The 143,302-nt window shown below is 51.0% G+C and overlaps 4 protein-coding genes across 8 annotated transcripts; 3 read left to right on the top strand and 1 right to left on the bottom strand.

Annotated features, from left to right (window-relative positions):
- The first annotated feature begins 33,190 nt into the window (after positions 1-33,190).
- Positions 33,191-49,885, top strand: GEMIN2 (gem nuclear organelle associated protein 2). The gene is made up of 10 exons (XM_032969751.2): positions 33,191-33,514; positions 35,248-35,335; positions 38,262-38,351; positions 39,412-39,471; positions 41,368-41,520; positions 44,250-44,294; positions 45,969-46,037; positions 46,491-46,601; positions 47,650-47,708; positions 49,166-49,885. The coding sequence occupies exons 1-10, from the start codon at positions 33,396-33,398 to the stop codon at positions 49,197-49,199; spliced, it is 828 nt and encodes a 275-aa protein (XP_032825642.1). The 5' UTR covers positions 33,191-33,395; the 3' UTR covers positions 49,200-49,885.
- A 3,961-nt stretch (positions 49,886-53,846) lies between these two features.
- LOC116951244 (N-acetylglucosamine-6-sulfatase-like) lies at positions 53,847-96,560 on the top strand. Its single transcript, XM_032969740.2, has 14 exons — positions 53,847-56,094; positions 61,056-61,115; positions 63,068-63,271; positions 64,260-64,325; positions 69,401-69,499; positions 70,000-70,170; positions 71,824-71,906; positions 73,669-73,787; positions 75,278-75,381; positions 77,970-78,071; positions 79,465-79,581; positions 80,347-80,457; positions 81,807-81,971; positions 89,513-96,560. The coding sequence occupies exons 1-14, from the start codon at positions 55,951-55,953 to the stop codon at positions 89,516-89,518; spliced, it is 1,551 nt and encodes a 516-aa protein (XP_032825631.1). The 5' UTR covers positions 53,847-55,950; the 3' UTR covers positions 89,519-96,560.
- Positions 96,561-99,620: 3,060 nt separating this feature from the next.
- Positions 99,621-116,283, bottom strand: WDR31 (WD repeat domain 31). Of its 5 annotated transcripts, none has more exons than XM_076073479.1 (11): positions 116,022-116,283; positions 110,774-110,871; positions 109,463-109,559; positions 109,143-109,269; positions 108,249-108,323; positions 107,997-108,144; positions 107,634-107,734; positions 106,681-106,748; positions 106,018-106,159; positions 105,066-105,216; positions 99,621-104,365 (listed from the first exon to the last, which is right to left on the bottom strand). In XM_076073479.1, the coding sequence occupies exons 1-11, from the start codon at positions 116,084-116,086 to the stop codon at positions 104,208-104,210; spliced, it is 1,230 nt and encodes a 409-aa protein (XP_075929594.1). In that variant the 5' UTR covers positions 116,087-116,283; the 3' UTR covers positions 99,621-104,207. The 5 variants fall into 5 exon arrangements, with proteins under 5 accessions (XP_075929594.1, XP_075929596.1, XP_032825635.1 ...); XM_076073481.1 differs by having other exon boundaries at positions 115,730-116,282; XM_032969744.2 differs by having other exon boundaries at positions 105,066-105,213; positions 116,022-116,282.
- A 3,852-nt stretch (positions 116,284-120,135) lies between these two features.
- LOC116951254 (transforming protein RhoA-like) lies at positions 120,136-137,969 on the top strand. Its single transcript, XM_032969755.2, has 5 exons — positions 120,136-120,220; positions 126,362-126,519; positions 128,742-128,862; positions 129,730-129,860; positions 131,861-137,969. Exons 2-5 carry the CDS (start codon positions 126,364-126,366, stop codon positions 132,032-132,034), a joined length of 582 nt encoding a protein of 193 aa, XP_032825646.1. The 5' UTR covers positions 120,136-120,220; positions 126,362-126,363; the 3' UTR covers positions 132,035-137,969.
- Positions 137,970-143,302: the final 5,333 nt, after the last annotated feature.

The following is a 143,302-nucleotide window of genomic DNA, read 5'->3' as shown; positions in this document are numbered from 1 at the left end:
CGAAAAGGATGGAACTCGTCAAAGAGGACGGCCACCCGCGCGGAGATGGAACTCCGGAATGAGCGCGCGAGCACGATCGAGTGATGGATCGATCGAGTGATGGGGCGATCGAGTGATTGATCGATCGAGTGATGTATTGATCAAGTGATGGAATGATCGAGTGATGTATCGATCGAGTGATGGATCGATCGAGTGATGGCACGATCGAGTGATGGATCGATCGAGTGATGGATCGATCGAGTGATGGCACGATCGAGTGATGTATTGATCGAGTGATGGAATGATCGAGTGATGTATCGATCGAGTGATGGATCGATCGAGTGATGGCACGATCGAGTGATGGAACGATCGAGTGATGTATCGATCGAGTGATGGAACGATCGAGTGATGTATTGATCGAGTGATGGATCGATCGAGTGATGGTACGATCGAGTGATGGATCGATCGAGTGATGTATCGATCGACTGATGGAACGATCGAGTGATGTATCGATCGAGTGATGGAACGATCGAGTGATGGAACGATCGAGTGATGGATCGATCAAGTGATGGATCGATGATGGCACGATCGAGTGATGTATTGATCGAGTGATGGATCGATCGAGTGATGGTACGATCGAGTGATGGATCGATCGAGTGATGTATCGATCGACTGATGGAACGATCGAGTGATGTATCGATCGAGTGATGGATCGATCGAGTGATGGAACGATCGAGTGATGGAACGATCGAGTGATGGATCGATCAAGTGATGGATCGATGATGGTACGATCGAGTGATGTATCGATCGAGTGATGGCACGATCGAGTGATGGATCGATCGAGTGATGTATCGATCGAGTGATGGATCGATCGAGTGATGGATCTATCGAGTGATGGAACGAGTGCGGGCGTGCGAGCCCTGGGGACGGCTTGCGGAAGATCTTCATCCAGCCGTGGATTTAATCATGGCCGGTGATTTAAACAAACAAAACAACCGCCCGGCAGCCTTCAAAGGATAAATATGTACACAAGTAAGCGACGTTTCGGGCCATGGCCCTTCTTGACAGCACACGATATCAATATATTAGATCACGTGAATAACAAATGTGTCGTGAGCCCACCGCCACCCGACATAGCCAACTAGTAAGGGGTTTCGATTTAAAGCTTTCGTGACTGCAAGGATTCATCTTCTTTGGTTCTTTCGGTAAAGTCACCACGTAGAATGAGAATAAAATAATAAATTGATCAAATAAAATAACACAATAATATTCTCACGACGTTTCGGCCACAACACAAGCGGCCTTCATCAGGTGAAGGGGACGAGACTGTCCTCCAGACGAGACTGTCCTCCAGACAGTCTGTCCTCCAGACGAGACTGTCCTCCAGACAGTCTCGTCCTCCAGACAGTCTCGTCCCCTTCACCTGATGAAGGCCGCTTGTGTTGTGGCCGAAACGTCGTGAGAATATTGTGTTATTTATTTTATCAATTTATTATTTTATTCTCATTCTACGTGACTTTACCGAAAGAACCAAAGAAGATAGTAAGGGGTTTGCCACGCGAGCAGAACGTGCCAATTAGCTAGCACTTCAGCACACCGGTGTGATGGAGAGTGAGCCCACAACATTGACAATTCGAGAACTGTGACGTTTGGGGCCGTCCATAAATGACGTCACGCGATTTTCGACGATTTTTGCCCCCCCCCTTCGTCACACGGCGTCACAAAAAGTCAAACCCCCCTCAAATATGACGTCACAAAGCTCTGCCCCCCCCCCAAAAAATATATATATATAAACATGCTTCAAATCGCTTTGAACTATTGTCATTGTAGTGCGTATTTCAATGTGGCGCTGCACCCTGATGTTGTAGGAGAAAACATTTATTAAAAAGTCTATTTAATTAAGTAGAACGTGTTGTCTATATTTATTTAAAGTTGCGCATTTTGATGTGACGTCACATTTCTCAAACCCCCCCCCCCTCCTCCTCGTCACACATCGTCACAAATGTCTGACCCCCGCCACCACCTCCCCTAGGTGCGTGACGTCATTTATGGACGGCCCCTTTCGCTGGAGATTACAATCAGCGTCATCATTTGGTGATTACAATCGGCCTCATCATTTACAATTTCGAGTGCAACTTCGAGTACAAATTGTATATGACGAAGCCGATTGTAATCACCAGCGAAACATCGCGGTACCCGAATTGTAAATATTGTCGGCTCGCTCTCTGTCCACGGGCACGCTATGGGCACTCTCGGCGTCCGTGAAGTTTCTCCTGCAGACATCTCCACGCGAAGCCCTCCCATCTACGGCGGCGATTTTGTTGTTGAGCATAGCGGGAGGCGGTGGGCAGAGGCCGGGGTGGGTGGCACTACGCGACCCAGTAGAGTCTCCTGGTGGTTCTGGTCACCCCCCTTGTTGAATTTAGTGTAGCCCCACCCACCCCCGCCTGACCCAACGTGGCTCTGAGAAATCATCGTGTGAATAATGAACGTCAATATGTTAACCAATTGTCCACTCTGCGAGAGGTATATCCTAACAAGCTGCTAAGTAACCGCAAGCGAATTAAAACAAAAATCAGCGGACGCTCTGCACGCGAGACGTCATCAGTCCCTTGGCTCCTCTCGTAAACCCGCATTGTGCACCATCAGGGAGTTTACAAAGTGCTTTCATATCGTTCCAGGCTATACCACGCGGATTTACATTGCATCGTAAGTTATTTTACATTGGCGGATTCACACGCAGATTACTCCACCGACGACTCTCACGCACGCGATAACTTCACACGTTTAGAAATCAACTCGCTTAACCCCTCTGGGACATCTCAACGTGTACACCCCCCCACGTTGAGAGGCCCTGGGCCAACAGCGCTGCTGCTACCACACGCCCGAGCGGTCTCACAAACACAAATGACCGCTTTCACAATCATCATCATCATTCTTCTGCTTCTGCTGCTGCTGCTGATGATGATGCTGATGATGATGCCAAGAAATCCACCAGCCCTGCCCGCCCGCCCGCCCGCCCGCCCGTTCGTCTCTGACCAATAATCAGCCGTGATAAGTCAGCGCCGAGATGATGTGGGAGGGGGAAACACAATATCCCGCTGGCTCGGAAAGTCGCGTTAGTTAGTTAAGTTAGTTAAGTTAGTTTAGTTAAGTTAGTTTAGTTAGTTAAGTTAGTTAAGTTAGTTTAGTTAGTTAAGTTAGTTAGTTTAGTTAGTTAAGTTAGTTTAGTTAGTTAAGTTAGTTAAGTTAGTTAAGTTAGTTAGTTAAGTTAGTTTAGTTAGTTAAGTTAGTTAAGTTAGTTAGTTAAGTTAGTTTAGTTAGTTAAGTTAGTTTAGTTAGTTTAATTAGTTAAATTCGTTTAGTTAGTTAAGTTAGTAAGTTAAGTTATTTTGTTAAGTAAGTTAGTTAAGTTAGTTAAGTCAGTTAAGTTAGTTAAGTTAGTTAAGTAAGTTCGTCAGTCCCGGTTCTCTTTAATAAGCGTGCGGCGATTTGTACTGCGCAGCGTGTGTTGTGCGTATTGCATGTGTTGTGTTGTATGTATGTGTGTTGTGTCTGTGTTGTGTTGTATGTATGTTGTGTTGTATGTGTGTGTTGTGTTGTAAGTGCTGTGTCTGTGTTGTGTTGTATGTATGTTGTGTCTGTGTTGTGTTGTATGTATGTTGTGTTGTATGTATGTGTTGTGTTGTAAGTGCTGTGTCTGTGTTGTGTTGTATGTATGTTGTGTCTGTGTTGTGTTGTAAGTGTTGTGTCTGTGTTGTGCCTGTGTTGTGTTGTATGTATGTGTGTTGTATGTATGTTGTGTTGTGTTGTAAGTGTTGTGTCTGTGTTGTGCGTGTGTGTGTCTGTGTTGTGTTGTAAGTGTTGTGTCTGTGTTGTGCCTGTGTTGTGTTGTATGTATGTTGTGTTGTATGTGTGTTGTGTTGTATGCATGTTGTCTGTGTTGTGCCTGTGTTGTGTTGTATGTGTGTTTTGTGTGTGTGTTGTGTGCATTGTGCGTGTAAGTGTTGTAAGTGTTGTAAGTGTTGTGTTGTAAGTGTTGTGTTGTAAGTGTTGTGTTGTAAGTGTTGTGTTGTAAGTGTTGTGTTGTAAGTGTTGTGTTGTAAGTGCTGTGTTGTAAGTGTTGTGTTGTAAGTGTTGTGAGTGTTGTGCGTGTTGTGCGTGTTGTGCGTGTATGTGTTGAGTGTGTTGTGTGTGTGTTGTGTTGTAAGTGTTGTGTGTGCGTGTTGTGCGTGTTGTGTGTGTATGTGTTGAGTGTGTTGAGTGTGTTGAGTGTGTGTTGTATGTGTTGTGTGTGCGTGTTATTCGTGTTGTGTTGTCACGTTGTAGGGTTAGCGCGCCGCGCTACGAACCCGCCACCCCTGAGTTCGAGTCCCGCTCACGGCCAACAAGGCGAGCGAGGACTGCGTGAAGCACTCCTGGGACTGCTCATCACGACGGCACCACGAAACGTGGACTCCGAGATCTGTGGCACAGTGCGCGCGTGGGGTATCTCTGGATGCTCAGGGATTCCTACCCACCAGCGTCGAATTATCGTCGTAGCAAAAGTAGCTACATATACCACGGGTCCCGCACTAGATTAATCCGGCACTGCTACCCACGTGTTAAACACCTTCACATATAGGGGATCGCAGAGCTTGGAGGGGGGGGGGGGGGTTGTCGCTGGCTCACCACGTGTCTGTGGTTCCTCCTCACCCCCCCCCCCCTCTCTCCCTCTGTCTTCATTAGTGTGCTTCGGCGTCTTAAAAGTTGACGTGATTCTTGGTGTCCGTTCCTTAAAGACGCGCTTGGTAAAATACGCGTGGATTGTATCTGTGCATGTTGAACCACTTTCGCACCGTACGTAGCCAACCGTGCGGTTCTAACTAAATGAGAATTCAATCTAAATGAATGTAAAGAGTGCACAGCTCCAGTGGCGTCCTAACATCGGAAAGAAGAGCGTTCCAGACGGCCGCAGAAGAGCATCTGAAAGCGCCGCGCGACCAAGCGGTGACCACCGTGCTTGTTCGATGGTTGAGCCAAAAGCTGCCGCTACGAGGATGAACACGCGATCGATGGATTTATTCTAGTTAACGAGATCAGCGTTGAACACTAAGTTGGTAGAACCCTCCTCGCGTTAAACACACACACATAAGAGTGACTAATTCGTAGTAGCTACAGATCTACAATCATTCATCATCATCATCACGATGCATTGGCAGATAACCCGTAGGCCTCCTTTGCACGTTGCGTCATTCCTTGTTTTCACTCTCCTCTGTCTCGTGCCAACAAGTCGCGCCACATCTTTCTGACACCGAATGTCGTCTTTTGGTGTCGTCGTAGTCAAAACCATTCTCTGTGAAGTCTTCCTCTCTTTCTGGTTACTTCCATTTATAATTAATAACGGTTTTTTGTTAAGTTTATATCTTGATTAGCTTAACAAAAAAATAAAACTTCAAAAGAAGCACATTTACGAACCAAACCCCCATCCACCCACCCCCGCACAGTTAAGCACCGCCACCGTCGTTAAGTCGAATTCTGTTCTGGCTCATTACCTTCGATCTCGATCTCTGGCGATACCGGCCGGGACTGGGTTCCATCTCCACACAGCCAATGTCCCCTCAACGTCCACCCAACCCCACCCCCCTCCCAGACCTCCTGGGCTTAGGAGTGAGCACCACGGTCATGAAATGTTAGCTACCTCGCCTGGTACGCAGGAGATCGTGGGTGTGATCCCGACCCTGACGCCTGACGTCTACGTGTTCTATCCTCCCCGTGGTCGCGTGGATTTTTCTCCGGGTCTTCCGGTTTTACCCCCTCCACATTTAGAATGAACGTCACGCGTTTAGAGTATTTTGGCTGCTATAAATTTCCACGCGATGAGCCACTTCGCTGAGCCATCATTTGTGGCCAGGTCGCTTCTGAAAAAGAGCTACGTAGCTCAGTTGGCTTTGCCTGATAAAATACAAAAACATTGTTTCGTAGTTTAATGCAACATAGCCAGGCTGAGTTTCTATTTCCTGTTCAATGTCTGTCTTCCACCCCCGCCCCCGCCTCCTATGCATGTTGAACTTCATTCGCACCGTACGTAACCAACCATGCTAATCGGATGTGCGGGGGAAGGACAATAAACTAAACACGGACAGCAGTTCCAAATAAATGAGTTTTCAATCTAGATTACAAAGTGCATAGCTCCAGCAGCTTCCTAACATCGGAAGGAAGAGCGTTCCAGACGGCCGCAGAAGCGCATCCGGATCCGTGCGATGGTGCGGCGACCACCGCCTTTGTTCGACGGTTTTCACCAAAAGCCGCTGCCGCTGCGAGGGTGAGTTCGCGTGATGGTTCATGCTCAATTCGCGAGATCAGCGAAGTACTGCGGTTAATTTGTGACGAAGCACTTCGTGCGTGTAACGAGTGCGACCCCACGACAGAGTATTCGTTCGACGAGCGGAATCCAATGCAGCTTCGGCGAGCACCGGTCGGACACGGTCGGATCTCGCGGTTCCTGTCGTGTCACGCGCCACAGAATTCACGTTCCCACTTGGAGCCGCGCCGCGCTGGGGGTTTGCTCCAAGTTCAGAGCGCGTGGGCTGTGACACGGTGACAGCAGGATGGATTGCCTCGCCAGCCTAATTATCTCACTCCCACACAGGGGCGGCGGAGAGTGGGGACTTCAAACTTTTGTTTTTTAAAACTCAACTATTTTTTTTATATATAATAGGGGTTTTCCCGTTTTTTTTTCTGGCAACAAAACTGAAACCTTTTTTTACGAGGATTCATGTCTGCATTAACCACAATACCTGCAGTCAAAATGCAAACAAAAAACATACTATGATAATATATGCATTGTCCTTGAAACTGATTGGTCCACACCATAGGACGGCTTTATTTTGAGCCTCGACCCAATTGGTGCTCGACCAGATGACGCCAAAAGGCGTACAGCTCAAAGACAATGCACTATCAAAGTAATGAGGGCTCGGGGTGAGCATCTACATCATTAGACCTTCTTTGCCAGTACCAAAATGTAATAATAGGGTTTGTCCCCTTTTTTCTGGCAACAAATCTGAAACCTTTTTTTACGAGGATTCATGTCTGCATTAACCACAATACCTGCAGTCAAAATGCAAACAAAAAACATACTATGATAATATATGCATATATTATCATAGTATGTTTCAAGGACAATGCATATATCATCATAGTATGTTTTTTGTTTGCATTTTCACTGCAGGTATTGTGGTTAATGCAGACATGAATCCTTGTAAAAAGGTTTCAGTTTTGTTGCCAGAAAAAATAAAAAAGGGGGGAAAACCCTATTATTACATTTTGGTACTGGCAAACAAGGTCTAATGATGAATATTTTTTTTTGCTATTTGACCAGTAGAGGCCCCACTGAGGTCTCCAGCTCTTTCTCAGAAGCGAACCTGGGTCATCACAGCGCCACGAGGTGGCTTGTCACGTGGACGTTTGCGGCAGCCAAATACTCTTAAGGGTCCGCCCATAAATGACGTCACGCGATTTTGGACGATTTTTGACCCCCCCTCGTCACACGGCGTCACAAAAAGTCAGACCCCCCCCTCAAATATGACATTATAAAGCTCTGCCCCCCCCCCAAAAAAAATATACAACATGCTTCAAATCACTTTGAACTATTGTCATTGTAGTGCGTATTTAATGTGGCGCTGCACTCTGATGTTGTAGGAGAAAATATTTATCAAAACGTCTATTTAATTAAGTAGAACGTGTGTTGTCTATATTTATTCATGGTTGCGCATTTTGATGTGACGTCACATTTCTCAAACTCCCCTCGTCACACATTGTCACAAATGTCTGCACCCCCCACTCCTAGGTGCGTGACGTCATTTATGGACCGCGCCCGAAACGCGTGATGTTGATTCTAAACGTGGAGGGTGAAAACCGAGAAGACTCGGAGACAAATCCACGCGACCACGTGGGGATAGAGAGAACACGCGGACTCCAAATATACAGCGGCAGCAGCAGGCGTCAGGGTCGGGATCAAACCCACGGCCTCCTGCATAGCAGGCGAGAGACATCTCCCCACCACGCCTCTCGCAAGGCAAAGGCTGAGAGGGACCTAAGCGCGGAGATAAATTGTAAACACGGAGTAATGGTCAATAAGAAGAAGCTAGTTTAACACGTAGTAAGGTTTCGCGACCCAATATCATCGATAATATCGAGGTTTTTTTGGGTTAGATCACGTAAGTGTATACAAGTTTCGTTAAAGCCGCTGATGAAGCTAGTTGTAATTACTGGCGAAACGTCGTACTCAGTTTGTAAATGTTGTGGCTTTGCTCTCCAACACACCGGTGTTGCTGTACAAGTGACGAATTGGCCACGTTCTGTTTACGTGACAAACCTTACTAATTGGCTGTGTCGGGCCAATTCATCTCTCTCGTCAGCTGTTCCGTCTGAATCCTTCTCTTCTCGAGAACGAGGAGCCGCCGTTTGGATGGACAGCGCTTGCTCGTCGCCATCTGGAAAATCATCAGCATTTGTTAAAGAAGCCTGACACCCTATATTCTTGGTTCTTTCGGTGAAGTCACGTAGGAGGGAAACAATAAAATAAGAAAATATAAAACAATAAAAAAAATATTGTTTCCCTTCTACGTGACTGTATCGAAAGACTGCTTGTGTTGCAGTCGAAACGTCGCGATCATTTTATTGTTTTATATATTTTTTATTATTTTATTGTTTCCCTTCAACGTGGCTTTACCGAAAGAACCAAGAATATGAATCACTGCAGTCACGAAAGCTTTAAATCAAAATTTACCGATGGAACTAAGAATATGAATCCCTGCAGCCACGAAAGCTTTAAATCAAAAGCCTGACACTGCTGATGAGACCCCTCCGTTCGCAACCACTCAAGTTTGGTTTACGTACCCCGGGTCTGGGACCCCCCCCCCCCCAGCTCCTCCACCCCCGCCCCTCGCGACCCCGAGCAGGTGAGCCTGGCAAACCCACGACTGACAAGGCTTGAGGAAGGGGGTCTGAATTGATCAAACATAAAACACTGCACATTAAATCAAATAAATAAATAAAACATACACACCAAGGGAAGTCAGAATCTGCATTCGTCCGGGAGGAATCCGATGAGCTATGAAGCTCTTTTACACAGATGTCCAGTCACGCGGCTTATTTAGCAAAGAAAGCCTCCATTGATCACCCAACACTCCCGTTTTCAAGAGGGTTCTGCATTGGAATGTTTGTCGCAGGGTACATATGAGGGGGGGGGGGGGAGCGGGTAACCCAAGCTCCGCACAGATCGATTTAGGAAGCGTGCGTCTATGACCACAGAGACCTGTGTGTGTTTGAGCAACACCCGAGGATGATTTTACAATGTTCACCTATAAGGTCACCGAATTCGCAGGAACGGCACCGATGGGAAGGCGGCGGTATTGGAAGATCGCATTGTCGCTTTAATGGCACCATTATCGACACGGTCCACGGAGCAGCAGCGTCTGCGGCAGCAGCGGCGGCGGCGGCGGCGGCGGCGGCAGAAGAAGAAGAATCCAAAGTAAGAGGACGAAGGTAATTACTGGGCTTCCTCTTTTATTTTATTTTATTTTTCACCAAACAGTGGCTGTCACTCTTTACGGGGTGACACGCGCGTCACGATCCTCCGCTCTCAGACAGAGCTCGCCACTGTCTCAGACTCAGCCATTGCCCTCTCCCCCCGACCCCATCCACCACTCATCCACCGCCCTCGCCGACGAGCATGCGATGATGGGGCCAGCGTTTATCTGAACCGCTGACCCCACGGGGGTCACGGCGTGACCTCTCCCTCCCCCCCCCACCCTCACCGCCACCACAGCCACCGCTGTCCCGGCATATGGAATAAACCGTGCCGCGTTAATACGATCTCCGTGGCGCGCTACAAGCGGCAGGGATTAGGCCCCGGAACGTGAAACAAGGGGCATTGTGCGAGCCGCCGTGGGCCCGCGAGCCTCTCTCACTCTCTCGCACCTCGGCAGGGAACGCCGAGCAGGGGGCGTGACGGACTGGGACGAGAAACCGGGCCCAGGCATTTCGTAAACGCACAGCTGGGCATAGAATTGCCGTGCGCTCTCGTTGGCAGGTGAGGAAGGAATCTTCGGGGCTGCCCGAAACATGGGGAACCTAATACCATCCGAGAGCGTAATTAAGCAGTGGGGCGGACGTATTAGAGATATACTCTTTGGTTCTTTCGGTAAAGTCACGTAGGTAGAAACATAATAAAATAAAACAAAAAATAATATAAATTTTGATTTAAAACTTTCGTGACTGCAGTAATTCATATTCTTAGCTCTTTCGGTAAAGTGACTTTACCGAAAAAGCTAAGAATAAAAAATAATATATCAACGACGTTTCGATCGCAACACAAGCAAGCGGTTGTCCTCAGGCGGAATAAAAAATCATCCAGCAGTGATAGCGAACCAAAGAGTATGGATTCCTGCAGTCACGAAAGCTTCGAATCAACTATTCGAGCTAATGAAATGTGACAATAAAAAAATATGTTATTGTTTTTGCTTCTCTGATCACATTTGCAATTTCCCCACACAGACTGGCCCTCCACCGGTGGGGTGGGGGTGGAGGGGGGGGGCTCTCGGAATGGACCGGCCTCACTGGCCATTTGGCCGCACTGCTCTGTAGCCAGCATCTGCCGCCGGTCATCTCGGTCAGTCAAACCGCATGGCACCCGGGTCTGTTCCATGACCTCCTTGCTAGTGAGCCGGCGGCGTAGCGGTCAGCACTACGAAGCCGGCGACCCGAGTTTGATTCCCGCTCGCGGACACCCCAACACCGGTGACGATTATCTGAACCGGTCCTGGGCCTCCCCCTAGGTCGACTCAGCCTCAAATGAGTACCTGGTGCGGTGTGTAAGCATCACCTGCGGGGAGACAAAGGCGGCCGGGCCACCCGCCCCCTCGTGTGCCGGCCTTCATCGGTGCTCGCTCCCACCACTTGCCCCAACAGTCTGCTAAAGGCTATTGTCGGTTTGTGTTCGTGTTTGTGGCACAACGGGCAGGACGCCTGGGTACGTAACACCTGGGGTCTGTTTTCGCCACCACAGCGCTTGTGCCAGGCTAGGTGCACTTTGAGGCCGTTGAGTGAAATGTGGAATGCTGCCAGCATTCCACAAGCGCTGTGGTGGCGTCACCGTCACTTACGCCCCCTTTTCCACTTGACACATCTGAGAGCAAGCCACCGCAGGGCTAGCACGGCTTGGGTGCTTTTACAACTGGTGGCGTGCCGAGTCGAGCCGTACCTACGCTGGCCTAACTAGACGCCATCCGAATGTGGCCTTGAGCCAAGCCTAATGACGTCTGCAACGCTGCGCGACGCCTCGGCTCGTGAAGTGGAAGAACAGGATCCGTGCTTCCTGGCCCGTGCCATGCTGGCACGGGACTGGTTTCAGTCGACGGTTAAGGCCTCGCTTACGATGACCGCAGTGCAGGGCTCTTCATTCATCTTCGGAGTGGGGGGGGGGGGTGGCAACTTTCGACGATAAGACATCATCGGTGTGGGGAGGGCCACCGCACGTTTGAAACCATTGGGGGTTTGACGACAGAACGATGATCATGATGGGAGGGGGGGGGTGTCGTTGTCACCCTCTGTGTGTTACTCTTTGGTTCTTTCGGTAAAGTCACGTAGAAAGAAAATCAATTAAATAATAGAGTACGACGTTTCGATTGCAACACAAGCAGTCGTCGTCAGGTAGGACTAAATTTGAGAGAGAGACAAAACACAGACACGGAGACACACAGACAGACACACAAGCAGAGAGAGACAACACAGAGACACACAGACAGACACACAAGCAGAGAGAGAGAGAGACAACACAGAGACACACAGACATACACACTGTGTGTGTCTGTGTTGTGTGTCTCTCTCTGTGTGTCTCTGTGTTGTCTCTCTCTGCTTGTGTGTCTGTCTGTCTGTGTGTCTCTGTGTTGTGTGTCGCTGTGTGTCTCTGTGTTGTCTCTCTCTCTGCTTGTGTGTCTGTCTGTCTGTGTGTCTCTGTGTTGTGTGTCGCTGTGTGTCTCTGTGTTGTCTCTCTCTCTGCTTGTGTGTCTGTCTGTCTGTGTGTCTCTGTGTTGTGTGTCGCTGTGTGTGTCTGTGTTCTCTCTCTCTCTGCTTGTGTGTCTGTCTGCGTGTTGCAATCTAAACGTCGTCGTCTATTATTTAATAACTTTTCTTTCTACGTGACTTTACCGAAAGAACCAAAGAGTCATTCCTGAGTCACGAAAGCTTCAAACCATCTTTGTGTGTTGCTGGGTTGCCACACTAAAGGCCACCAGGGGCTGCCAGTGGGCCTCAAGTGGCCTCGCAATGAAGACCGCTGGTGTCGTGATTCGATGGCCTCAGCTCGGTCAGCAGTGACTCACGTAAGATACCTTAGACTCACATAGAGACCCTTAGACTCACATAGAGACCCTTAGACTCACATAGAGACCCTTAGACTCACATAGAGACTCTTAGACTCACATAGGGACCCTTAGACTCACATAGAGACCCTTAGACTCACATAGAGACCCTTATACTCACATAGAGACTCTTAGACTCACATAAAGACCCTTAGACTCACATAGAGACCCTGAGACTCACATAGAGACCCTTAGACTCACATAGAGACCCTTAGACTCACATAGAGACCCTTAGACTCACATAGAGACCCTGAGACTCACATAGAGACCCTTAGACTCACATAGAGACCCTGAGACTCACATAGAGACCCTTAGACTCATATAGAGACCCTTAGACTCACATAGAGACCCGTAGACTCACATAGAGACCCTGAGACTCACATAGAGACCCTTAGACTCACATAGAGACCCTTAGACTCAATAAAAGGCCCTTAGACTAACGTAAATGCGCTTAGACTCACGTAGAGAACCCTCGACTCACATAAGAGTCCCACAGAGCTGTACTTACGCCGGGTTATCAATGTCACCCGCAGTCAGCAACGCCCGCACTAAATAACCCAGATTATTACGCGACGTTATGCTCTTAAATTGTCTCAATGCGAGCCCTGAGACGTCACGGTGTCGGTTCGAGCGACACCGTGACGAACATTCCTCACGTGCGGCCCGTTAGGTGGCCGCACGGCGCTGCTGCCCCCTGCTGCGCGAGAACAAAAGCGTCGCTTTGAGATTCAGGAGCACTGCGTGTCCGAGATTCAGGGGCACTGCGTGTCCGAGATTCAGGGGCACTGCGTGTCCGAGATTCAGGGGCACTGCGTGTCCGAGATTCAGGGGCACTGCGTGTCCGAGATTCAGGGGCACTGCGTCTCCAAGATTCAGGGGCACTGCGTGTCCGAGATTCAGGGGCACTGCGTGTCCGAGATTCAGGGGCACTGCGTGTCCGAGATTCAGGGGCACTGCGTGTCCGAGATTCAGGGGCACTGCGTGTCCGAGATTCAGGGGCACTGCGTGTCCGAGAATCAGGGGCACTGCGTGTCCGAGATTCAGGGGCACTGCGTGTCCGAGATTCAGGGGCACTGCGTCTCCAAGATTCAGGGGCACTGCGTGTCCGAGATTCAGAGGCACTGCGTATCCGAGATTCAGGGGCACTGCGTGTCCGAGATTCAGGAGCACTGCGTATCCGAGATTCAGGGGCACTGCGTGTCCGAGATTCAGGGGCACTGCGTGTCCGAGATTCAGGGGCACTGCGTCTCCGAGATTCAGGAGCACTGCGTGTCCGAGATTCAGGGGCACTGCGTGTCCGAGATTCAGAGGCACTGCGTATCTGAGATTAAGAGGCACTGCGTCTCCAAGATTCAGGGGCACTGCGTGTCCGAGATTCAGGGGCACTGCGTGTCCGAGATTCAGGGGCACTGTGTCTCCAAGATTCAGGGGCACTGCGTGTCCGAGATTCAGGGGCACTGCGTCTCCAAGATTCAGGGGCACTGCGTCTCCAAGATTCAGGGGCACTGCGTGTCCGAAATTCAGGGGCACTGCGTGTCCGAGATTCAGGGGCACTGTATCTCCGAGATTCAGGAGCACTGTGTCTCCAAGATTCAGGGGCACTGCGTGTCCGAGATTCAGGGGCACTGCGTGTCCGAGATTCAGGGGCACTGTATCTCCGAGATTCAGGGGCACTGTGTCTCCGAGATTCAGGGGCACTGCGTGTCCGAGATTCAGGGGTACTGCGTGTCCGAGATTCAGGGGCACTGTATCTCCGAGATTCAGGGGCACTGTGTCTCCGAGATTCAGGGGCACTGCGTGTCCGAGATTCAGGGGCACTGCGTGTCCGAGATTCAGGGGCACTGTATCTCCGAGATTCAGGGGCACTGTGTCTCCGAGATTCAGGGACACTGTGTCTCCGAGATTCAGGGGCACTGCGTATCCGAGATTCAGGGGCACTGCGTGTCCGAGATTCAGGGGCACTGCGTGTCCGAGATTCAGGAGCACTGCGTGTCCGAGATTCAGGAGCACTGCGTATCCGAGATTCAGGGGCACTGTGTCTCCGAGATTCAGGGGCACTGTGTCTTCGAGATTCAGGGACACTGTGTCTCCGAGATTCAGGGGCACTGCGTCTCCGAGATTCAGGGGCACTGCGTCTCCGAGATTCAGGGGCACTGCGTCTCCGAGATTCAGGAGCACTGTGTCTCCAAGATTCAGGGGCACTGTGTCTCCGAGATTCAGGGGCACTGCGTCTCCGAGATTCAGGAGCACTGTGTATCCGAGATTCAGGAGCACTGCGTCTCCGAGATTCAGGAGCACTGCGTCTCCGAGATTCAGGGGCACTGCGTCTCCAAGATTCAGGAGCACTGCGTGTCCGAGATTCAGGGGCACTGCGTGTCCGAGATTCAGGAGCACTGCGTGTCTGAGATGCAGGGGCACTGCGTGTCCGAGATTCAGGGGCACTGCGTGTCCGAGATTCAGGGGCACTGCGTGTCCGAGAATCAGGAGCACTGTGTCTCCGAGGTTCAGGAGCACTGCGTGTCCGAGATTCAGGGGCACTGCGTATCCGAGATTCAGGGGCACTGCGTATCCGAGATTCAGGGGCACTGTGTCTCCGAGAATCAGGGGCACTGCGTGTCCGAGATTCAGGGGCACTGCGTGTCCGAGATTCAGGGGCACTGCGTATCCGAGATTCAGGGGCACTGCGTGTCCGAGATTCAGGGGCACTGCGTGTCCGAGATTCAGGAGCACTGCGTGTCCGAGATTCAGGGGCACTGCGTCTCCGAGATTCAGGGGCACTGCGTCTCCGAGATTCAGGGGCACTGCGTATCCGAGATTCAGGGGCACTGCGTATCCGAGATTCAGGGGCACTGCGTCTCCGAGATTCAGGGGCACTGCGTATCCGAGATTCAGGGGCACTGCATCTCCGAGATTCAGGGGCACTGCGTATCCGAGATTCAGGGGCACTGCGTATCCGAGATTCAGGGGCACTGCGTCTCCGAGATTCAGGGGCACTGCGTCTCCGAGAATCAGAGGCACTGCGTGTCCGAGATTCAGGGGCACTGCGTATCCGAGATTCAGGGGCACTGCGTATCCGAGATTCAGGGGCACTGTGTCCCCGAGAATCAGGGGCACTGCGTGTCCCAGATTCAGGGGCACTGCGTGTCCGAGATTCAGGGGCACTGCGTATCCGAGATTCAGGGGCACTGCGTGTCCGAGATTCAGGGGCACTGCGTGTCCGAGATTCAGGAGCACTGCGTCTCCGAGATTCAGGGGCACTGCGTCTCCGAGATTCAGGGGCACTGCGTATTCGAGATTCAGGGGCACTGCGTCTCCGAGATTCAGGGGCACTGCGTATCCGAGATTCAGGGGCACTGCGTCTCCGAGATTCAGGGGCACTGCGTATCCGAGATTCAGGGGCACTGCGTCTCCGAGATTCAGGGGCACTGCGTATCCGAGATTCAGGGGCACTGCGTCTCCGAGATTCAGGGGCACTGCGTCTCCGAGAATCAGAGGCACTGCGTCTCCGAGATTCAGGGGCACTGCGTATCCGAGATTCAGGGGCACTGCGTCTCCAAGATTCAGGGGCACTGCGTATCCGAGATTCAGGAGCACTGCGTCTCCGAGATTCAGGGGCACTGCGTGTCCGTGATTCAGGGGCACTGCTTCTCCGAAATTCAGGGGCACTGCGTCTCCGAGAATCAGAGGCACTGCGTCTCCGAGATTCAGGGGCACTGCGTATCCGAGATTCAGGGGCACTGCGTCTCCGAGATTCAGGGGCACTGCGTATCCGAGATTCAGGAGCACTGCGTCTCCGAGATTCAGGGGCACTGCGTGTCCGAGATTCAGGGGCACTGCGTGTCCGAGATTCAGGGGCACTGTGTCTCCGAGATTCAGGGGCACTGCGTATCCGAGATTCAGGAGCACTGTGTCTCCGAGATTCAGGGGCACTGCGTGTCCGAGATTCAGGGGCACTGTGTCTCCGAGATTCAGGGGCACTGCGTGTCCGAGATTCAGGGGCACTGCGTGTCCGAGATTCAGGGGCACTGCGTATCCGAGATTCAGGGGCACTGCGTATCCGAGATTCAGGAGCACTGTGTCTCCGAGATTCAGGAGCACTGTGTCTCCGAGATTAAGGGGCACTGCGTCTCCAAGATTCAGGAGCACTGTGTCTCCAAGATTCAGGAGCACTGTGTCTCCGAGATTCAGGGGCACTGTGTCTCCAAGATTCAGGGGCACTGTGTCTCCAAGATTCAGGAGCACTGTGTCTCCGAGATTCAGGGGCACTGCGTCTCCGAGATTCAGGGGCACTGTGTCTCCAAGATTCAGGAGCACTGTGTCTCCAAGATTCAGGAGCACTGTGTCTCCGAGATTCAGGGGCACTGCGTCTCCGAGTTTCTGGGGCACTGTGTCTCCAAGATCCAGGGGCACTGTGTCTCCAAGATTCAGGAGCACTGTGTCTCCGAGATTCAGGGGCACTGCGTCTCCGAGATTCAGGGGCACTGTGTCTCAGAGATTCAGGGGCACTGCGTGTCCGAGATTCAGGGGCACTGCGTGTCCGAGATTCAGGGGCACTGCGTGTCCGAGATTCAGGGGCACTGCGTCTCCGAGATTCAGGGGCACTGCGTCTCCGAGATTCAGGGGCATTGCGTCTCCGAGATTCAGGGGCACTGCGTGTCCGAGATTCAGGGGCACTGCGTCTCCGAGATTCAGGGGCACTGCGTGTCCGAGATTCAGGGGCACTGCGTCTCCGAGATTCAGGGGCACTGCGTGTCCGAGATTCAGGGGCACTGCGTGTCCGAGATTCAGGGGCACTGCGTCTCCGAGATTCAGGGGCACTGCGTGTCCGAGATTCAGGAGCACTGTGTCTCCGAGATTCAGGAGCACTGTGTCTCCGAGAATCAGGGGCACTGTGTCTCCAAGATTCAGGAGCACTGTGTCTCCGAGATTCAGGGGCACTGTGTCTCCAAGATTCAGGGGCACTGTGTCTCCAAGATTCAGGAGCACTGTGTCTCCGAGATTCAGGGGCACTGCGTCTCCGAGATTCAGGGGCACTGTGTCTCCAAGATTCAGGAGCACTGTGTCTCCAAGATTCAGGAGCACTGTGTCTCCGAGATTCAGGGGCACTGCGTCTCCGAGATTCAGGGGCACTGCGTCTCCGAGATTCAGGGGCACTGCGTCTCCGAGATTCAGGGGCACTGTGTCTCCGAGATTCAGGAGCACTGTGTCTCCGAGATTCAGGAGCACTGTGTCTCCGAGATTCAGGGGCACTGTGTCTCCAAGATTCAGGGGCACTGTGTCTCCGAGATTCAGGGGCACTGTGTCTCCGAGATTCAGGAGCACTGTGTCTCCGAGATTCAGGGGCACTGCGTCTCCGAGATTCAGGGGCACTGTGTATCCGAGATTCAGGAGCACTGTGTCTCCGAGATTCAGGGGCACTGTGTCTCCGAGATTCAGGGGCACTGTGTCTCCGAGATTCAGGGGCACTGTGTCTCCGAGATTCAGGGGCACTGCGTGTCCGAGATTCAGGGGCACTGCATGTCCGAGATTCAGGGGCACTGTGTCTCCGAGATTCAGGGGCACTGCGTGTCCGAGATTCAGGGGCACTGCGTGTCCGAGATTCAGGGGCACTGCGTGTCCGAGATTCAGGGGCACTGCGTGTCCGAGATTCAGGGGCACTGTGTCTCCGAGATTCAGGGGCACTGCGTGTCCAAGATTCAGGGGCACTGCGTGTCCGAGATTCAGGGGCACTGCGTGTCCGAGATTCAGGGGCACTGCGTGTCCGAGATTCAGGGGCACTGCGTGTCCGAGATTCAGGGGCACTGCGTCTCCGAGATTCAGGGGCACTGCGTCTCCGAGATTCAGGGGCACTGTGTCTCCGAGATTCAGGGGCACTGCGTATCCGAGATTCAGGAGCACTGTGTCTCCGAGATTCAGGGGCACTGCGTGTCCGAGATTCAGGGGCACTGTGTCTCCGAGATTCAGGGGCACTTCGTGTCTGAGATTCAGGGGCACTGCGTGTCCGAGATTCAGGGGCACTGCGTATCCGAGATTCAGGGGCACTGCGTATCCGAGATTCAGGAGCACTGTGTCTCCGAGATTCAGGAGCACTGTGTCTCCGAGATTAAGGGGCACTGCGTCTCCAAGATTCAGGAGCACTGTGTCTCCAAGATTCAGGAGCACTGTGTCTCCGAGATTCAGGGGCACTGTGTCTCCAAGATTCAGGGGCACTGTGTCTCCAAGATTCAGGAGCACTGTGTCTCCGAGATTCAGGGGCACTGCGTCTCCGAGATTCAGGGGCACTGTGTCTCCAAGATTCAGGAGCACTGTGTCTCCAAGATTCAGGAGCACTGTGTCTCCGAGATTCAGGGGCACTGCGTCTCCGAGATTCTGGGGCACTGTGTCTCCAAGATTCAGGGGCACTGTGTCTCCAAGATTCAGGAGCACTGTGTCTCCGAGATTCAGGGGCACTGCGTCTCCGAGATTCAGGGGCACTGTGTCTCAGAGATTCAGGGGCACTGCGTGTCCGAGATTCAGGGGCACTGCGTGTCCGAGATTCAGGGGCACTGCGTGTCCGAGATTCAGGGGCACTGCGTCTCCGAGATTCAGGGGCACTGCGTCTCCGAGATTCAGGGGCATTGCGTCTCCGAGATTCAGGGGCACTGCGTGTCCGAGATTCAGGGGCACTGCGTCTCCGAGATTCAGGGGCACTGCGTGTCCGAGATTCAGGGGCACTGCGTCTCCGAGATTCAGGGGCACTGCGTGTCCGAGATTCAGGGGCACTGCGTGTCCGAGATTCAGGGGCACTGCGTCTCCGAGATTCAGGGGCACTGCGTGTCCGAGATTCAGGAGCACTGTGTCTCCGAGATTCAGGAGCACTGTGTCTCCGAGAATCAGGGGCACTGTGTCTCCAAGATTCAGGAGCACTGTGTCTCCGAGATTCAGGGGCACTGTGTCTCCAAGATTCAGGGGCACTGTGTCTCCAAGATTCAGGAGCACTGTGTCTCCGAGATTCAGGGGCACTGCGTCTCCGAGATTCAGGGGCACTGTGTCTCCAAGATTCAGGAGCACTGTGTCTCCAAGATTCAGGAGCACTGTGTCTCCGAGATTCAGGGGCACTGCGTCTCCGAGATTCAGGGGCACTGCGTCTCCGAGATTCAGGGGCACTGCGTCTCCGAGATTCAGGGGCACTGTGTCTCCGAGATTCAGGAGCACTGTGTCTCCGAGATTCAGGAGCACTGTGTCTCCGAGATTCAGGGGCACTGTGTCTCCAAGATTCAGGGGCACTGTGTCTCCGAGATTCAGGGGCACTGTGTCTCCGAGATTCAGGAGCACTGTGTCTCCGAGATTCAGGGGCACTGCGTCTCCGAGATTCAGGGGCACTGTGTATCCGAGATTCAGGAGCACTGTGTCTCCGAGATTCAGGGGCACTGTCTCCGAGATTCAGGGGCACTGTGTCTCCGAGATTCAGGGGCACTGTGTCTCCGAGATTCAGGGGCACTGCGTGTCCGAGATTCAGGGGCACTGCGTGTCCGAGATTCAGGGGCACTGTGTCTCCGAGATTCAGGGGCACTGCGTGTCCGAGATTCAGGGGCACTGCGTGTCCGAGATTCAGGGGCACTGCGTGTCCGAGATTCAGGGGCACTGCGTGTCCGAGATTCAGGGGCACTGTGTCTCCGAGATTCAGGGGCACTGCGTGTCCGAGATTCAGGGGCACTGCGTGTCCGAGATTCAGGGGCACTGCGTGTCCGAGATTCAGGGGCACTGCGTGTCCGAGATTCAGGGGCACTGCGTGTCCGAGATTCAGGGGCACTGCGTCTCCGAGATTCAGGGGCACTGCGTCTCCGAGATTCAGGGGCACTGCATGTCCGAGATTCAGGGGCACTGTGTGTCCGAGATTCAGGGGCACTGCGTCTCCGAGATTCAGGGGCACTGCGTCTCCGAGGCGGTGCCGCAGTCAGTGCCGTATTAGGGGGCCGTACGTAAATGACGTCACGCGATTTTGGACGATTTTTGACCCCCACCCCCCCCCCTCGTCACACGGCGTCACAAAGCTCTGCCCCCCCCCCCCCAACAAATAAAACATGCTTCAAATCGCTTTAAACTATTGTCATTGTAGTGCGTATTAAATGTGGCACTGATGTTGTAGGAGAAAACATTTATTAAAAAGTCTAATTAAGTAGAACGTGTTGTCTATATTTTTTTTAAAGTTGCGCATTTTGATGTGACGTCACGTTTCTCTACCCCACCCCCCCTCGTCACACATCGTCACTAATGTCTGACCCCCCCCCCCCCAGGTGCGTGACGTCATTTATAGACGGCCCTTTGTCGTAGTAGCACAAGTCGCTACAAATGCTACGTGCCCTGCACTTTCAAGGGCCCCGCGCTAAATGATTTCAAGCCATCAATTCCGGTTCAGTGATTCTGCGCTATTACTATAGTACTATACCGCCTTCAACTTTCACCAACGATCGGGTTGTTTAAGGTTAGCGATTCGTCGTATTATCTGGCTGTATAGCAAATCAAAAAATACAATTACGCTACTGTGCAAGTAAAAAAGAATGCGTGTATATATTCTTGGTTCTTTCGGTAAAGTCACGTTGAAGGGAAAGAATAAAATAATAAAATATATATATAACAATAAAATTCTCACGACGTTTCGACTGCAACACAAGCAGTCATCATTATCTTATTGACATCATCATTATTTTATTGTTTCCCTTCAACGTGACTTTACCGAAAGAACCGAGAATATGAATCACTGCAGTCACGAAAGCTTTAAATAAAAAAATGCGTGTTTTTAATATTTACGTGTTTTTTTTTTGCATTTAGGGCCCCTTTATAACATCATCCTACAGGCCCCGCACTCGCTTCATCCGGCACTGGCTGCGATATCGGCTTCCGCGGCCCTTTGTGCGCGGAGCAGAGCGTGATGCGAGGTGGAAGGAATCTCCTGGGTAGCTCTCCGATGTCCACTTCCGCAGGCCGTTCTCGAGTAATCACGGTGGCTCGCGCTGCTGCTGCTGCTGCCAGTTCCCGAATGGATTATTAGTATTCGCCTCTTGACAGTGTGACGCTGTTTGCGCAATCGGGATAGGCACTGGCTGGGTGGTGGGGGGGGGGGCTGAGAAATTGCAACACAAAATTTACACAATTAACATAATAGAAAAAAATGAATGACAATAACACGATGAATGATGTCAATCTCCGTGTGGACGTTATCGTTGGGGGCATCGTAACCTAGACGTTGCACAGTATACTTACTCTTTGGTTCTTTCGGTAAAGTCAGGTGGGACAACCACAGCAAGAATACAACTGCTGATGACGATTGCTTGTGTGGCGATCGAAACGTCGGGATCTATTATTATTTTTCTTCCTACGTGACTTTATCGAAAGAAAATTTCGATTTAAAGCTTTCGTGACTGCAATGATTCATCTTCTTTGGTTCTTTCGGTAAAGTCACGTAGAATGAGAATAAAATAATAAATTGATAAAATAAAATAACACAATAATATTCTCACGACGTTTCGGCCACAACACAAGCGGCCTTCAGACAGTCTCGCCCCCTTCACCTGATGAAGGCCGCTTGTGTTGTGGCCGAAACGTCGTGAGAATATTATTGTGTTATTTTATTTTATCAATTTATTATTTTATTCTCATTCTACGTGACTTTACCGAAAGAACCAAAGAAGATTTATCGAAAGAACCAAAGAGTATGGAATCCTGCAGTCACGAAAGCTTCAAATCAAGACTTACACGGCAATTTCAATGATTGATGCGATTTAACCTTCAATCGACTGCTGGGGAAAAAGGCTGTTCGCGAGTTGCGGCTATGAAGACCGGCACGGCACACGAGGAGGTTGGGTGACCAGCACCTCGCCCGGCCGCCTTTGTCTCCCCAGTGGTCGATGTTTACACATCGCACCAGACACTCATTTGAGGCTGCGTCAATGAGTCGACCTAAGGGAGGCCCAGGACGGGTTCAGATATTCACCACGGGCGTTGGGCCCTGAGCGGGAATCGAACTCGGATCGCCGCGGGCTCGTAAGCGCGGCGCGTTAACCACTGCACCACCGCTCCCCAAGCCACACGAACTCCGTCCGTCACCTGCTGACTCTCTCGGGCGCGTGACGGCTGTGCCGGGTGAGTTCGTGGCGTGAGCGGTGGCGCACGGGAGTGAGATTCGTCAGCTCTTTAGGGGCTCTCAACCCAGGAGGTACGCGGACACCCCCTGGAGGCCTGCGTGGCAATGTCCCAGGGGGCTACGTGAGTTGATTTTTTTTTATGTGAGAAATTCGATCGTACGTGAGAGTCGTTTGGTGAATAATCACGTGTGAATCTTCTTTGGTTCTTTCGGTAAAGTCACGTAGAATGAAAATAAAATAATAAAATAACACAATAACATTTTGTTATTTTATTATTAAAATAATCAAATAACACAATAAAATTGTGCTATTTTATTATTTTATTCTCATTCTACGTGACTTTACCGAAAGAACCAAAGAAGATGAATCCTTGCAGTCACGAAAGCTTCAAATCGAAATTTTACGTGTGAATCTGCCAATGGAAAATAAACTACGATCAAATTTAAATCCGTATGGTAACATGCAACGATATAAAAGACCTTTATAAACTCACTGATCGTACACAATGCGGTTTTCAACAGGAGCCAGCGAGCGCGAACGAAGCTTCGGGTCTTCTCGGCCACGGTAATGCCCTCTATGCTTGCGAAACGTGGATTCCCATCATTAAATATATACGGCGGGAAGAAACATTCGGGCTGGCCTGCCTACGATCAATCCTGTGTTTAACCAGGCTGGATTGTGTGAGGAGCTCACAAATCCTTGAAAGATCTGGGCAAAGTCCCATCGGTGAGCTCCTCCGGCAGGCAAGGCTGCGTTGGCTGGGTCATGTAGCCCGCTTGCCCAATCACCGCATGCCGAAACAGCTTTTGTTCGGCCGGATAGAGGGGGCTAAACGCGCACAGGCTAGAGAAGAGATGGAGTGATGTGGTACAGGAGGACGTGGAGCTGAGTGGACTTGCCGATGACTGGTACCAGCGGTGTCAAGATCGGCCTCTGTGGAGGAGTCTCGTGAAGGACTTTACTGGGCAGTTGGAGGCAGTCGCCCTCCGACAACAACGGAGGACGGAGGAGCCACGCTCACAACAACGAGCGGAGCGCCGGGTGGCTAAAGCACAGCAAGTTGGCACAGTAGGGGGCACAGGTGGTGCATCAGCTACTCATCTCAGTCATCTCAGTCAGTCGACCCGTGGCATCTGGGTCTGCCCCGTGACCTCCTGCCAGCGGGCGTTCGACACTTCACGTGGCCCTAATGTGAACATAGCCTGGCACAAGCGCCGTGGTAGCCGCCAATTAGTGGCGAATGTCGGTTGTTGTTGTTGCGGTGTGTAAACATCGCCATTGGGGAGACAAAGGCGGTCGGGCGTGGTGTTGGCCACCCACCCTCTCGTGTGCTTTGCCGGCCTTGATAGGTGCTACTCGCTAACACCACTTGCCACCACCAGTCTGTTGAGGCTATACCGGGGGGTGGGGTAGGAGTCTTTGTCTTTGGTGGGTTAGTGTTCAGTTCCAGGTGGGGTATCATTCGCCGTATTCACTTCATGTCGTGTCTAGGAATCGAGCTGGCGTCGCCCGCCGCGTGAGCTGAGAGCGCTCCCTTCCACACTCCTCGTGTGTCGCTCGGGACATTTGTCGCTGGCCGTTTGGCGTCTTGCCGATGCGGGGACCGTGATGGGCGATCGCGATTTCGTTTTTTTTATTTTTAAAGAAAATCGCAGGGAGGAGCGAAGGGGGGGGGGGGAGAGGCGAGAAGCGAGGGCAGCAGGGAGGGGGCAGCAGGGAGGGGGCAGCAGGGAGGGGGCAGGAAGGGGGCAGCAGGGAGCAGGGAGGGGGCAGCAGGGAGGGAGGAGCAGGGAGGGGGGAGCAGGGAGCAGGGAGGACTCGGACGGCTGAGCCGCCGCTCCCTCCCCCCTAGCCCCCCCACTATTTGTCGCGGCCAAAACGAATGCGTTCACGTGAATCTGATATCCCGCGAGGTGAACCAGCAGAGCGCGTCTGTTGGGATCCAGATAAGACGACGAGGCGACAGACACGCGCTGGGGGGAGGAGGGGGGGGGGGGTAGGAGTCTCATCCATCGCGGCTGCTGCTTCCAGCCCGCAAGGCCCCCAGCCCCCTGACAACTCGGCCCCCCCCCCCGCCCGCCACTCCCACATCGGCGATCCCATTCATCATTGCCCCGTGGCCTGTCCTGCTGGCACCGTGAACGTTCGCGGGCCACGTGCACGGGTCGCGCGTCGCCGTCGACGACGCCGCCGGTCAAAGCCGCGGAGACAAAAGCTTCCCCGCAGCTCATTCATTCGTTTTGTTTGAGACAACAACAACAAACAAAAACAACAACAACAACAACAACAAACAAAAACAACATATCCTGCTTGTAGAGAGCAGCCCCCCCTGCCCCCCCCCTCCCTCCCCCGACGGTCCACAACGCCATAGGGGACAGCAACAAACAGCACCGTTGTCGGTGTGTTAAGGTAACCGACCAGCTGTAAACCGGGAATACGGAGCGTTGGGTCAACGTTGGGCCAACGTTGGGTCAATGTTAGGTCAACGTTGGGTCGATGTTGGGTTAACGTTGGATCAATGTTGGGTCAACGTTGGGTCAACGTTGGGTCAACGTTGGGCCAACGTTGGGTCAATGTTAGGTCAACGTTGGGTCAATGTTGGGTTAACGTTGGATCGATGTTGGGTCAACGTTGGGTCAACGTTGGGTCAACGTTGGGTCAATGTTGGGTCAACGTTGGATCAATGTTGGGTCAACATTGGGTCAACGTTGGGTCAACGTTGGGTCAATGTTGGGTCAATGTTGGGTCAGCGTTGGGTCAACGTTGGGTCAATGCTGGGTCAACGTTGGGTCAATGTTGGGTTAACGTTGGGTCAACGTTGGGTCAATGTTGGGTCAACGTTGCGTCAATGTTGGGCCAACCACGTTCCAGATGAAAAATGACTACCACGCATGGGTAACGTTCATAATTATTACATCGCGTTTGCAAATACGGCTGCTGTAATGTGGCACTAAACTTCTTGTGTTAATGATAATTGATGATATTTCTCGGAGGTATATTAACTCCGAGGTTAAGGGAAAAATAAACAAGGTGGTTATCAACAACCTTGGTGCAGCGGCGGCAAGAGCTCTGTCCCCGTTACCCGAATGTTCAGGTTGTCCATAAATTCTCGGCCTATTTTATCGGCATCAAAGCAATTTCTGGTAGATTTTGCGATGACATAATCGTATGTATGTGTATTAACAACATTTAAGCGTTGGATTTTCGGCACGGGCAGCGTCAATATCTCTGCACAGCTCAGATCCGTTAGCTGCGTTGCGGACGCAAATGTTCGCGGCATCTGTGGAGTTATTTTCGTAACTGCCGCCCCCACCACCCCCCCCCCCCCCCCTGTACGTGACCCCGCACATCTCGTCGCTCTGTTCCGTACACCTCTGACGTGATGAAGACTCCATGAAGACGTTAAACCCCACCCATCCACACACGAACCAACCCACCCACCCACCTACCCACCCACCTTCCTATTCATTCATCCTCCCACCCATCCATCCACCAACCCACCCACCCATCTACCCACCCACCTACCTATTCATTCATCCTCCCACCCATCCATCCACCAACCCACCCATCTACCCACCCACCTTCCTATTCATTCATCCTCCCACCCATCCATCCACCAAACCCACCCACCCACCTACCCACCCACACTCTCGAACTCACCCTCCAGGGTTTCGCCGCGGCAGAGGAGCGGTGACGCGACCGTGGTCCCTCGTGGAACTGCTTGGCTGCTCTCTCAAAGGCGCTTCTTGGTGGACACCGTGAGACGGGGGGGGAGGTGAGGGGGGGTGGGGGGCACTCGGCTCGGCACAGGATGCCCGGTGCCGGCTCCACGGCGCCGAGGAAGTGGGGGCATGGCACCCGGGGGCTGGGCTGGGCGGGGGGGGGCTGTGGCGCGGTGGCCAGGAGATGTCAACTACCTCGCCTGGTGTACAGGAGGGCGTGGGTTCGATCCCGATCCTGAAGATGCCTGCTGTGTTTTTCGAGTCTGCGTGTCTCTCTCTCTCTCTCGCTGTCTCTCTCTCCCCGTGGTCACGTGGATTTTTCTCCGGGTCCTCCGGGTTTCTCCCCTCCGCGTCGAGAAATCAACGTCACGCGTTTAAGAATATTCGGCTGCTATAAATGTCCACGTGATGATGATGATGACGAAGGCGATAATCGGCCACTTTCTTGGAGCCATCATTTCCTGATAGCCAGGTCGCTTCTGACAAAAGAGCGACATGGCTCAGTGGGGGCCTTACCTGGGTGAAATAAAAACAGAATAGTCCACGAGCACGGCGTGGACACGGCCCCGGGCAACACCACGACCGCCGGTGCCGACCTCGACACGAAGGTCGCCAACTCAACGGAGATCACTGACAGGTGGGTTCATTCAAAGGTCAGAGCGCAGAGCTGACGCCACCAGAGACGTCTGGGTTCGAATCCCGGGGTTGAAGCCACCGGTGATTACGCCGAGTTCACAGGCCTGGGGCTTTGATGGTCTCGGCCCAGCTCATCATTGACTCACGCAGAGACATATACTGTGTGCGTGTGTGTGTTGATCTTCTTCCGCACCGTACGTAGCCAACCTTGCTAATCGGAGGTGCGGGGGAAAGACAATAAACTGAACAAAAAAAGCAGATCAAAGAAATGAAATGACGTACATAACCATGATAATACTAATTTCATTTTATATAGCGTCATTCATGCTAATTACATCCCACTACGCCGTACACTAATTATATAGCAGTAAATTAAAACCCTCAGGAAAAAAAACAATAAATCAATCAATAAATGGCAGGAAAAAAAGCACAAACACAAAAAAACACATTCATCACAACCGTATGTTATTTCAGGATCCACAGCCTTACACAGAGACTCATTAATTCATATAGGGCACCACAGACTCCAAGACTGAGTTGTTAATCAACTGGATTCTCAAGAGCAGTGACTCCAAGACTGAGTTGTGAATCAACTGGATTCTCAAGTACAGTGACTCAAAGACTGAGTTGTGAATCAACTGGTTCTCAAGAGCAGTGACTCCAAGACTGAGTTGTGAATCAACTGGGTTCTCAAGAGCAGTGACTCCAAGACTGAGTTGTGAATCAACTGGGTTGTCAAGAGCAGTGACTCCAAGACTGAGTTGTGAGTCAACTGGGTTCTCAAGTTTAGTGACTCCAAGACTGAGTTGTGAATCAACTGGGTTCTCAAGAGCAGTGACTCCAAGACTGAGTTGTGAATCAACTGGATTCTCAAGAGCAGTGACTCCAAGACTGAGTTGTGAATCAACTGGGTTCTCAAGAGCAGTGACTCCAAGACTGAGTTGTGAATCAACTGGGTTCTCAAGAGCAGTGACTCCAAGACTGAGTTGTGAATCAACTGGGTTCTCAAGAGCAGTGACTCCAAGACTGAGTTGTGAATCAACTGGGTGGTCAAGAGCAGTGACTCCAAGACTGAGTTGTGAGTCAACTGGATTCTCAAGTTTAGTGACTCCAAGACTGAGTTGTGAATCAACTGGGTTCTCAAGTGCAGTGACTCCAAGACTGAGTTGTGAATCAACTGGGTTGTCAAGAGCAGTGACTCCAAGACTGAGTTGTGAGTCAACTGGATTCTCAAGTGCAGTGACTCCAAGACTGAGTTGTGAATCAACTGGGTTCTCAAGTTTAGTGACTCCAAGACTGAGTTGTGAATCAACTGGGTTCTCAAGTGCAGTGACTCCAAGACTGAGTTGTGAATCAACTGGATTCTCAAGAGCAGTGACTCCAAGACTGAGTTGTGAATCAACTGGATTCTCAAGAGCAATGACTCCAAGACTGAGTTGTGAATCAACTGGGTTCACAAGAGCAGTGACTCCAAGACTGGGTTGTGAATCAACTGGGTTCTCAAGAGCAGTGACTCCAAGACTGAGTTGTGAATCAACTGGGTTGTCAAGAGCAGTGACTCCAAGACTGAGTTGTGAATCAACTGGTTCTCAAGTGCAGTGACTCCAAGACTGAATTGTGAATCAACTGGGTTCTCAAGTGTGGTGACTCCAAGACTGAGTTGTGAATCAACTGGGTTGTCAAGAGCAGTGACTCCAAGACTGAGTTGTGAATCAACTGGGTTCTCAAGTGTAGTGACTCCAAGACTGAGTTGTGAATCAACTGGGTTGTCAAGAGCAGTGACTCCAAGACTGAGTTGTGAATCAACTGGGTTCTCAAGAGCAGTGACTCCAAGACTGAGTTGTGAATCAACTGGATTCTCAAGAGCAGTGACTCCAAGACTGAGTTGTGAATCAACTGGGTTCTCAAGAGCAGTGACTCCAAGACTGAGTTGTGAATCAACTGGGTACTCAAGTGCAGTGATGTTGATGGTCTCTGTCCAGTCATCATTGACTGACAAAAATACCTTCAGAGTCACATAGAGACCCATAGCCTCAACCCGTTCACCAACGACTAACACACACACAATAGACACTTTAAATGTGGGTCTGCGCTTTGAGTTCTGAGAACTACAAGCTCATAGAATAACAAATATGGAATTGACTGACATGCAATGGACAGTGCTCTGCCCCCTACTCGTGTGGACTCAGAGGCAGTTTTGTGATATTCACTTCCACGCGCAAATGACTTTCATAGCGAGTTCACCTGTTTTGTGAAAGTCTGTTTTTTTTATTTTACTATTTTTAATCCACCAGGTAAGGCCCACTGAGCCATTTAGCTCTTTTTCATAAGCGACCCGGCCACAAATGATAGCTCAACGTGGACATTTATAGTAACCAAATTCTCTAAACGCGTGACGTTGAGTCTAAACGTGGAGGGAAAAAAACGGAGGACCCGGAGAAAAATCCACGCGACCACGGGGAGAGAGACACACGCAAACTCAAAATATACAGCAGGCATCAAACTTGATTTTAAGCTTTCGTGACTGCAGGAATTACTCTTTGGTTCTGTCGGTGAAGTCACGTAGAAATAAATTTAATTAAATAATAGAATACTACGTTTCGATTGCAACACAAGCAATCGTCATCAGGTAGAAAACAAACCTAGTGAATTTCTAAATTTGAGAGAGAGACAAAACACAGACACGGAGACACACACAGACAGACACACAAGCAGAGAGAGACAACACAGAGAGACACACACACAACATAGACACACCTCTGTGTGTCTATGTTGTGTGTGTCATAGACACACCTCTGTGTGTCTATGTTGTGTCTGTCTGTGTGTGTCTCCGTGTCTGTGTTTTGTCTCTCTCTCAAATTTAGAAGTTCACTAGGTCTGTTTTCTACCTAATGACGATTGCTTGTGTTGCAATCGAAACCTCCCATTCTATTATTCAATTTATGTTGTTTCTACGTGACTTTACCGAAAGAACCAAAGAGTATACGGGCATCGTCAGGGTCAGGATCGAGCCCACGACCTCCTGCATACCAGGCGAGGTAGTTGACATCTCATAGCCACCGTGGTGCCCAGTCTCATGACAAGACGCCGATAGCACAATCCGGATAAGACCGGGCAAAATTACAAAGCCCACCCCCCCCCCCAAGAAACACCACACACACCCTTCACTGACTACAAGACACCTTCACTGTGGTGTAACTTTAAAAACAATTCTAACGCTCCACAAATTCGCCGGTTCAACTCTACATCCCAGCGCGGTAGTTGAATGACCAATGGGACAAGTTGCTTCAATCACCCATCACCCCCCTCCACTGCTTCTCACCACAGGCAGTCAGTCGATCGCAAGGTTCGTTCGTGGTGGGATAAAGTGTGTGCATTCTCACCTCTTTCGACACTTCTGGCTTAGAAAGGAAGAGTAGGCCAAATACACCAATCTGAAGGTTCTCACCCGTGCAGCTCCATCTTAGTAGAGATGCCTTTCTGCCAGAAGTGGTATGAGCAAGCAATTGCAGGGCTGCACCTTTAACTTTACTATATATACAGTATACAGAGGGGGGTGGTTTATTAAAAGGGTCCACATGCTGTGGTGATTAGGGGAAATAAAATATGGGCTGTAACCTAAAAAATACTTTTGTTGCCAATTTCAACATGGGCTGTTTGTCTCCTGTGATTAGGGATCAAGCCCTGGTTTCGCTCAACTTGCGTTTGACCCTTCCTTGGCTTTGCTAAAATAAGCCGGGGGAATGAAGCTGATGCACACAGAGAGTTGTGACCCAGTGAATACAATCGTAATAATACCCGCTGCTGCCGCCGCTGCTGCTACTGTTGTGTTTTGCTGGAGGGGGAAGGAAAGAGTGGATATGTCTCCTCGGCTGCCTGCATACATCGAGATAGAAATGCCGAAATATTTCCTTCCGTTTCAACAAGAAAAACAATTTAGTGATTAATTCAATTCAACTTCACATTACTGTGTCTATATGTGTGTGTGTGTGTTGGGGTGCTACCGCTCATGTGGTACAGGAGGACGTGGACATGAGTGGACTTACCGATGACTGGTACCAGCGGTGTCAAGATCGGCCTCAGTGGGGGAGGCTCGTGAAGGAAGCTACTGGGCAGCTGGAGGCAGTCGCCCTCCAACAACAACGGAGGGCAGAGGAGCGACGCTCACAACAACGAGCGGAGCGCCGGGTGGCTAAGGCACAGCAAGTTGGCACAGTAGGGGGCACAGGTGGTGCATCAGCCAGTCGTCTCAGTCAGTCGACCCGTGGCACCTGAGTCTGCCCCGTGACCTCCTGCCAGCGGGCTTTCGACATTTCACGTGGCCTCAAGGTACACCTAGCCTGGCACAAGCGTCGTGGTGACGTCACCGCCACTTAGTGGCGAATGGCGGTTGTTGTTTTTGCTACCGCTGTGCAATGGTTGGCACTCTGGACCTGCAGAGATCGCTGGTTCGACCTCCCGGCGCAGCAGTGAAAACAATGGCCAGGAATCTTAATCCCCTCCCCCAGAACCGTGTACAGAAAAGGGCACCGTACTCATCAGCCTTTGTGGATGATTGTAAACAAAACATAACTCATCAGTGTGATCCTCTTGTCTTCTTAGGTTACCATCAAATGAATGTGAGCAAACGTGACCGCTTCCGTCCACCCAGCGGCATTAATGGATACACCAGTTATTCCATCGGTGGGTCGCTTGTTTGGTGGTGGTGGGGTAAAGTGTGGGTACCTCTTTCAAAAACATTTTTACCAGCGTAGATGATTACGCTAAATACCCTGCAAAGAGGATCTCTCACACCAGTGGTTATCAACCGGGGGCATGCGGACTCCTGGGGGCACGTGGGAATGTCCCAGGGGGTACGTGAGGGGGGAGCCTTGGCGTAACGAGCTCAGAGTCATAATCATTTAGAGTGGAGGAATCCGATGCTCTAGAAAGCTCTTTTGCACAGGTGTGTGGGCGGGTCAGTTAGCGCACTGCACAAATGAACCCGGCCACGTGTAACGTCGGTGGCAAGCGATGTCTTGGTAGACCCCTGCCTCAACACTTCTCCCTATTCCACTCACACCGACCAACGGGGTGAAGTATGGTCAAAATTCCCCACGTGCTGAAAGTTACTTCGAGAAATTGTAGATATTTTATCGCGTGCGCTATCCCATGCGCAGGATACACTTAAACTACAATTTGCACAATAAAAAAAATATCAACCACATCTATGAACTATAGTTAAAAATGAAATGTGCGTTTCATTTTTAACCACTGCACTTATAAATATGTAAACTTGCTGCAGCATATCCAGGGTGTCTTCTCGATAAAAAAAAAACATTCTGGAAAGCTGTTGGGCTAGCTTGGAGTATAGATTATCGGCGTAAGGCACTACCACTAGAGTATATATGATGTGATACATATTCCTAAACAGTGGTCATTGTGCCCTATATTTCTATAAACGGGTTCAGGGTAGTTTAAAATAAGGCGAAACGTATGGATGTGGGGTGCCAACATGATTCCCAGAATAGCAAACATTAAACACTGAGTCATCAATTAGCCGAATGATGGTGGCTACGCACATGGCCTAACACATTCCTGCGGAGGGAGCTGGTAGGAACGTTGGGTTGCTCGGTCAATGGCCAGGGTCAACGGCGGCGTGGTGTATTCCGCAAATATGCCCGACTGTGAGGGCGGGCACAAGCCGGCGTGAGTAGGTTAAACGTTGAGTTTTATAAGGGCACCACGGGGTGACCAGCCCCTCCCCTCCCACCCTCCACCCAGCCCCACCCTCCCTACCCAGGAGCAAGGGGGGAGAGGGGGGGGTGGGGGTGTGGGGTCGGGGGAGGGGAGGCGCTGCGTGGAGTAGTAGCGCCTCCCCTACCCCACACCCCACCCCTCCCTCTCCCCCCTTGCTCCTCCCCCTTGCTTGCCACCAACCCTAAGATATACGCCCACCACCTTGATTGCCTGTATAACCTCTTACCACGGCAACTCTCACTCCCACTTCAGCAAAAAAAATTATTGCTTCCCACCTAATGATGATGATTGCTTGTGTTGCAATCGCAAACGTCGTGATTTAATTTATTTTATACCTACGTGACTTTACCGAAAGACCCAAAGAGTATTTCTTGACTGCTGTTACGATTCAACTTTCAGTTTCACTCAACCCACGACAACACTGACGCGCTTACCCAACCACGTGCTTACAAATCCCGGCCCCTTGCGCACGTGGCCATGCCCCAAGCTGAACCCTCCAATCACAATCGGCGTTTTATCCCGACAGCGCGCCTCCCATTGGCTGAGTCTCCCCGTAGTGGGCGTATATGTTAAGGTTGGTGGCGAGTCGAGCATGCATCGTTTAAATCAAATGGCGATCGCCATAGCGTGAAGCGTACGTTACGGTGCATTTCTGGATGGCTACGCACCATTTGGGCCTGTGCTTTTTATCCACATGTGGACGTGGGAGTAGTGGTTGTTTGCTGTCTTCGTGTTTATTGCGTTAAAGTTTATTATTTTTAAAGGTGGAAACTTGTCGAACACGGGGGGAGATGATGGAGGACGACTTTGTATTAATGCCGCAGCTGTTGCCTGTGGAGGAGAGCGGAGGAGGGGAGGAGGCGGCGAGCGGACCGCCAGTAACACCGGCAGAGTATCTGAATCGGGTCCGGTAGGGACATCAACAACATCAACACCATCATCGTCAACACCATCGTCAACACCATCATCACCATCATTAACAACATCATCATCACCATCATCAACATCATTAACATCACCATCAACACCATCATCAACACCATCAACATCATTAACATCATCAACATCATTAACATCATCATCAGCATCATCACCATCATCAACATCATCAACACCATAATCACCATCAACACCATCATCACCATCATCAACATCATTAACATCATCATCACCATCAACACCATCATCACCATCATCAACATCATTAACATCATCACCATTAACATCATCATCGACATCACCATTAACATCATCACCAACATCATCGTCACTATTGACATCATGATCATCAACTTCATCGACATCACCATTAACAGCATCATCCCAAGCACTACAATCCCATGGTATTCCCAGGATGTCTACCTTCCCAAACACTACAATCCCATGGTATTCCCAGGAAGTTTTCTATACCAAGCACTACAATCCCATGGTATTCCCAGGATGTCTTCCATCCCAAGCACTACAACCCCCATGGTATTCTCAGGAAGTCTTCCATCCCAAGCACTACAATCCCATGGTATTCCCAGGAAGTCTACCTTCCCAAGAACTACAATCCCATGGTATTCCCAGGAAGTTTTCCATACCAAGCACTACAACCCCCATGGTATTCTCAGGAAGTCTTCCATCCCAAGCATTACAATCCCATGGTATTCCCAGGAAGTCTACCTTCCCAAGAATTACAATCCCATGGTATTCCCAGGAAGTTTTCGATACCAAGCACTACAACCCCCATGGTATTCTCAGGAAGTCTGTCATCCCAAGCATTACAATCCCATGGTATTCCCAGGAAGTCTACCTTCCCAAGAACTACAATCCCATGGTATTCCCAGGAAGTTTTCCATCCCAAGAACTACAATCCCATGGTATTCCCAGGAAGTTTTCTATACCAAGCACTACAACCCCCATGGTATTCTCAGGAAGTCTGTCATCCCAAGCATTACAATCCCATGGTATTCCCAGGAAGTTTTCTATACCAACCATTACAATCCCATGGTATTCTCAGGAAGTCTGTCATTCCAACCATTACAATCCCATGGTATTCCCAGGAAGTCTGTCATCCCAAGCACTACAACCCCCATGGTATTCTCAGGAAGTCTTCCATCCCAAGCACTACAATCCCATGGTATTCTCAGGAAGTCTTCCATTCCAAGCATTACAATCCCATGGTGTTCCCAGGAAGTCTGTCATCCCAAGCACTACAACCACGCTCACCCTTGCTGTTAATTGCAAAGCAGCGTTAATACGAAGGTGTATTTAAAAAAAACTAAACACTTTTTATTTTACCAGGTAAGGCCCACTGAGCTTATGCTGCTCTTTTTCATTTTCAGAAGCGACCTGGCCACAAATGATAGCTCAACGAAGTGGCTTATCATGATGACATTTATACCGGTCAAATACTCTAAACGCGTGATGTTAATTCTAATGTGGAGGGGAAAACCGGAGGATCCGGAGGAAAAATTTACGCGACCACGTTGGAAAGAGAGAAATTCAAACTCCAAATACCACAGCAGGCATCAGGGTCGGGATCAAACCCACGACTTTCTGTATACCAGGCGAGGGAGTTAACATCTCTCCACCGCGGCACCCCACGTCAGATCCATCTCGCCCGTCACCGTTATTTCTGAACGTGCCTTGTCTGCTCAGGCTTGAAGCTGCCAGATGCCCCGAAGTTGCCGTGGCCAACATTGACCCAGAAAAACTCAAGCGGAAGCAACCGGTGAAAGTATCGAATGTGAGTCGTACATTTGTCTTTCTATCCATCCAGGAGAAGGTCCACGCTGAGTTGTCGGCCTCTATTTTTACACGCTTTCATTTCACTCGCTCTGTATGTTCTTGTTGTTGTATCCTCAAATCTTGTAACTCAATTTTAACCCACTTCCCCAATGTGGTATCGACAGAAAACTTGGTATACTTATGTCATACTGTAGACAATACTATATTCTATCATAAAAAATAAAAAAATATATATTTTTAAACATTCTTTTTTATATGTTATGTTTCGGCTTGGGTCTAATTGCCCACGCTCAACTCACGTTGGCTGTAATTGCCCACGGCCCCTTACGTTGTGGCAAGCTTTGGGGCCACTTTCTGGAGTCGTGGAGTTCTTCCATTACTAGTACATTTCATAAACGCGTGTCTTTTGAAAAAGTTTTTTTTTTAATATTACTTATTTCAGGGAGTCTTGCATTGTGTCATGAATTTTTTTTTTGTAAAAATCATCTTGTACGTATCCAATTCTTTTTTTTAACCAGGCACTGTACCCATCATCATCAATATCATCAGCAGCCATGATTTATCCGCTGCTGGATTAAGGCTGCCCTCAAGCTGTCACCATGCCCGACGGTCACATGATGCGACCAAACTCGTGGAGCTCCTGCATGCGAGCTGACCTGGCCCGTCCGCGTGTTCCCTCTCTTCACCCTCGCTCCATCGTTAGTCTTGACCCCTGGCTATCAGCAGCCCCTATTGCAGACGTGCCCCCCCCCCCCCCCCCCCGTGCAAGCCTCTCACTCAACTTTTTACCCTACAGTCAATATATCGGCAATCGAATTGCGCACTTTCAGTTGGCGGTCGGTCGACGTCCAAAGTGGACTGCGGCCCTCCAGGGAATGGCAGCGCCCTCCCCATGGTCACCCCCCCCCCGCCCCAACCCGCTGCGATCCGTGGATCAAACAAAGTCACGCGAGACGCCAGTGTATGGCAGCGAGAGCAGTTTCGGCGAATGCTGTCGCAAGAGATCACACGTTTGGCGCAACGGTGACGATTGAGTGACTGTGGGTTCTCTTAACCTGCATTTGTGAAACATTTCTTTTGAGCGGGCTATAAATGTGAACCGGTGTTCGAAATTCCGATTGTCATCAGCAGTGCAGCTGGCTCGGTAAAACCTGCTGGATTTTTTCCTGACGTTATTGGAGGGAGAAGTCCACAGACACCATGGGGACCCCGTTGAGCCTGGAGCAACGCGGCGCCGCGTTCGATTGGCAGCACTCTGCTGATGATATTCATGAATTTAGGTTTTAGTTTTGCTGCTGTACATTTTCAAATTATAAGCCGCTTTGTTGAGACATCGTTTTGTGGCCAGGTCGCGTCTGACAAATAAGTGAGCAGCTCCAGTGGACTTTACCTGGTGAGTTAAAACATTATTTAGTTTTATTTGTATATATATTTTTTTGCGATTTTATTGTACCTTTCCTGTACTTTGCACTCCTATCGTGTTTTTCTAGTGTTTGTTTTTTAACGTTCTGACACCATGCCCCTACAGGGCATCTGTGAAAATAGCTTCATAGCTCATCGGATTCCCCAAGTATTAATACATGTTCTGATTCTGATTCATTCAGAAAATGAAAACCGGTTCAGAGTTTTGCCTGGTTCCATAAATGGTCCTGGAAAACATTGGCGGTACGTTCGATCTCTTTTTCCACTGCCACAACTGAGCCGCGCCAAGCCGGCCCGGCACGGCTCAAGATGTTACGTGTTTTTCCACTGACATCACACGCACGTGCGTTTCGAGTCAGAACGCATGTGGGGAAGCGGTAGTGCCGTGGTTAGCGCGCTGCACTACGAACCTGGCAACCCGAGTTCAATTCCCGCTCACGGCCAACACCAATGATGATTATCTGTACTGGTCCTGGGCCTCCCCCAGGTCGACTCGGCCTCAAATCAATACCTAGTGCGGTGTGTAAACATTGCCAATCGGCAGCCCGGCATGGTGTTGGCCACCCACCCCCTCGGCCTTCATAGGTGCTCTCTAAACAGCACTTGCCCCTACAGTCTGTTCAGGCTGTACTGGAGGATCTTTGTTTTTGACGCGGTGTCTTCACCCTGTGTACCCACCGACGTGGCACGCAATGAACGTCTCGTCAGCCCCGCCCCTGGCCCTGCTTGGCCCCAGAGACAGATTCAGATGTGTTTTGCAGCCAGCGTATAAACGGTTTTTGTTCCGGTCGGCTCGAAAAACAGCCAGTGGAGTTCCATAATAACGGGGGTTTTTTTGGGTTAGATCTCGTAGTAAGGCTTGTCTTGTGCCAGTTAGTTACTACTTCAGCACACCGGTGTGTTGGCAGGTGAACCCAGAACATTTTCAATTCGAGTCCTGTGACATGTCGCTGGTTATTACAACAACAACAACAACCAGCTTTGTCAGGCGATAGCCAGAAGAGTGATGAAGTCTTCTTCCTGTTTCCGGTCTCAAATAGAGGAGCAAAGGTGACGCCATCACTGTGAACCTATCAGCTGCGAAGACTGGAGGGGGGGTTAATGTAGTCCTATAAGTTACAACGGATCATGTTAGCCTGAGAATATGCAGTACCTGATTATTGGTTAATCAACATACCTAGCGTATGTACATTATGTAGATCTGAGAATATGCAGCCAATGGAGAAAAAAAAACGCCCAGACCGTGAGAGCCCTACGCTGGCTCGGCTGTGCGGGTGGAAGAGGCCGGTATTGGTGAAGGTGGTATCGCGATGGTCGTGTCTGGTAGGATGGGGATGGTTCAGTTTTATTTGTATGTCTTTGGGTGATTTGTTTGCCTTTCCTATACTTTCCACTCTTAACGTGTTCTTACCCGCTCCTACTGAACGTCTGTGAAAAAGAGCTTCATAGCTCATCGGATTCCCCCGGTCTAAATCAATATTATTCTGATTCTCTCGTTCCAGCCGTGCGGTTGTCTGCCAGCTCCACGCGGCTTCGCCCCCAGCGTCGAGTGGCAGATGCAGCAGCAGGCCGCCTTCTCCGCCATGCGCCAGGTGAAGCCGAGGGTCGGCCGGTGAAGCCGAGGGTCGGCCGGTGAAGCCGAGGGACTGCCGGTGAAGCCGTCGATCGATTCGGCGCGGTTCGCGAAGTGGGTTAGCGGCAGGGGCTAACTGGGCCGACCCCGGCACCAAAGCAGTCTTGGTTACCGATAAGCCGGACGGTGACGAGATGTTGACCACCTCGCCTGGTTTGTAGGAGGACATGGGTTCGATCCCGATACCTGTGTATATGGAGTTTGCATGTCTCTCTCCCCGTGGTTGCGTAGAATTTTCTCCGGGTCCTCCGGTTTTACTCTGAACGCACATTTAGAATCAATGTGCGTTCAAAGTATTTGGCTGCTATAAGTTTCCACGCGATAAATCACTTTGTTGAGCGATCACTTGTGGCCCGTCACAGAGCTATACAGCCAAAATAGGCTTTACCTGGTAAAATACTTTTTTAAAATTTTAGCCGGGCAGTGGTGACTACCGCTGCATGCGGCCTGTGGCCCGGCACCGTGGAGGCAGCAAGGGTTGGTGAATCGCACGAGCATAGTAATATTCCCCGTGGGCGTCGAAGAGGTGCCGTACCCTGATAATATTTAAATGGGCTCAAGAGTGATCTCCTGTTCGAATGAGCACCAATGCTTCAATGTTCATCTCCTCATCTCCTCCAGCTGCAAGAGCCAATGGTGGGGGGAGGGTTGAGGGAGGGATATTGGGCTGAGTCGACCATCAACCGGGTTTTAAACTCGCGGCCTTCCGACTGTGAGCCGCCCGCTCCACAGCTGAGCAGCCCAAACGGCGGCATCAGTGAGCCCCCGGTCAAACGTGCAACGTGGGCTCAGCGTGGGCTCAACGTTGGCCCAACGTGGGCTCAACGTTGGCCCAACGTTGGCCCAACGTGAGCTCAACGTGGGCTCAACGTTGGCCCAACGTTGGCCCAACGTGGGCTCAACGTGGGCTCAACGTTGGCCCAACGTGGGCTCAACGTTGGCCCAGCGTGGGCTCAACGTGGGCCCAGCGCTCCCTATTCACCGGACGACTGCATAATACCCCGTGTTTTACGTTTCAGAAAATATCAAGGAACAAAGCAAGACGGATACTCCTAAAGCTACACAGCGACATAAAGATGGTACGCCCACTGCGCCCATGGGATGGAGCACACGTGCACAGTTGAAATGCTTAAAAGTTATTATTTTTAAAATGCTTTTGTTTAAAATCCCCCGACAGTGGGGACCGTCTGGGGTGAGGTCGTCCAGGCTCTCGCCACCATGGAGCGTTAGAATGTTTTTTTAAATTACACCACAGTAAAAGGTGTCTTGTGGTCAGTGCAGGGTGTGTGTGGTGTTTCTTGGGGGCTTTGTTATTTTGCCCCAGTCTTATCCGGATTGTGCTATCGGCGTCTTGTCATGAGACTGGGCACCACGGTGGCTAGGAGATGTCAACTACCTCGCCCGGTATGCAGGAGGTCGTGGGCTCGATCCCGACCCTGACGCCTGCTGCTGCTGTATATTTGGAGTTTGCGTGTCTCTCTCACCCCATGGTTGAATGGAGTTGGACCGGTTTCGACGCACTTGACCCCCATCAGCAGTGTGTGGTCCATTCGGCACAGTAACATTGAACAGATCTAGTGTCTACAATCTCAATATAGGTAGTCCATAGTACTCATAATCTAAGTCATTATTTAGACTGTAGGAATCCGATGAACAACTAAGATGTTTTTCACAGATGCCCACTAGGGGACGGCTCGATAAGCTACGGGTGAGCAAGTTCGTACTATTACAGTAAAAACCTTGGATTGCGAGCATAATTCGTTCCGGAAACGTGTTTGTAATCCAAAGCACTCGTATATCAAAGTTAATTTCCCCATAAGAAATAATGGAAACTCAGATGATTCGTTCCACAACCCAAAAATATTCATAGAAAAATTATTAATACAAAATAGCTTTTTATATTTTGATTATTTAAGTTTAATATAAAGTAATCAAATGTATTAATTCAATTTAATCGTGGCTGGTGTGAGGGAGACGAGAGAGAGGAGAGGAGGAGGGGTCATTGGTCACAACACTATAGTACTGTAGTAAACAGTATACACGTGGTCACAACACTATAGTACTGTAGTAAACAGTATACACGTGGTCACAACACTATAGTAAACAGTATACACGTGGTCACAACACTATGCTGTAGTAAACAGTATACACGTGGTCACAACACTATAGTAAATAGTATACACGTGGTCACAACACTACTGTAGTAAACACTATACACGTGGTCACAACACTATAGTACTGTAGTAAACAGTATACACGTGGTCACAACACTATAGTAAACAGTATACACGTGGTCACAACACTATGCTGTAGTAAACAGTATACACGTGGTCACAACACTATAGTAAATAGTATACACGTGGTCACAACACTACTGTAGTAAACACTATACACGTGGTCACAACACTATACTGTAGTAAACAGTATACACGTGGTCACAACACTATACTGTAGTAAACAGTATACACGTGATCACAACACTACTGTAGTAAACACTATACACGTGGTCACAACACTAGTGTAGTAAACAGTATACACATCACAACACTATACTGTAGTAAACAGTATACACGTGGTCACAACACTGTAGTAAACAGGATACACGTGGTCACAACACTGCAGTAAACAGTATACGCTTGCACGGATGTTGACTATACGAGTGAGGCATGCCGACTGAGACCGAGCAAGGGAGACGATTACCCACAATCCTGCAGCGAGAGAGATAGAGAAGAACCATCGGCTCAGTTGTGATCACGTGACGCTCGGCAGACAAAGCTGTATACTGTACGTACTGCTCGTATTGCAAGACCTCGCTCGTTTATCAAGTTAAAATTTACTTGAAAAATTTGCTCGCCTTGCAAAACACTCGCAGACCACGTTACTCGCAATCCAAGGTTTCACTGTATAGGACTTCCTCCAGCACCGATACTTCAGCGCGCGTCTCTTCTGCGCGTTCCTGCAATGTAACGACGCAGCCAGAAGCGGAGGATGAGGAGGGGTGGAAGCGGTTCTGCTTGGGGGAGCGGCGGTACGGCAGCAGAGCGCAATCCGAACCCCCCCCCGCCGCCGCCGCCGGCGTCCACGACGACCCCGCAGACGGCGAAGAGCTGGACCTCGACTTCCTGAAGGTGAGCGCCGCGCTCGCGGCGAGGTGTTATCTCCCTCGCCTGGTGCGCAGGAGGTCGTGGGATCGATCCCTGACCCTGACGATGCCCGTTGTGTATTTGGAGTCCGCGTGTTCTCGCTCTCCCCCGTGCTGGTCGCGTGGATGGTTCTGCGGGTTCCCCGGGTTTTGCTCTCCACCGCATTTTGAATCAACGCGCGTTTTGATTATTTGGCTGCTGAAAAAGAGCTAATAGCTCGGTTGGCTTTACATGGTTAAAAAACGCTTTAGCTTGGAGCTGCTGCACGCACCATTTCCCCATATTTTTATGCTTTACCGCGACTCTGGTTAAAAGCGTTGACATCGCTTTAGCTGTGTCTGTCCGCCTGTAACCGGGGCAGGAGCGGAGGTGGGTGGGTGTCAAAGTAACACTCGGAACGACGATCCCAATATCAACTAAACTTAGTAGGACGTGAAGTTGCTATTAAGCCCCTTTCCCACGTCATTCGTTTTTCTTCCAATTCCGTTCCGATGACGTACGTGAACACGAAATACAAAATAAAATAACTTTATAGGTACCGAGGCTCCCACAAGGCCATGCGGGAGGGCGCGTGGCACAGATTTGCGCCAGCTATCGTAGAGTGCGGTCGTGCCACTACGGTTCTCCACGGTGAGTGCAATGTCTTTATAAACAACGGCGCTACGTCTCTCTAAATAAAATGAACGGTGAACCGCTCGCTCGTTCCGAGATTCGTCGGTGAACGGGGATGCCCACACCCTGCAACTTGCAGACGTGTCGGAACGGGAAAGGGGTTGAGGGACTCCTCGCCCGAGGGAAAACGAGCCGCATCCATCGAAGGGTCGTTGCCCAAAACTTGGTGACACAAAACAGTGCTCAAAAGTGTTCACCGTGTCGGGCAAGGCGACGCCGTCGCGCGCCAGGCACCCTGCTTGCCCTGCCGATGACGCCGTTGCGTGCGACGTCGCCTCGTTAGGTTTCGATCGCAGACTTTTAAACGCTTGGCGAGAGCACGCCGGGAAGGCTGTTGCGGGATCACCGCGGAAGCGTTGATTCTCGTCCCTGTTGCGTTTCTGTTGAACGCGCCGTTCACGACGGCATGCTGCATCGCGCGGACCCAGCGGTGGCTTCTCCCGAGCCGCATGATGCGGCTCTTTCAGGGCGTCGCGGTGGCTAGGAGATGTTAACTACCTCGCCTGGCATACAAGAAGGTCGTGGGTTCAATCCTTGACCCTGACGCCTGCTGCTGTATATTTGGAGTTTGCGTGTCTCTCTCCCTAACCCGTGGTCGTGCGGATTTTTCTCCGGGTCCTCCGGTTTTTCACTGCACATTTAGAATCAACGTCACCACGCGTTTAGAGAATTTGGCTGCTATTAATGTCCACGTGATAGGTCACTCGTGGAGCTATCATTTGTGATGGCCAGGTCGCTTCTGAAAAAGAGCTACATAGCTCAGCGGGCCTTACCTGATAAAATACAAAAATAGTAATGGTTTAGTTTAATCCGTCTCATGCGGCTCTATCGAAGGTGCATAACTTAAGGTGTACTATCCTGGTAGCAAAGAATAATGAATCTCCCCTGTGCTATGCCGAAAACTGTCTCTATATATACTTATGTATATACTTGACTTTTTGAAGAACTCACGGTGTACTTTTTGGCTCTCAGTCTGCTACAGGTTGGCCACCCCTGAAGTGGCCGATGCGGCCTCCTCTTGCCCCCATGGACAGACGTTAATAATATCGCACAGTGCGAACGCGGCCACCGGCCCCAAAACGGCTGAGCGCTGAGTAACGCCACCGCCCGCTCCGAGCATTCGCCAGGCAGCGGTTGAGATATTCACCAAGTGACTGCTCACGAGAAGCCATCCATGTGCTCACTCGCCAGCCTCGCCTAAACCAGAGCTGCCCTGTCCGATTACTTGGGTAGACATCGGTTACTTGGGTATTAATCTGTGACTTGGGTAGAAATTGGTTACATGGGTATTAATCTGTGACTTGGGTAGACATCGGTTACTTGGGTATTAATCTGTGACTTGGGTAGAAATTGGTTACTTGGGTATTCATCTGTGACTTGGGTAGAAATTGGTTACTTGGGTATTAATTTGTGACTTGGGTAGAAATCTGTGACTTGGGTAGAAATTGGTTACTTGGGTATTAATCTGTCACTTGGGTAGAAATCGGTTACTTCGGTATTAATTTGTGACTTGGGTATTAATCTGTGACTTGGGTAGAAATTGGTTACTTGGGTATTCATCTGTTCCCTAGGTGGTAATCGGTTACTTTGGTAATCATTTACTCTCCTGATTACTGATTATAAAATCGAGTTGTCGACTTTACCGAAAGAACCAAAGAGTATAACTCTAACGTAGTTGGGGAAAAAAGTTTGACCTCTGTTCTCACGTGTGCCGCTGGACGGGCGGTAACGGGTCAGGCTCGGTGATGTCATCCAAAAAATCCTCCGCCGCCGTCACGCTGGGAGGCTCTCGTCGGGGGTTTCCCGCCTTCGGTAGGCAGGATGGTGGGGGGGGGGGACTCCTAATTGTAAAGAGGGGTCCAAGTAATCGAGCAGAAGCCGATTTACAGTTTTAGTTTGAATAACCCAACTTGACTAATCGATCCCGGCTCTGATAGAAACGTTGGCGGTCAGCATCCCGCCGTGCAAGAGAGCCGCTGCGTAGCGTAATACCGCGATGGTAACGCGTTGCCCTCCCCATCTCTCGTCCATGTTCTGAACAGATCGGCACCCCTCCGCTGCTCAGCGTGGTTGGCAACTTGGGTCAAGTAAGTCTTTGCGACACCCCGACGTTTTTTTGTTGTTGTTGTCGGGAGGCTTAAGAAGAACTATTTTCCGTAATACAAATGTTTTTTTTTCGGGTTAGATCGCGTAAATATGAATTTGTCGTTAAACCCGCCACCACCCGGCACGGCCAAATTAGTGTGGGTTGTCACGTAAACGGAACGTGCCAGTGTGTTGGAGAGCAAATCCACGACATTTACGATCCCAGGATGACGCTTCGCCAGTAATTAGAACCGGCATCATCAGGCGGTGATCGCGAAGGCCTACGTGTTAAAAATAACTCTTTTCTTTCTGTCTTGATAAAAAGCGCAAACGCAAAACTATTTGTTTTCTGCATCCGTTATTATCATCATCATCGTCATCATTGTCATCAGCAGCCATGATCTACCTCCACTGCTGGATGGAGGCCCTCCCCTGTGTCGTCGCCATCTCTCGCGGCCTTTCTGATCCCATCGCTCCGCTGTGGACGCGTTCGCTACCTTTGGCCCGCCGCTCCATCGTTAGTCTCAACCACCGGCCATCGCGCCTCCATCCACGCGTGTCCCACCCAAGCCCCCTTTACATGTAACCCGCGTGTTGGTATATTTCACGTTATTAATGTGCATCAGATATGCGCTAGAGATGAGTTTCAGATTTAAAATGTTTGGCTTTTTTTTATTCTGAAGGACGCTTTCTCGTCGTTTTTCGGATAATTTTTGTCACTTCACAATTGAACTTGCCGTCTTGCCGAGAGTAGTAACATAACCCTCCCTGTACCATTTCGATTTAAAGCTTTCGTGACTGCAAGGATTCATCTTCTTTGGTTCTTTCGGTAAAGTCACGTAGAATGAGAATAAAATAATAAATTGATAAAATAAAATAACACAATAATATTCTCACGACGTTTCGGCCACACCACAAGCGGCCTTCATCAGGTGAAGGGACGAGACTGTGTCTGGTAGGACAGCGCTGTCCTACCAGAGACAGTCTCGTCCCTTCACCTGATATTTTATCAATTTATTATTTTATTCTCATTCTACGTGACTTTACCGAAAGAACCAAAGAAGAAGACCTCCCTGTACCATGTGACACCACAGTCGCCACGTCACAGGAAGCACATTTTAAAATGTGCCCATTACAGGAAGTGGCATTGATTCCTGCGGCATTATATTTTTTTCTGACCAATATGAAACGCACACAAAGATCGTATCGTCTGAAATGTCGCGTTTTTTTTTTAAGGCCCAAATTTCCGATTTAAATTTGGGATCAATCGGCAAAATAAGGAACACATTTCCAATACATATGTGAGTGCGCGTGTGTGTATGGTAACGTATGGGGAGCGGTAGTGCAGCGGTTAGCGCTCTGCTACCAACCCGGCGACTCGCATTCGATTCCCGCTCATGGTCAACACCAGTGGCCATTATCTGAAAACACGACCCCTGGTTCTCCCCGAGGTCGACTCGGCCTCAGATGAGCACTTGGTGCAGTGCGTAGTAAAAAACGTCGCCCACTCGGGAGACAAAAGCGGACGGACGTGCTTGGCGCTGGCCGCCCACCCCCTCGTGTGCCGTTCATAGGTGCAACTCGCTCACGGCACTTGCCCCGAAAGTCTGTCGAGGCTATACAGGGGTGGGGGGGGGGGGATCTTTGTCTTTGTGTTTCTGCGTGTGTGGGACCAGGCGACCCTCATCGTGGTGCTCGAGTACCTGACTGTGTGGTTCGAGGAGAGAGGCTTCTCCGAGGAGCTGGTGAGCCCCCCCCCCCCCGATTTGCGAAGTGAACGGCGAATGACAACGCTGAAAACAAACTCGATTTTTTTTTCTTCTTCTTCTCTTTCGAAATTTTATTTTCAAATCGTGGGAATGTTTTTTTTACATTTTTAGTGTGGTGAGTGAACACACAGTGTGTTAGTAGCTGGGTGATCGAGAGTGATTGGGTGGGTGGATAGGTGGATGAGTGGGTGGGTGGGTAAGTGTGTGAGTGAGCGACTTGGCGAGCGAGTTTGTTGTTGTAACCTGACTCGCAAAAAACAGTCTGTCTGCTAGATCAGTGTTAACCGACATTCGATTTTAACCTAATTGCCGAATGCGAATCTTCACTGGTCACTGCAGCGCGACTTACTGCTGCGCCAGAGTGATTTGCAATAGCGGCGAGTGTGGCGGCGGTGGCGGCGTACCGCGGGTGTTCCGTGTTCCTTGCAGGGACGCTGGATCTACGCGCTGCTTGCCTGCATCGAGAAGCCTCTGCTGCCAGAGGCCCACTCCCTGCTGCGACAAATAGCCCGCAACTGTGCCAGCCTCCGGGCCAGTCTGGTGAGTGAAAAGCACAGGAGCCTTTTACCACACCCGTCGCTTGACGGTCAGACCGATATGTTTGGTACTCAGGAGCCGGACCATTAGCCAAGTTCAGTGCGGAACCAAATGATAATGTGACGGTTCTTGTGCAATCATTGGCGACCAGGTTGGGACCATCATCACCTCGCCACCGAGACAGGTGATGGTCCCATCGGATGCCAGAGTGCTGCTCGTTTGAGTGGGGGGGGGGGGGGGGGGTACCACGTGGACTGCCGATTCGTCGGTCCGGCTCGTGGCCGTTTGAAGCGACGGTGAGACCCGTGGCGACTCCTACAAGCTGTGCCGTTTTGTGTTGGTGCCATCTCATAATTTCTTTATTCATTTTTTATTCATCTCATCATGTTGCCAGAAAAAAAGGGGGAAAAACCTATTCTTATATTTTGGTACTGGCAAAGGAGGTCGCATGATGTAGATGCTTACCCGGAGCCCTCTTTACTTTGATAGTGCATCGTCTTTGAGCTGTACGCCTTTTGACGTCCTCTGGTCTAGCACCGTTGGAGATGAGGCTCAAAAGAAAGCCGTCTCTGGTGTGGACCAATCAGTTTCAAGGACAATGCATTTATTATTATCAGTGTTTTTTGTTTGCATTCTGACCACAAGCATTGTGGTTAATGCAAACATGATTCCTTGTAAAAACGTTTCAGTTTTGTTACCAGAAAAAAGGGGAAAAACCTCTTCTTATATTTTGGTACTGAAAACTCATTTTAATTTTTAACTGCTTTTTGTGTAAAAATCTTGACTTAAAGCTTTCGTGACTGCGGGAATTCATATTCTTTGGGTCTTTCGGTGAAGTCACGTCGATAGGTTCAAAGAAAATAACAAAAAAACCTACGACGTTTCGATCGCAACACAAGCGGTCGTCATCAGGAACGCTTGTGTCGGTCGTCCTTCCCCCGCACCTCCGATTTGCACGGTAGGCCACATGCGGTGTAAAATAAGCTGAACATGCATAATAGCTACAACTTACGAACATTATCGTTGTTATTGTTATCTTGTCGCGCTCCAGGAGAGCCCCGAAGACAGCAGGCTGTCTGCGCTCAACTTGCTCATCTGCCTTGTGGCGAGGTGAGTCCACGCTGTGCGGGAGTCTCGCGGCGTTCTCGCGACGTTCTCGCCTTGATGGTGCACGGAAACGGGAGGTGATGCTGATGATGACGACGGTGATGACGATGGTGATGACGACGACGATGATGACGACGACGATGATGACGACGATGACGATGATAATGACGACGATGACGATGAATGATGATAATGACGATGAATGATGATAATGACGATGAATGACGAAGGACGGTGGTGGTGGTGGTGCTGTCGGTGGAGGGAGCTGTAGTGTAGCGGTTAGCGCGCTGCGCTATTAACCCGGCAACCCGAGTTCGATTCCAGCTCACGGCCAACGCCAATAGACCATTATCTCAATCGGTCTTGGGCCTCCCCTGGGTCGAATGGAATACCTGGTGCGGTGCGTAAACATCGCCACTGGGGAGACAAAGACGGCCGAGCGTGATGCTGGACATCCACTCCCCTAGTGTGCCGTGCCGGCCTTCATAGATGCTGCTCGATAACACCACTTGCCCCAACAGTCTGTTAAGGCCACACGGGGGTTAGTTTTTGCTGTTGGTGGTGTCGGTGGCGACACGTGCCCGTGACCACACGACCCTTAAAGCGCCCAGCGTCGCCGGATCTACGGAGGCTAAGCACGGGTAGAATCTAGATGATGAGAACTAATGATGATCGTACTACTCTCTGGTTCTTTCGGTAAAGTCACGTAGAAGGGAAACAATAAAATAATAAAAATATTTTTAAAAATATTTTTTTTATTGTTTTATATTTTTATTATTTTATTGTTTCCCTTCTACGTGACTTTGCTGAAAGAACCAAGAATATGAATCCCTGCAGTCACGAAAGCTTTAAATCAAAGCATAGTAAACTTGGAAGTACAATGCAATACAGCACAGAGAGTCGGCCAACAAAACACCCAAACCTGGTTGATTACGTTCTTCCAAAGATTGCCAAATCGTAATAATTTCAACTTGTAGCGCGCAAACGCACCGCATTCGTTCGCGCTCGTAGAGAGCCTGACACGGTGACACGGTGACACGGTGGCACGGTGGCACGGTGACACGGTGGCACGGTGACACGGTGACACGGTGGCACGGTGACACGGTGACACGGTGACACGGTGACACGGTGGCACGGTGACACGGTGGCACGGTGACACGGTGACACGGTGACACGGTGGCACGGTGACACGGTGACACGGTGGCACGGTGACACGGTGACACGGTGACACGGTGGCACAGTGGTGCCGGGGGGGGGGGGGACCACACAGTGAGGAGCCGGCGCCAACAATTTTCCCAAGCTCTGTGGTCCTCTGTATATCAAGGTGGTGTTATTGGAAATTGATGAGTCTTTACATGTGGGAGGAAACCGGGGGCAGTGGACAAGGGCGGGTGGGGGGGGTAATAATTCACACACCTAGGCCTCCATTGACCGTGCCCTCCGCATTTCTCTCCCAACAGATACTTTGAGCAGAAGGATCTCGCGGACAACTGACGGTGGACTGAGCCGTCGGTTCGCAACGCTCACCTTTACAAAAAAGATTCAATCTGCCCACACCGCCCCCCCCCCCCACCCACCATTTTATTATGATGAATACAAATCTTCATCATAACCGCGATTTTACAGTCTGTGAACAAAGACAAAGATCCCCCGTGTAGTCGTAACAGACTGTTTGGGGGAAAGTGCTGTTATAATGAGTATCAGCAGCGCGACCTATGAAGGGCCTGCACTGTGGCACACGTGGCGAGTTGTGGCCTGGCACCTCACCCGGGGCTGGCCGCCTTTGTCCCGCTCGTGGCGATGTTCACGCGCCGCTCCAGGTACTCGTAGTGGAGGCCGAGTCGACCTAGTGGAGGCCCAGGAATCCGTGAACACAACTCGCGCGGGCGCGCGCGCGCGCAAGCTTGGGACAGGGAAAGCGCGGGGAGCAGTTTTAGAGCTTTGTGTTTTTCGTCGCGCCGCGTCGGCAAGCGGAGTCGAGTTGGCTCGCGATTTTGCCTGCGGCCCGAAACCGCGATCGCTGTGCAGTGGCGGCAGCAGCAGCAGCAGCAGCAGCGTAAAATGTTTTTTTTCATATTGAGAATAAAACTTGCCACGACGATAGCGATGCTCGAGCAGAACTAAGCGAATGTGCGTGTGAATAAACGGCGTGGTGTTTTTTTGATACTACCCATTTTTTACGGAGGCCGTTTGTTTTCATTTCTTCAAAGGCGAGCGCCGTTTTCGCGATTTCACCGCTTACTGGCGTTGAGATCTTACCCCGCGTGGTTTTGTGCGCCGCGGGAAAAGGCCCCCGGAGTGGGGCACCGAGTTGAATGCAGGCTCGTGCTGTGCCCGTGCTGCGTTGTTGGGAATCTCCTCGCGCTCTCCCACTCGGGGTGAAAGCGCTAATCCGGAGATTAGCGCGGCCCGGCTTGTCGCTCCGTCTGTCTGGTGGCCGGTAAAAACGGCACGGTACGATAGGCACGGTACGATAGGCGCAGTAAAAACACAACCTCTCGCCGACGCGATGATCCCATGGGAACTCGTCGCTCTGGAGCAGCAGCAGCAGCAGCAGCTCTCTAGAGTGTGGATCCCCGGGACCACCGGTGGTAGGCCGCGAGGCTCCCCCAGGTGGACAGCGAAGCCCCCCCAGGTGGGCCGCGAGGCTCCCCCAGGTGGGCCGAGAGGCTCCCCCAGGTGGGCCGAGAAGACCCCTCAGGTGGGCCGAGAGGCTCCCCCAGGTGGGCGAGAGGCTCCCCCTGGTGGGCCGAGAGGCTCCCCCAGGTGGGCCGAGAGGCTCCCCCAGGTGGGCTGCGAAGCCCCCCCAGGTGGGCGAGAGGCTCCCCCAGGTGGGCCGCGAGGCTCCCCCTGGTGGGCCGAGAGGCTCCCCCAGGTGGCCGAGAGGCTCCCCCAGGTGGGCCGAGAGGCTCCCCAGGTGGGCCGAGAGGCTCCCCCAGGTGGCCGAGAGGCTCCCCCAGGTGGGCCGCGGTGGCTGTGATACAAACGGAGCTTGATCCTGACAATAATGACGTTTATAATGCCTTTTGTTGCAGACATTGTCTCATATTTTACTTCCGATAGTTAATTTGAAAGTGAAGTTAGGTAAACTACCCTAACATCTAAATGTGCCCCCCCCCCAAAAAAAAACATAGCTACGAGTTTAAAAATATATATATTGTTATGCTCCGGTAATATGAATCATTCCGTATTGCTGTTAATTAAGAGAGAAGTGAATGCGTTTTGCCAGAATCGGAATATTGAGACTGCATGAAGCGGAATCCGATGAGCTATGAAGCTCTTTGTCACAGATGTCCTGCATGGTTGGGTCACCACGTTAGAGAGGGGGGGGGGGTGGTGGTGCTGGGCAGCTTGAGACGCGCCGCACGAGCGCGTCACGTCTCGCTGTTGCCTGTTGGGCCTCGCCAGGCAGACGAGACGGACCCACGCCAATCAAGTGGTGGACCCGCAACCCCCGTCCAGAGCCGCGTGATCTCAACGTGGCCGTTCCACGGCGCCTGGCGCACGATTGCTCGTGAACGATTCCAGACGTGCGCGCTTTTTCGCCTTGTGGGAAAGTCAACAATAACAACAATAACGCCGCCCGGTTCGTTATGTCACCCGAGAATATCAGGGGTGGGGAACGTCCGGGCCGTATGAGGCACCGCGAAATCATTTGGTGTCTGGCCCTGCCAAGGCAACCGCAGGCGGGACTCGAAATTCAAGAAATCTCGGAGCAAAACGTGGAAAAGCAGCCGCGAGTAGCAGCAGCATCATCAATGCCGGCTAACATCACACGCCTCACCAAAGAGAAGCAGTTCCAGCCATCGCATTAAGGGGGGAGTAGTTCATTAAAAATGTTTGACAAAAATATAACAGGCAAATTTTAAAGTTGATAATTTTGTACGGGCCCGCGAATGATGTAATATAAATATCCGAATGGCCCTTGGCAGAGAAAAGGTTCCCCTGCCCTAGACCGTCGCGGTATTAGAATCGTCCCGTGCTCGTGAGCAGACGGCAATGTACAGCGTGGTCCACATGTTTTGTGACGCACATTTAATTCCCTATGAACGTAATTTTGTTTAAAGTAAGGTTTTTTTGTTTAAAACGACAATGAATATGCAAAGGAACAAGGGGTTTCGCAGATGCGGTTGTTCCGGCTCGGGATATGCCTTGCGGGTTACCTAACCGGGTCAGATGGGGCTGAAGTTAAACCCTGGTCATCAAGGCAGTGGTGGGCTTACCGATAACCCCACCCCACACCCCCCTGTTTAAGAATGTGGAATTTCCTCCGGTGCAGTCGTCCAACGGGCGATAGCTGCCAGGGCAGCCACGGGCTGGTTCGAGCCGTCTTCTCTGTTAAAAACAAAAAAATTTACTCCACTGCCAATTTCATGCCCTTGAATTTTCTGCCACGTGACCTCTCCCTGAAGCGTTCAAGTTAATGAGACACCGGTGATGAATGGTGTTACGCAACAGCCAAAGGCCGCGTTGCCCGTCTATCCAGTGCCAGATTATCGTAGTAGCACAAGTAGCTACGTGTGTAGTAGCTACATGTAGCTACGTGTGTAGTAGCTACATGTAGCTACGTGTGTAGTAGCTACATGTAGCTACGTGTGTAGTAGCTACTACACAAGTAGCTACATGTGTAGTAGCTACATGTGTAGTAGCTACATGTGTAGTAGCTACATGTGTAGTAGCTACTACGCATGTAGCTACTACACATGTAGCTACATGTGTAGTAGCTACGTGTGTAGTAGCTACTACACACGTAGCTACATGTGTAGTAGCTACGTGTGTAGTAGCTACGTGTGTAGTAGCTACGTGTGTAGTAGCTACGTGTGTAGTAGCTACGTGTGTAGTAGCTACGTGTGTAGTAGCTACGTGTGTAGTAGCTACATGTGTAGTAGCTACATGTGTAGTAGCTACATGTGTAGTAGCTACATGTGTAGCTAAGAATGTGGAATTTCCACATCTAGCAGCTACACGTGTAGCAGCTACATGCCCCGCACTTTCAAGCTATCAATTCCGGCTCAGTGATTCTGCACTTCCTCCAGTACTATAGTACTATACTGCCTTCAACTTTTACGAACGACTGGGAGGATGATTGCTTGTGTGGCGATCGAATCGTCGTGATCTATTATTTTTCTGCCTACGTGACTTTACCGAAAGAATCAAAGAGTATGGAATCATGCAGTGACGAAAGCTTCAAATCTAGATTGTGTTTAAGGTTAGCGATTTGTCTTATTATCTGGCTGTACATCAAATGAAAAAAGACAATGACTTTACTATGCAAGTTAAACATTTGTGTGTTTTAATATTTACGTGTTTTTTTTTAGTTAGGGCCCCTTTATAACATCATGCTACAGGCTAGCTTCATCCGGCACTGCGTGTTCAATAAAACCCGTGGTGACTGCGCGCTGTTCTTGAGCGATGTTCGTGTGCGCGTGGACTGCGTTGAACTTCTTCCACACCGTACGTAGTAGCCGACCCCGCTCGTGGGGAGATGCTTGGGAAGAGGACAAACTAAACACAAGTCTGACACGCCGTAGGAGGCTTTCGCGACCGATATATCATCCATAATCGAGGTTTGTCGGGGGTTAGATCGCGTTAAAAAAAAATGTGTGTCGTTAAATCCGCCGCCACCAATAATTTTGTAACAGAACGTGGCCAGTTCGTTACTGGTACAACACCACCGGTGTGATGGAGAGCCAAGCCACGCAACATTTACAATCTGAGTACTCAGACAACTATTGTAGAGCGAATCCACAACATTTACAAACTGAGTACTGTACTCCTATTGTGGTGTGCTGTACTCGTAACGAATTGGCATGTTCTGTTTACGTGACGACCCTTGCTGATTGGCTGTGCCGGGTTTAACGATGCATTTAAATTTACGCGATCTAACGCCGCAACAACCTCGACTGCGGATTACGTCACGCGATTTTGGACGATTTTTGACCCCCCTCCCCCCCCATCGTCACACGGCGTCACAAAAAGTCAGACCCCCCCCCCCCAAATATGACGTCACAAAGCTCTGCCCCCCCCCCCAAAAAAATATATAAAACACGCTTCAAATCGCTTTAAACTGTTGTCACTGTAGTGCGTATTTAATGTGGCGCTGCACTCTGATGTTGTAGGCGTGTTATAACAATTAGTGTTATAACAATTCTATATTTCGATTTAAAGCTTTCGTCACTGCAGGGATTCATCTTCTTGGTTCTTTCGGTAAAGTCACCACGTAGAAGGGAAATAATAAAATAATAAATCACAATTCTATATTTATTAAAAGTTGCTCATTTTGGTGTGACGTCACATTTCTCAAACCCCGCCCCCCCCTCGTCACACATCGTCACAAATGTCTGACCCCCCTCCCCCACCCCCCTAGGTGCGTGACGTCATTTATGGACGGCCCCTTTGTACGACTCTGTGGGAGTTCCATTTATTTTCATAGTTCCATTTATTTGGTATAGCCCTGTGAGCCATTCGGCTCTTGAATCGGGTGCAACCACAACAAACAAAAAAACACGAACAAGAAAACATCTTAAAGTGACTATGTGACTGTGCAAACAGAAAACACAGGAGAAAATCATCAAAATATTCCTGAAATAGCACCGTACACCAACGCTGTGTGCAAAAAATCCCAGTGGGATACAAGTCAAACAACAACATCACCAACCACAATGCAACTTATATTAAGGCCATCAGTCTTAACTCCGTACTACGACAAACAAAAACATGGCCAAAACAAAAAAAAAGTTTTCGAAATCACCAAAATAAAGCCATAAATGCAATAATGTAACAGCGATCATATGGATTGTGACCGAATTTTTAACTGCTGTTGTACGCATTTTGGCGTCTTCAGGTCCAACACCATTGGAGACTAGGCTCTAAGAAAAGCCGTCTCGGGTGTGGACCAATCAAATTCAAGGACAGTGCCAATATTATTATCAGAGTTGTCTCTTTTGTTTGCATTTTTGACTGCTCGTGTTGTGGTTATTGCAAAACATGATTCCTTGAATAAAGGTGTCAGTTTTTTTTAATTTCGATTTAAAGCTTTCGTGACTGCAATGATTCATCTTCTTTGGTTCTTTCGGTAAAGTCACGTAGAATGAGAATAAAATAATAAATTGATAAAATAAAATAACACAATAATATTCTCACGACGTTTCGGCCACAACACAAGCGGCCACCGAAAGAACCAAAGAAGGTGTCAGTTTTTGTGCCAGTTAAAAGGGTAAAACCTATTCCTATATGCTGTACTTCTGCTGAGAGGCCGCGCGCGTGCCCTGAACTGTCGGCAGAGGGCACGTGGAGCCACCTCCACTGTTGAGCGCCCATCAGCTGTGGAGGAGAGAGAGAGCGAGCAAGCCCACGTGCGTTCGGATCATATGATCGCAGCATCATCAGCTTCACCGCACCCGCGACAACTTCCTCGTTCTTAGCCCGCTCTCGTCCTACAATCGGCGGCAGCAGCAGCAGCAGCGGGTAGTGTCAATTACTGCTGTGATCTGTATTACATTCAGCAAAGCAGCTGTAGCGGCTCTTGGTGGCTGTGTTTGTTACACAAGCAGCAGCAGAAGTACAGCAGTCGAGTTGAGCGGTGAGCGGTTTCGTAATCGGCAGACAGCAGCGATAAGTTGATTATCAACAGATGCAGCAGTCTCCAAGGGGGCAGCAGGAGCCGTGACTGACTCCCAGCAGGATACACAAGCAGCTGGTGACTTATCAGCAGCAGCAGTAGTTGTGTTGACTGCAGCAGTAGCAGCAGTAGTTGTGTTGACTGCAGCAGTAGTTGTGTTGACTGCAGCAGTAGTAGCAGTAGTTGTGTTGACTGCAGTAGGAGTAGTAGTAGTTGTGTTGACTGCAGCAGTAGTTGTGTTGACTGCAGCAGTAGCAGCAGTAGTTGTTGTGTTGACTGCAGTAGGAGTAGCAGTAGTTGTGTTGACTGCAGCAGTAGTAGTTGTGTTGACTGCAGCAGTAGTTGTGTTGACTTCAGTAGTAGCAGTAGTTGTGTTGACTTCAGTAGCAGCAGTAGTTGTGTTGACTGCAGCAGTAGCAGTAGTTGTGTTGACTTCAGTAGCAGCAGTAGTTGTGTTCACTGCAGTAGTAGCAGTAGTTGTGTTGACTTCAGTAGCAGCAGTAGTTGTGTTGACTGCAGTAGTAGCATCAGTAGCGGTAGCTGTGTTGACTGCAGTAGTAGCAGCAGTAGTGGTGAAAGAAGTTCCACATTCGTACGAGAACAGCTGCAGCTGCAGCAGGGACCATGAGGACCTCGCGGCTCCTCCTGCTGCTCGGCTGCTGCTGCTGCTTCTTCTCCTGCTGCTGCTGCAGCGCGGAGAGTCGAAGCCACGGACCTAACGTGGTGTTCGTGCTCACTGACGATCAGGACGTGGTCCTGGGGGGCATGGTAAGAGGGGGGGGGGGGTGGTGTCTGTGTCTCTTGTCTGTCTTGATGTGTGTCTTTGTGTGTCTGTGTGTCTGTGTGTGTGTGTCTGTGTGTGTCTGTCTTGATTTGTGTCTGTGTGTGTGTCTGTGTGTGTCTGTCTTGATGTGTGTGTCTGTGTGTGTCTGTCTGTCTGTGTGTCTGTCTTGATGTGTGTGTCTGTGTGTGTCTGTGTGTGTCTGTCTGTCTTGATGTGTGTATGTGTCTGTCTGTGTGTGTCTGTCTTGATTTGTGTCTGTGTGTGTGTCTGTGTGTGTCTGTGTGTGTCTGTCTTGATTTGTGTCTGTGTGTGTCTGTCTTGATGTGTGTGTCTTTGTGTGTCTGTGTGTGTCTGTCTTGATTTGTGTCTGTGTGTGTGTCTGTGTGTGTGTCTATCTTGATGTGTGTGTCTGTGTGTGTCTGTGTGTGTGTCTGTCTTGATGTGTGTGCCTGTGTGTGTCTGTCTTGATTTGTGTCTTGATGTGTGTGTCTGTGTGTGTGTCTGTCTTGATGTGTGTGTGTGTCTGTGTGTGTCTGTCTTGATTTGTGTCTGTGTGTGTGTCTGTGTGTGTCTGTGTGTGTGTGTCTGTCTGTGTGCACCTGGGCAGTGTGCTCATGACCGGCTCCAATTTAACAACAAGGGTCTCGTGATAATTGTTTTTTTACCCTTTTATCTGGCAACAAAACTGACACCTTTTTTACAAGGAGTCATGTTTACATTGACCACAATACCTGCGGTCGGAACGCAAACAAAAACAACAACTCTGATAATGTATGTGGCACTGTCCTTGAAATTGATTGGTCCACACCCGAGACAGCTTTCTTTAGAGCCTCGTCTCACATGGTGTTGGACCAGAAGACGCCAAAAGGCGCACAACTCAAAAACAATCCACCATCAGAGTAAAAAAACAATTATCATATTTTGTTACTGGCAAATGAGGTTTCCAATGGTGTAAATGCTTAACCCGAGCTCTCATACTCTGATGGTGCATTGTCTTTGAGTTGTGCGCCTTTTGGCGTCTTCTGGTCCAACACCAACGTGAGACGAAGCTCTAAAGAAAGCTGTCTCGGGTGTGGAACAGTCAATTTCAAGGACAGTGCCACATGCATTATCAGAGTTGTTTTTTGTTTGCGTTCCGACCGCAGGTATTGTGGTCAATGTAAACGTGACTCTTTGTAAAAAAAGGTGTCAGTTTTGTTGCCAGATAAAAGGGTAAGAAAAATTATTATCATATTTTGTTACTGGCAAATGAGGTTTCCAATGGTGGAGCAAAGGTCTCACTCCGAATCAGTCGAGCGGCAATATATTTTCATCGGTTGCGTAACGCTGTGTGGAAGCTACCTGGTCTGTCGCTCCGCACTAAGCTTCAGATCTTCTCGGCCACGTTCATTCCCTCCCTTCTCTACGCTTGCGAACGTGGACCCCCTTAATGGAACATCTTCGCCGATTAGAAACATTTATGCTAGCCTGCCTACGATCCATCCTGGGTTTAACCAGGCTGGATTGTGTGAGGAGCTCACAAATTCTTGAAAGATCTGGGCAAGGTCCCATCGGTGAGCTCCTCCGGCAGGCAAGGCTGCGTTGGCTGGGTCATGTAGCCCGCATGCCCAGCCACCGCATGTCGAAACAGCTTTTGTTTGGCCGGATCGAGGGGGCTAAACGGGCACGGCACGGGCTAGAGAAGAGATTGAGTGATGTGGTACAGGAGGACGTGGAGCTGAGTGGACTTGCCGATGACTGGTACCAGCGGTGTCAAGATCGGCCTCTGTGGAGGAGGCTCGTAAAGGACGCTATTGGGCAGTTGAAGGCAGTCGCCCTCCAACAACAACAGAGGGCGGAGGAGCGACGCTCACAATAACGAGCGGAGCGCCAGGTGGCTAAAGCACAGCAGGTTGGCACAGTAGGGGGCACAGGTGGTGCATCGGCCAGTCATCTCAGTCAGTCGACCCGTGGCACCTGGGTCTGCCCCGTGACCTGCCAGCGGGCGTTCGACACTTCACGTGGCCTGAAGGTGCACATGGCCTGGCACAAGCGTCGTGTTGACGTCACCGCCACTTATTGGCGAATGGTGGTTGTTGTTGTCTGTCTGTGTGTGGCTGTGTGTGTCTGTCTTGATGTGTGTCTGTCTTGATGTGTGTCTGTGTGTGTGTCTGTCTTGATGTGTGTGTGTGTCTTGATGTGTGTGTGTTTGTCTTGATGTGTGTCTGTGTGTGTGTCTGTCTGTATGTGATCTTTGTCTGCCCTTGGCATTTGTGTTGTCTCAGTAAACACGTGGCCGTGCCCTGTCGACATTCACCATGTAACTACAATGTTTGTAGTAATTATAACAAGAGTGATTTATAACAATAGTGATACACAGTCCGTTGTCATTCCCCTTCTGGGTGAAGGCTTCCTGCCTCCTCGTCAGTCGGGAGTCGGCAGCCTGTGGCTCAGGGGCCACGTGCGACTCACTGAGGACTTGCTCCGTAATCTTATTTATTAAGGATCACCATCACCACCACCACCACCACAGTGCATTGCGTCTCTTGAAATACCGAGTAGTTGTTTTTTTTACCGAATTAAAAAAATTGTGCTTCTGGTTTCTGGACCCCGTGATCATAGTGGTCGTGTGACCATACTTCACCACCCCGGTCAATGCGGGTTCGTGTAGGTCGGGGTAAAAAAAAACCCCACGGCTGGGTTCAGGAGGTATCAGGCGACACTGATGTTCGCCAGCGGCCGAGACTCTTAACTCACGTGACCAAGGTCATAGTTCAGTGTGCTAACCGCTGCACCACCGCTCCCTCCGACCCAAGTTGCTGTGGTGGACATCTTAGTGCTTAACTTACAGACGGAGTCAGTTGAGGCGCGACACACGTCCACTATTATGCGGTTGAACAAAAATAACTATTAGTACAATATGCGTTGTGTAGAATTATTCCGTATCATTATGATTCAGAATCAGAAGTGGGTTTTTTTTTCCCGAGTCTCAAGGAGCGTTGAGATAAGCAGCGAGGTCTCAAGGTCGACTCTCCCGCGACACAACAGCAAAGTGGGGCAGCTTCGTTCAATGCTTTATTATACTTTTGAGACTCTAGTGGTAGTGCCTTACGCCGGCAATGCAAACTTCCAAAGGAAGCCTATTTTATTTACGCGATTGATTCAGCTCACGGCCAATAGCAGTTACGATTATCTGAACCAGTCCAGCCTGGGCCTCCCCTAGGTCGACTCGGCCTCAAATGTGTACAGTACTGAACCTGGTACGATGTGCAAACATCGCCTCTAGGGAGACAAAGGCGGCCGGGCGTGGTGGTGACCACCCTACCACCCCATCTTGTGCCGTTCCAGCCTTTATGAGGCGCTAACAAATCCTTGCCCCACCCGTCTGTTAAGGCTATTCAGGGGGGGGGGGGTCTTTGTCTTTTTATATAAATGTGTAAGTAAACGTCACGTGATGTGTCCTGAATGAATTGCTGTGACGTGTGTTAACTAATGCTCCACTCGCTTGACGCAATAATGCAGTGGAGTGTGAATACAGCACGCCGCGCTGCATTGCGAAGTTTCTCCAGTGACGCGCTTGCATTGACTCATAAACGCACAGGGGCTCAGCACGTGATGTCACAACCTGCCCTGAGCTCCCCCGACCCCACCCCTCTAGGTCTACTCAGCCTTAAATGAGTGCCTGGCCTAGTCGCCAGGTGTGCAAGAGACCAGCAGTGGGGACATAAAGGCGGCCGTGTGTGAATGCATGCTGCCCCGGTGCGCTTGAGCGGAGTAAAGCTGCAGGCCTTCTTAATGAATAGGCGATGGGTAACAACACGATATGCTCCCGTAGCGCGTCTCTTACAGATAAACCCACGTGACGTCTTGACCGGCTACAGACGGTAGGTAACCGCTCGGCGTCGACGATTATAACTCGTTCACCTGGGGCACATCGGAGGGGGCCACAAGTTGCCACAGTCGGTCGCACGGATCCGTTTAGTGCGTCAGCGGCAGCAGCATCACCGACGCGATCCATGGGCAGATAGCCCTCAGCCGGTGCCCACTGCACGTTTTCGTCTTTCGTTTCCACCTTCCTCTCTGTCTTGTGCCAGTACGCTCCAGGAGTGGCCGCGTCTTCCTGGCGGCACAATCTCTTCTCATGGCGTCGTCGTGAAGACGTTCTCTGTTGCGGTCTTCCCCTCTCTTTCCATTTGACCGAACAACAACACACTTTAAATCTTCCTGTTGTTGTCGACGCTCCTCCACGTGGGTGTCCAAACAGTGGCAGTCTCCTTCTCATCACTGCCCGCATCGTCAACATTTTTTATCGCTTCTACGCCGGTCACTCTTTGTGTCCAGCGGAGATCCAGCAGTATCCCTCCGTAGCGATGCATTTCTCATGCCAGTATCTGATACTCTGTCGGCCTTTTATTAAGTCTTGCCGGGCTGAATGCAGCACACGGACACAGAAAGCGCCGATTCGTAAGCCCGGCATATAAGGCAAAGGCGCAGCCGTGCAGTTGCCCGTTCGCGTCACTGCAGCTGGAAGGGGCTTCCGCTAGATGCAGCCCCCTATTTTGGTGCCTCCTCTTCCACGCTGAACCCGAAACATTTTGGACGAGCTTGTAGTACCCACACTTTACCCCCACCACGTGCCACTCGCCGATCCGACTGACCGTGGTGTAACCCTCAAGGTACTGCTGGGTGGGGCAGAGGTGGCTCCGGGGGGGGGGGGGGTTTAAGCAACGCGTCCATTGCGATATTTGTTTTAATTTTTTTACCCTTGGACGATCTTCAAACAACCACTTTTTTTTTTGCGAACGTATTCCACCGGTGACACGTGCGTGTTGGGAGTAACGTTTGGTTGTGACTCGCGCGCGCGTGAGCCGTGAGCTCAGGAGTGGATGCGTCGTGTAAGCCCAACAGCTGTGGACGCTGTTGCCGGGTCGAACTGACCGTGGCTTCGTCTTTCCCCCGCCTCTAGACCCCGCTCAAGAAAACCATCGCCCTCATCGGAGACGAAGGGGCGACCTTCACCAACGCGGTGAGCGCACGGACCGTCGAGTAACCGGTGACTCTCTCACCGATCGCCGCTCCGGTTACGCGACCAAGCGATCGGACCTCACCAAGGGGATCGGCAACCACAGTAACAGGAAGAGACAATTTTTTTTGTTCAAATTCGCTAAAACGCCGAATCATTTCAAGCACCGCATTGCACGCGAACGCCAGACGTTGTCGGTCCTCAATGAGTAGCGTCACAAAGCAGCTCCTGAAAGAGCCGCACGCGGTTCCTGAGCCGCATGTTCGCCAACCCCTGGACAACGCCAATGTAGCCGGAGGAAAAGAAGACGGCAAAAGCCTCGGCACTGTCCACACGTGTGCCGCTGGACGGGAGGTGACGCGGTGGGGGATTCGGCGAGTTCGTCGGCACAACCGGCGGCGTCGCGCTAGGCGTGGATTGTATCGGGGGGGGGGGGGGGGGGTTTCCCACCTTCGGGAGCCAGGATCAGATGATGCTGGATGTATTTACCAGCGAAACGTCGTACTACTCAAACTGTAAATGTTGTGGATTCACTCTTCAACACACCGGTGGGCTAAAGTAGTGAATTATTTGTCTTTTGTCAACGTGACACTTTTTTTGCTGATTGGCCGTGTCGGGTGGTGGAGGGTTACGACACATTTATAAATAAATGGGAGGCAGGATGTTGGGGCGGCCACCATTTATCAACGAGGCCCAATTTTTAGGTTTATTAATCGAAAGCCAATTCATCCAAACACATTCACACACACGCGCGGTGGTGAATTGGCTGTCGATTAATAAACCTGACATTGAGGGCCAATATCCTAGGCAATATATTTGAGCTGTTTTGTGTGGACGTCTTCATTAGCAAAGCAGAGTTGTTACGCACAAAAATCTCCCTACAGAGTCGTAATAAACGTTAGAATGCGCAGTTCACTTAAAACCACCCCGTGGGTGACCCAGGGGTCAGACGACTGAGTTGGCATGGGCGTTGTCTGAGAATCTGGCTTTTTAATTTGGCTTCTGGCCTTAGAAGTTAATTGGAAACAAATTAAATCTGTAGTGCCGTTGTGTTCGCCGGTTTACAAAATACGCCCTTGTTTTACTGTATTTGACAGTAAAAGTGGAATGGGGGGGAGATGGAGGGTGTCTCATTAATCCGGTGCGTTGTTATAATTTGGCGAATACGGCAACCGGAATGTATGTATGTAGGGATGTTGAATTTCTCCCGTAGCCAACCACACTAATCGGCTTGGTCTTCCTTTTACGGAACTGTTTGCATCTCTCAAGTTACAAAAAAAAAATCAGAGGGCCAGGAAGGGAGTTTAGAAAATGTTTAAAACCCCCGTAACATTAGCTTGGTGAAGCATGTCGGCCGTAGTTTATATTTCGCTGGGGCGGCTTGGACGGGGGGGCGTAAGTCAACGATTGGGGTGCGGCTTACTTTCTGGAGAGCACGGTAATAACGGGGAACCGGCTGACGGGCGGCTCGAAGTCGGAAGTACGAGAGTTCAATTCAGGGTCAGGGGATCGGGTCGATAAAACGAGCACCGCTTTGCGGGGGAAGTGAAAAGAAGCGATTGTTTAATTTGAGCAACGGGTGCCCGGGGAATGGAGCGAGCGCTGTGAACTGAATAAAAAACACAATAGAGGTTTTTGTTTGGGGTTAGATCGCGTTAATATGAACGTATCGTTAAACCCGCCACCACCCGACACGGCCGATTAGTAAGGTTTGTCACGTAAACAGAACGTGCCAATTCCAGCACAGCACGCCGGTGTGTTGGAGAGCAAATCCACAACATTCACAACCTGAGTACGACGTTTCGACACACACTGTGATATTGGTCGCGACAGCCTCCGTGGGATAGAAAACAGCAAACGTGTTCAAAGCCACGCACCTCCTCCCCCCCCCCCGCCACCGGCGACCCCTGACCCCTCGTCTACAACCGCCACTCCTCTCTCTCTTTCTCCCCCAGTTCGTCGCCAGCCCGCTCTGCTGCCCCAGCCGCAGCAGCATCCTGACAGGCAAGTACCCGCACAACCACGGCGTGGTGAACAACTCCCTCTCGGGCAACTGCAGCAGCGCCGCGTGGCAGAAACTGCAGGAGACGGACGCCTTCCCCGTGCACCTCCGCCGCGCCGGCTACCACACGTTCTTCGCCGGGAAGTACCTCAACCAGGTGCGTGCGTGCGAGTGTGCGAGCGAGCGTGCGAGCGAGCGTGCGTTGAACTTCTTTTGCGCCGTACCGTAGCCGCCAACCGCGCCCATCAGAGGCTGCGGTGGAAGGACAACAAACTGAAAGACGGAAAGCAGGCGTAAAGGAATTCGTTTTCAATCTAGATGATTTAAAAGTGCATAGCTCCAGTGGCTTCCTAATATATCAAAAGGAAGAGCGTTCTAGACGGCCGCACAAGAACATCTGAAGGCGACCGTCTTTGTTCGATGGTCAGCCAAAAGCCGCCGCTGTGAGGATTGCCGGAGTTCGCATGATGCTGGTTTATGCTCCTTGACGAGATTAGCGAGGTATTGTGGTTCATTTGTGGCGAGCACTTTGTGTGTAATCAGTGTGACCTCATCATGTATTCGTTTGGCACCCGGAAGCCAATGCATGGTCAGATTTTGTACACGCTGTAGCTTGGTAATGTTTTTGCCGGACGTCCCGTAGATTAGTCAGTTGCAATATGCCGTCTGTTAAAGGCTGCATGGAGGAAATAAAACTAAACTATTTTTGTTTTATCAGGTAAGGCCCACTGAGCTATATAGGTATTTTTCAGAGGCGACCTGGCCACAAATGATAGCCCAACGAAGTGGCTTATCACTTGGAAATGTACAGCAGCCAAATGCTGCAAACGCACACGTTCATTCTGAAAGTGGAGGGAAAAACCGGAGGACCCGGAGAAAAATCCACGTGACCTCAGGCAGAGAGAAAGAGAGACAAACACCAAATCCAAATATACAGCAGCAGGCATCAGGGTCGGGATCGAACCAACGACATCCTACATACCGGCCGAGGTAGTTAACATCTCGGTCATTGCATATGCGCAGCATGTGTGAGAAAACGCTTGCCTTCTCATCTCTCTGTTCCTTGTTGCACCCCCCCATCCTCCCCCTCCTGCCCCCTCCTCCCCTCCATCCTCCTCCATCCTCTCTCCCCCCCCTCTCCCCAGTATGGTGACGGTTCTGTTGGAGGAGTGGCGCATGTCCCTCCAGGGTGGGACGTGTGGAATGGCCTGGTGAGTGTCGGCACGTTAACACGCGCGTTAACACGCACGTTAATACGCATGTTAACACGCACGTTAACACGCGCGTGTTAACACATACATTGACACGCACGTTAACAACAACAACAACCGCCATTCGCCACTAAGTGGCGGTGACGTCACCACGACGCCTGTGCCAGGACATGTGCACCTTGAGGCCACGTGGGGCGTCGAACGCCCGCTGACAGGAGGTCACGGGGCAGACCCAGGTGCCACGGGTCGACTGACTGAGATGACTGCCTGATGCACCACCTGTGCCCCCTACTGTGCCAACCTGCTGTGCTTTAGCCACCCGGCGCTCTGCTCGTTGTTGTAAGCATCGCTCCTCCGCCCTCCGTTGTTGCTGGAGGGCGACTACCTCCAACTGCCCAGTAGCGTCCTTCACGAGCCTCCTCCACAGAGGCCGATCTTGACACCGCTGGTACCGGTCATCGGCAAGTCCACTCAGCTCCACGTCCTCCTGTACCACATCACGCACGTTAACACACGCGTTACCATCCACGTGCATTCCTTAATGGTCTCTGCCTCGCCCACCATCCTACGGCAGTTTGCGCAGCTTAACGCCATGGCAAAAAAGGTGAAGATTCCTCGAATAGCGTCAGCAGAGACTCGGGGCAAGTGCTGAAGGCCGGCACGGCACACGAGGGGGCGGGTGGCCAGAATCACGTCCAGCAGCTTTTGTCTCCCCAGGGGCGATGTTTACACTGTACTCATTTTACGTTGAGTCGACCTAGGGGAGGCCCAGGACTGGTTCAGATAATCGTCACCGATTGTTGACCGGAAGCGGGAACTGAACTCGGGTCGCCGGGTTCACAGCGCAGCACACGAGTACCACTACACTCCTGCATACCACGCGAGGTAGTGAACATCGCCTCGCCATCGTGGCGTGTACAGTGAGGGAAAAATGTATTTGATCCCCTGCTGATTTTGTACGTTTGGCCACTGACAAAGAAATGATCGGTCTATATTTTTAATGGTAGGTTTATTTGAACAGTGAGAGACAGAATAACAACAACAAATCCAGAAAAACGCATGTAAAAAATGTTATAAATTGATTTGCATTTTAATGAGGGAAATAAGTATTTGACCCCTCTGCAAAACATGACTTAGTACTTGGTGGCAAAACCCTTGTTGGCAATCACAGAGGTCAGACGTTTCTTGTAGTTGGCCACCAGGTTTGCACACATCTCAGGAGGGATTTTGTCCCACTCCTCTTTGCAGATCTTCTCCAAGTCTTTAAGGTTTCGAGGCTGACGTTTAGCAACTCGAACCTTCAGCTCCCTCCACAGATTTTCTATGGGATTAAGGTCTGGAGACTGGTTAGGCCACTCCAGGACCTTAATCTGCTTCTTCTTGAGCCACTCCTTTGTTGCCTTGGCCATGTGTTTTGGGTCATTGTCATGCTGGAATACCCATCCACGACCCATTTTTAATGCCCTGGCTGAGGGAAGGAGGTTCTCACCCAAGATTTTATGGTACATGGCCCCGTCCATCGTCCCTTTGATGCGTTGAAGTTGTCCTGTCCCCTTAGCAGAAAAACACCCCCAAAGCATAATGTTTCCACCTCCATGTTTGACGGTGGCGATGGTGTTCTTGGAATCATAGGCAGCATTCCTCCTCCTCCAAACACGGCGAGTTGAGTTGATGCCAAAGAGCTCCATTTTGGTCTCATCTGACCACAACACTTTCACCCAGTTGTCCTCTGAATCATTCAGATGTTCATTGGCAAACTTCAGACGGGCATGTATATGTGCTTTCTTGAGCAGGGAGACCTTGCGAACGCTGCAGAATTTCAGTCCTTCACGGCGTAGTGTGTTACCAATTGTTTTCTTGGTGACTATGGTCCCAGCTGCCTTGATATCATTGACAAGATCCTCCCGTGTAGTTCTGGGCTGATTCTTCACCGTTCTCATGATCATTGCAACTCCACGAGGTGAGATCTTGCATAGAGCCCCATGCCGAGGGAGATTGACAGATCTTTTGTGTTTCTTCCATTTGCGAATAATCGCACCAACTGTTGTCACCTTCTCACCAAGCTGCTTGGCAATGGTCTTGTAGCCCATTCCAGCCTTGTGTAGGCCTACAATCTTGTCCCTGACATCCTTGGAGAGCTCTTTGGTCTTGGCCATGGTGGAGAGTTTGGAACCTGATTGATTGATTGCTTCTGTGGACAGGTGTCTTTTATACAGGTAACAAGCTGAGATTAGGAGCACTCCCTTTAAGAGTGTGCTCTTAATCTCAGCTCGTTACCTGTATAAAAGACACCTGGGAGCCATAAATCTTTCTGATTGAGAGGGGGTCAAATACTTATTTCCCTCACTAAAATGCAAATCAATTTTTGACATGCGTTTTTCTGGATTTGTTGTTGTTTTTCTGTCTCTCACTGTTCAAATAAACCTACCATTAAAATTATAGACTGATCATTTATTTGTCAGTGGGCAAACGTACACAATCAGCAGGGGATCAATACTTTTTTCCCTCACTGTAAAAAGGTTTTAGTTTTGTTGCCAGAAAAAAATAAAAAATGGGAAAAACCCTATTATTACATTTTGGTACTGGCAAAGGAGGTCTAATGATGATTTTTTTTTTGTTATTTGACCAGTTGAGACCCCACTGAGGTCTACAGCTCTTTCTCAGAAGCGAACCTGATCATTTATTTGTCAGTGGGCAAACGTACAAAATCAGCAGGAGATCAAATACTTTTTTCCCTCACTGTAGCTCTCTTACTTGGTTCACGCTCTGGACACAATCTTCTCCGCCACTGTAACTGGCGGACAGACGGAGCTTCCCGTGTCTCTACATGCCTCTCTGTTAACCTGTTCAACCAGACACGGTCTCACTTTGGGCGATTGATAGGCACGACAGTCGGAGCATTTTTTTTTCATACCCAAACGGCACGTGCTCTCGTTCGCACAGTTGGCTACGTACGGTACGAAACAAGTGCAACCACATACAGCGTACATGCTGCTACATTCCGTGTGGGGGGGGCAGCCTCGCGGCTTTGTGTTTCCACGCCGCATCTCTGTGATCTCGTTGATTCCGGCGCGAACTAACGAGCCAACTCGTGAACTCACGAATTGGCAAACGGAGTAAGGAACTAACGCACTAACCGGCGAGCGAGCAAACTCGCCGCCAGCCACGAGTTTGCAGGAGCCCAGGGCAGCGTTGTTTGGCGCCAGCACGCACAAGAGGACGTGGGGCCCAGGACATCGTGGCGGGTCTCTCTCTGCTACTCTTACTTCGCTCTGTCCCCGATGGTCTCGTTTTGGCAGGGGGGGGGGGGTTGGAGAGGGTGGTGCCCAGGGCCACATTCTGGGATTAACACCATTACAGTGTTCCGTCGTTACGCACAAACTTGCTCCATCCGCGATTTTGACTATCCGCGAATCGCGTCTGGAACGCGACACGACTTCTGGCTGCATCGATATTCGTAGATCCAACAATACCGTTACCCACTAAATTCATCTATACACGAGCATCTCCGGAACGTAATCCCCTCGTCGCGAATATCGAGTGAACGCACGTGACGCCGTGACGCCCGTGACGCCGTGACGCCCGTGACGCCCGTGACCCACGTGACGCACGTGACCCCGTGACGCCGTGACGCACGTGACCCCGTGACGCACATGACGCACGTGACGCCGTGACGCACGTGACGCACGTGACGCACGTGACGCACGTGACCCCGTGACGCCGTGACGCCCGTGACGCACGTGACGCACGTGACGCCCGTGACGCCCGTGACGCCCGTGACGCACGAGACGCACGTGACGCACGTGACGCACGTGACGCACGTGACGCACGTGACCCACGTGACGCACGTGACGCACGTGACGCACGTGACGCCGTGACACACGTGACGCACGTGACGCCGAGACGCACGTGACGCACGTGACGCCGTGACGCACGTGACGCACGTGACCCACGTGACGCACGTGACGCCCGTGACGCACGTGACGCACGTGACGCACGTGACCCCGTGACGCACGTGACGCCCGTGACGCACGTGACGCACGTGACGCCCGTGACGCACGTGACGCACGTGACGCCCGTGACGCACGTGACGCACGTGACGCACGTGGCGCACGTGACGCCGTGACGCACGTGACGCACGTGACGCCGTGACGCACGTGACGCACGTGACGCTCGTGACGCACGTGACGCTCGTGACGCACGTGACGCACGTGACGTACGTGACGCACGTGACGCACGTGACGCACGTGACGCACGTGACGCACGTGACGCACGTGACGCACGTGACGCACGTGACGCACGTGACGCACGTGACGCACGTGACGCACGTGACGCACGTGACGCACGTGACGCACGTGACGCACGTGACGCCCGTGACGCACGTGACTCACGTGACGCACGTGACGCACGTGACGCACGTGACGCACGTGACGCACGTGACGCACGTGACGCACGTGACTCACGTGACGCACGAGACGCACGTGACGCACGTGACGCCCGTGACGCACGTGACGCACGTGACGCACGTGACGCCCGTGACGCACGTGACGCACGTGACGCACGTGACGCCCGTGACGCACGTGACGCACGTGACGCACGTGACGCCCGTGACGCCCGTGACGCCCGTGACGCACGTGACTCACGTGACGCACGTGACGCACGAGACGCACGTGACGCACGTGACGCACGTGACGCACGTGACGCACGTGACGCACGTGACGCCCGTGACGCACGTGACTCACGTGACGCACGTGACGCACGAGACGCACGTGACGCACGTGACGCACGTGACGCACGTGACGCACGTGACGCACGTGACGCACAAGACGCACGTGACGCCCGTGACGCACGTGACGCTCGTGACGCTCGTGACGCACGTGACGCACGTGACGCCCGTGACGCACGTGACGCACGTGACGCACGTGACATACGTGACGCATGTGACACCGTGACCCACGTGACGCACGTGACGTACGTGACGCATGTGACACCGTGACCCACGTGACGCACGTGACGCTCGTGACGCACGTGACCCACGTGACGCCCGTGACGCCGATCTTATTTCCCGTCCGCAGGTGCAAAACTCCAAGTACTACAACTACACGCTGTCTGTCAACGGCAAGCTGGAGGAGCACGGAACGGACTACAGCAAGGACTACCTGACGGACCTCATTGTAAGACTCGGCGCCGCACGCGTCCGCTGCGACCGTGGTGGTTTTGCGATTGGGCACGCACGGGCGGCCGTTGTGTATGTGAATTGGGGATCTATAAACGCGATCGATCGATCGATCGATGGGAACGCGTCATTATTTGCAAGGCGCTTCTCTGAAACCGCGGCACCTCTGCGTGCGCGATCGTTCTCCCGTGAAAACATCCGAGCCATGAAATGTAAATATGTTGACGCATTGGAGTTGTTCCTGTTGTTGTTGTTGATGGTGTTGGTTCAATCCAGACCCTGACGCCTGTTGTAAATTTGTAGTTTGCTCTCCTCCTCTCTCTCTCTTTCCCCGTTGTCGTGTTGATTTTTTCTCTGGATCCTCCAGTTTTTCTCTCCACATTTAGAATCAACGTGCATTTAGAGTGTCTGGCTGCTATAAATGTACACGTGATAAGCCACTCCGTTGAGCCATCATTTGTGGCAGCCAGCTCGCTTCTGCATTCCGTTGCACGGCAGGCGAACCGCTCCCTGCACTTCCTGGACGCCTGGAACCGCCGCACCGCGCCGTTCTTCATGATGCTGTCGACGCCGGCCCCCCACTCTCCCTGGGACGCGGCCCCCCAGTTCCAAAACAGCTTCGTCGGAACCAAGGCCCCCCGCGACGCCAGCTTCAACGTGCACGGCAAGGTGCGGGGGGGGGGGGGGGGGCGGGCGATGGCGAGGGGGGAGCGGATGCCGAGCCGGCACCGCCAGTCACAGAAGCTGGGTTCGAATCCGGGGTATCTGGCCGCCGGTTGATGAAGCTGACATCTGTCAATTGCGGCGGGCAGATTGGTCTCGGCCGGCCCACCCACCCCCCGAAAATAACAATTAAACAGTGGCCCTCCGTGGCCCTCCATGGCCCTCCGTGGCCCTCCGTGGCCCTCCGTGGACCGCCGCCGAGCCGGCGTTTTGACGTCGGTCATCGCCCGCCGGTCCGTTGCGATGTCAGAGCGCGAGAGGGTTTATCGGCGAGCCGCAGCGCCCGCGTGGAGCTCGGGCAGTGCTGGTCGGGACCTCGCTTCTCAGGCCTGAGAAGCGAATTCACCGAACTCGCTTCTTGCAGCGAATTCGGTGAATTTGATCATTTGGTGTTGGTTTTTATCGTGCTGCCGTGTCCTCGCGTTGAGTTTAAAGACTTGTTGTCGTTGCCGAGGGTCTGCTGCTGTGTCCTGCAGCTTTATCATTATAATTTTGATGACGGTTATTGTACGTGTGATGAACTTCTTTCGTGCCATACATTGCCAACCGTGCTTATCGGAGATGCAGGGGAAGGACAACGAACTATTTACCCCGGCAGGCACGCCGCAGCTTCCATCCCGCGAGCTAAAAACGTCCGCAGACAAAGGTAGACAAAGGCAGGCTAATGCACGTTTGGAGCTTTCGGTGGTCCTGACAAACCCCAGCGCAACAGAAATGCCACATAGTTCTCGTGCTTTGCTAAAAACTCTTCAAGCACCTCTGGCAAAGTGTTAGACATAGCACGTGGGTGTGTGGGTGTGTGGGTGTGTGGGTGTGTGGGTGTGTTGGTGTGTTGGTGTGTGGGTGTGTTCGTGTGTGGGTGTGTGGGTGTGTGGGTGTGTTGGTGTGTGGGTGTGTGGGTGTGTGGGTGTGTGGGTGTGTTGGTGTGTGGGTGTGTGGGTGTGTGGGTGTGTGGGTGTGTTGGTCTGTGGGTGTGTTGGTGTGTTGGTGTGTTGGTGTGTGGGTGTGTGGGTGTGTGGGTGTGGGGGTGTGTTGGTGTGTTGGTGTCTGGGTGTGTGGGTGTGTGGGTGTGTGGGTGTGTGTGGGTGTGTGGGTGTGTGGGTGTGTTGGTGTGTGGGTGTGTGGGTGTGTGGGTGGGTAAACATCGTCACTGGGGAGACAAAGGGTGTGGTGCTGGCCACCCAACCCCTCGTGCGACGCGCGAGCAGCACTCGTCCCAAAAAAGTCTGTTCAAAGCTGCGCTGAGAGTCTTTGTTTTGTAGGTGCGGGTGCGGGGGGAGCGGTGGTGCGGTGGTTCGCACTCTGTGCTACAAACCTGGCAAAGACCCCATTTCGGTTCCCACTCACGGCTAACACCAGTGACGATTATCTGAATCGGTCCTGGGCCTCCGCTCAGTCGACTCGGCCTCAAATGAGTACCTGGTGCGGTGTGCAAACATCGCCACTCGGGAGACAAAGGCGGCCGGGCGTGGTGCTGGCCACCCACCCCCTCGTGTGCCGTGCCGGTCTTCATAGATGCTACTCTCTAACAGGACTTGTCCCAACAGTCTGTTAAGGCTTTGTCTTTGCATGACTTTTTCCGAACTTGTCTAATTCCAGGACAAGCACTGGCTGATCCAGCAAGCCAAAACGCCCATGTCCAATGACTCCGTCAACTTCCTGGACAACGCCTTCAGGAAGAGGTAGGTGGTTGCGTTTAGCGTTCCTCGTCTGCCTGGGAAAGTGCTCTAGCGTCTATTGTGGCCTGAGAATGGATGATGCCTGAGACCCTGGGGGCAGAGAATGAAATGTGCTCCTTTGGACCGTGGGCCCAAGTGTGGAATCTGCACCGCGGTGGTTAGGAGATGTTAACTACCTCGCCTGGTGTGGAGGAGGTCGTGGGTTCGATCCCGACCCTGACGCCTGCTACTGCTGTATACTTGGAGTTTGCGTGTCTCCCTCTCTCTCATCAACATCATCACGGTGGCTAGGAGATGTTAACTACGTCGCCTGGTTGCAGGAGGTCGTGGGTTCCATCCCGACCCTGACGCCTGCTGCTGCTGTATATTTGGAGTTTGCGGTGTCTCTCTCTCTCATCAACATCATCACGGTGGCTAGGAGATGTTAACTACCTCGCCTGGTGTGGAGGAGGTCGTGGGTTCGATCCCGATCCTGACGCCTGCTGCTATATATTTGGAGTTTGCGTCTCTCTCTCTCCCCATGGTCGCGTGGATTTTTCTCCGGGTCCTCCGGTTTTTCCCCTCCACGTTTAGAATCGAACCAAGTGCAGTATTTGGCTGCTATAAATTTCCACGTAATGATGATAAAGGCATTTCGTTGAACTGTCATTTGTGATGGCCAGGTCGCCTTCAAAGTAAGAGCTACACAGCTCAGTGGGCCTTACCTGGTAAAATAAAAAATAGTTTGGCTTTAGTATTTTGTGTTTTTTTACGAGGTAATATTGTTAAAATGTATGTATTATTTGACAGTATGTATAATGATCATGTCTGGTATAAACGTTGCTGCCGCTGCTTTTGACCTCTGGCCGAGTCACCACTGTGCTGTGATCAGACCCGAAAACCAGAAGGTTCCGGTTCAAATCACGCTTGGGAGAGTGGGGAGCAGGCAGGTAATCTCAAATCACAATCTCCTCCCGGGGGGGGGGGGGGGGTCAAGAAAACGAGCCCCATACTCTTTGGTTCTTTCGGTAAAGTCACGTAGTTATAAAATAAAATTAATCACGACGTTTCGATCGCAACACAAGCAATCGTCATCAGGTGGGAAACCACAGCAAGAAAAAACTAATTTTGCTGGAGGTTTTTTTTTTTCTTGCTGTGGTTTCCCACCTGATGACAAATGCTTGTGTTGCGATCGAAACGTCGTGACTCATTTTATTTTCTACCCACGCGACTTTACCGAAAGAACCAAAGAGTATGGATTCCTGCAGTCACGAAAGCTTCAAATCAACGATTTAACGAGTCCCCACTTTGTCCGGGAAGCCGTCAGCGGTCGTCGTGGTGGAGAGACCGGTCCCCTACCGGAGGAACGTCGAATTCCCAGGGCCGCTCTCGGACAAAACTGTCGGCCCGAAAGCAGGGGCGCGCGCGCACGGTCCTGAGGACGCCCCACGGTGGAGATGGAGCGACGGAGGTTTCGCCCGGAGCAGCGCAGGACGAGGACAAATAAATGGGGAGGGCGTCGCAAGGCGGCGTTGGCCTTGATTCCGCGGTCGATTGACCTCGGCTGACGACGAAGCGGGAGAGCAAAATGTAACAGCGGCGATGGTTTTTCGTCGCGTGCAAGGCTATCCGCGGGGCGGGCGGGCGGGCGGGCCGAGACCAATCGGCCCGCCGCGATCGAGAGATGTCGGCTCAATCCCCGGCGGCCGGGCACCCGGATTCGAACCCAGCCTCTGTGACCGGCGGTGCCGCTCCCCTCTAATCTCGCCGTGCCGCACGAGCGCAGGTGGCAGACCCTGCTGTCTGTCGATGACCTCGTGGAGCGGCTCGTGAAGAAGCTGTCGTCGCTCAACGTCCTCAACTCCACGTACATCTTCTTCTCCTCTGACAACGGCTACCACTCAGGTGGGGGCGGTCACTCACGTGGGAAGGGTCACTCAGGTGGAGGGGGTCACTCAGGTCACTCAGGTCACTCAGCTCACTCAGGTGGGGGGGGGGTCACTGGTGGGGGGGGTCACTCAGGTGGAGGGGGTCACTCAGGTTGGAAGGGTCACTCAGGTAGGGGGAGGGTCACTCAGGTGGGGGGGGGGGTCACTCAGGTGGGGAGAGGTCACTCAGGTGGGGAGGGGTCACTCAGGTGGGGGGGGGGTCACTCAGGTGGGGGGGGGGGGTCACTGGTGGAGGGGGTCACTCAGGTGGAGGGGGTCACTCAGGTTGGAAGGGTCACTCAGGTGGGGGGGGGGTCACTCAGGTGGGGAGTGGTCACTCACGGGGGCCCCCCCTCCCCCCCTCACTTGTCTCCGAAAAATGAAATGCGCCGGCTAAGCTGTCGATGAAGAAGGCCCAGAGCCCTTACATCTCCTGCTCAAGCCGCTGCTGCCCATGAAGGCCTCCGCTATGGAGAGCTTCAGAGCAGCGGTGGTTCTCAGCCCGGGGCTACGCAGACCCCCCTGGGGGTATGTGGAGATGTCCCCAGGAGGTTATTTATAAATGTGACATTTATATCGTACGTGAGAGTCGTTGGTGAATAATCACGTGTGTAAATCTGCCAATATCAAATAACTACGATCAAATGCAAATCCATATGGTAGCCTAGAACGATATTAGAGACTTTTCGATTTAAAGCTTTCGTGACTGCAAGGATTAATCTTCTTTGGTTCTTTCGGTAAAGTCACGTAGAATGAGAATAAAATAATAAAATAAAACAATAAAATTCTCACAACGTTTCGGCCACAACACAAGTAGCCGTCAAATTTCGATTTAAAGCTTTCGTGACTGCAATGATTCATCTTCTTTGGTTCTTTCGGTAAAGTCACGTAGAATGATAATAAAATAATAAATTGATAAAATAAAATAACACAATAATATTCTCACGACGTTTCGGCCACAACACAAGCGGCCTTCATCAGGTGAAGGGGGCGAGACTGTCGTCCTCAAGTGAAGAAACAGGACTGTCCAGAAGACAGCGCTTGAGTGAACCCTGTCAAGCTTGACAGCGTCTATTCCTCACACATCTTAAAAGACGCTGTCAAGCTTGACAGGGTTCACTCAAGCGCTGTCTTCTGGACAGTCCTGTTTCTTCACCTGAGGATGGCTACTTGTGTTGTGGCCGAAACGTCGTGAGAATTATATTGTTTTATTTTATTATTTTATTCACATTCTACGTGACTTTACCGAAAGAACCAAAGAAGATATTAGAGACCTTTCTAAAGTCATCGATCGTTCACACTGTTGTTTCCGAGAGTAACCAGCGAGCGCGAACGAATGACGTCACGCGCGCAGAGCGTCCGTTGAATTTGTTTTTATTAGCTAGCAGTTACTTAGCTCGTTGCTGGAGTGGCACCCATGCTATTGTGATCGACTAACCACCCTCCCCCCGCCCACCACCCCCCCAGGGCAATTCTCGCTGCCCAACGACAAGCGGCAGCTGTACGAGTTTGACATCCGCGTGCCCATGCTTGTGCGCGGGCCGGGAATCAAGGCCAAGCAGATCCTGCGGGTGAGCGCCGCTCGGGGTCAAAAGGTCGAAGCAAAGTTCCGAATCGCTCGGGGGGGGGGGGGGGGCGGGGGCGGTGTGCTCATTGCTGCGTCATTTTTACAGCACCGAGCCACTGGCGGATATCCCACATTCTTGTGGCAGGGGTGAGCGGGACAAAACTCACCGTAAACAAAATTAGAAACGACCTGGTCACAAATGATAGCTCAACGAGAAGTGGCTTATCACGTGTAAATGTATAGCAGCCAAATACTCTCAAATGCGTGATGTTGATTCTAAATGTGGAGGGAACAACGGGAAGACCCGGAGAGAAATCCACGCGACCACGGTGAAAGAGACACGCAAACTCTAAATATGCAGCAGGTGTCAGGGTCTGGATCGAACCTACGCGCTCCTACATAGAAGGCGAGGTAGTTAACATCTCACCACCGCGGCACCTCCAGAGGATAAGCCACTCTTGGCTTTCTCCACAAGGTGGTGCTTATTCTAACCGACCCCCTGGAGGGATAATGATGATAAGCATGATGATGATGAGCTATGGCAGGGGCGAGAATGTATTTATGTGCGTATGTTGAACTTCTTTCTCACCGTACGTAACCAACCTTGCTAATCGGAGGCGCGGGGGAAGGACAACAAACTACACGTAAAAAACTAAAAGTTGGTCCTCATTTTATCGACACTGTGGAGGGCTGATGGGCTAAATCAATGGCCAACCAGGATTTAAACCTCGCAGCCCTCCCTCCGATTGCGAGCCACTACTGGCCTGGTTATTACCGCTGAGCCACTTGGCCCGGTTGTCCCCACGCAGGTAGTCCCCAACGCAGGTAGTCTCCCTATGCAGGTAGTCCCCTACGCAGGTAGTCTCCCTATGCAGGTAGTCCCCTACGCAGGTAGTCCCCCTATGCAAGTAGTCCCCTACGCAAGTAGTCCCCTACGCAAGTAGTCTCCCTACGCAGGTAGTCTCCCTACGCAAGTAGTCCCCTACGCAAGTAGTCCCCCTACGCAAGTAGTCTCCCTACGCAAGTAGTCTCCCTACGCAGGTAGTCCCCCTATGCAAGTAGTCCCCTACGCAAGTAGTCCCCTACGCAGGTAGTCTCCCTACGCAAGTAGTCTCCTATGCAAGTAGTCCCCTACGCAGGTAGTCTCCTACGCAAGTAGTCCCCTACGCAAGTAGTCCCCTACGCAAGTAGTCCCCTACGCAGGTAGTCTCCTACGCAAGTAGTCCCCTACGCAAGTAGTCCCCTACGCAAGTAGTCCCCTACGCAGGTAGTCTCCTACGCAAGTAGTCTCCCTACGCAAGTAGTCCCCTACGCAAGTAGTCCCCCTACGCAAGTAGTCCCCTACGCAAGTAGTCCCCTTACGCAGGTAGTCCCCTACGTAAGTAGTCCCCTACGCAGGTAGTCCCCTACGTAAGTAGTCCCCTACGCAGGTAGTCCCCTACGCAGGTAGTCCCCTACGCAAGTAGACCCCTGCGCAAGTAGTCCCCTACGCAAGTAGTCCCCTACTCAAGTAGTCTCCCTACGCAAGTAGTCTCCCTACGCAAGTAGTCTCCCTACGCAAGTAGTCCCCTACGCAAGTAGTCCCCTACGCAAGTAGTCCCCTACGCAAGTAGTCTCCCTACGCAGGTAGTCTCCCTACGCAAGTAGTCCCCTATGCAAGTAGTCCCCTACGCAAGTAGTCTCCCTGCGCAAGTAGTCCCCTACGCAAGTAGTCCCCTACGCAAGTAGTCCCCTACGCAAGTAGTCTCCCTACGCAGGTAGTCTCCCTACGCAAGTAGTCCCCTACACAAGTAGTCCCCTACGCAAGTAGTCCCCTACGCAAGTAGTCTCCCTACGCAGGTAGTCTCCCTACGCAAGTAGTCCCCTACGCAAGTAGTCCCCTACGCAAGTAGTCCCCCTGCGCAAGTAGTCCCCTACGCAAGTAGTCCCCTACGCAGGTAGTCTCCCTACGCAAGTAGTCCCCTACGCAGGTAGTCCCCTACGCAAGTAGTCCCCTACGCAGGTAGTCCCCTACGCAAGTAGTCCCCTACGCAGGTAGTCCCCTACGCAGGTAGTCTCCCTACGCACGTAGTCCCCTACGCAGGTAGTCCCCTACGCAGGTAGTCCCCTACGCAAGTAGTCCCCTACGCAGGTAGTCCCCTACGCAAGTAGTCCCCTACGCAGGTAGTCCCCTACGCAGGTAGTCTCCCTACGCACGTAGTCCCCTACGCAGGTAGTCCCCTACGCAAGTAGTCCCCCTACGCAGGTAGTCCCCTACGCAAGTAGTCCCCCTACGCAGGTAGTCCCCTACGCAAGTAGTCCCCTACGCAAGTAGTCCCCTTACATACGTAAAAAAAACCTGTTGAGCCCAAACTGGGGATCTTTGTCTTTGTGTGAGCGGTGGTGCAGCGAACTGCGCTTTGAACCCGGCAACGCGCGTACGCGGCGGCGAATATTTGAACCGGTCCTGGGCCCTCCCCTAGGTTCACCCGGCGTTAAATGAGCGCCTCGGTGTGCCTTGCATGGTGGAGATATATATATTTTTTTTAAAAATACTTCCGTGTTTACAGTTTCAGTTGAAACCTGACCGAACTCTGGGTTGTGCGTCCGCAGGCTCCCGTGATGAACATTGACCTGGGGCCCACCTTCCTGGAGCTGGCCGGAGTGAACGTCTCCCAGACGCGGATGGACGGCACGTCCATGGTGCCGCTGCTGGTGAGCGTCGACGGGCGGACGGTGCGGGAACGCGGGAACGCGGACGGCGCACAGCCCAGTAAATAGTCTCGGTGGCTATGAGATGTTAACTACCTCGCCTGGTATGCAGGAGGTCGTGGGTTCGATCCCGACCCTGCTGTGTATTTGGAGTTTGCGTGTCTCCCTCTCTCTCACCATCATCACGGTGGCTATGAGATGTTAACTACCTCGCCTGGTGTACAGGAGGTCGTGGGTTCGATCCCGACCCTGCTGTATATTTGGAGTTTGCGTGTCTCCCTCTCTCTCATCATCATCACGGTGGCTATGAGATGTTAACTACCTCGCGTGGTATACAGGAGGTCGTGGGTTCGATCCCGACCCTGACGCCTGCTGCTGCTTTATATTTGGAGTCTGCGTGTGTCTCTCTCTCTCTCTCCCCGTGGTCGCGTGGATTATTGTCCGGGTCCTCCGGGTCTTTTTTCCTCCACATTTAAAAAAGTGCATTCAGACTATTTGACTGCTCTACATTGCCACGTGATGATGATGATGATAAGCCCAATTCGCTGAGCTCTCATTTGTGACAGCCAGGTCGCTTCTGAAAAAGAGCAACATAGCTCAGTGGGGCCTCACCTGGTAAAATATAAATAGTAAAAACAAAATAGTTTTAGTTTAAACGCCGGCGTTCCCTGCCGACCCAGGAAGTGTCATTTATCACCAAGGCGCTGTGATGTCCGTTGCGTCGTTCGTGCAAAACTGCGTCTCACGACGCTGTAGAAGACAGAATAAAGCAATAGAATCAAGCAAGGACATCGGCACCTGGCAATCAATTAAAGTGGTGAGGTCAACAAAGAAATGTTTTAAATTGGACTTAAATAGTGGAAGGGACTTAATTGCACATATATATTACGTCATAACAATACAATTATATCATTATTGTAAGTCAGGTTTCAAAACACTGCTCAATCATTATACGGTAATTATTGAATTTTCAATTTGTTCCGCACCTCCGATTGGCGCGGTTGGCTACGTACGGTGCGAACGAAGTTCAACGTACATACACACATTATACATGATAAATGTATCGTTATAATCACTGCTGAGTAGTAAATAGGCCTCAATCGTTGCACGGTCATCATTTCATTATGAAATCCATTGTAAGTTGTGAACGTATCGTTGCGAGCGCTGCTGCTGCTGCCGCTGCCGCTGCGCCTGCTGCCTGCTGCTGCTGCCTGCTGCTGCTGCCTGCTGCTGCTGCTGCTGCCTGCTGCTGCTGCCTGCTGCCTGCTGCTGCTGCCTGCTGCTGCTGCCGCTGCGGCTGCTGCGGCTGCTGCTGATACTGCTGTGGCTGCTGCTGCTGCCTGCTGCTGCCTGCTGCTGCCTGCTGCTGCTGCTGCTGCGTGCGAATTCTCTGCAGCACCCCGTGGACAAGGCGGCGGCACCGCCAGCGTGGCGCTCGGACTTCCTGGTGGAGTACCAAGGCGAGGGGCACGACGCCGACCCAGCCTGCCCCAAGCTGGGGCCAGGAGTCGCGGTAAACACCGACCCCCCAACTCCGCTACCACCACCACCAAACGTGGGGGGGAGCAGGGGGGGGTGTCGTGGTGCCGTGGGTGACGCGCCGCCGAGGGAGGTGCGGGTGGCCGGGCGTGGTGCCGGCCACCCGCACCTCCTCGTATGTCGTGGCCGGCCTTCGGAGGCGCTCGCTAACGGCGCTTGCCCCAAAAGTCTGTTGAGGATACACGGGGGGGGGGGGGGGGGGGATGTCATCTACGTTTCTTAAAAACACCTTCGACTAAAGGCGACGGGGAAGACGACAGGTGATCGAACGTGGCCCTCGGCTGTGAGGTGTTAACTCCCTCGCCTGGTACGCAGGAGGTCGTGGGTTCGATCCCGACCCTGACGGCCTGCTGCTGCTGTATATTTGGAGTTTGCGTGTCTCTCTTCCCGTGGTCGCGTGGATTATTCTCCTCCGGCTACTCCGGTTTTCCCCTCCACATTCAGAAACAACATCACCACGCGAGTATTTGGCTGCTAATAATTTCCGCGTGCAAGGCCGCTTCGCTGAGCTATCATTTGTGATGGCCAGGTCGCTTCTGAAAAAGAGCTACATAGCTCAGCGGGGCCTCACCTGGTAAAACAAATTTCTCGTTGGGTTTAGTTTCATTCCCTCCATGTAGCCCTTTACGGACTGTTTATTGCAACTTTCGCTACTCTACGGGACGTCTGGCAAGCCAAAATAAAAGCAGCGTGTGTGTGTGTGTGCGCGTGTGCGCAACGCGTGCCGCCCTGCGTGCAGGAGTGCTTCCCCGACTGCGTGTGCGAGGATGCGTTCAACAACACGTACGCGTGCGTTCGCACGCTCTCCGGCACTGTGGACCTTCAGTACTGCGAGTTTGCCGACGCTCAGGTGTGCGGGGGGGGGGGGGGGGGGTTAGGGTTTTTTTTATTTTCCAAACAGGGCGGTGACGCGGCACGGGGGCAGCCGTGGCCAACCGGCGTCCGCCCGCGCTTCGCTCTGTCGAGGGGGCCTAACGTAGAACGTGCCATCGCGGTGGCAAAAAAAGAATGAACGTGTCTTGTCCCGTGCCGAAAACTTTGACTGTGTATAAACACACACACACACATCTATATACACACTTGGCTACTTGCAGAATTCATGGGTGCTTGTCGGCTCTCAGGTCTGTTAGAGGTTGGCCACACCCCTTCCTGCCTTAGAGGCAGCATGCTTACTGCTCGCTTGTTCGCGGTTCAAGTCGGGGCAACGAGATGTTAACTACCTCGCTTGGCATACAGGAGGTCGTGGGTTCGATCCCGACCCTGACGCCTGCTGCTGCTGTATATTTGGAGTTTGCGTGTCTCTCTCTCCCCGTGGTCGCGTGGATTATTGTCCGGGTCTTCCGGTTTACCCCTCAACATCACGCGTTTAGAGTATTTGACTGCTATAAATATCCACATGATGATAAGCCACTTCGTTAAGCTACCATTTGTGGCCAGGTCGCTTCTGAATAAGAGCTACATAGCTCACTGGGCCCTACCTCGTTAAATAAAAAAAAATAGTTTAGCTTCTACCGCCGGTGTGGGTTACCGTAATGAGAAAAACAAGAGTCTGAGAAAACTCTTAAAGTGGTTGGCAAATTGAGCCACACCGTGGCCAATTTGAGGAATTGGATGCAGCCGGGAGGAGTGATCCGATGAGAGAGCCGTTGAGCGATGTCGTGGACAAAGCTACGTTGAAGGAAGCCGAAGATCATGGACGTCTTTGAGCAACGAGCGGGAGAGTTTATGACCGTGGTCATCCCACACTACACGCCGTCCGCTTCACCCGCAGCAGACGTTAAAACATCCCCTGACGTAAATTCGCAAGGGCAGACCGTCGTCTGCTTGCGTCGGTCGGGGCTCAACTTTGCCAAATTTTGAAAAATGAACCCTCCCTTGCGGCGGTGTGGCGGTTAGCGCGCCGTGCCGCGCGCCGAGGCCGGCCACCCGTGTTCGATTCCCGCTCGCGGCCAACAACCAGCGACGATTGTCCGAACCTGGTCCTGGGCCACCCCACTAGGTCAGCCCGGCCTCAAACGAGTACCCGGTGCGGTGTGCAAACAAAATCACTCGGCAGATAAAGGCGGCCGGGCCTGCCGGTACCGGCCACCCACCCCCGTCGCGTGCCGCGGCGGCCTTCACGGTTTGCTCGTTGGCGGCGCTCGCCCCAGAAGTCTGCCGAGGCTCTACGGCGTGGCCTGGGATCTTTGTCCTCCGCAGGCCATGGTGGAGTTGTACAACGTGACCGCCGACGCGCACCAGCTGACCAACATCGTGAAGGCCGTGGACCCCAACCTGCTGGTCACCATGAACCAGCGCCTCATGGCGCTGCAGTCGTGCGTCGGCGCGGCGTGCCGCAAGCCGGCCAGCAAGGCCCTCGGCCCGGTGAGGGGGACGCTCCAGGATCGAGGCTCTGCCGCGAATGACGAGCCGCCATCACCATTTATTTATTTTCATCATTATTATCGGGGGGTTTTTTTTTTACCCATAGAAGTCCGATACAAAGCATGAACCGTGACGTAGGGGTGGAGGGGGGGTTATGGAAACTGCGCTCCAGACCTTCAGCAGCGAGGGGATTGTGTTCGCTGCCCCACCAAGTGTGGAAGTTTTCCTCTCTTCAAGCCTCGCCTCTTCTCCATGGCCCATTCTCTTCCCCTAACCCTCTCCCCTCCACTCGTTCCCGTCCCTCCCGTACCCTTTCGTGACCACCACAATACCCCTCTAGCGTTGTCACTCGTCTCTGTGTGTCTATGTTGTGTGTCTCTCTCTGTGTGTCTCTACGTTGTCTCTGTGTGTCTATGTTGTGTGTCTCTCTCTGTGTGTCTCTCTCTCTGTGTCTCTGCGTTGTCTCTGTGTGTCTCTGTTGTGTCTCTCTCTGTGTGTCTCTGCGTTGTCTCTGTGTGTCTATGTTGTGTGTCTCTCTCTGTGTGTCTCTGTGTGTCTATGTTGTGTGTCTCTCTCTGTGTGTCTCTGTGTTGTCTCTATGTGTCTATGTTGTGTGTCTCTCTGTGTGTCTCTGTGTTGTCTCTGTGTCTATGTTGTGTGTCTCTCTCTGTGTGTCTCTGTGTTGTCTCTATGTGTCTATGTTGTGTGTCTCTCTCTGTGTGTCTCTGCGTTGTCTCTGTGTGTCTATGTTGTGTGTGTTTCTCTGTGTGTCTCTGTGTGTCTCTGTGTTGTCTCTGTGTGTCTATGTTGTGTGTCTCTCTCTGTGTGTCTCTGCGTTGTCTCTGTGTCTATGTTGTGTGTCTCTCTCTGTGTCTCTGTGTTGTCTCTGTGTGTCTATGTTATCTGTCTCTGTTGTGTGTCTCTGTGTTGTCTCTGTGTGTCTATGTTGTGTGTCTCTCTCTGTGTGTCTCTCTCTGTGTGTCTTTGTGTTGTCTCTGTGTGTCTATGTTGTGTGTGTCTCTCTGTGTGTCTCTGTGTGTCTCTCTCTGTGTCTTTGCGTTGTCTCTGTGTGTCTATGTTGTGTGTCTCTCTCTGTGTGTCTCTGCGTTGTCTCTGTGTGTCTATGTTGTGTGTGTCTCTCTGTGTGTCTCTGTGTTGTCTCTGTGTGTCTATGTTGTGTGTCTCTCTCTGTGTGTCTCTGCGTTGTCTCTGTGTGTCTATGTTGTGTGTCTCTGCGTTGTCTCTGTGTTGTCTCTGTGTCTATGTTGTGTGTCTCTCTCTGTGTGTCTGTGTTGTCTCTGTGTGTCTATGTTGTGTCTCTCTGTGTGTCTCTGCGTGTCTATGTTGTGTGTCTCTGCGTTGTCTCTGTGTGTCTATGTTGTGTGTGCCTCTCTGTGTGTCTGTGTTGTCTCTGTGTGTCTATGTTGTGTGTCTCTCTGTGTGTCTGTGTGTCTATGTTGTGTCTCTTTCTCTGTGTGTCTCTGCGTTGTCTCTGTGTGTCTATGTTGTGTGTCTCTCTCTGTGTGTCTCTGTGTTGTCTCTGTGTGTCTATGTTGTGTGTCTCTATCTGTGTGTCTCTGTGTTTTTTCTGTGTGTCTATGTTGTGTGTGTCTCTCTGTATGTCTCTGTGTGTCTATGTTGTGTGTCTCTGTGTTGTCTCTGTGTGTCTATGTTGTGTGTCTCTCTCTGTGTGTCTCTGCGTTGTCCCTGTGTGTCTATGTTGTGTGTCTCTCTCTGTGTCTCTGCGTTATCTCTGTGTGTCTATGTTATGTGTCTCTCTCTGTGTGGCTCTGCGTTCTCTGTGTGTCCATGTTGTGTGTCTCTCTCTGTGTGTCTCTGTGTTGTCTCTGTGTGTTTATGTTGTGTGTCTCTGTGTTGTCTCTGTGTGTCTATGTTGTGTGTCTCTCTCTGTGTGTCTCTGCGTTGTCTCTGTGTGTCTATGTTGTGTGTCTCTCTCTGTGTTGTCTCTGTGTGTCTATGTTGTGTGTCTCTGTTGTGTCTCTCTCTGTGTGTCTCTGCGTTGTCTCTGTGTGTCTATGTTGTGTGTCTCTCTCTGTGTGTCTCTGCGTTCTCTGTGTGTCTATGTTGTGTGTCTCTCTCTCCGTGTGTCTCTGCGTTGTCTCTGTGTGTCTATGTTGTGTCTCTCTCTGTGTGTCTATGTGTTGTCTCTGTGTGTCTATGTTGTGTGTCTCTGTTGTGTGTCTCTCTCTGTGTGTCTCTGCGTTGTCTCTGTGTGTCTATGTTGTGTGTCTCTCTCTGCGGGTCTCTGTGTTGTCTCTCTGTGTGTCTCTGTGTTGTCTCTGTATGTCTATGCTGTGTCTCTGTGTTGTCTCTCTCTGCTTGTGTGTCTGCCTGTGTATCTCCGTGTCTGTGTTTTGTCTCTCTCTCAAATTTAGTTCCACCTGATGACGACTGCTTGAGTTGCACTTGAAACGTCGCATTCTATTATTTAATTTATTGTCTTTCTACGTGACTTTACCGAAACAACCAAAGAGTAATTCCTGCAGTCACGAAAGCTTCGAATCAAGTTTAAACATTTTTGCTTACCAGGTAAAGCCCACTGCTAGTGGTGGTGGTGGTGATGATAGAGAATTTGAAACCTGCTCAGTTGTCATTTGCTCTCAGAGCGAGAGAGACGGATTCAGAGGCGTGGGGAACCACAGACAGGGCCGACGCGGCATCCGGAATCGGCACCAGCAATTGCCCAAGCTCTGTGGGTCTATATTATTATTAAATGCTTTTGCTGATTCCGCTATAGACGTGGGAGGAGAAACCCCGCGTGTGCGTGGAGGACGAACGCGCTCAGTTCGCGTACAGATGGACATGAATCCACTTGCTGTACTCCCATCATAGCCTGGCGAGCCGCGAGATGGTGACCCTCGATGTGCACGGGTAGGGAGATTCGGAAATTTGTGTGATCCACCAACCCTCCGCCTCCAAAGTCCTCTTATCCACAAAATGACGGGTAACAGCTGTGTGTGTGTGTGCCAATGTGTGAATCGTAAGCTTTCCACGTGAGTCCGATGTTGGAGATTGCCACGGTGGCTATGAGATGTTAACTACCTCGCTTGGTATGCAGGAGGTCGTGGGTTTGATCCCGACCCTCACGCCTGCTGCTGCTGTATATTTGGAGTTTGCGTGTTTCTCTCCCCGTAGTTGCGTGGATGTTTCTCCGGGTTCTCCAGTGTTCCCCTCCACATTTAGCAACGCGCGTGTAGATTATTTGGTTGCTATACATTTCCACGCAGTAAGCCAATTTGTTGAGCTATCATTTGCGATAGTCAGGTCGCTTCCGAAAAAGAGCTAGCACATCGCTCGGTGGACCTTACCTGGTAAAATACAAAATAGTTTAGTGTAGTTGGAGTTAGTTTAAACTAGCTTTACTACCCGGCTTCGCCCGAGACTTGGATTCTTGTCTTGGATTAAAAGACGGCCTACGTGGAGGGTGGGGGGGGGGGGTGCGTGACGTCAGCAGGCACACTGCGTGACGCTGCCGCATGCGGGTGACATCACAGATGTGACGTCACCGCTTACTTGCCGTGAAAAATATATCCATTAATGCGCCCCCCCCCCCCCCCCCAAATACAAAAGTCAATTGTTATACTTCCTGCATTGTGTACAGTCTGGAAGCTACCCACATGCCAAATTTCAAGTTTGTTGCATGTCGGCAAGTATGCTAAACATTTTGAACGGACACACACATTCACAAATTTCCCTTTTATATATATGTAGTGCCGTGAATTCACTCGGACGACAACTGTCTCTTTTCCGCCGTCACTTTTATTCCATCATTCCGTACACACAGTAATTATCTTCGCGCTCCGCCAACTCGGACACTCCGATTTACTTCAGCATCGTCCGTGCATCCCCTTCCACACACAGTGTTCCTTCCTCTATCTCTCCACACACACTGTCTTCCCTTCCACACACAGTGGTTCGTCTTCTATCTCCTCGCACACAGTATCGCCGCTATCTCTTCACACGCAGTGACTTCCCTTCCACACACAGTGGTTCGTCTTCTATCTCCTCACACACAGTATCGCCGCTATCTCTTCACACACAGGGACTTCCATCTATTCACACACAGTGACTCTATCTATCTCCGCTAACGCTGACTCTCCCTATCGATATTTACTGTCTTTGGGGTCCGGCTCTCTTTCTATTCTTCCCTAACATTTCCAGCTGTCTTCTTCATATCTCTTCACCTCTCGCCAACAACTCCCCAGCAGCAACTCCCCAGCAGCAACTCCCCAGCAGCAACTCCCCAGCAGCAACTCCCCAGCAGCAACTCCCCAGCAGCAACTCCCCAGCAGCAACTCCCCAGCAGCAACTCCCCAGCAGCAACTCCCCAGCAGCAACTCCCCAGCAGCAACTCCCCAGCAGCAACTCCCCAGCAGCAACTCCCCAGCAGCAACTCCCCAGCAGCAACTCCCCAGCAGCAACTCTCCAGCAGCAACTCCCCAGCAGCAACTCCCCAGCAGCAACTCCCCAGCAGCAACTCCCCAGCAGCAACTCCCCAGCAGCAACTCCCCAACAGCAACTCCCCTCCGTTCAAACCACCTCGCGTTTTATCCCCTCTCGCATTAGCCTTAATTAATTGCCACGTGGCTCGCTAGCCGTTTCCCGCCAGCCTGCACCTGTCCCCTTCATCAGACATTCAGACGCCACCATTTAACGCTAACAGCCTATCGACCAATCACAGCCCTCGTGCCACGACACCCTTAATTACTTGGGTTTGTTTACTCGCGACTCGACCACCTGTTCGACCTCGTGTGACCCGTTCTCCTTGTCTGTCCTGTATGTACTGTATATGGCTAATTCCTATGCGCATTATCTACTCCACTACATCTATATAAGTGTGTATTATCTTATTTTAATTTACGTAGCACTGTGACCAAGGCGCTGAACAAAGAATTAGTTAAACGGCTACAAACTCATTTACCTTCATGTTATTGTTGATAATCTGTTTGTCGATGTCTGTTAATGTAACTTTCTATCAATGTCAATGTCGTGATGTCAATCACCATCTTCATCAGCCTCCAATGAACTCACCACTGCCTGCCTCTCACCTCACTCCACTCCCCTCCACTCACTCTCCTGCCTCTCATCTCACTCCACTCCCCTCCACGCACTCTCCTGCCTCTCATCTCACTCCACTCCCCTCCACGCACTCCCCTACCTCTCCCCTCTCATCTCACTCCACTCCCCTCCACGCACTCCCCTACCTCTCCCCTCTCATCTCACTCCACTCCCCTCCACGCACTCCCCTACCTCTCCCCTCTCATCTCACTCCACTCCCCTCCACGCACTCTCCTACCTCTCCCCTCTCATCTCACTCCACTCCACGCACTCTCCTACCTCTCATCTCACTCCACTCCCCTCCACGCACTCTCCTACCTCTCCCCTCTCATCTCACTCCACTCCCCTCCACGCACTCTCCTACCTCTCATCTCACTCCACTCCCCTCCACGCACTCTCCTACCTCTCATCTCACTCCCCTCCACTCCACGCACTCTCCTACCTCTCATCTCACTCCACTCCCCTCCACGCACTCTCCTACCTCTCATCTCACTCCCCTCCACTCCACGCACTCTCCTACCTCTCATCTCACTCCACTCCACTCCACGCACTCTCCTACCTCTCATCTCACTCCACTCCACTCCACGCACTCTCCTACCTCTCATCTCACTCCACTCCACTCCACGCACTCTCCTACCTCTCATCTCACTCCACTCCCCTCCACGCACTCTCCTACCTCTCATCTCACTCCACTCCACTCCACGCACTCTCCTACCTCTCATCTCACTCCACTCCACTCCACGCACTCTCCTACCTCTCATCTCACTCCACTCCCCTCCACGCACTCTCCTACCTCTCATCTCACTCCACTCCCCTCCACGCACTCTCCTACCTCTCATCTCACTCCACTCCACTCCACGCACTCTCCTACCTCTCATCTCACTCCACTCCACTCCACGCACTCTCCTGCCTCTCATCTCACTCCACTCCACTCCACGCACTCTCCTACCTCTCATCTCACTCCACTCCCCTCCACGCACTCTCCTGCCTCTCCCCTCTCATCTCACTCCACTCCCCTCCACGCACTCTCCTACCTCTCATCTCACTCCACTCCACTCCACGCACTCTCCTGCCTCTCATCTCACTCCACTCTCCTCCACGCACTCTCCTACCTCTCATCTCACTCCACTCCACTCCACGCACTCTCCTACCTCTCATCTCACTCCACTCCACTCCACGCACTCTCCTACCTCTCATCTCACTCCACTCCACTCCACGCACTCTCCTGCCTCTCCCCTCTCATCTCACTCCACTCCCCTCCACGCACTCTCCTACCTCTCATCTCACTCCACTCCACTCCACGCACTCTCCTACCTCTCATCTCACTCCACTCCCCTCCACGCACTCTCCTACCTCTCATCTCACTCCACTCCACTCCACGCACTCTCCTACCTCTCATCTCACTCCACTCCACTCCACGCACTCTCCTGCCTCTCCCCTCTCATCTCACTCCACTCCACTCCACGCACTCTCCTACCTCTCATCTCACTCCACTCCACTCCACGCACTCTCCTGCCTCTCCCCTCTCATCTCACTCCACTCCCCTCCACGCACTCTCCTACCTCTCATCTCACTCCACTCCACTCCACGCACTCTCCTACCTCTCATCTCACTCCCCTCCACTCCACGCACTCTCCTACCTCTCATCTCACTCCACTCCACTCCACGCACTCTCCTACCTCTCATCTCACTCCCCTCCACTCCACGCACTCTCCTACCTCTCATCTCACTCCCCTCCACTCCACGCACTCTCCTACCTCTCATCTCACTCCCCTCCACTCCACGCACTCTCCTACCTCTCATCTCACTCCCCTCCACTCCACGCACTCTCCTACCTCTCATCTCACTCCCCTCCACTCCACGCACTCTCCTACCTCTCATCTCACTCCACTCCCCTCCACGCACTCTCCTACCTCTCCCCTCTCATCTCACTCCACTCCCCTCCACGCACGCTCCTGCCTCTCATCTCACTCCACTCCCCTCCACGCACTCTCCTACCTCTCCCCTCTCATCTCACTCCCCTCCACGCACTCTCCTACCTCTCATCTCACTCTACTGCTCTCCACGCACTCTCCGCTCCCTCGACCAAGGCTCTCTGTCTAAGACCCCCAGTCAACATTCGCTCCGTGGGAGGTCGCTCGTTCTCCTCTGCTGCCCAATTAGCCTGCGATCTCCCTTAGCCCGCCGTCCATGCTGTCGGCACCCTGCCCCCCGTTAAACTCCAGGCAGCCTCAGTGGCTCTTGTTGTCTAGGACCGACTGCCGCTGTCTTGAAAAAAGCAAGATTCAATATTGCCCGCTGCTGCTGCTGCTGCTGCACAGCATCACGAGATGCGGTCGCATTTGAGACGCCGTATGAATCTCTGTTGTAACTGCGCTGTAATGTGTGTGTGTGTGTTTACTGTGCGTGTGTGCGCGTGTGTGCGTGTGCGTGTTTGCTGTGCGTGCGTGTGTTGGCGACAGCTGTAAACACCGAAGTCACCGCATCGTGGACGGACGGGAGGAGACGATCTACGTTTCTTAAACACCTTCGACTAAAGGCGACGGGGAAGACGACGAGTGAACGAACGTGTCCCTAGGCTATGAGATGTTAACTCCCTCGCCTGGTATGCAGGAGGTCGTGGGTTCGATCCCGACCCTGACGCCTGCTGCTGTATATTTGGAGTTTGCGCGTCTCTCTCTCTCATCAACATCATCACGGTGGCTATGAGATGTTAACTACCTCGCCTGATATGCAGGAGGTCGTGGGTTCGATCCCGACCCTCACGCCTGCTGCTGCTGTATATTTGGAGTTTGCGTGTTTCTCGCCCCGTAGTTGCGTGGATGTTTCTCCGGGTTCTCCAGTTTTCCCCTCCACAATTAGAATCAATATCAGACGTTCAGATTATTTGGCTGCTACTATAAATTCCCACGTGACGATGATGATGATGATCCTAAACCGCTTCGTTGAGCTATCATTTGTGATCGCCAGGTGGGCTCTGATAAAGAGCTACACAGCTCAGCGGGCCCTTACCCGCTAATTGAAAACGTTTAGTTTAGCAAAAAAGGGACCGATTACCGCCCGCGCCGTCCACAACCCGTGAACGTCGCCACGGCGGGAAGCAAGGGATTTTCTCGCACTTTTTGTCGAAACCAAGGTCGCTACCGTCGGAACGCGCGCCCGTGACGCACGGCGATCCGCAAAAGGGAACATGTCCCGTCTCCACACGCGCGAGGATTCGTGCGATGCGAGCCATTGCGCGCACCGCGCGTCCTGGGGTGTTGGCGGGGGTGAGGAAACATCTGCTGCCCGTAACGGAGATTCCTGCCAACGGCGCCATGAGGCTCCCATTAAAGCAACGCAGTGCTTTCAAATCCACACGCCCCCTTTTTAACGAGCACAGTTCATCCCAGAGGCACCGCGGTGGCCCGGGAGATGTTGACTCCTTCGCCTGGTGTACAGGAGGTCGTGGGGCACCGCGGTGGCCCGGGAGATGTTGACTCTTTCGCCTGGTGTACAGGAGGTCGTGGGTTTGATCCCGACCCTTGACGCCTGCTGCTGTATATTTTGAGTTTGCGTCTCTCTCTCTCTCATCATCATTACGGTGGCTAGGAGATGTTAACTACCTCGCCTGCTGTACACGAGGTCCGTGGATTTGATCCCAACCCTGACGCCTGCTGCTGCTGTATATTTGGAGTTTGCGGTATCTCTCTCCCCGTGGTCGCGTGGATTTTTCTCCGGGTCCTCCGGTTTTTTCCCCCCCTCCACATTTAGAATCGACATCAACGCGTTCAGAGTGTTTGGCTGCTGTACATCTCCACGTGACGGTCAGCCCACACTCCGTTGAGCTATCATTCGTGATAGCCAGGTCGCCTCTGAACACATTAGCTACATAGCGCCTCAATGGGCCCCGCCTGGTAAGAGCAAGCCATCCCCCGCTCGGCCGACACTGGGCTAGTTTGTGGGCTGCCATGGCAGTATTTACCTTTCCTTATCCAGTGCAGCCTAACCCTCGGCATCCGCCAAACCCTGGTTCATTCGTCTTGCCGTACGGCTGATGCAGATGCAGAGCAGCAACTGCAATGTCACATTCAGGTGCGTCAAGCCAGACACCCGCGCCAGGAGCGGCGGCGGCGGAGTGTACCATCATCGCCGCGATGTCTGCTTCCTATGCGCGGATCGGGAATTGCGTCGGTGTACGTTGCACGGTCTGTAACCACTGTTGATAACTGAAAGAATGTGGGATTGCTTACCTCCGGGGGTGTCGCGGCACAGGAGCGAGCTCACGGAGCTCACGTGGCTCTTGAAGCTTCGTTGCGAGAAACGAGCCGGCGCTGACCCTTTCAAAAACGTGGCCCGGCGCGCGGGGCTTGGCACGGGCCCTGCGGCGGTCGTGGAAACGCAGCGCCACCGACCGCCGAGCTCGCACGGACAATCCGGAGCCCCCGCCCGGAGCTCCTCGTGGTCACGTTTAATGAGGGTGCGGAAGACGCTTGGGAGAGCCGCGGTCATCAGCCGGACCTTGCAGGGTGACGGCGAGGGACGTCGGTCTCATGGTTTATTTTTGTTCAGCCGTGGGCCCAAAAATAGGATTATCGGTACTACCATATGTGGCGAATGCTCTCCGTGATTTTGTTGATGCATTTGATCCCTGAATTACAAATTTGTACGATGGCAAGACCATCGCGCGGTAGCTTCGTACGGGATAACTGCCGCTCAAAGAGCATGCCATGGTACGTTTGACGGAGAATATCGCAACGTTTTGGCCGAATGAGAAAAGAAATGAGACGGTATATATGCGAAGCTTTCTGCACGTGGTGGAAACTCACGGCATTTGCCACCGCACGCTGTTGGTACCGACCACCGAGACTCCCGTGGCTCACGGGGGCCAAACAAAAAAAAGGCTGCCCGTTGGCGGACGTTGCGCTACGTCGAGACTTCGACTCTCGCCAGCCCCAACCGCTCGGCGTCGTCGTCGTAGTCATCGTCGTCATCATCGTCGTCATTGTCATCATCGTCGCCGTCGTCATCATCGTCGCCGTCATCATCGCCATCATCGTAATCGTCGTCGTCGTCATCGTAGTCATCGTCGTCGTCATCATCGTCGCCGTCGTCATCGTCGTCATCATCGTCACCGTCATTGTCGTCGTCATCGTCTTCATCATCGTCGCCGTCGTCGTCATCGTCGCCGTCATCATCGTCGCCATCATTATCATCGCCATCATTATCATCATCACCGTCGCCGTCGTCACGCGTCCACTTGTGTGCAGCGCGTTCAACCGGCACGCGCTGCGCCCACTGCGAGCCTGATCCGGCTGCCGGTCGTGCTGGGGTTGAGTTGTTTTTGTATTTACTCGCGTGGAGATTTGCGTTTGACGGTTTTGACGGGGGGGGGGTGGGGCGAGGTGCGTTTCCGCAGATTTTTCCAATGGTAAAATGTGAATGTGTTGTCCATGACGCTGTGGTGCCTTACCTTGGGGGAGAGCGCGGTGCGTCAGGGACGACGCCCTTGGGGCGGTGGGGTGGGTTTAGGCGTCGATGGCACGCGCGCGGCGTTTTTGCGGAGATTGACCTCCGCTAATCGGCCAATCGGCTCCGACGGGCAAATAATAGCGACGGAATCCACCGCCTCCTAACTCTTACGCTCGGCGTGCGACGCTCCACCGGCGTTTCCTCTCGAAGGTTGGCGATGACTTTGTTGGGCCCTGGGTTCTTTTTGGCTCTCTCTCTCTCTCGCTCTTCTGCTGACGCGATTCATCTCGGCGGATCGATGTGAACGCGCGTGTCGGGCTGGGGGGGGGGGCTGGCTGGGTGGTCCACATGCCGCTAGCCCGGCGGTGGGCAACCTGCGGATTCCGGAGCCGCGTCTCGGCTCTTCAAGGGCTGCTTCGCGGCGTGATTTGTTGAGGAACCACCCAGTCACGAAATCTTTAAGTCAAGATTTAACCACCCCACCGCAACACAAGCGTTGCGCCCGAAACGTCGTGATTTATTTTTATTTTCTACCCACGTGACTTTACCGAAAGAACCAAAAAAGTATGGATTCCTGCAGTCACGAAAGCTTCAAAATCAAGGCAGAACGTCTTCATAGTGGAGGAATCCGATGAGCTATAAAGCTCTTTTTTCTTCCCCACCCCCCCACCCCCCCCCCCCCCACGCATGTCCGTAGGTGGTTTATATCAGGCAGTCGCGTTGGGCGATTGGAGGATGGCACAGAGCAATAATCTCGCGACTTGACAATCCTCAGGCGAACCGAGACACATTTTGATTCTTGCAGGGCCCACACTGGCGATGAGACCTCTGCAGCCCTGGGGGCAGGGGCCAGAGTCTTCTTATTCTTGGTTCCTTCGGTAAAGTCACGTAGAAGAGAAACAATAAAATAATACTGGTAGGAATGAAGTTGTAAACTGAGTGTACCAGCCTGCAATAGATTAATGTGTCCGTCCGTCCGTCCCCTTTCAATACTTTAACGAAGTGAAATCTCGTGCTGTTGGGGTGTAAAAATAAAATTGCGCAAAATTCCAATGTTCCTACCAGCCCACCCTGCAGGGACCTGTTTTTAAAAAGCAGACCTTAAACACGGTAGGACCAACACCTCGGCCGTGGCAGATCACTGTTATAATTCAGTAGGCTCACATGACATTGACTTCTCCAAGACAGAGGTTCTTTGCAAGCCACCTGGCTACCATGAGAGATTCGCTCATGAGGCTATCCACATATACAAACACAGAAACAATTTCAACCGAGATGATGGATTCTGGCTTAGCAATCATTGGAAGAATTTGATAAACCATTTCGGGTTTTAATTGATTGTTCACGCTTACGGTGGCTTTCAGACCGCATCCATTATTTTCGTCTTCCCCCCTCCTCTATTCCGAACATAGATGGACTCGTCTATCTTAACAAACTGCCAAATCGCTCTCCGTGGTGCTAACGTTTTAAAAAACGCCACTTTTTTCAAAATTTCTTGCTGTGGTTTTCACACCTGAAGATGATTGCTTGTGTTGCAGTCGAAACGTCGTGAGAATTTTATTGTTTTATATTTTTTATTATTTTATTGTTTCCCTTCTACGTGACTTTACCGAAAGAACCAAGAATTTGAATTCCTGCAGTCACGAAAGCTTTAAATCAAAATTTAAGAGTATTCTTGTTTGGAAGAAAATAAAAAATGCCGCTCGAAACTCCTCGGTCGTGTTCCCGCGGTGCTCGACCGCCCCGCGTGGAAGTTGTTAAGATTCGATTGTGGTGAATGTAGCAGGGAAGACGCGGGTCCGAAGGACGACGTGTCAAGAGCGTGGCAACTCCGAGCTGTCCATGACTCGACTGCAATAATCGCCCCAGGCTGGCAGACTCCTTGCCAGCGTGGAGGCCAGACGCTGAGGTCACCTCGTGCTGCGCGACAGGGGGCAGCTGCCAACTTGGGGGGGGGGGGGGGTGGGGGGGTGGGGGGGTGGTGCCCCCTTTCAAATGTGTTGAGGTGGCGAGGTGCGAGATTTAAGGCGCTCCGAGGCGCCCTGATATGCAAATCAAAACGAATTTATCCACGCACGATGCAGATCTGCGTATCCTGAACGTAGGAAGGAGGATCATCGACGCCTTGTTAGATGTGAGCTTGTGTGGTGGGTGGGCACCACCCATGTCACCTTCGCGAATCTAACCTAGAGAGTATGAAAAGCACCCGGCAGAAATTGTGTCCGGCGTGCCCATAAGAGACGCCACCCAAATCGGCGCGCGCTTTCGGATGCGCTTCTGCGGCCGTCTGGAACGCTCTTCCGATATTAGGAAGCCACTGGAGCTGTGTACTTTCACGTCATCTCGATTTAAACCGGTTTCTTCAGAACCCTGCTTTTCGTGTTGGCTACGTACGGTGCGAAAGAAGTTCAGATTGAACTCAATAATCGTTTAAAACCGATTCCTCTGCTCACGGTACAGGCGTCGAATTGTGTTTAAGAATCAAATCTTGGCGATTTGTGAACACGCGCAAAAAGAAGACGCACGCTCATGGAGCGAGCGAATAAAGGAGACGCGGCACGGGAGGTGTGGTCATCAACACGGACAATCCGCGAGACAGATGAGACCAACCCGATTCAAGAGTAGAATCGTGATCCGGAATCGCAAACAATGCGCGTTGAATCACCTGCAGAGTACACGGAGACCCGCAGAGGCACGCACAGACAGACACGGAGACACACAGAGGCACGGACAGACACGGAGACACACAGAGGCACGCACAGACACGGAGACACACAGAGGCACGCACAGACACGGAGACACACAGAGGCACACACGGGCACGTACAGACACGGAGACACAGAGGCACGCACAGACACACACAGACACAGAGGCACGCACAGGCAGACACATACACGGAGGCACACACGGGCACACACAGACACGGAGACACACAGACTAACAGACACGGAGACACACACAGAGACACATACAGGCACCCACAGGCACGGAGACACACAGACATACACAGGCACACACAGACACGGAGACACACAGACAGACACGTAGACACACACAGAGACACACAGGCACCCACAGGCACGGAGACACACAGACACGGAGACACACAGACAGACACAGGCACACACAGACACGGAGACACACATACAGACACAGAGACACACACAGACACAGATACACACAGAGGCACATACAGACACGGAGACACACACAGAGACACATACAGGCACCCACAGGCACGGAGACACACAGACATACACAGGCACACACAGACACGGAGACACACAGAGACACATACAGGCACCCACAGGCACGGAGACACACAGACATACACAGGCACACACAGACACGGAGACACACACAGAGACACACAGGCACCCACAGGCACGGAGACACAGACACGGAGACACAGACAGGCACACGCAGACACGGAGACACACAGACAGACACAGAGACACACAGACACGAATACACACAGAGGCACATACAGACACGGAGACACACGAATGTTTTTCCATCATTGTGCAGGTGTTATATGTTCCCCAAAGCCCGCGTTATATCCGGAGGGGGGGGGGGTACTTTATTGGCAGGACGTAACTTCGTGCTACATCAGGGATCGTTGAAGATGCCTCCAACTGTGGCGATTCGTTGCACGTGGCCATTGTAAGTGCGTGCAACGTTTCCTGCGGGATGCGTGATGAGCGTTCCGAAGACGAATGCTGTCGAGTGTGACGATTACTCCAACCCCTCTGAGCAATTGTCAGAAGTTACAATTTGATTTATTTTACTTTGATGCGATTTTTTTTTCACATTGTAGGGGCCACTTCTGGCCGCAGGGGATAAATTTAAACCCCCATTTAGGACAATATACACATAACAACATTAGTCGAATCGCTCACATGCATCTATGCATTGTCGCACACCCTACTGTCGTTGGTTTTTGTACGTTTCAACGTAAAAAAAGTGTTTTTAATTGTCCTATTAAGGTCCTCGGATTGTTTGCCTTTTTTAATGTACAGGCCTCACATTTGTATTAAAGCGAAAGTGTCTGAAGTGTGAGTCGCGTTTCTCCAATGCTCACTGCAAAGCTTTGTGACGTACAACCGAATCGGTGGTTGGTTTGTGCGTACGTATGCACGTTGAACTTCTTTCGCACCGTACGTAGCCAACCGCGCTAATCGGAGGTGCGGGGAGACAGGACAAACAAACTGAACACAAAAAGCAGCTCCAAAGAAATTCGTTTTAAATCGAGTTGCGAAAGCGCGCAACTACAGCGGCTTCCTAACGTCGGAAGGAAGAGCGTTCCAGACGGCCGCAGAAGCGCATCCGAAAGCGCCGCGATGATGATGCGGTGACCGCATTTGTGGTTTGTGAGCGAGACCAATCGTCTGGTGAGCCGAGTCCTGTACTCGCCGACTCCGAGAGAGACATGAGTGTGTCCCGTGGGTTCCACATCTCGGTCAAAGGTACCCAGGGCACTTCTTCCCTGGGTACCTTTGACCTGAGCGCCGTTAGGAGCCGATCTACCCCCCCCTCCTCCTGATGATAATTATTGCATTTCGAATTTTAATTGCCCCCCGATGAACATTTTAAAATGAAGCACCTGAATAAGTTGCCTAAGGGCGCACTGTAGTGTGTTGAGTTTTTTGTTGTAGAATGTGTATCGGGTTGTCGAAAAGACCGCGATTTTCACCGTGATAGCAGCGAGTCGGAGTACCAGCTAGCTGAGGTTGTACTTCGTAATCATAATGATGTTATTTGTATAGCGTCATTCATGCTAATTGCATCCCATAAAGCTGTACATTAAATAGACTTAAGGGTAAAATCCTACATACATGCGCATGTACTGTACGTTGAACTTCTTTCGCACCGTACGTAGCCAACCATGCCAATCGGAGGTGCAAATTGAAACCCTCCGAGAGAATAAAAAAAAATCGACAGAGAATTGGCACCAAAGCAGAAGGCACAAACGGAGACACGAGTCCATGAAGCCACCTTCCCAGACATTATCCGTCCTCGTAGCCAGAGGCCCAGTGGCCTTCGTTGCAAGGCCACGCGAGTCACTCGCGGCCCCTGGCGGACTTTTGCGTGCCCCCCCCGGACAACGCACACAGAGTGACAACGACACCCCCCCCCCCCCCCATCATCGTCGTCATCATCGTGCTGCTGTCAGACCCCCCCCCCCCCCAATGGGGTTTCAAACGTGTGGCGGAGCCTCACACTGATGATGTCTCATCGGCGAAAGTGTCCCCCACAACCCCCCCCCCCTCTGAAAATGAGTGAAGGACGCTGCCAAAGGCGAACCACTGCGGTCTGCGCGCTCCTTCAACGAAGGAGGAGGGAGAGGAGGAGGGAGAGGAGGAACAGCGACACGAGACGAACTCTCTCTGCTGAAGCCCTCTCGTCGTGGCCAACAGCAGCAGCAGCAAGCAGCAGCAGCTGCTGCAGCAGCAGGAGCAGGAGCAAGCAGCAAGCAAGCAGCAGCTGCAGCAGCTGCCGTAGCAGCAGCTGCAGCAGCAGCAGCAGCTGCCGTAGCAGCAGCAGCAAACAGCAGCAAGCAGCAGCAGCAAACAGCTGCAGCAGCTGCAGCAGCAAGTAGCAGCTGCAGCAGCAGCAAACAGCAGCAGCAAGCAGCAGCTGCAGTAGCAGCTGCAGCAGCAGCAAACAGCAGCAGCAAGCAGCAGCAATCAGCAGCAAGCAGCAGGAGCAAGAAGCAAGCAGCAGCAAGCAGCAGCAGCAAGCAGCAGCAGCAAGCAGCAAACAGCAGCAGCAAGCAGCAGCAGCAAGCAGCAAGCAGCAGCAGCAAGCAGCAGCAAACAGCAGCAGCAAGCAGCAGCAGCAGCTAACATCGGCATCGAGCTCCTGAAGCGTCTCGGACGAAGGCAGCGGCCAGTGCGACGCTGCCGTCTTCTCGTGCGTTTTGTGTGACGTCGAACTTCTTTCGCACCGTCCGTCGCCAACCAAAGCCAACCGGACGTGCGGGCTGTCGCCATGTCACGTGACGCCGTCATTATGACGCGGCGGCATGCACGATGCATCGTCGACCCCCCTCGGGCCCTGATGACCTCGAGGGAAAAGTCGACGGGATTTGTTATTTTACTCACGTGGCCCCTTGACTGGCTATGAAGGGCCCGTTGCGCCGAAACGTCGCCTGATATATTTTTAAGGCCACCGTATTATTGACGAATGCGTCGGCTTATGTTTTTAGCTATTGTTAATTTTTGCCTTTGCACCACTGCCCGCCAACACTGCAGCAGCAAATCATTTGTAGTGAATAAGAGACGGGAAGCCTCGTCTTGATGTCGGCACTCTTCAGTGCGGTGGCTAGGAGATGTTAACTACCTCGCCTGGTATGCAGGAGGTCGTGGGTTCGATCCCGACCCTGACGCCTGCTGCTGTATTTGGAGTTTGCGGTGTCTCTCTCTCATCATCATCACGGTGGCTAGATGTTAACTACCTCGCCTGGTATACAGGAGGTCGTGGGTGCGATCCCGACCCTGACGCCTGCTGCATATTTGGAGTTTGCGTGTCTCTCTCCTCGTAGTCGCGTTTAGAATCAACATCACACGCTTAGATTATTTGGCTGCTAAAAATGTCCACGTGATGAGCCGCTTCGCTGAGCTATCATTTGTGGCCAGGTCGCTTCTGAAAAAGAGCTACATAGCTCAGTGGGGCCTTACCTGGTAGAATATAAAATAGTTTTGTTTAAAAATGTTGTAACACAGTAAAATTATCTTCGGAGAGTGAGCGAACACTTCAGCAAGGGCGTTACAAGGTGAAATTATGGTTAAACAAAACCACCCAGCTACCCTAACCACTCATCCACACAACCACCCAGTTACCCTAACCACACTCACCTACACTAACAACACACGAACCAGAACCACCCAACTACCATAACCACACTCACTCTATCCACCCAGCTATCCTAATCACCCACCCTACACTCACCACAACTTTCCCAACCACATTCATCCACTTAACCCAAATAGACTCATACGACCCCATGCACGCACTAGCCACACACATCAAACCCGAGCCAGCTCGCCTCGCTACACTCACCACACGAACCCCGAACCACACATTCGTTAGGAGCGTCTACACTCGCGAGACAAAAGATTAAACCAAACGAAATTTATTCGAAGACGAAAGTTGATTGCTTCAACGAATAAACGTTTGCAAAACAGCACACAGCACATTACGGAGCCTACTCTCTCTCTCTGAAATGTTTTAAATAATTTTGGTTAAAACAGTGATTTTGATATTAAATTGACCAGTGATAAGGTCCAGGTGTAAACAATCACTTACATACCCGTCAATTTCACGAGTCTGTTAATATATTTATTTCAAACGTCCGGTGTTTGGCACAATTAAAAAAAAAATGCAGGTTGCGATTTTGTTTTGTTTGTGTGTGTGTCCATCAGATTCCTGGTCCGGGGGGGGGGTCTCTCGACAATGGACTGACAGACCGCCCTCTGATTCGATCTCTATTCAAGAGAGCGACAGCACGATCTCTGATGAGGTCTCGATTTCAAGAGAGCAGTCTCTGATGGAGTCCTCCGTTCAGTCGACTGACTGAGCGGGTCTCTAGACAATGCACCAATCCTTGTTTAAAGACAACTCGCGACCCTGTGTGTGTGTGTGTGCGCGTGAGACATGCAGAATGGTAGATGTGTCATGCGAGGCATGATGGAAGGACCGATCCTTTGGTTACAATCGAACCTGCTGTTGTCGTTTACTCTACTTGCGTGCGTATTTTGTTGCTTTTGTTTGCAGCCTGCACACACTGTCTGATGAGTTTCTCATCATTTACGGTAAGGGAATTGATTTACCAACATTCCTACCTATACACCGACGTACTGAGCACAGCATACACACCTGATCAATTTCAACATGAACAGTTGATAACATGCCCAGCGGGCTCTGATTTTTGTGCAATAACTCACAATAAAGAACAAAGCGTATCGTTCAAGGACTGCTGGAGAATCCGCTTTCCAATGGGGCACCATTAAAAAAAATTACTGGACAGAAAATCTGGCCTAACGCGTGTTCTATCTAACGCGTGTTCTATCTAACCCGTGTTCTTTCAAACGCGTGTTCTCTCAAACGCGTGTTCGATATATCATGAGTTATATCTGACCCATGTTATATCTATCGCGTGTTCTATCGAACACGTGTCCTATCGTGCGTTCTATCTAAGCCGTGTTCTATCTAACGCGTGTTCTATCTAACCCGTGTTCTTTCAAACGCGTGTTCTCTCAAACGCGTGTCCTATCTATCATGAGTTATATCTGACCCACGTTATATCTATCGCGTGTTCTATCGTGCGTTCTATCTAAGCCGTGTTCTATCTAACGCGTGTTCTATCTAACCCGTGTTCTATCTAACGCGTGTTCTATCTAACGCGTGTCCTATCTATCATGCGTTATATCTGACCCATGATCTATCTAACGCGCGTTCTATCGCGTTCTATCTAACGCGTGTTTCGGCTCTGCACTGTTTACTTCACGAGGTCTGTTTTCTCCGGAACGCGTGGCCGAATGTTCCGGCTGTACGTCGTTTAAAGCTGCTAGGAATCTTTGCTCATATAGCAGCTGCCCGCCAGGCTTGCGAGCGGTGAGAGTTGCCGCTTCCATTGGAAGGTAGTTTGGTGTGAATGGATCGACCGCGAGAACGATTTATTACCGTGTTCTGTGTTTTTGCGTGATGTGTAACATACTCAACAGGCACAATGCGAATGTTCGCACACGGTCATTGAAATGCTGAGACACAGTTAAATGCAGTGGACAGTAGTTTTGTTCCAGATATTTGTTTGCAAACTACACGCTTAATTCGTAAATGGCTAACTTAATAGACCATTCAGAATATTGCATCATAAAACGCAATCTAGAGTGCAACAAGGGGGACACACGTGATGTCACAGGTGCTGTTCAATGCCCGTTGCAGTGACAGCATTCACATCTTAGACGTGTTCACGTGCAAGCACTTTCATAGAGGCTGTGAAATATAAATGCGCTGTTGTACATTTAACTGCATTATCGGGTTATGCTACGTTCCAAGTGGATTTCCGCGTAATCTGAACCGCAACAATCTCCAAATTACGTCTCCTTGTACACTGCACACTCCACACATTTCTCTAAGATGCATATCGAGTGTAGATCTGTTCCCGCACGACGCGATTCTGTGTTCACACGCGGGCGAGCTCACGCGCTCCATGAGGGAGTCGCGCTAAGCGATCGGGGTATGTAAAAGGTGACACGTCCCGGTGTCCAAATCTCCCGAAACGTGGCCAATCTCATTAAGATCTCGAAAGCTAAGCAGGTCTAAAGCCTGGACAGTGCTTGGATGGGTGCACATAAACCAGGTTGTCATAAGTACTTCTAAGCTCCCGGCAACCTTCACCATTTATTTACCGTGTAAATATTAGCACGGTTGGCTAAAAGAAGTTGAACGTACGTACGCACGCATGTACACAAACACGCGCCGGCCAGCGTGGTGAGGTATGGCCAATAGCCCTCCTTGACCTGATGATATCGGCCGTTTTCCCGAGTGAATCGGCCGTTTCGTCTCTCTGCCATGTGCAGAGCACATTGTTGACGACGCGATTTGTGAGCCCCAAGCGGAGCCGGTGGAAGGCCCTGCTGGGTGGCTCGAGTGTTGGCGGTTGTGAAGGTGCACCACGTGCTGCACCGCTTCCTTCTCCACTGCAGGAGAAGATGATCGCCCGGTGTCTTATTGCTGGTGTATTGCATAGCGGACCTGTACCAACAGGGCTTGGAGAATGCATTGAGACGTAGTTTTAAAGTGTGCATGTTGTGGCTGATGATTATTTTTAAGAAAAGGTTTCATGGGGAACAGTGACGGAGCCCAGGACCTGTTCAGATATCACTCACTGCTGTTGTTAGCAGTGGTAGAGAATATAATAATAATGAGAACAGCCTGTCAATTACGAAGTGATCAATACATGCGGAGTGTATTGATCATTTAACGGGTGACCGGACGATGGATTGTCTGGGAACTCTTGTAAAGGGGGCAGCTTTTTCAGGGATTGGAAGGCTGTGCCCTGGATTGAAAACTTCAGGGAGGGCATTTGACTGGACTCAGATATGTATTCCGCGACCACTCCTTGCAGTGGTTATCAATAACGTTACAAACATTAAGATCCGTGGTTACCAATAACGTTACAAACACAATCAGTGCCTTTTCAGTCGGCAGAGCACCAGGGCTTCAGTGCAGTGCTTTGCAGGTGAATATATGCTCGGGACAGAAAGCTCCAGGCAGCTTTATAGTCACATCCTTCAGAACGCAACAACGGTCGCTTCAAGTTACGTGCAACAGTTAAAAATCTATTATATTATTAGAGACTCGGGAGTTTGTATCTTTTAAAAAACCTGAAATGTTACTGCGGACCTGAGTTTCCATCTCATTTGTTAAAGGTGACGCTTAAATATTCAAGTGAGCGCGGCAACCACGAAGGCAAACGCGACCTCCACGCGTGGAGAGTGTGGCCGGGCTCGGGACGTGTCCACACGGCCCTCGGTCACGGGGCTCCACTCAAAGGAGAGCCGAACATCTCCGAGTCACCGTGGGGGCACCACAGTGGCTAGGAGATGTTAACTACCTCGCCCGGTACACAGGAGGTCGTGGGTTCGATCCCGACCCTGACGCCTGCTGCTGCTGTATATTTGGAGTCTGCGTGTCTCTCTCCCCGTGGTCGCGTGGATTTCTATCCGGGTCCTCCGGTCTTTGCCTCCACATTTAGAAGCACGCGTTTAAGAGTATTTGACTGCTGTAAATTTCCACGCGATGAGCCACTTCGGTGAGCTATCATTTGTGGCTAGATCGCTTCTGAAAAAGAGCCACATCGCTCAGAGGGCCTTGCCTGGTAGAATACAAAATAGTTAAGTTATAGAACCACAAACCAGACCCTCTCCTGCAACTAGACCTCATCCTGGTTCTAAAAACCACTCTGTCCCGGGTTTAATCATCAACCCCTCCCCAGGGTGTTAAAATAAATCCTTGATGTGATCCAAAGACCAACCGTGTTGGTCTGAAATAAATAGTACAAATTTACAAATATCTTCAGACCTTAGACATTACTGCCATTTTAACCCTGCACGTCGAATATTACTAGGGGAATGTGGGAGAATTGCTTTTAGAGCTCATGTTAAACAAAAATAAGTTATAAAAAATAATCATAACTGCATTGTTGAACCCTACAGACAATTTGTGGAGACCCAGCCTCCATTCTTCTGAGACGATGTATACATTCGGATATCTCTCAGTGCAGTGCAATCCTACATCTGAGACCACTTCACAAACCTCTCGTCAACACAATAAGGAGTATCGCTTTCTCACCTATTCTGTCTCTGCCTGTAATGTTCATCACACGACAGTCAACCAATACCGTTAATTCCCACAGCTGGAATTTAGCCAAATAAAGTTCAGAATCTAATTTAACGTGATATTTTTTTGTGTGAAACCATTGATGTTTGGGCAGAGACCATCAGCCCTCGCTACATTTGAGAACTCAGTTTAATGACGGGCGACCGTCTGTATTCAAAACCCAGGATCTCACCGGTGCCGGTTAAGCACTCCGACCTCTAAGACTCGATACACTCGCTGAATGTGTGGGGCCTGCCTGAGAGGTCTGCGATGGCACGGGCGCTGTGCGGCATGCCGGGGCGGTCAGGGCAGGTGGCGTTTTCAGAAGCGTGCCATCGTGCGCAGGGCAGTGGGGCCGTGACCGCTGATGAGCTCCAAGACGTGCACGCCCGAGTGGAATCCGCCACAGAGGATGCGCCCATCGCCACCCGAGCACATCGCTGTGAGTGGGCCACCCAGTATCGCTACGCACACACACTCTGCACACAGACACAGCATCGTCACGCACACCCTGCACACAGACACAGCATCGTCACACACACTGCACACAAACAGAGCATCGTTACACACATCCTGCACACAGACACAGCATCGTCACACACTCTGCACACAGACACAGCATCGTCACACACACTGCACACAAACACAGCATCGTTACACACACCCTGCACACAGACACAGCATCACTACGCACACTCTGCACACAAACACAGCATCGTTACACACACCCTGCACAGACACAGCATCGTTACACACACCCTGCACAGAGACACAGCATCACTAAACACACTCCGTACAGACACAGCATTGCTGCACTAACTCTGCACACAGACACAGCTATGTTACACCCTGCAAACAGACACACCATCACCACACACACTCTGCACAAGGACACCACATCGTTACGCACACCCTGCACACAGACCAAGCATCGTCACACACACCCTGCACACAGACAAAGCATCACGACACACTCTCCACGCAGTCACAGCATCGCTACACACAGTGTACACAAATCCCAACAGCATGAACTTACACATTACACTGCAATGCTACGCACGCAGCCTGCACAGCACATCAGCAGGGAATACATACACGCTGTATGCAACACGAACGTGCCCATGCATACATTATCGTGCACCTGCATGCACGTGCTCGTGTGTACGTGGCTCGCCGTGCCTGTGGCATGCAGCTCCCAGACGCGCGCCGTGCCGTCGTGCGAGGCCGTGCCCAGGAGGCCCCCGGGCAGGAAGCAGCAGCTGCTGCTGCTCTGGCTGTGTCCGTGGAACTCCCGCACAGCACCGCACGGTTTCCGCCCGTCCCACAGCTGCTGGCGCGGGCCACACGCCCACACGGCCACAGGGCAGGGCGGTACTTGACGGGGGCATGGCAAGGAATTTCATATTTACGATATAGTTTTTTTTTTGCATCGAGCTAGGACCAATGTCTCAAGTTTGCGACCTGAATTCCTGAACGCAGGTAACAACAGCGACAGGTAGCCTGTCCTGAGCCATCTCACCCTTTACCAGCCCGCACTGGCCAGCAGTGAAAACCCCCACCAATAGGCAGTGGGGAGGCCTTCGTCTAGGATTGTCAAACGGCTGTATCGATATTGCTGATGACGTTTTCAGCAAAGATGCTGGTGGTGATAAATGGTAATAATGGGTGGTGATGTTGGGTAGTGCGGAGTTGTGGAAGTGGCGGTGTGTGGTGGAGGCTTGTGGATGTGGTGATTGTGATGGTGGCAGTGGGGAATGATGGTGGGGTTGTGGTAGTGGGTGGTTGTTGATTTTTGTAGTGGTAGTGTGTTATAGTCGGGAGTTACAGTAGTGGATGTGGGTGGTTATGGTGGTTGCAGCAGTGATCGTGAGTGGTCGGAAGAGATTATAGTGGCGATGGTGGGTTGTCACAATTGTAATTATTCGCGGTGGTTCTACACTGAATCGTAGGGTCACCACCTGCCTGGTTTTGACAAAGACAGTCCGGGAATTAGCATCTGTGTTCGGATGGCAGGAACCAATTTTTGTACCGAGACCTGTTGGCACTGAGTCGACGTTTATTGCAGTACACTGCACAGTGCTGAAACGCCGAGGTGGATTGGAATAGGGGCTAGGTGGCAACCCCACCCTACCGTGGCCTCACAGCCCTCCGCGTTGACCCCGGCGCTGGTGCTGAGGAGCTGGGTGGCGCCGGGGGACGCCGCACAGCTCGTCTGGATGTGGCACTTGGGGGGAAACAGCACCGACACCTGCGCGGTGCGGCTATCCCACAGCCTATGGCAGCACCGCACAGCATCAACGCCACAATGAAACGCCACAACACGACACTGCAACGTGACCGCCGTACAGCACCACAAACACAATGAAACACAATGCGCAACAACACCGTAACATCACAGCACAACACCACAAGGTGACGCAACACCACAAGGTGACGCAACACCACAAGGTGACGCAACACCACAACACGACAATGTAGTATTGTTGTGAGTGATTTGGTAGTTTGGTTGAAGTGGTGGGGGGGGGTGGCTGTTGTGTTTTTTGGTGCGTTTAACATGGCGGTGGTATGACTAATGTAGTATTAGTGCGATCGATGTGACGGTGGTGTGAGTGATGTAGTGTTGGTGTGGTTATTGTGGTGTTGTTTGACACGGTGGTGGTATGATTGCCGTATTATTGACATGGTTGACGTAGTCGTGTTGTGTGTTACGTGGTGACGGTGTGATTGATGTGGTAGTGGTGTGGTGAAAGTGGTGGTGGTGGTGTTGGTGGTGTGGTCGTGGTGCTCCTCTGACCGCACAGTTTTATCCTCGGATGTCTGGGCCACCAGAGCACTGCCAGGCACCCAGCACACGTCCGTCACCTGCGCAACCACCACAAGCAACCGCATCACCCAGAGACACAGCGGAGGGCCAGCGACTTTAGGGGGCCTGCGTCCGTCCTTGCACTGAGCCACCGCCATCCCTGAGAACTTAGGCCTCTAATCCAGGCAGCCACACACGGTGAGTGGCGTGAGATGATGGTCTCAGACCAGTCACGAATGAACACCTCGGCTAAGCTTGTTCACTCAGGACACCCTCACCGAGTCTCAACTCTCTTTTTCAGGAGGGTCCTGCCAAGTTTTCGCAGTAGGGAGCGATGTTGCCGCTGTGTTTGTAAACCCAACTGAGTAATTTCCAGGTAAATTTTTCAGCATTGGGACAGTTGGCCATTGCCGGTTGCGTTGTATTGATTTTAGCTACGGGAGGAAATTGGAGAATCTTGAGGAGACTCATTGCATGACAGGGGTAGAACTACAAACTCCACGCAGAAAAGTTCTCAAGTCGGGAATCGAACCCAGGCTCTTCTTCTTGTGAGGCACGACTGTTACAACTGTGCCACCCTGCCGCTCAACCTCACAGTTTCCAGGCTCCTCTCACACGCCCTGTATCTGTGGCCTAAGTCTGGCCACAGTCGCATGTTGTGGACGAGGTGGAGGATCACTCTCTGAGCAGACTGGATGGAGACGTGAGAGCGCTGAACAACACTACAGACGATGACGCTGCCGCCTGGCACAGCCGACGTGTGGCTTAAGAAGAAGAGGGCAGTGCTGCCCCCTCCGGCGTATGTCTCACACTAGCCCTGGAGTGACGCAGGGGGATTGAGAGAGGCGCGCGTGTGTGTGTGCGTGCGTGCGTGGAGGAGTTGAGAGATGGAGAGGCGTTTGTGTGTGCGTGTGGAAGTGGAGTGGGCGGCTGGGAGGAGTCACCAGGTTCCGAGGCAGGGACGCTCGCCGCACGCAGACGCCCGTGTCCACGTCCCAGAAGCAGAGCGCGTTGTCACGGGAACCCGTGCACAGGACACTGCCGTCTACACTCGCAACGACGCAACTGTTTCAGGTTACACGCTCTGCAGGCCGCTGTGTAAACAATGATGGGCCACGTGCCGTATGCCTGGTCTCCCTGTTTCATGTACTCGTACGCCCATGTGCTGTTTCTCCGTATTCCATGTCTCCACGTGCTGTGTTTCGATGTCTGTGTGTCTCCCTGTCTGTGTGTATCACTGTTATGCCGCCCGCCCCCCCCCCCACCCCCACCACACTGTGCGCTACGTCTGCATGTCTCTGTGTCACCGTGGTTGAGGGAGAGTCCCGTGAGCACGAGCTCGTGGCCGGAGAAGGAGGCGACGGGGCCGTCCGCGGGGTGCGCACGGTGCCACATGCACGCGGTGCGGTCTCGGGACGCGCTGAACACGTGCGTGCCGCCCGGCACACAGGCCACCTACACAACGTGACATGCAGAGATACGGCCGGACGCTGGTACAGGTCGGTGGAGGTGTCAGACCCAGCAGGTGGGCAGCAATGTGGGGTCAAGTGTCCTCTCACCTTGGTGACATCACGAGTGTGGCCGAGCAGTCGTGCACACAGCTCCCCCCTCTCCCAATCAAAGAGCACCACGGTCTACAGCACAACAACAACAATCATAGAGCACAATGGTCTACATCACAACAATCAAAGAGCACCACGGTCTACAGCACAACAACAACAATCAAAGAGCACCACGGTCTACAGCACAACAACAACAATCAAAGAGCACCACGGTCTACAGCACAACAACAACAATCATAGAGCACCACGGTCTACAGCACAACAACAATCATAGAGCACCACGGTCTACAGCACAACAATCATAGAGCACCACGGTCTACAGCACAACAACAATCATAGGGCACCACGGTCTACAGCACAATAACAACAATCATAGAGCACCACGGTCTACATCACAACAACGATCATAGAGCCACCACGGTCTACAGCACAACAAAAGAGCACGTTATTGTCACCTTGCCATTGAATAACGCTAAGGTGTGTTGATAAGTGGCCCGCCAAAGGGATCTCTAAAAGTCCTTATCCGGCCCTTGGTAAGGAGAGTGTTCTCAGGCCTGCATTAGAGGCTTTCCTGTGCGTGTGCATTGTGAGAGCAGTGGGAACAGCGGTTAGCATGCTGCGCTTAGAACCTGGCGACCCGAGTTCGATTCCCACACACAGTGAACACCAGTGACAAATGTCTGAACCCATCCTGGGCTTCCCCTAGGTCGACTCAGCCTCAAATGTGTACCTGGTGCAGTGTGTAAACATCGCCACTGGGGAGACAAAGGCGTCCGGGTGCGGTGCTGGCCACCTAGTCGCTCATGTGCTGTGCCGGCCTTTATATGTGCTCGCTAACAGCACTTGCCCCAGCAATCTGTTAAGGCTATACGGGGGATCTTTGTGGCGTACGCAGTCCTTGCTGCCCGAGAGGCTGAGTGCAGGGCCGAGCAGCGTGAGGGAGGCGACGGCGTCGCGGTGAACGCGGGGAAAGTGCCGCACCGACGCTTCGCCCAGCGCGCATGCCGGAGACTCGACCCTGCACACACACGGCATGGTGACAACCACACACACACACACACACCGCGACAACCACGGTTACCGTTCCCGTGAACTTCACTCATTGATTCCACCTCCCATGTTTCGTCTCATCCAACGTGTGCTCCATCACCACACTGAAGGGTCACAACAACGCTTCTCAGCGGCCAGTTGCCCAGGCGCTGAGCGCTCACCTGTACTTGTGCGGGCGAACGCTGGGCTTGCTCTGCAGCTTCCCCATCGCCACCTGCGGGACACTCAGCCTCGGCAGGCGACGGGCGCCATTGAAACCTGCGGAGTGAATGGAGGCCTTGGGCTTAGAGCGTCGCACGCAGCGCTCAAGAGACGCTGCGTGGCTTCCAGATAACATTTAACGAGAGTGTGCGACACACGTAGAAATGTCACCGCACAGCTTGAGTCCACACTTATACACGCACTCTACTGTAAGATTGTTCAATGACATTCAAACTGCGGATGCTTTTAATTCTCAAGAGCTGGAATTTAGCCGATTTCAAAAAAACGAATTTAATGTGATGGTGTTTTTTTTGTTCAGTAATTGGCTGAGACCAGGTCACTTCCATTCAAATTCTCATGATTAGGGTACATGTATAACATTGTGTGTGGGCAAGAATTGAATGTGATTCATATACTGTATGGTGTATCTAATGAATGGTTCTACAGCCACCACAATGGTAAAGTACGAGAAGAAGAATTGTGAGCTAGGATCATGTCAAGCCACTGAGGTGGTGCTCATCTCTCATTTACAGCCCTGGAAATTCCACCTTCCGATGGCGTGAGTTTATCCACCACTTTTGACTTCCCCAAAAAAAATGGTCCTAATTGTATCAGACAGTCCCCGTGGGATGATCGACCTTTTGATTGCGAGCCGCTCGCTTGACCATTGAGCTGCCACCTGGCCGGATCACGGCTAATTATATTTAACTGTGGTGAGTGAGAATCGTGGCAGCCATGGTGATTAAGATTCACATTACAGTACACAACTGCAGTTTGTTCCACTGTGGAGTTAACTCAATTATACCATGGGCGGTTTACGCGGGTTTCATATTTACCGTGCTCATTCGCACCTTTTACGGGCACACTGGTTATACGATTAGCTTCTCACTCTTCGAAGCCCAATGACCAATTTAACATTGCATGTAACCTGGAACGCTAGAAGAATAAGAGCAAGTACACGAACAAACGCCGTCACCTAGGCACCAGCATTCACAAGCTGAATGTTGCCATCGTTTGAGCAGGTGCAGAAGTCTATGCACCCCTTTCTTGTTGCGTATGGACGGATGAAGAGCAACTTGCGTTTACGTTTCTGTGTTTGGTCATTTATCCAGGAGATAGCTTCAGTCAATATGCGGTGGATTGATTCTACGCCTCCCCTTTAATTAAATGACATTGGAGTCGAATTGGTGAACGATGCAGGAATACAAGTCCCAAACCATCAGTTCCATTAAGAGTCACGATGATGACGATGATGTATGCGAGACACCCACCTGACAGGTAACGAGGTGGTGCCTGTGGCAGGTTTTTGACCAATCTGCCCGGAGTTTCAGCATTCTTCCCTTGTATGCAGACGTTTACTCTCGGCACGCTAATTTTGACACAAACACAAAAAAACAATAAACTTAACCTCCCAAGCAGGCCTTGATTATGAACACGTTTTATGGACTCAGTGAGCCATAAGAGTCTGCGTTTGGATTCAGTTAAACCCACTTAAATCGGAGATGGTTCAATCGGCTCTGAATGGTTTTAGAAAGGTTAGGTTGTTGATTAACTAACTGTTAGAAACTTGTTTGAACCAATTCAAATTTGCATATGTGTAAAAATGTATCTAAATAAATATCTTCCACCTAAGATACATTGCAGGCGACAATATAGGTTACAGAGGAGGTCTTGATTTGAGAACTTTGCTACGTTTTAACTAATACGCAATAATCACTGTGTTTGAATTGGTTCAAGCATCCTTAACTCTAGTTCCAGTTTTAGGTTTGGTTCGACTGTCCGGACTAAACATGTTTACTAAAATGGATGGCTGTAGATAAAGTATTTGCAATTCTTCATACAAAAGAGATCCGACCAACCGCCTCGTCACGAAAACCAACAATATCATCAAGAAATTTTGATTTAAAGCTTTCGTGACTGCAGTAATTCATATTCTTAGTTTTTTCGGTAAAGTCACGTTGAAGGGAAACAACAAAATAATAAAAGATATATAAAACAATAAAAAATTCTCACTTTGCTACGTTTTAACTAATACGCAATAATCACTGTGTTTGAATTGGTTCAAGCATCCCTTCAACGTGACTTTACCGAAAAAACTAAGAATATAATATCATCAAGACTTCATCTTGACTGATGAAGTAAATAGGCTTGGGCAGCACACGTCACCAGAAGCAATCCTGGCAGATGGACGAAACTGGTGACCTCCGATTAGCGCGGTTGGCTACGTACGGTGCGAAAAAGACGTTCAATATGCATGCACACAGATTGGCAGCCAAAGGATAACAAAAAAGAAGGTCCAAGAACATGGACCACCATAGAGATGACATCAGCTCGTGTGATAACATCAACTTGTGCACAGGAGTCAGATGGACTGTGGCATCGCAAAAAGGACCATGAGGAATGGTGAGAGGGTTTGAGTGGGGAGGCCTTCTTCCAGCGGTGGAAAGACAATTGTGGATTGCGAGCCTCCTTTTGAATTTCGATTTAAAGCTTTCGTGACTGCAGGGATTCGTATTCTTGGTTCCTTCGGTAAAAGTCACAAAGGGAAATAATAAAATATTTAGTTTTATTTTTATTCTTTTATTATTTCCCTTCTATGTGACTTTACCGAAAGAACCAAGAATATGTCTCCTTACGTTAAAAATAAAAAAAACTGTTCCGACTAAAATTTAACATGTTGCCAATGTAAGTACAATTTAATCATCAATGATGAAACACAGTGGATGATGAGTCTTCTTCATGGATGGCGATTCAATTGTACGTACGTTGCCAATATTTGCAATTTCAGCTATAAAGAGAATTGCATTCAACACTGACGGATCATGACTCACCTTTACCAATGATGGAGTCAGAGAATCGTTAACAGCAGAAGAAGAAGAAGACGTGCTTTGGTAAATCCCCACAGAAATTACCGAGTGGCTGCAGTGGATGTGGAGTCTTGGGTTCCGTGCGAACCATCTCGGCGGAAAAAGTGCCGCCCGCAAGCCCCTCGTCTGTACATCTGCCTCTGCTCTGCCTACAGCTCAAGCCGGATTGAGGTCAATCTCTCATTAGACCTCACGCAATGCTAAAACAGCATCGTGAACCCCCTGTGTCTCTATGCCCCAGTAGACAACATATCTCACGGAGCCGATTCATATTTTCCATGACCAAACTCCCGAACCTGCCCTGTACATGTATTTGTGGAGATCTGTACGGTTTCCATTGAGCTGCAGTATTAGAACCTTCAGATAACGGTGGCAATCCATTCTTGAGCCAGCAACAACTCACATCCCTTTGTCAATCCACTGCTGGATGAATGCCCCCCCTACGTCGTGTCCCCCGTGGGGGTTGTTATATTAGACTTCACCACACTGGCCAATGCGCACTGGTCAATGCGCACTGGTAAACAGAGTCCAGGATTGGCTCGTATGTCACTAGCCACTGATGTTAGCTGCGGCCAGGAATTTAAATGGGCTCGCTGGTTCAGAGTCCAGTGCATTATTAACCACTGTGCCACCGCTCCATCGCCTGCAACAATAGGAATATGTACAGCTTCATTGTCAATCCATTGCTGCATGAGGCCCTCCACATATCGCACGCTAGTCAGTACAGGTTGGCAAAGTGGGGGTGGCCGGGGCTGGTTCAGACAGATAATAATGGCCAGCCACTTATACTGGCGGTCGGGATCAATGAACAGTGTGCTAACCACAGCGCCACCACTCGTCGCAACTAAATGACACGATGTTCAATACAATACAGTATTCTGATTCTGTACATTGTTGACTGTAATTCACCGGTACATGCAACGACCTTTATTGTAGTTGCATTTGCAAGAGTCTCATGACCCGCTTTGCAATACGTATTTTGGTTCCCATAGTCACACAGGGCCTTTATTACCTTAATGTATTGTTCACTTAATTGTGGCTACAAAGTACTATACGACCGCACTCGTTGCCAATTGTTACACCCTGGCTGGCGCAGCTTCGGTGACTACGCTATATGGCGCCAATGAAGACGGTACGTGGTAATGAGTAGCACACCGCTTGACGATGGTAATGAGTCGTATTCACTGCTTGATGATGGCCGATGGCCGAGCTGGTAGCCACAGGAGGAGGGAAGCATGCCGGAGAGGATGTCCACCCCCAGCTGGAGAGGGAGCGATGTAACAACCATCTCGTGTGCAGGTAGGTTGTTCTTCTTTGGTTCTTTCGGTAAAGTCACGTAGAATGAGAATAAAATAATAAATTGATAAAATAAAATAACACAATAATATTCTCACGACGTTTCGGCCACAACACAAGCGGCCTTCATCAGGTGAAGGGGACGAGACTGTCTGGAGGACAGTCTCGTCTGGAGGACAGTCTCGTCCCCTTCACCTGATGAAGGCCGCTTGTGTTGTGGCCGAAACGTCGTGAGAATATTGTGTTATTTTATCAATTTATCATTTTATTCTCATTCTACGTGACTTTACCGAAAGAACCAAAGAAGAGCAATCCTTGCAGTCACGAAAGCTTTAAATCGAAATTTAAGGTAGGTTGTTGTTGCATCGTTGGACTGAAACTTTCTATTCCTGCGTACGGTGGCGGCTATATGGTCATGAGCTAAATGCCGATGTGGAGAGGTCTGCCAAGGCAGGAGGGAGAGGGCTCCAGGAGGGAGAGGGCTCCAGGAGGGATCCAGGAGGGAGAGGGCTCCAGGAGGGCTCCAGGAGGGATCCAGGAGGGCTCCAAGAGGGCTCCAGGAGGGAGAGGGCTCCAGGAGGGCCCCAGGGGAACTCCAGGAGGGAGAGGGCTCCAGGAGGACTCCAGGAGGGAGAGGGCTCCAGGAGGGAGAGGGCTCCAGGAGAGAGAGGGGCTCCAGGAGGGAGAGGGCTCCAGGGGGGAGAGGGCTCCAGGACGGCTCCAGGAGAGAGAGGGCTCCAGGAGGGAGAGGGCTCCAGGAGAGCTCCAGGAGGGAGAGGGCTCCAGGAGGGCTCCAGGGGGGCTCCAGGAGAGAGAGGGCTCCAGGAGGGAGAGGGCTCCAGGGGGGAGAGGGCTCCAGGAGGGCTCCAGGAGAGAGAGGGCTCCAGGAGGGAGAGGGCTCCAGGGGAGCTCCAGGAGGGAGAGGGCTCCAGGAGGGCTCCAGGGGGGCCCCAGGAGAGAGAGGGCTCCAGGAGGGAGAGGGCTCCAGGGGGGAGAGGGCTCCAGGAGGGCTCCAGGAGAGAGAGGGCTCCAGGAGGGCTCCAGGAGGGCTCCAGGAGAGAGAGGGCTCCAGGAGGGAGAGGGCTCCAGGGGAGCTCCAGGAGGGAGAGGGCTCCAGGAGGGCTCCAGGGGGGCTCCAGGAGAGAGAGGGCTCCAGGAGTGCTCCAGGAGGGCTCCAGGAGGGCTCCAGGAGGGAGAGGGCTCCAGGGGGGCTCCAGGAGGGAGAGGGCTCCAGGGGGGCTCCAGGAGAGAGAGGGCTCCAGGAGGGAGAGGGCTCCAGGCTTCATCCAGCAGATGGACATCAGCTCCGTGCGTGGTTGATCATGATGAAACGGTTTAACACGTAGCCTTACACACCGGTGTGCTGTACTAGTGAAGAATTGACATGTTCTGTTTACATGGCAACGCTTACTAGTTGGCTGTGTCGGGTAGTGGAGGGCTTTAACGACACATTTATATATTTACGCGATCTAACCCAAAAAAAACTCGATTATCATGATGAAGCGGTGAGATGATCATCGTGTGGCGCAGTTTTTCTGTGGGTCCAACCCCAGCCGCGATACCCACGCCTCCAACCAAAGTGGCGTTTGTTGGTTGATGCTGGATGGACTAAATTACCAGATCAAAAAAAAACAGCAGCTCCTATCTTTCGTCTACACACAGACACACACGTAGGCTGTGTCCGATACGAGTGTGAAGCTCGTGTTAATATATTTGCCATGCTTTAATATGACGTTCAACCACGTAATTTTACTATGGCGTTAGTACACGCAACCTCACACGGGCATCGGGTTCGTTGGCAGTGGTGCAACAATCACCACTCACCATTACTGCCCTGCCATAAATATGAACAATATCGAGTGGGTGACGTTTCGGGCAATGGCCCTTATCTATGAAAAGAGTTTCAATTCCATTATGCTGAGGGCAATTGCCCGAAACGTCGCCTATTATATATTTTCATCTTCACGGGCAGTGATATGGACGAATGTGTCGAGGTTTTGTCAATCTAACTTTAGTTGACTATGGAAGCGACGAGAGGAAACTGCAGAGGAGGGAACAACTCACCGGGGCTCCCGGGGGGGCGGGGGGGGGCACCACGCACCGAGCCGGGCAGCGCGTCCAGACCAACCCGAGGCGGCACGGGGAGGCGCTAGGCCGCGATCGCCTTCATTCGAAACGCGGGGCGACGGCGCCCGAAGCGGACACACGAAGCACAGGAGCGCGAGTTGCAGACGAGGAAGAGCGAGGAAGGGGGTGTGAGGAGGCGGACGGCAGATGATGTTGGACGACGATGAGGAGAGCGAAAAGCGAAGATTTCGCGAGAGGAGGAGGAGGAAGATGTGGGCGCTGCCGTTACCATGGCAACCCCTCGCGGCCTCCAGCTGATGCGAGGCCGCGGGTCGTTTGCACACAGATCGACATCGACCACGCTTCGTCTCGCTTCGTCTCGCTTGTAAACTTGTAAACTTGCGCAGACGTGAAAGTTTGGAGGGCAAGGACACTTTCAGTGGGTGGGCGGGGGGGCGGCTGGAGACGTCTCGGGGATTACAGTCAATATTTTCTGCAGGATATAAATTACCGCTGCCGGTGTGTGAATGCGGCAAGGCCGCAGCTATGGAGTCAACATTGGGGGGGGGGGGGGGGGGCAAATCTTCCAGGGGGTCTGGGGGTCCCCACCCCCCAGAGAAAAAAACATCTAAATTTTAAAACTAATTTCCTGCCTAAAAAAAATATTTTAAAAATTCACTAACACAGAGAATGGACTTTTTTTTACAACAATGTCTAAGAGTGTATGTTGTATTACATTGCTCTGTTTTTTTTCTTTGTTTTACATTTTCTTGTTTCATTGTGTGTAATGGCAGAGATTAGGGATTAATAAAGTACAACCATAACCACAATCGTATAAACAGAAATATATTTTATAGAAATATATTGGGGGGGGGGGCATTTTGAGCATATATGAATATTGGGGGGGGGGGATGTGCCCCCCCAATAATATATATTATAATTATGATATTATAATTATATTATTATAATTACGTCCTTGGAATGCGGTGTGCGAGACACCCAGGGGGCACATTCTGCTGCTGCTGCTGCTACAGAACTACAACTCTGCAAGGCAGCCATGCAGCACGCGGCCTTCCAGGGTTTCTGCCCCCACCCCTTCTCACTGTGTGTGTGACTTTATTGTATACACAGTCCACACCGAATGTGGGTCATAACGTGGCAGTGTCGGTTCGAATGTGTAGATCTACTGCTGGATCAATGGGTGGTGGTGATGGTTTAGACTTGCAGGGGTGGGGAACATTTTTGTTTTGTTTCTGCTAAGGGAAGGGCCATTTGGATATTTACGTAACATCATCATTCGCGAGCCCATACAAAATGATCAACTTAAAAATTAGCCCCGTTATATTTGGTCAAACGTTTAATTAACTCACCCCTAATGTGATGGCCTGGGACTGCTTCTCTTTGGCGAGGCGTGGTGAGAATGTTAGCTGGTATTGTTGATGATGTTGTTGCTTCTCGCGACTGCTTTTCCAGGTTTGCTCCGAGATTTAGGGGCGTCACGAAAAGTCAGACCCCCCTCCCCCCCCACCTCAAATATGACGTCACAAAGCTCTGCCCCCCCCCCCCCAAAAAAAATATATATATAAAACATGCTTCAAATCGCTTTAAACTATTGTCATTGTAGTGCGAATTTAATGTGGCGCTGCACTCTGATGTTGTAGGAGAAACATTTATGAAAAAGTTAAGTAGAACGTGTTATCTAGATTTATTTAAAGTTGCACATTTTGATGTGACGTCACATTTCTCACCCCCCCCCCCCTCATCACGCATCGTCACAAACGTCTGACCTCTGTAATTGCCAACAAGGGTTTTGCCACCAAGTACTAAGTCATGTTTTGCAGAGGGGTCAAATACTTATTTCCCTCACTAAAATGCAAATCAATTTATAAAAAAATTTACATGCGTTTTTCTGGATTTTGTTGTTGTTGTTATTCTGTCTCTCACTGTTCAAATAAACCTACCATTAAAATTATAGACTGATCATTTCTTTGTCAGTGGGCAAACGTACACAATCAGCAGGGGATCAAATACTTTTTTTCCCTCACTGTATGTAGAACTTCTTTCGCACCGTACGTAGCCAACAGGAATATAATCGGAGGTCACCCGGCAACCCCACAATGTCTCACAGTTCCCTCTACAGGCAGTAAATCATTAACACCCATTACGAGCAAACTCTTCCGTGGGCCGTGTTTACGGAACAATTGATACCTTTTGACGAAATCAAGATGTAATCATATCCAAAGCTGCTGATGCAAGCAAACCTCGTCAGTGAGAAGGGGCTTTTACATTATGACCTTGTTACAACAATGCTGTAATCATGGCAGTCTACTGCAGTATATTTACTCACGAAAGCCTGAGTCTCAAGGCTGTGTTTAATGAGGATTCCACACTGGGATATTTGGTCAATCGCTGATTGTTTTCCTCCAGTCCCGAGGCAGCTTCCCCCAATTCCTTAAATAATCATCAAATAGAGAAAGTCAATATCTATAAGTATCTTGGGGTCATCTTTGATTCAAAACTGAATTTTCAAGATCACATTGATTATATTGGTAAATAGACAATAAAAAATTAGTTTTCTGTATCGACACAAGCACTGCTTCCCCCCTATGTTCCGCTGGGAATTGATAAAAGCTGCCATACTGCCTGTACTTGATTACTGTGATATCGTATATAAATCAGCCCCTAGTACTGTACTGAAGAAACTTGACTCAATTTATCACTCGACCTTAAGATTTGCATTGAACAGCCCATATAGGACCCACCACTGCGATCTCTACATTGGGTCAAACTTAACATCTCTTAATGATCGACGGCTTGTGCATCAGATCTTATTTATTCGCGATGTATTTACAAAAAAAATCAGCAGACTACCTGCTGGATCTCCTCACTGTTTCGAAGAACAAATGTGACCGAAGGTCTTTGCTCATTTACCAGCTTCACATTCCTTATTGCCGTACAAATAGTGGAGGAAAGGCCTTTGTTTATTGATGCCCCCAGGGTCTGGAATGCTATCGCCAATAAACTGCAACTTGGATCACTACCTGTGAGATCTTCACTCAAAACTGCTCTAGAGGAGTTGTACACCCCTAGCTGCCACTGCCATTCAGAATGGCCTGACATCATATGTATCATTCCGGATGACCGCTACAAAGTATGATCTTGAGTTTTGATTGTGGTGTGCTGATCTTTAAAGGTGCATTGAGAAATTTTGATTCTGCTACTGATGCTGCTGCTGTTATGGAGTGACTCATGCAGCCAGCTATGGTTGCGGGGTTTGGTCGTACATGTTAAGTGTATCGTTGTTATTCTTAGTTTCTCTTCAACGTGACTTTACAGAAAAAACTAAGAATATGAATTACTGCAGTCACGAAAGCTTTAAGTCAAAATTTGTATCGTTGTTGTTGGATTTGAATCACAGTTCCTATGATCACTGTTACATTGTTTTTGTGGCTTTATTTGGGTGATTTTGAGGACGGTTTGGTCTGGCCATTTTTGTTTGTTGTGGTACAGAGTTGACTTGATAACTTTAATCTACATTGTCTTAAGGTTGTTATTGTTTGACTTGCATCCCACTGGGATTTTTGCACACAGCGTTGAAATGCGGTGCTTTTTCTGGAAGATTTTGCTGTTTTTTCCAGGATTTTTTCCTGTTGCGTATAGTCACTTTAAAATGTTTCTTGTTCATGTTTTTGTTTTGTTGCGGTTGCACCCGAGTCAAGAGCCGCATGGCTCACTGGCTCACAGGGTTATACCTAATAAATGAAATGAAAATTCCACAGCAGATGTAATCACCGTGTGCCATGACTCCATCACGTTATGACTCCCCTTCTTTCGACATCGCATTGCAGAGTTCGTGCGGGGACGCGGTCAGAATTGAGGGGGTCACGCAAAGGTCAAGGAGATTTGTCGCCGCAACGTGACGTTGACGTTTCCCGTGAATATTAGAAACTTTCCCTGCACGGTATCCACGTCGCAGCCTCTACCCCCCCCTCTTACTTTGAGACCCCGCCCCTCACCGCTAGACCCCTCCCCTCACCCCCAGACCCCACCCTCGCCCCCCAGAACCCACCCCAGGCCACGCCCCTCTCCCTCCAGACACCCACCCCTCACCTCCAGACACCCACCCCTCACCCCCAGACCCCACCCCTTACGCTCATACCCCTCCCCTCATACCCATACCCCGCCCCTTAACCCTCCAGACCCCACCCATCAACGTCGAGACCCCACCCCACACCGCCATATCCCGCCCCTCACCCCCAGACCCCGCCCCTCACCTCCAAACCCCACCCCTTACGCTCATACCCCTCCCCTCATACCCCGCCCCTTAACCCTCCAGACCCCACCCATCAACCTCGAGACCCCACCCCACACCGCCATATCCCGCCCCTCACCCCCAGACCCCGCCCCTCACCCCCAGACCCCACCCCTCACCCCCGGCCCCGCCCTTTCCCCTCAGCCCCGCCCTTCAGTCGGAGTCTCCCCTCTCAGGTAGGAGGCGCGGCCCTGGTCGCTGTGGTGGTGGTGGTGGTGGTTATTATTGTTGTGGTTGTTGTTGAGGTTGTGGTGGAGGTTGGTGTGGGGAGGTGGCCGTGATGATTGTCGCGCTGCGCGAGTCGCCCCTGGAGCGAGTCGAAATGTTGAGGCTCGGGGAGCCGCTGCTAAAGCCTCCGCCGCTGGGCCCCGGGGCTAGGCCGAGGCTTCTCCTAATTCCCCGCAAATTGAATAATACAAATGTAATACTCGGCCAGGTTAACACACGCGGTGCGCACGAACGTCCACGCGTAGACACGCACGTAAGTTGCGCGAATATAATTTAGCAATTAACAAAGACGAGCCGCCATAGTCTCAGCGGGGTGGGGGGGGGGGTATAACGGGTTGGTTAAAAGTCGCGTTACCAAGGTTACCCGCTTAACCTTAACTAGCGTTACCATGGTTACAGTGACGGGGGGGTGTTAACTTGGTGATGAAAGTAACGGAAACTGCCGTTGGCTTACTAATGGGGGGGGGTCAACGTTAACTAGTGCCATTCCGGTAACCTGGTTAGCCTTAACTAGTGTTGCCGTGGTAACGTTAAATAGTGTTAGGGTGACTAGGTTAGTGGTGCCAATGGTGACGTGCTGATGGAGGTAACGTCCATTCCTACGGCGGGGATGGAGGTTAACTTAACTCGTGTTAGCATGATAACCTGGTTAACCTTAACCGGTGTTTATGGTTAGAGGTATTAACTGGGTTAGTGTTAGCTGGTAGTTTCGTGCTAGTGGAGGTAACGACCACTCCTGATATCTTTGCGGATGCGGGTAACAGGTGCTTCGCTGGTAACGAGGTTAAACTTAACACGGGTTACTATTGTAAACAGGGTAATGATCCATAATACAGGTTTTTGGGGGGTAATGATAACGCATGCTACCGTTCGAATTGACCATTAACTGTTAATGGTAACTAGTGTCAGCAGAGTAATACTCATGATGTATCGACATTAATTCGCGCGGTTGTTACTATTCAAAGGCGCAACAGACGCAGCATGCCATCTAGTGTCGCTGTAGTAATTGTGTTAATGTTAATGTCGTCTAACTTTGCAATGAGTAAAAACCGCAGTAGCTTATTTTTATTCCGATAACATCAGCTGTTGATGTTAAATAGTGTTAACGTCATAACTTAATATAACACGCCATATCAATGCGATCATACGTGAATCGAGTCGGGTCTGTCTTCCTACTTAATAATAAATCATTTAACTTTATCAGCCTTCGGGCCATTTAGAGTGGCAGCCAAAAAAAGGGGAACGTCCAATACAACTTAGACTGTGGAGATGGAATCGATTAAATCCTCTCGTGGCAGGAACAATATGGATTTTTTTTTCCCCGATGCGGGAGCAAAAGAGATGGTGACTGCTTGGGGTGGCCTTCATCCAGCAGTGAATTGATCATGCCTGATGATGATGATGGGCCTTGTGGACAAATGTTTTCCAGAAGAATCTATCAGAATGAGGCCGCCTCTCTTTGTCTCAAATGTGTTCTCCCACGCCCCCGTCCGTTTTAAGCAAAATGTGTGCGCGTTATGAATGTTACAATTAATTGGTGAATGAAGGCGGTTAACACTGGGCTGGTTTCCAGTCCCGTCAGCAGTGTAACCTTTTGAATGCTGCTGGGTGTCCCGATATTGACAGCTAATTTCTGTACATGTTTACAATTTAGCTTTGCTGTGCCATCGTGTGGGGGCCCCACTTGCTTGTGCGTCCACCCTGCAATATCTGGCAACGCGGCTGAATTTAGTTAACCGTATTAGTCTCGGGATGCATCGATTCACATGCTGTAGATTCTGAAATGTATGATACGTTCGATGTTCGATCACTTTTAAGAACCATCAATTGTCACGTCGTGTAACCCAAGCAGTACCAACTGGACACTACATTCACCACAGTGTTAAACAAGACTCACGTTGTGAAATCGAATTTGTGACGCTGAATTGTCAAATCATTAAATCGCCCCTTGTGAGCAGACTTGGCTGTTAAGATTCAGAAACATTTAAACCAGTCCAGTTTGCCTCCATGAAACAACAAAAAACATTGGTACAAAAGGGTCATACACTGGTGGACTTAAATACCAAATTATTTTGCCAAAAGGGTCCCTTAGGCTTATAAACCGTTTTCTTTGTGGCAAAACTGCTACTTTTCATTTGTCACATTGCCAACTATTCACCACCATGTTACATAACATACTTTATAGCTTATCCGCATCTTCGTTACGTCACACGAGTTGGAGTTTTTCCTCCTCGGTATCCGTATCTTCTGCTACACTTGACACTGTCTCAAACGAGACACACTCAAAACCACATCGCTGTGGTCATCAAATCATTCACCGTTCGTAAAGACTCCGGTTCAGAGCTTATCTAAACAATCAAATACTCTACCGATTATTGGCTTCATGAATCTACTAAATACCAGAAACGACTAGTTTTATTAAAAGTAACTTCTCTTCTCACATGTGCTGCTGGATGGGAGGTGATGGGCTGAGCTAGGTGACGTCACCTCGCGTCACTCTGGGCTTGGTTTATGGAGCGTTTCCTGTCTCTGGGAGGGAGGATGTGGGGGTGGCCACCATTTGAGAAAGGGTCTGAGTGGTCACATAACAGAAAGTAGTTGCTGTAATTATAAAGTTTTGATCGACTATTCGTCGCAACGCTCCTCTCCGGTTTGGGTTTGCTCCTGGACTCTGGCATGAAGCTACCAAAGAGTGTGTGAAGGATCTAATCTGGCCTCAAGCCTGAGCTCTCGTTCCCAACCGCCCTCCACTTACACAACACCGCCGCCCCCCACATCCGCCACTTCCTCATCCTCTGCAGCTGAGGCTCTTTCCTTGCCTTGTCACATCTCTGCTCGAGTACTGTCCTAACTATGGCTCCAAATGATGCAGAATGCAGCAGCCATATTCCTCACTCCCCATGTCGCTTTCTACCCTCTGATCCCTCCACTGACTCCAAATCGAGACATCGACTACAACATCGCCCTCAGTGACTGGAGGACACTCCGTGGGCTCGCCTCCTCCTGCATTTTCCTTTTACACAACTCTGCTCCTACCTGTGCCCTCCATTCCAGTATCCAAGGCTTCCGAATGACACCGCCAGTTAAACTTAGCTCATTAGGAGGTTGCTTCTGTTTCCTTGCCCCTTCTGGATTTAATTTCGTCATATGTTCAAGGCAAAGCCAAGCCTCTTCTAAAATTATAAGAGGGTCTCATTCATTGCCGTTGACAACCTCTCGGTAGTGATGGAAATTCAACGTTTCCACGATAAGGCCAGCATATGTTGCAATGTTAATGATCGTCATCAATTATCTACCCACTGCTGGATGCCTCCCCACGTGATCACCGTCCCTCAATCCTGCGATGTCATTCCATCTCAACGCCTCCCATTCCATCGCCACACTCGTCCCTTGGCTATCACCCATTCTTGCAATATGTCCTGCCCAAGTGCAATTTTAAAAAAATTGAATCTGACGTTTCTTCTAAGTGGTTGTTCCCTGATCCACGTGTTCCTCTTTCTGTCTCTTTGTATTTTCCAGAATGTACCTCTGCCATACTCCTTGCTATTGCATTTCAGCTTTTGTTTAATTTTAGTTGTCAGTGTCAATGTTCTGATCCGTCTGTCATCGCTCGAAATATTTACTGATTGATTATTTATTGTTAACATTGTTAAGCTGTTTTTCATTTTTTTCCACCATAAGCAGCCCAACCTGCTCTCATCTACATGTCTATTTAATAATTTTGATGTTGGTTCACCGAGTAATTGCCACATGTTTACATATTCTGCTTTGCATCCAGTTCTGCCCAACAGTTTTTTATTTGCATATTTATTTATTTGATTGCAAACTTGCGGCTTTTGTGAAGTTCCTCATTGATTTCCTGTAGATAATTTTTATATGGCTGTCCACAAATGTGAGATGGCTAGTTTTTTTTCTCCTTTAAATTTTTAGACGTTCCTATCTACATTTTTTAAGATATTTCGGTACCACATTTTCTTGTTTATTTTTCTTAACCAGGAGAGAACTCATGAGACCAGGATGAATCTCGTTTGTAGCAGTGACCCGTAGCTCTCAGGGGGTTGCGACTTTGTGCCGAATATGTGGTGGCGCTTTATTCGCTCGTACTGAGAGTCTTGCGAGCGGCATGGACGCCTCCTAGTTCGTGATCATTGCGGGGTTTAGTGGCGGGTCAACCAGTCGGGTCCCAGCAACGTCTCGTCCAGATGCCTTTGCCTGATACTTTTCTATCTTGCAAAGGCTGCCTTGATCTCGTCTGTTTAAACCGGGCTCACAGAGAAAGGGACTCGGGGCATTCGGCCATCTCTCATGCCCCCCTAAAGGTCTTCAAGATCTGCCGATGGTGCCGTTTTACATATACCTCAATCTTGGTTGCATTTTTGGGGTCATCGGGTATTTACTGTGGGGGCTGCCACGTTGTGGAACTCCCAACCGTTGGACACCTGGCTCTCGGACAGTGTTGATGTCTCTTTAAGTCCCAATCTATATTTTTAAACCGTTGCTTTGTTCCTCTTTGCTTCTGATTTTGCCGCCCAGTTTCCACTGCATTATTTTTGTATTTTTCATGCACGGCGCCTTGAGACATTGTGAATGGTGTCTAATAAGTGGAAATCATTATTATTGTTACTCGGCAGCGTTGTATGCTCTCGCTTATGGTGAAACTACTGGACATCTGTGAAAAAGAGCTTTATTGTTCATCGGATTCCTCCAGTATAAATAAATATGGGGACTTCTCTACTTGCGAACATTCCACTTGCTAACATTCGACTTAACTTTTAGAGGTATGAACAAACCTGTCCGTATGTCCAGATGCCCGTTCCGATCGAGAGTTTGTAAGTTAAACCACCGCGCAATAGATGGCGGTGGTGGCATCTACATGTGCAGAACACGAATAACCAGTGGCATCTACAGGAGATTATACAACTTTTAAAGCCGTTGTGTACACGCCGTACAACATCTTCTGGTCACGCTCGGGAACGCGTCTCATGGTGTGGATTTACAAACGTTACACATCTTTGACACTGCTGGATATTAAATTAATACCTTGGACCCTGGCATGGAAACATTGAATTGTCACTACTTAATATGAACCATCCTCATCAGAGCAGATAACCTCTTAAAGGTGCAATCATCACCTTTACAGTTTATTTTCAGGATAATGAGTTATATCAGTCCATTCATTTTAGGGTTTAAAATAAATACATTCGTAAAATTATCCCATGGTGGTTTGTGCGTTCAGGTGTATGCATCGGTCACGATTGCAAAGGCTGAACCAATGAGGCTGTTGCCCCTGCTGAGGAAGTGCGATTTCGTTGTAGTTGGTTCTAAACGCAACGAGCAATGGCGTAGAAAGAGCCATCTACAACTCGAGGTGGAGCTTGGGGGCAGGGCGCTGGTGAGGTATCTCCCTCTATGCTCCTGGAGAACCCAGCAGCATCACAACAACAATTCCACTTCTAAAGGGTGAATTGCCACCGTTAGTGTTAGCGCAGGTCTGTGTGTGTGTGTGCGCACGTGTACATGTGTTCGATTGCAAGCCTTAGTAAATGGCACGTCGTATCTGAGGCTGTCTCGGGCCTCCTCGGTTGTCTAAGGCCCAAATGAGTACCTAGTGTAGTTTGTGAACGTCAGCATTTGGGAGACAACGGCACCTCTATATGGTGCACACCACTGCATCGTGTGCCATGTCAACCTGAATAGGTGCACTATTAAGGTTAGCATGTTGGGCTACGTATGGTACAAAATAAGTTATACATACATACACTCGTGTCACATGAGAAGTTATTTTGCTTTGTATGATGTCAGCCATGGCTAACAGCATTGGGAAATATCTGATCTTGGTCTCGGCCTCCCTAAGAGTGACTCGGTCATAAATGAGTACCTGATGTGGTGTGCAATCAATACCAGCACTGAGGATACAAATTTGGATGGTTGAAGGCCACACCGCTGACGGCGGAATCTCCATCAAAGTGTGTTGTGCCGGCCTTAATGGGTGCTCGCTAACAGCACTCTTGCCCCGACAGTCGGTGTAGGCTATTTGTGGAACTTTTTCTTTGTGTGCTTGTTTACACGGTGCGCGCTGTGTGCCACAGCAATGGCCGCAATCCGCAAGAAGCTGGTGATCGTGGGTGATGGCGCGTGCGGAAAGACGTGTCTGCTGATCGTGTTCAGCAAGGACCAGTTCCCCGAGGTGTACGTGCCCACCGTGTTCGAGAACTATGTCGCCGACATTGAGGTGGACGGCAAGCAGGTGAGACTGCCGTGCGTTCCCCTGTGCGCATCTGTGTGTGTGTGTCTCGTTGTGTCTATGCGTCCATGCGTGTCTGTGTCCCATCGGTGAGCTGCGGCAGGCGAGGCCGCATTGGCTGAATCGTATAGCCCGCATTCCCAGCGACGACATGTCCAAGCAGCTTCTGTTTGGCCGGGTAGAGGGGCTAAACGGGCACAGCATGGGTTGGAGAAGAGATTTGCTGACGCACTACAGGAGGATGTGGAGCTGAGTGCACTTGTCGGTGACGTACCAGCAGTGTCACGATAGGCCTCGGTGAAGGATGATGCTACTGGGCAGTTAGATGCAGTTGCCCTCCAGCAACAGCGGAGGGCAGAGGAGCGATGCTCGCAACAATGAGCGGAGTGCCGGGCGGCTAAAACGCACAAGGTTGTCACAGTAGGGATCACAGGTGGTGCATTTGCCAATAATTTGTCAACCCTTGGCACCTGGGTCTGTCCTGGGACCTCCTTTCAGCGAACCTTCGACACTTCACGTGGCCTATAAGTGCACCAAGCCTGGCACAAGTGTCGTGGTAACATCACCGTCACTTAGAGGCAAATGGCGGTTGTTGGTGTTGGCTCTGTGTGTGTATACTCTTTGGGTCTTTCGGTAAAGTCTCGTAGATAGAAAAATAAATAAAAATCACGACGTTTCGATCGCAACACCAGCAATCGTCTTCAAATGAAAAAATACAGCAGGCGGACTGCTGAGGCAGGAGGAAATATAGCGAGAGCTACTGTGTGTGTATGTCAGGGAACGGTAGTATAGTGGTTCGCGCAACAATTCCCGTGCAGGATCAATAACGAATATTTGAACTGGTCCTAGGCCTCCTCCCTTAGGTTGTCTTAGCCTTAAATGAGTACCTGGTGCAGTGTGTTAACATGACCATTGGGGGGGACAATGGTGACCCAGTGTGGCACTGGTCCACACCACTTCCTCTTGGGCGTTACCGGCCTTCATAGGTGCTCGCGCGAACAGGACTTTCCCCAACAGTCTGTTAAGGCCGTAGGGGGATCTTTGTTTTGAGCTCTGTATGTGGTTGCGTGCACGTGCCCCTGTTTGGCGCTTGTGTGTGTGTGCTCGAGAGAAGAGAGGTTCGATCCGCCATGCAGCATTTCACAGGCTGTCGGGTGCAAGTGCTGTTAGAGGCACAGCCCACTAGGGGGTGGAGTGGAGCAGTGGTTCCTGTGGTTAGCGCACTGCGCTGCTCATAAAACATACGCCGATTAGCATGTTACATTATTTATTAGTAATAATAAATAATGCAACCTCATCAGCATCTCTGCCAATGAGATGAGCGCTGCCCAGTTTGGCTCCCAGGACTGGGCGTCCCGGCCAACAGTGTCACGAGGGCCGCAGTTGCTCTCCAATGTGGGAAACCGTCAGCAGACCTCGGGTGTCCAGAGACTGCTGCACAACAGCGCAATGTGTGTCGTGTGTCGTAAGCACTGGCTAGGGTCTGGGGGCATCATAGGCGTTGACCTTTGAATATCATCGCAAGAAGTATAGGATTCGTGGCTGCCTGCATACAGCCCTTAGTGATCGATAATACAGGTTTTTTTTTTAGTGAGATCGCGTAAATATATAAATATGCCGTTAAACCCACCACCACCCAACACAGGCTGTTAATATATAAATGTGTCGTTAAACCCGCCACCACCCGACACAGCCTGTGTCGTTAAACCAGTGATCTAATCCTAAAAAACCTGTGTTATGGATGATATTGGTTGCGAAAGCCGACGTGTTAAAGTGCTCAGTGAGTCTCAAGGCTCTCTCACAGGAGGGTCCTGTTTGGCATGTTTGATCAGTTCCTTGATGAGTATCGTTTTCAAGGGGAAATTGGAGTACCTGGAGAAAACGCACATGTATGACCAGAGAACACGAGCACAGCTAGTATAATACATGTGGTGTAACAAACTAATTCTTGTGCTGCTGGTCAATTCCAAGTCCAGTAGGTTGGGTGGTTCTTCCAAATTATCCTTGTGTAATCCACCCACCCATCCCCAAAGCCCTGCCTACAGGCGCGTAACACCTCAACCGCTATGTGGTACGGAATGGGTTAGTGTTAACGCCGCATGGTAAAGTGTGGTGCTGATAATGCTTCTGCTGTTTATGATAGGAATAATGATGCTGCTGCTGGTGATGATGATAGTAATGATGATGATGCTGATCGTGATCTTGGCTCCTCCGTGGTGAACCAGGTGGAGCTGGCCCTGTGGGACACGGCTGGCCAGGAGGACTACGATCGTCTTCGACCCCTCTCCTATCCCGACACCGACGTCATCCTCATGTGCTTCTCCATAGACAGCCCGGACAGCCTCGGTTCGTACGCCCCTTCCCCTCGCCCGCTTCTCCTGCTCACCTTCTCACGTGCGCGGCGACGTGGCCAAGCCACGCGGCGCGTCCGCCGCTTGCTGCGTTGGTTCACGGTTTGAATCCAGCGGCTGCCCTGGTGATTATTTTCGGCTGTGTTAACCACAGAAGACTGTGCGCCGTCTGCTTCACGGCCGACGGTAAATATCCTGCGTCTTAGTTCCAGGCGGGCTGTGCGCTGGCGTGGTCGTCCAAATTTGCCAAATTCAAAAAAATTCCCCCAAATTGCTTGATTCGACTGAATGCCGCTTACAGCTGCGGTGCTGAGTCTCCTCCTCAGACTGCAAGAGACAACCGCCACTGGTGGTGACTTTTCAAAATGTTTTGAGATGGCAAGCGCCGAGTCACGCTTTCCTTTTTTTTTTTCCCCCCTTTTGCTGCCCTCCGCTGGAACAAACTCCCACTGCACATAAAACGATCGCCTAGACTCTCCCACTTCCCATCCTCCCTTAAACCCCCCATCTCTTCTCCCCTGCCCCCCAGCTACGACCAGGCCTACTCCGACCCCTATCACTACCATCACTACCCCAAACCCTATCACTACCCAAATCACTATCACTACCCAAATCACTATCACTAACCCGAACCCCTCCTTAATCACTCCCGCCTGTTCTCCTGTCACTATAGCTACACCACGACGTTGAATAACCAACTCTTTATTTCAACGTCTCATAATCTTCCGTACAGTGTTCTAATTGTTTGTGAGGTTAATTGAAATAAGGCGCTATGAACATCTACATAAGACGAGTCTGGGCCCCGCCCGGAGCCGCAGCGTAGCTCCGCACGCCTAACGCGGCCGTGCGTGCCGTCGCTCAGAGAACATCCCCGAGAAGTGGACCCCGGAGGTGAAGCACTTCTGCCCCAACGTCCCCATCATCCTGGTGGGGAACAAGCGCGACCTGAGGCATGACGACGCCACGCGCCGCGAGCTCGCCAAGATGAAGCAGGTGAGGAGAGAGCGCGCGTGTCACCCGCGCGTGTCACCCGCGCGGCGCGCCACTCGTGCGTGACCCACACGGCGAATGGACCCGCATGGCGAGCCGTGACAGGCTGCCCTGGTTATTCCTGCGTGTGTGTGTGTATCCGTCGTACAGATGCGCGCCGTTTGCATCACCGTGGACATCCAACAGACCCTTGATATTCTTTGGGTCTCTCGGGAAAGTCACGTAGATAGGAAAAAATAACGATGCAATAATAAAAATGAAAATGAAGTGAATGAAAAAACCCTTGATGTCATTCAAAACGAGTAAGCCATTGCGTGGCAAATTTGACAAATTACCTGCGAATTACTCAATTGTGATTACACGCAGCAACATCGCCTCCTACTGGCAGACCATGTATGTGTAACGTGGTGCCTTCGTGAATGGGATGAATACCAAATTACATAGCAAAGTATTATTATCTCAGATTACACATCTTACAGAACCCATCTACCACATGTATTCAGACCACATCTTTCTCATCATTCCTCTGCTGCAAACCACCACCACCACAAATGTTTCACCACCACCTTTATGAGCTACTGCGTTGGCATCGGTGCACCAGCACAACTAAAGTATATAATAGGTGACGTTTCGGGCAATGGCCCTTCACGGCACATAGGCCAGAGAGGACCCTTATCTAACAACCGCATCGGTCTCATCAACACCACGTGTTGTCTGTGGAGGTGCTGGACGTGGTGTAGATGATGGCGAAGTGTTCCAGTGAACATTTGGAGGAATTGGTCTCATCTCGGTGTCGTCGTGATGAGTTGACCATTGATGGGCACCCCTACAATGCCTCCAGTTCGTGCCGGGAAGCTGCTGAGACGCAGCCAATGTGGAGGTTGTCCCTTGAAATTTAAATCTCAATTTTCAGTGTCTCTCTGTTCAAATGAGTGTGAGGTGACCCGACAAGGCTGATGCGTTGAGTCGACTCGGATCAGAATTTGAGCTTCGCTGCCTCGCGATTGAGACGAATAACCACAGCCAGGTCTGCGCGTGGGCCACCCCTTGTGGTATGCGCCGCTACAGCGCCCTCTCGTGGCTCACGGCCACACTGGAATCATCTCTCCCGTCATACGGCCGGGGGCCATGGGGGCCGTCCATAAATGATGTCACGGGATTTTTTTACTCCCCCCCCCCCCTCGTCACACGGCGTCACAAAAAGTCAGACCCCTCCTCAAATATGACGTCACAAAGCTCTGCCCCCCCCAAAACCATATTTCCATTTTTAAAATAAAACATGCTTCAAATCGCTTTAAACTATTGTCATTGTAGTGCGTATTTAATGTGGCGCTGCACTCTGATGTTGTAGGAGAAAACATTTATTAAAAAGTCTATTTAATTAAGTAGAACGTGTTGTCTATATTTATTTAAAGTTGCGCATTTTGATGTGACGTCACATTTCTCAAACACCTCCCCCCCCTCCTCGTCACACATCGTCACAAATGTCTGACCCCCCCCCCCCAGGTGCGTGACGTCATTTATGGACGGCCCCATAGCACCCCGGTTAATCATCGAGTGTGTTTGGTATTCTGGCGCTCTTGTAGCACAAGGCTGTAGCGAAGGAGGCACGATGCTTCACAAGTCTGCAGTGGTTTCACTCAGCAGGGGGGCGATGTTGCCGAGTGTTTAATCCCAATTGAGTCATTTGCGAGCGACATTTCGAATCTGTTCAATTTTGACCACGGCGCCCGCTCGTCTTTCGAACGACGTCACCGGGCCTTCACCGTCCGCCGTGAAAAGGGCGTCGCGTTTAGTTTCGCGGTGAATCAGCCTGTAGTATCAATCCGGGCGGCCTGCCGGATTCGAACCTCCGGCGACGAACGTGCGAACGCGTCACCGGGCCGCGTCGCCACCCCGCGACGCATTCTGGGATCTGCACCGGGTTAGCCCGCGGGGCCCGCAGTGCGCGGAGGAGTTTGAAGCCCCCCCCTGAGCCTCGTCCCCCGCCCCCCGCCCCCCAGGAGCCCGTGAAGTCGGAGGAGGGGCGCGACATGGCCAACAAGATCGGCGCCTTCGGCTACATGGAGTGCTCGGCCAAGAACAAGGAGGGCGTGCGCGAGGTGTTCGAGCTGGCGACGCGCGCCGCGCTGCAGGTCCGCACGCGCAAGAAGAACGGATTCTGCCGCCTGCTGTAGCTCGCCGGCGCCTGCCACCGTAGCTCCGTGCCGTAGCTCCGTGCCGTAGCTCCGTGCCGTAGCTCCGTGCCGTAGCCCTGCGCGTGTCTCCCCCCTCCGTCCCCAGTACCCGACTAAGGTGCCTAACCGCCCCCTCCCCGCGTAGCCGTGACGAAACCGCCTGTCGGTGCCTCCCGTGTGGGCACTGCCCCCCCCCCCCCCCCCCGTAAGTTCCACGGGTCGGCACCATTGCCGCCGATAGAGATGAACGGTGGCACACGAGCTCCTTGCGCATATCGGCATCGCCTTTCACCCCGGCAGGTTTAGCGGATTGTTGCGCTCGGAGCACGGCATTGCTCCGTCAGTCGTGGACGTTCCGCGTGTCGCGGCGTGGAGTCGATCAAAACAACGCTTCCCTTGTGCCGCTAGGACCCAGAGTGCCTGCAGCATTCCCACGGAATAGCCGACCCTTGTACGCGCAATGTCCCCGCGCGCCTGTGTCTTGAGCGTGAGAATTAATTTCAAGTGATCAATCTCTGCATCCCTTATCGGTCGGTGTAATCGGCATCAAGTGTAAACGCCGTACGGAACTGGTCACGATTCATTGGTTCGTACATTGGAATGATTCCTCACGCTCGCAATACGTGCATCTTGGATCGTGCGTCTTTTGAGTTGAGTATTTTGTGTAAATTAAACCCTTTTGTACCTTAAGGACCAAGAGCATGAACGAGACTAAATAATTTTGACACGGTGCAAATGAGACGAGGAAATTTGATTCTGAATTGATCGCTACCCTGAGTCGTGGCAAATGGAGCAGGGTGTGGCCCGGGTTCGTGGGTCAACGTCCCGTGGCTAACGGTGAACATCCGAACCAAGCACTCTGTTGCAGAACTAAAAAACTGTTAACCGCAAACACCACGTGAGCTCAAAGTTAACCTTCACTTTGGCGACAGCATTGCATCCCGTTCAGCGGCAGATTAAAAGATATATATTTTACCCTTTTCCAAATTAAATTCATTTTGCGGCGATGGCTTCATGTCGTGACGCGAGGCGATTTTTGGTTCGAACTGTCAGGCCGCAGGGCACCGCTTGTCATTAAGAGGGCAGCCCGTGGCTGGTGATGTCACAAAACTACTGAGATTCCTTCTACTGTCTCTTATCTACACAACGAGTGCTGTACTTTGCCACGTGCTTTGCTGGAACATGGCACTGCAGTAAAACAACGTCATCAAAGATAATTTAATAATGGTTTGGCAACACGGTACAGCGTCTCATTGGTTAGATTTGACAACACTGCAGCTTTGACGACACAAAATTAAAATTTTACTTTAAGGGGAAACATCTTGAGCAGAATTTATCACGACGCACAAGATGCTGAACCCTGCTCTGCAGCCTAACGACTCTTGGTTTTGGGTCACGATACCCGATGAAGGATCGATTCGCGTTTGTCTCATTTATACCGTCTCAATGTTACTCTCTCATCACGTCTCTCCATTCCCCTTAAAATCACGTTTGCATAAAATTAGCATCGGTGTTAAGCAATTGATCGTTGCGCGCACGGAAGGCTGCGTGTGCCGCGGGCACGTCGGTCGTTGCGTGCGCCACGAGGGGCCGCGACGCCAACACAACTCGCTGGCGCCACGGGGGGATACCTCTCGGCGGGTTCCTGCCGCGTCGCCATCCTCACGGCAGCATTCGGAACCCGGTAACGGCACGCATCTCCCCTTTCTGGGCCTCGGCGTCGCTTGTGGTGCCCGGCTGGTGGTTCAGCGTCGAAGCGGCTTGCCATTTGTAAAAAAAAAAAACATTTTAGTTCCTCCTGCTTGGAGCTGCTAGGCACCGTCGCCGTGGTTACAGTCGGCTATCGCTATTGGTGGTCCATCGCTAAGCGAGCCCTGCCGCTGTAGGTGTTGCGCTGAACGACGGCTACTGCCGCACCATCGTGCCTCCCCGATCCTCGGACTGCCAGCGCTTATTGTATTGGAGTAGTAGCCGGTAGGATTCTCTTCATAAAGCAGCCTTAATTAAAAAAAGGTGGGAGCTCGTACGGTAAAATGTGCCCACTTCTCCAAACCACGCAATGGCCATTAATAACGGGGGAGGGAGAAACGAATTGGCCGTGAATATCACGTGGCGTAACGATGCACTCGTGTTCATCCGGAACTAGAGCTTTAGTTAGGCGAGTAGCACTGTTTAGAACTAAAGCAGGAGTGAAGTACCCTCAGCGTTGTGACGTGGTGGTGAGTCCCTCGTGAGCTGCCCGACTCAACTCGTAAGCACGTTGAGCGTCTGTACGACTCGGCGCCATTCCCCTAGACTCGGAGCCAAACTAAAGCAACCCATCCAGACGACGTCTTAAGAGCAGCTGGAGAAAGCTCCCAAGGCAGGCTGAATGTCAGTCTTGCCATTTGATCTATCAACATAATCATTGTCCATGGCCTACCTACTGCTGGATGAGGGGGCTCCCCTTGCCATCGCCATCCCTAACAGTATTGAAATTGAACAATCCGTCTCGTGAGCACGAAATGTCGCCGTTCCATCTCCGCGGTTGCCATCCTCTCGGGCGTCTGTTCTCTCGTTTGGCCACCATTCCGTCAACAAGTGTGGTCTCTTCGCCACGGTGACGTCACGAGGGGGAGCTGTAGTTGGGAAGATGAAAGTCTTGGCCTTCGTGCCAGAAACGTAATTCTACTGTCAACAAAACTTCAAAATCGCGTTGCACATCCTGCTACGGGCAGCCTAAGCGTGTGGATATGAGAGAGGAGAGTTGCGTTCCTTGTATTGCATTTTAGCTTTTAACCAAGCGAGAGAGACTCCTTTGCCTCCAGAATCCACCTTTTGACCTTAGCCTGGCCATAACCCAACCCTCTGGCATCCTGGCTAGAAGCACCATGGCCAGGAATTGACCCCCATAACTCTATAATTTTGCTGCCCTTTGTTAGGCCCAGCTGGAGATGATGGAGAGACACCGTTATGTGTGTACACGTGGAGAGGCAGCGATTCTGAGTATCACATCTGACCTGCCTATGGATGAGGATTAATTCTTGTTATTGGCCTTGATTTGAGAATTCATCACCCCCATTGCTTGAGGAGCTCACTCGCGGCAGCTGGGAATATGGATATCGTAAACAAGTCGGGGCCCGCCACTGTTTGATTCAACAAGCGAGATGTTTGCGCTACACTTGGGATATCCACTTACTTAACTAATCGATTTCCCTAACAATTATTGGTTTGTTTACTTGATGAACACAGATAATATCGAATTAGTCGGGGGGGGGGGGGGGGAGCCTCGCTTTTGTAGCCATGTGTGCTCACTGGACAGTGATGCTGTCGTCATCATCCGCGTCACGTTGGGTTTGGCTCGTAGGGGGTTTCCTGCCTTCACGAGGGAGGATGTGGGGGAGGCCACAATTATTAAAGGTGCCTGAATAATCGACCACATAAAGAGTTGTGAATTCAGATTTCCTTATGATTCATAATATAATATAACAATAACCTCTATTTTACAAAGCGCCTTTCAAATTGAAATATCTCAAATGCTCCGATTAATCATCGAATGCGACCACTCGCCATAGCTCTAGTTTCCGATATAGCAGGGAGAAGGTAGAACCCACAAAGGGGAGGGAGTGGCGGGAAGAGTTTTGCGTACAACAGTGGATCCCTAGGTCGGATTTGAAACTGAGCTGCCCACGTTACCGTCGACCATCTCCCCTAACCACGCCTGTCCCCACGGTGAGGGGACAGGCGTGGTTAGTTTGAGAGGTGAGCCTGACCACAATCGCCTTGCTGGAGTCAAAAGGTCTCGCTTGCGGTGTGCCCCCTACCACACCACCCTGCTTGTCGTCACGAGCGTGGACTTTCCGTGCCTGAACGTTCACCTGAACGTTGGTGGGAGTTTCCCTCCTGTGTTGGGCCCGGCTAGAGAGGATTTCCCGCAGTTGCTCAGAAGCAGTGGCTTCTCAGGGCCTCGGGCAGAACAAATCCCTGGAAACAGCAATGGCACATTGCTGCGAAATACAATTCACCATCCGGCACGATTATTCCGTAGCCCAAGTAAACCTAAGTGTCCTTTGACTCCACACTGAAGGATGGAGTCTTCACAAGGGACCTCGGGCAAAGGGAGCCTGGTTCATCGCACGGTCCTCAAAATCGGGGAGTGCTCGTACAACTTTTCCAAAGCATGTTGGAACATGTGCTTTATGATTACGATTGGGGGGTGATGGGGAAAGACAGATATTGCTGCCAAAGTTGGTCTCTCGTGTGTTTGTATTTTTCCGGCACCGGTTCAAATCGCTTAACGGTGCGATCGTTCCAATCACGTTCCGGCCGCACTCCTCCGCCGTGCCACCGTCGCCCCGCGTCCGCACCGTGCCGTGTTGGAAGTGCCACTTGCCCGCTCCGCAGTATTAGCGCGGCACCACAGCACGGACAGCTTTGGCTCCACTCCGAGCACGGCAAGCCCCGGGGACTCGCCGAGGATTGTGGGATTCCCTAAGCCAGGTGCGAGCAGTGTCACCCACGGTGCCCTGCGGCGCGTGGTGTGGTGCGACGCTGCCCCGTGTTGGTGGCCTGCCTTTCACGTCGGCTTACCGTGAAGTTGTGACATTTTGATACGGAAGTTTGTCTTTTAATGAAGGGGTTTTTTTTTTCTTTTGCATTCATGACTATCTCGTCTCAAGCCCGGCGTGTATTTGTCCGTGTATTTACAGGGTAATGGAATAGAGGGTCATATTGTTTTGATGCCTATTGTGCGATGGACACTAGAAGTGGGTGGCCTACCAGAGAAACGTCGCACTAGAGACGTGATGCCTTCACAGCTTCCTCATAACGTGACCTCTCGCCTCGCCGACCCCCTCCGATTCTCTGACCCCCTCTGTGCATTTCGGTGACTCAAACCAGGAGTGACCACTTCATATGAGTCAAAAGGAAGTGGCCACAACAGAATGAATGGTTTGAGCTATAACCTGGGCTTTAAAGTTCGGTCGTGAGTTCCGTGGAGTGGTTGTCGAGTCGTTGCCAGAGCCACGTCTGTCCTAGTCGCGGGGTGAGCCGTATTCCAAGAGTCGTCATCGTGAAGCTTCAAAGAGCCACTGCGCAGCAATGCCCTGCGTGGCATCGTGCGCCGCACAGAAAGGCGTGACCTGATCGATTTGACCAATCGGCGACGGTTCGTGACCATATCGAGCTCGATGCCCCACCTCTGGGCGTAAAGACATTTTGCCCGCTGCCTCTTAAGACTCAACGGTGACGTTTGACACAACGATCCGAATGAATTTCCGAAGCGAGTTGGGTTGGCATTTCGTCGCGTGGAAATCACGCCGCCGGTAAACGTGGCCCTGCTGACTGATCCCGAGTAACAATGAGCACATCCGTAGCCCAACCTCGCCCCCCCCCCCCCCCCCCGTCGTCTAAGCCGGGCATTTCTACACAGAGCGCTCGGTGGAATATGTGGACACCTGCAGTACACGTGCCAACTCGGCTAGGCAAGTTCGTTCCCAGGCAGGTAGATTTATTTCCTAGTGTAGGAGCCCGCCTACGGCAGTTTGTATTCCGAGTAGTCACAGTCTGGCCACGCCGTGCCCTTAGCCCCAGCCTCACTCTGCTTTGCTGAGACGTGACATTATCTTAGAGTAATTAATGCTTCATGCGTTTGCCTGCCTATTTTTATTGTTTTTTTGTTGTTATTGTTATTTGGTTGTAAAGTATAAAAAAAAAGCAAGCCTAGCTGACCGGCCAAAGGTGAACAGCATAGCCTTGTATGAATCGGCGAGGTCTTTTTGCAGTAACATTGACCGTGTGAAGGTGATGCAGTAACGAAGGGTGTGCAGCACTCACCCTCCGAGAGGCCGGTTTACACCAAGCCTTAAGGTCTCGGTCTGCCCACACGACACGACTGAGTTTGAAATTCGTGATTTCAGTTTTTGTCACTGTGTAATAAAATGCACTGTTACCTGCATTGACGTGTGTCCATGTGTTTCTCAAAAGGGATCGGAGGTCATAGTCTGCTTCAGGGAAGGGCGCGTCCCATCGGTTAATGTGCAGCATAAAATATTGGGGATTCATAATGCGTCACAATGCCACCGCATCTCGCACATAGAGCGGCCCATTTTAGAGAATAGCCCACAGTAGGTGATGTAATAGAACTACCTCTTAGATCCTTTCAGGTGACTTCATATCTGCACACGTAACGTTGCTGCACTGTCCCACGCACTCTGCTATACAAATGTACCAAATTTATTATGACATTTCTCTTTTTGCAGCTATTGGTGACTCGGACGTTGCCTAGCAACTGGCTTCACTTGAGAACCCAGTCTTATCACAGGTGGCTCGTACCTGGATTTGAACCCAGGTTCTCTTCAGTGACGGCTCAGGAATGTGATCCCCGAGTTTCCCGGCTGCCACAGACACGTGAATTTAATGTGGGCCACCGATCAACCTTTGGAGAGAGTGCTTTGTCTATGAACATCCAGCAGTTCAGCATTGGTTCAGGCAAACCAAATTTTGCTGATGAGATGCTGTCAAAACCGGGCCAGAGTTTGCTTGTTTTGACCCAATACTGCTGAAATGCACTACCGAAAGACCATGTGGCTGATACTACTTTGTAAGTGGTGGGACGTGTACGTAAAGGTTTATTAACATTTGTAAAGTGGTTACGTTTGGATTTTCAACCCCTTGCGTGCTCTCTCAGAATAATGTTTTCAATGTAACTCATGTCACGTGATTGTGTTGTTTTCTGTCGCCTGGGTTTGACAGCATTGTCCGGATCACTGCGTGTGCGGTTTTTCACATGGAAAATGCAGCCAGGAGTCACGAGCCTTTGACAGCTATTTTTAAGCAATGAAAACTGCACGCTCGAGATTCGATCACTAAATGTCGTCCCAGTTGTGCTCCTGGAGAACCCAACATGGGACGAGGACTCTTTGTCCTGGAACCACTTCGCATCCTCGAGTCTCACGAGGGAGCGACTTCAGAATATTACGATGCCACGGGGGGCTGCTGCATCGCCAGGGGTCTCCGACTTAACCCCAGTTTAACACTTCAGCTTTCGCGACCAATATCCATAACAAGTTTGCCGTCTTGATTTAAAGCTTTCGTGACTGCAGTAATTCATATTCTTAGTTTTTTTCGGTAAAGTCACGTTGAAGGGAAACAACAAAATAATAATATATATAACAATAAAAAATTCTCACGACGTTTCGACCATAACTCAAACGGTCGTCTTCAGGTGTGTTGGTTTGCATAAATGTATTTTTAAACGGTGCATAAACCATTTCAGGTCTTAATTGATTGTTCACGCTTACAGTGGCTTTCAGACAGCATACATTATAAAAAATTTCGTCTCCCCCCTCCTCTTTTCAGAATATAGATGGACTAGTCCTGGGTAAACTGCCAAATCGTTGCGCGTGGCGCTAACGTTTTTTATAAATAAATAAATGCGCCGTTTAAAAATACATTTATGCAAACCAACACACCTGAAGACAACCGTTTGAGTTATGGTCGAAACGTCGTGAGAATTTTTTATTGTTTTATATATATTTTATTATTTTGTTGTTTCCCTTCAACGTGACTTTACCGAAAAAACTAAGAATAAGTTTGCCGTCGCTGTGGTAATGTGTGACCGATGCTGCAGCGTCCTGTGACCAAGGCTGCCGGGTCTATGAACAATCGCAGCGCTTCCCGTCAGAACAGGGGAAATTACTCCACTTCCATGCTGTAAACATATATTATTTTTCATGTTGATATTTTGCGAGGTGACCTGGGTGGATCGGAGGTTCAGACACCGAGCTAGCACCCCTGAGACTGGGTTCGATCCGCGTGTCAGCCACTGCTTCTGATTAAACTTGGTTCTTGAGTGTAGCGATGTGCTGGTCTCAGCCTTGCAACGTAATGACTGGAGGCATGGTACACATTCAACTTGGTTCCTCATTTAAGATGGCTAAAATCCAGCTCTCAGATTTAAAAATAAAATCATTGTGACTCATGCAACGAACATTCCAGTACCAAATAAAACGAAATACGTCCGTCAATAACATTGGCCTTAAAAAAAATAATTGGGGACGTTTCGGGCAATGGCCCCTTGTTCACGACACAAATAGGACAGAGTGGATAAGGGTTATGTTTAAAATGCTTCCTAATGAACAATTTCCAGATGGCATGAATAGCTGTGCAAAAATTCGAGCGTGACATCATTTCACAGGGACGCGCCCGTCGCGACGTAGAGCAGGTTGTGACGTCCGCAGGTTTCGCCTCGAGCGTCTTCGGCACGCGTCCTGTGACGTCATTACGTAGTGACGTCACCTAAGAGGGGAGGGGGTGGCGTTACGTCTCTGGTTCCTGGACGAAACCAAAAAGACGGAGGGGAGGGGGGGGGATGCTCGAGAACAATCTACTGCAGGAGGAATCCGATGAGCTATAAAGCTCTTTTTCACAGACGTCCAGTAGGGGCGGGTCGTAACGTTACAACAACAAACAATAAAACAACACGATACGAGTGCTAAGTGTTGGAACGGTCGGCAAATCACTCCCAAAAATTCAAATAAACTACGTTATTTTTACTTTACCAGATAAAGCCCAATGACCTCTTTTGATTATTTTTTCAAAAGCGATCTGGCCATAAATGACAGTTCAAGCAAGTAGCTCATCGTGTGGAAAATGATAGCGGCCAAATAATCTGAACTATTTAAACCCATGATGATTCTAAATGTGGAGGGAAACCACCGAGCGCCTGGAGAGAAAAACATTTACGCGGCCACGGGGAGAGAGCACCGCAAACTCCAAATACACAGCAGCAGGCATAGTCAGGGTCGTGATCTCAGAGGTACAGTGAGGGAAAAAAGTATTTGATCCCCTGCTGATTTTGTACGTTTGCCCACTGACAAAGAAATTATCAGTCTATAATTTTAATGGTAGGTTTATTTGAACAGTGAGATACAGAATGACAACCAAAAAATCCAGAAAAACGCATGTCAAAAATGTTATAAATTGAGTTGCATTTTGATGAGGGAAATAACGATTTGACCCCCTCTCAATCAGAAAGATTGTTGGCTCCCAGGTGTCTTTTATACAGGTAACGAGCTGAGATTAGGAGCACACTCTTAAAGGGAGTGCTCCTAATCTCAGCTGTATAAGTTTCAGTTTCTTTATTTTGGTATAGCCCTGTCAGCCATTCGGCTCTTGAATCGGGTGCAACCACAACAAATAAACAAAACAAAAACACAAACAAGAAAAACATCTTAAAGTGACTGTGTGACTGTGCAAACAGAAAATCCATGAAAAAAAACAGCAAAATATTCCTGAAAAAAGCACCGTACACCAACGCTGTGTGCAAAAAATCTCAGTGGGATGCAAGTCAAACAACAACAACCACAAAAACTTAGATTAAGGCCATCAGTCTAACTCCGTACTACAATAAAAACAAACATGTCCAAGACCATTGCCAAGCAGCTTGGTGAGAAGGTGATAACAGTTGGTGCGATTATTCGCAAATGGAAGAAACACAAGAACTGTCAATCTCCCTTGGCCTGGGGCTCCATGCAAGATCTCACCTCGTGGAGTTGCAATGATCATGAGAACGGTGAGGAATCAGCCCAGAACTACACGGGAGGATCTTGTCAATTATCTCAAGGCAGCTGCCTTGAGATAATTGCGCCTGCTCAAGAAAGCACATATACATGCCCGTCTGAAGTTTGCCAACGAACATCTGAATGATTCAAAAGACAACTGGGTGAAAGTGTTGTGGTCAGATGAGACCAAAATGGAGCTCTTTGGCATCAACTCAACTCGCCGTGTTTGGAGGAGGAGGAATGCTGCCTATGACCCCAAGAACACCATCCCTACCGTCAAACATGGAGGTGGAAACATTATGCTTTGGGGGTGTTTTTCTGATAAGGGGACAGGACAACTTCACCGCATCAAAGGGACGATGGACGGGGCCATGTACCATCAAATCTTGGGTGAGAACCTTCTTCCCTCAGCCAGGGCATTGAAACTGAGTCGTGGATGGGTATTCCAGCATGACAATGACCCAAAACACACGGCCAAGGCAACAAAGGAGTGGCTCAAGAAGAAGCACATTAAGGTCCTGGAGTGGCCTAGCCAGTCTCCAGACCTTAATCCCATAGAAAATCTGTGGAGGGAGCTGAAGGTTCGAGTTGCCAAACGTCAGCCTCGAAACCTTAATGACTTGGAGAAGATCTGCAAAGAGGAGTGGGACAAAATCCCTCCTGAGATGTGTGCAAACCTGGTGGCCAACTACTAGAAACGTCTGACCTCTGTGATTGCCAACAAGGGTTTTGCCACCAAGTACTAAGTCATGTTTTGCCGAGGGGTCAAATACTTATTTCCCTCATTAAAATGCAAATCAATTTACAACATTTTTGACATGCTTTTTTTCTGGATTTTGTTGTTGTTTTTCTGTCTCTCACTGTTCAAACAAACTTACCATTAAAATTATAGACTGATCATTTCTTCGTCAGTGGGCAAACGTACAAAATCAGCAGGGGATCAAATACTTGTTTCTCTCACTGTAGGTCTATGAGGGACAAAGCAGGAGGGGAACTGTCTACAACTTATTCATGGTTGATGAGCAGCCCGCAGCACTCGCCATGGCCGATACGACCGACCGACAGTGACAGCCGTTGGTCAAGAACTTTACTTTTTTTATTTGTCTCGCATGTTACTCTCTTGATCTATTATGGGGTGGATGATTGTTTTCCATTGGACTTCCTGGCAGGGATTCGAGCCGTGACTGAGTGGGCTCTGACCTCTGGGCCGCCTCACGGCTGCCAATTCATGTCAATGAGAACCGGAGCTCGGCTACAGCCACTGACCCTGGCCTTCATGGAAGGTTGCCATTCAATGGATCCCAACCAGTGCACGTGGCATTTCAACTAAACTTTAGGGATACATTTTGACTTAAAAATTTCGTGACTGCAGGAATTCATATTATTTGGTTATTTCGGTAAAGTCACTTAGATAGAAAAATAATAAATAAAGTGAATAAAAAATATATATTTTAATGCGGCTGGCTCACACGAAATTGATTTTTCTAAGACGATGGTTTTTTGCAAGCCTACTGGCTATCAACAAAAATTTGTTCATGAAGCCATCCATATATACAGACACAATTCCATCCGAAAGGACGGTTATAGACTCAGCAATCATTGGAAAGATGTCATCAACCACTTTGGGTCATGACTTGATTTGTGTTTTCTTGTCAACCTCCACCGTCAGCAGTGTGGGTGTGTGGAATGATTGCCTGGAGGCCCTTTTGGTGGAGACCCACTGCCG

This window comes from Petromyzon marinus, chromosome 42 (genome assembly GCF_048934315.1).
Source record: "Petromyzon marinus isolate PM22_M1 ecotype Great Lakes invasive population chromosome 42, UKy_Petmar_22M1.pri1.0, whole genome shotgun sequence".
Taxonomy (NCBI): domain Eukaryota; kingdom Metazoa; phylum Chordata; class Hyperoartia; order Petromyzontiformes; family Petromyzontidae; genus Petromyzon; species Petromyzon marinus.
The sequence above is the reverse complement of the archived record's forward strand: the minus strand, read 5'-3'. Positions and strand labels throughout refer to the sequence as shown.

Bases quoted from the DNA above. Each gene is read 5' to 3' on its own strand.
- WDR31 (XM_076073479.1), bottom strand. From the start codon at position 116,086: ATGTCGATCTGTGTGCAAACGACCCGCGGCCTCGCATCAGCTGGAGGC. The intron at 108,324-109,142 runs GTACGCCACAAA...GTTGTGCTGTAG, and splicing joins TCTCGGGCAGCAAGGACTGC to ACCGTGGTGCTCTTTGATTG. The intron at 105,217-106,017 runs GTAGGGTGGGGT...GGCCCGCGCCAG, and splicing joins CGGAGGGCTGTGAGGCCACG to CAGCTGTGGGACGGGCGGAA.
- LOC116951244 (XM_032969740.2), top strand. From the start codon at position 55,951: ATGAGGACCTCGCGGCTCCTCCTGCTGCTCGGCTGCTGCTGCTGCTTC. The intron at 63,272-64,259 runs GTGCGTGCGTGC...CCCTCTCCCCAG, and splicing joins CCGGGAAGTACCTCAACCAG to TATGGTGACGGTTCTGTTGG. The intron at 79,582-80,346 runs GTAAACACCGAC...CCCTGCGTGCAG, and splicing joins AGCTGGGGCCAGGAGTCGCG to GAGTGCTTCCCCGACTGCGT.
- GEMIN2 (XM_032969751.2), top strand. From the start codon at position 33,396: ATGATGGAGGACGACTTTGTATTAATGCCGCAGCTGTTGCCTGTGGAG. The intron at 35,336-38,261 runs GTGAGTCGTACA...CTCTCGTTCCAG, and splicing joins AACCGGTGAAAGTATCGAAT to CCGTGCGGTTGTCTGCCAGC. The intron at 41,521-44,249 runs GTGAGCGCCGCG...TGTTCTGAACAG, and splicing joins TGGACCTCGACTTCCTGAAG to ATCGGCACCCCTCCGCTGCT.
- LOC116951254 (XM_032969755.2), top strand. From the start codon at position 126,364: ATGGCCGCAATCCGCAAGAAGCTGGTGATCGTGGGTGATGGCGCGTGC. The intron at 126,520-128,741 runs GTGAGACTGCCG...GTGGTGAACCAG, and splicing joins TTGAGGTGGACGGCAAGCAG to GTGGAGCTGGCCCTGTGGGA. The intron at 128,863-129,729 runs GTTCGTACGCCC...GCCGTCGCTCAG, and splicing joins AGACAGCCCGGACAGCCTCG to AGAACATCCCCGAGAAGTGG.